At 41.7% G+C, this 144,179-nt stretch overlaps 7 protein-coding genes and 3 long non-coding RNA genes across 16 annotated transcripts in view; 5 read left to right on the top strand and 5 right to left on the bottom strand.

Moving 5' to 3' along the window:
• The window catches only part of frmd4a (FERM domain containing 4A), a 59,653-nt gene extending 51,905 nt beyond the window's left edge, over positions 1–7,748 (bottom strand). Inside the window, 1 exon segment of the mRNA XM_018663851.2 lies at positions 6,601–7,748. Coding sequence (XP_018519367.1) covers positions 6,601–6,693 — 93 coding nt within the window. The 5' untranslated portion in view covers positions 6,694–7,748.
• A 2,855-nt stretch (positions 7,749–10,603) lies between these two features.
• On the bottom strand, positions 10,604–15,173 carry LOC127142881 (uncharacterized). The gene is made up of 2 exons (XR_007813980.1): positions 14,158–15,173; positions 10,604–10,755 (listed from the first exon to the last, which is right to left on the bottom strand). It is a non-coding gene; the product is annotated as an uncharacterized LOC127142881 (long non-coding RNA).
• Positions 15,174–50,442: 35,269 nt separating this feature from the next.
• Positions 50,443–53,568, top strand: LOC108875165 (receptor-interacting serine/threonine-protein kinase 3). The gene is made up of 12 exons (XM_018663905.2): positions 50,443–50,605; positions 50,854–51,029; positions 51,162–51,504; positions 51,601–51,749; positions 51,834–51,883; positions 52,066–52,221; positions 52,374–52,456; positions 52,578–52,638; positions 52,737–52,783; positions 52,919–52,964; positions 53,066–53,311; positions 53,403–53,568. Exons 2-12 carry the CDS (start codon positions 50,881–50,883, stop codon positions 53,408–53,410), a joined length of 1,338 nt encoding a protein of 445 aa, XP_018519421.1. The 5' UTR covers positions 50,443–50,605; positions 50,854–50,880; the 3' UTR covers positions 53,411–53,568.
• A 1,343-nt stretch (positions 53,569–54,911) lies between these two features.
• impdh1a (IMP (inosine 5'-monophosphate) dehydrogenase 1a) lies at positions 54,912–61,222 on the top strand. 5 transcript variants are annotated; one of them, XM_018663898.2, is made up of 15 exons: positions 54,912–55,404; positions 56,042–56,140; positions 56,678–56,726; positions 57,390–57,491; positions 58,163–58,237; positions 58,394–58,600; positions 58,738–58,825; positions 58,926–59,125; positions 59,221–59,311; positions 59,415–59,510; positions 59,642–59,785; positions 60,084–60,225; positions 60,329–60,472; positions 60,562–60,645; positions 61,084–61,222. In XM_018663898.2, exons 1-15 carry the CDS (start codon positions 55,169–55,171, stop codon positions 61,103–61,105), a joined length of 1,779 nt encoding a protein of 592 aa, XP_018519414.1. In that variant the 5' UTR covers positions 54,912–55,168; the 3' UTR covers positions 61,106–61,222. The 5 variants fall into 5 exon arrangements, with proteins under 5 accessions (XP_018519414.1, XP_050929382.1, XP_050929383.1 ...); XM_051073425.1 differs by having other exon boundaries at positions 56,618–56,726; XM_051073426.1 differs by lacking the exon at positions 56,042–56,140.
• Positions 61,223–61,318: 96 nt separating this feature from the next.
• prrt4a (proline rich transmembrane protein 4a) lies at positions 61,319–71,777 on the bottom strand. Its single transcript, XM_018663854.2, is given in 5 exon segments — positions 61,319–65,279; positions 65,281–65,864; positions 67,453–68,401; positions 68,758–69,016; positions 71,686–71,777. Coding segments are annotated over 3 exon segments (2,940 nt in total). The 5' UTR covers positions 68,282–68,401; positions 68,758–69,016; positions 71,686–71,777; the 3' UTR covers positions 61,319–63,752.
• A 9-nt stretch (positions 71,778–71,786) lies between these two features.
• si:dkey-5i3.5 (uncharacterized protein LOC565091 homolog) lies at positions 71,787–77,022 on the top strand. Of its 2 annotated transcripts, XM_018663917.2 has the most exons (5): positions 71,787–72,023; positions 72,489–72,772; positions 74,078–74,324; positions 74,478–74,835; positions 75,433–77,022. In XM_018663917.2, the coding sequence occupies exons 2-5, from the start codon at positions 72,536–72,538 to the stop codon at positions 75,446–75,448; spliced, it is 858 nt and encodes a 285-aa protein (XP_018519433.1). In that variant the 5' UTR covers positions 71,787–72,023; positions 72,489–72,535; the 3' UTR covers positions 75,449–77,022. The 2 variants fall into 2 exon arrangements, with proteins under 2 accessions (XP_018519433.1, XP_018519436.1); XM_018663920.2 differs by having other exon boundaries at positions 71,788–72,023; positions 74,478–77,022.
• An 887-nt stretch (positions 77,023–77,909) lies between these two features.
• rbm28 (RNA binding motif protein 28) lies at positions 77,910–84,788 on the top strand. 2 transcript variants are annotated; one of them, XM_018663878.2, is made up of 20 exons: positions 77,910–78,278; positions 78,461–78,607; positions 78,702–78,808; positions 78,939–79,014; positions 79,135–79,227; positions 79,333–79,404; positions 79,538–79,640; positions 79,736–80,025; positions 80,139–80,205; positions 80,348–80,457; positions 80,545–80,618; positions 80,713–80,848; positions 80,952–81,016; positions 81,170–81,328; positions 81,568–81,717; positions 81,808–81,882; positions 81,981–82,110; positions 82,420–82,558; positions 83,167–83,281; positions 84,214–84,788. In XM_018663878.2, the coding sequence occupies exons 1-20, from the start codon at positions 78,161–78,163 to the stop codon at positions 84,349–84,351; spliced, it is 2,364 nt and encodes a 787-aa protein (XP_018519394.1). In that variant the 5' UTR covers positions 77,910–78,160; the 3' UTR covers positions 84,352–84,788. The 2 variants fall into 2 exon arrangements, with proteins under 2 accessions (XP_018519394.1, XP_018519393.1); XM_018663877.2 differs by having other exon boundaries at positions 84,211–84,788.
• Positions 84,789–85,034: 246 nt separating this feature from the next.
• Positions 85,035–87,049, bottom strand: LOC108875187 (leptin). Its single transcript, XM_018663938.2, has 3 exons — positions 86,903–87,049; positions 86,095–86,294; positions 85,035–85,962 (listed from the first exon to the last, which is right to left on the bottom strand). The coding sequence occupies exons 2-3, from the start codon at positions 86,242–86,244 to the stop codon at positions 85,627–85,629; spliced, it is 486 nt and encodes a 161-aa protein (XP_018519454.1). The 5' UTR covers positions 86,245–86,294; positions 86,903–87,049; the 3' UTR covers positions 85,035–85,626.
• A 3,216-nt stretch (positions 87,050–90,265) lies between these two features.
• LOC108875195 (uncharacterized) lies at positions 90,266–97,620 on the bottom strand. The gene is made up of 3 exons (XR_001959830.2): positions 97,424–97,620; positions 96,974–97,025; positions 90,266–94,472 (listed from the first exon to the last, which is right to left on the bottom strand). It is a non-coding gene; the product is annotated as an uncharacterized LOC108875195 (long non-coding RNA).
• Positions 97,621–124,201: 26,581 nt separating this feature from the next.
• Positions 124,202–133,114, top strand: LOC108875193 (uncharacterized). The gene is made up of 2 exons (XR_001959828.2): positions 124,202–124,745; positions 132,347–133,114. It is a non-coding gene; the product is annotated as an uncharacterized LOC108875193 (long non-coding RNA).
• Positions 133,115–144,179: the final 11,065 nt, after the last annotated feature.

Raw genomic sequence — 144,179 nt, 5'->3', positions numbered from 1 at the left:
AGGGGTGTAAATATTTGTTGTGGTAGGGAGGGGAGGTGGGAAGTTAGGTATGACAGTGCACTGTTCCCATGATTCTATGTGTTTGCAATGTCCTGCTGAATCCTGGGAAAGGTCGCCCGAGCCGTGCGATGTAAACAGACATCACTGGAGCGTCAGCTTGCCCGGCCATTACCACAGTAACAAGATGGAGAGGACAAGACGCTGTTTGGGATTTTACAATTAGCAATTGTGTTGGACAGATGGAATTGATAGCCAAACAGTGGGATAATCTGCGTGCTATTTCATTCTCTATTTCATCCACATATTAACGGTGATGAATAAACCTCAAATCTGTACCCCGGTCAGTTGTGAGTTCATTAACAGTCTTGACACAGACAAGAAAACTTTCATCCCCTCTGGTCTCTGTATTCTCTTCCACCCCTCATACTTTCTCCTGCCTCCATCTCTTCCTGTCTCACCCTCTTTCATCTCCCCCTCATATCTCTCTCTATCTCTCAATCTTCCTCCTGCTCTCTGATCTTCACTCAGGCGTGTTATACTAGAGTGCAGGCAGTGTCAGAGAGAGAGAGAGCAGTGGAGGGAAATGGGTCACAGACGCTATAAATTCACAAGAACATTCGCAACTCAGGCACTCTGGCTCCCAAATTCACTCAAACAGTTGTGTGTACAAGAGAGTACAAAGTGCAGCGGACACACACGTTTTAGCACTCACGCACTTTTTCTGTTCTTTTACTACTTTTTTTAAGCGACAATAAACCTGGCACCAGACTTTTCTTTTTTCAGGCTTAATTCACTCAAAGGCCCAATTGAAACACACACACACACCACTGTGTATCACCGTGAAAGAGATTATAAGTGACATATGTGTATAGAGCTGGTCTGAAATTCAATTCCGATCAGTCTAGTTTAATGTGATTGTATTAGAGGTGCAAGCAGGGAAATCAATAACCTAACACAATGTGGCTAGAGAGAGGGATGAAAGCAGGGAGCTCCTACATGTCTCTATGTGTGTGCGTATGTGTATGAAAAAGAACGTATGTGCATGCCATAAGCTTCGGACCACAGCCCCCCCACCCCGTACATGCATGTGCTCAGAATAATTAAAATGAAACTACTGTTTATTGTGTGTTGTGTGCAGTGAACTCCCCCCACGATGACACAAAACCTTTGAAGTATCAGGACTTGTTAGTCTCATAAGTATAAAACTTGACCTAATTCATGTGTTATATGCTGTAATATACTTTATACACACATGCACAAAGGGATGCTCGCTCAAGAGGACATGCGCACACACATACACTCACACACACACACACGTACTCTCAAGCTAATCATTCTCTCCACTTTGCCTGGCAGATAAATATTAATGAGGATTACTATGTTACTGCAGTACACCCACGGGAAAACAAGAGGCTGCACCTCTCTCTCTCTCGCTCTCTTTCTAACCCTTTCCCGCTCTGTCTCTCTTTGTCACTCATGAACACCCACTCACGCCCACACACACACACACACACACACACACACACACACACACACACACACACACACGGTCCTGCAGGCTCCGACATATTCTTCTTGAACGCACATTCTTTCTTTTTCTCTGCCAACTTTCTTTTTTATTTTCTGTCATAGCAGGATTCACACACAAACTCATACAATACACACGCACACACACACACACACACATACACACACACACAAAACCTATGAATAAACCCCTTCATATGAGTGAGTCACAGACAGTGCCTCCGTTCTCACTGAGTCGTGTTATCTCTGTCTAACAAAGGGCACAGATTGTGCTGGGATATTTCAGGAACATTTTGGGGTCTCCACATCCTGTTTTGGGGGAGATGGAATTCAGCAGACTCCTTCCCATCAACCCACACTCATCTTTTTTTCCTCTCTTCTTCTTTTTCTCTTTCCTCTGTCTCTCTCTTTCTTAAAAGGATTCCATGCAGTCATTTCTGAGAATAGAGGAGCAGAGATAATGAAGAAATCATTCTGAGTGCTGCATGGAGGTGGCAGAGGATGGGAACACACACACAAGCAGACACAGACATGCACACACATCCATCCATCCACAGGGGATGTTTTGGCAGAGGACAGAAGAGTCCACTCTCACCATAGCTACCCTGCTAGCAAACTGTCTCCATAGAGAAAACACATTATCAGCAGCTCACTGCCTTCAGCCTTCACTCACAGTCAATGGGCGATCATCTCCTTCATTGTTTGATCATGCTCTGTACAGATTTACTTTGAACTCGCACACAGCTGTGCAGTGTGTCCATAGGTCTGCGGGTTGATTTTGGACAGGGAATAAAAGATTGGGGGGAAAAAAATCAGAGCAGAGAGTGATGAAAGAGATGGGGGTTGAGAGAAGGGTGGGAGTCTCCCCTGTCTCCCCCCTCTCCCTCCTCCTTCCTTGCTCAAAAAACATTCTTCCTTCTGAGCTGCCTTGGGGAGAAAAGGGGGGTCCCCTTTCATGCCGAACAGGGTGTGGTGTGAGAGGGGGCCTTCAGGAGCCTTTAGCTGCAGTTATTCCCACCTCTTTCTTTCTTTCTTCCCCTCTTTCCCCCTGTTCTTTGTCTCGTTAATTGGACTGACCACAGCTCTCTCACCTGTGGTCCTAGGGCGGGGTGGGGGGCCAGATTGAGATCCCCTGGGAATCAATACTGTAGCGAGGCTGGGCAGAGCTGAAGGTGGAAAAAAAAATACTGCTATTTGGTAAAAAATTAACCCGAAACTTGTTCCTCTGGTTTCCACGTCAACTTCGCAGCTGCTTAAATGAATCCTGACTCTAATACCGACACAATTAGATCAGCCTGATGAGAAACAAGCAGAGTATCAACCTGAACCTAAAATGCCAGAGTCCAGCGCTGACCTTCTCTATGATTGGCGCAGACTAAACGTTTAAAGGTAACGAGGATCGATTAGTATTCCTGCCTCGCTGCTTGTCTGCCAGCTTCTAGCTTTCAGGCCTATAGTGGGTAAATTACAGTCATGCTATTGTCTGTTTGCATTCCTTCCCCGCTCATGAATGTGTGTTTTGAACATGTGTATACGTCTCTATATGTGTGTGTGTGTGTGTGTGTGTATGCCTGTGTGAACTTTTCCCTCTCCTGACAGTGATCCACCCCCTCCCACCTTTAAACCCTCGCTCCCCTGCGGTGCCCCTGACAACAACATGTTTCCTTGGAGAGCGATTCAGCCTCCTAAAATCTGAAATGTTTTTTGTCTGTAACCCCCCCCCACACACACACACACACAGAGTAACACACACATAAACACACAAACATCCAGTCTTCCCTTTGTTTGTTTGTTGTTTTTGTTCTTAATTTCAGAGAAAAGAGCTGAGCAGCTTAACGTGATAGCAGGATAACAAAAGAGGAGGATAATCCTAATTCAGCCTGCTCACAGAGGTAATCTATACAGAAAACATCCCCTAAAAGAAGCTGTTTTAAATTGTCAGCAACAACTGTGCAATTTATCATTATTGTATTATACTGTCAACATATAGTGTTTTTCTAGGGACTATTTATAAGCTCCTCCATCCCATTTTTAGTCCATTCTTGGATACACTTTTTCATTGCTGCCACTTTTACTTTCTCAAAACTGTTGAAAATTATGCAAGATGGAGAGAAAGGGAGAATGGATGGGGGGAGAGAGGCATGACAAGTCTAGATATGCAGACTGGATTTCTGAGCCACAACAACGAGGGGTCGAAGGGGGAAGATGAGGTATAGAAAATGATTCATGGAGAAATCAAGTTTGTTTCCTCTTTTATTATTCTGCGATTAACGAGGCGTGTTTTGTTCAGATGTGTCATCGCTGTTGACCATGAACAAAGATGGCTATGTTCTCCCTGTAGATGTTACTCAATTAACTGTGACAGAAACCCACATCCATCAGAAACTTCCGGCGCAGACGTGAGACAATTCATCTGCATTAGTTATGCGACAGGGCACAGATGAGAAGGTAAGTAAAAAAGGAATCCAGAGGTTTCATTTTAAAAATATCTTTCGAACAAGTTACCAAATGCTAATGGTTTTGGAGCGTTTGAAGGGTTTAGCCAGTGGGGATGCGCACCAGCCTCTGCGTGTTTGCTGGGAAATGCTGAGGGATCTGAAGAACCAGGCTTCCAAGTGTGCAAAATGCTTTTAACTGGATCTACGCTCGCAGCGATGAACATTTCCACGACAATGTTCCCCTCCTGCTCACTCAGCTGCACATGGAATACAGATTTTGTCAATATTTTTTTTTTCTGTACGTATGCATGCAGCTCATCGCAGTTGCATAAGGCGGAGACTGGATGATAACGCAATGAGTTATCTAACATGACAAGTCAGAGCAGGACAAAGCTGCAGCTGTGTATAGAAGTGAAAGTATTTCAGAGCCTCAGCGAGGACATGGGAAGGTGAAGTCATAACGCAACAGACAGTCGGCCTTTACAGAGCCTCCGGGGGAAGAAACCGGTAGATCACTGAGCTTTGTTCACCTGCCATCACCGAGGAGAGGAATCAGTCAGACAGTCTGATGATTTAAATTCTCCTTTTAAAATGCCTTTGTCGATTTATTAAACACTGTCCTCTGCCTGAGTGTTTTGATAGATACCTATTTTGAAAATCTGATGCATTCACTTTGCACACCGAGCTGATGCACCTCCATATATTCAGTCATATTTCCAGCAGAACAGTACAATAATGTGAGTTAGTGCATGTAAATCACAACAAGTCACCCCCCCCACTCAGTCTGTCTGCACACAGCTGGCTGCAAGAAGAATGGGAATGCAATCAGGAGCGAGAGAGAGAGAGAGAGACACACAGAGAGAGAGAGAGAGAGAGAGAGACCTCCATTCCTGTGTGAGAAAATCTGCTTTTCTCCATTAATTAAGGTGATTTGAGTGATTGTGTGTGTTTTTGTGTGTGTCTATGCACACAGGCACCAGCCAATCAACCAGTAGCAATTACTTCTCTCAAAAGCAAAGTGAATACTTAGTTTCCTCCAATCAAGCGCTATTATGACAGTCAGACAGATTCAGTTAGATCACAGTTAAATTAATTTACCAGCCACTGTTAAATTAAAGACACTCAACCTGAAGTCTTTGAAAAGAGAGACCCGAAAGGATCAGAACAAACTTACATTGCCTGAGACTTCAGTTCCTCTCAAGTCTCTTACTCACTCTTACAGTGCTCTTACAGTATAAAAAGCTGCCCTCAGCAAAGGAATCAGGTTGTTTTTTATGTATTTATGTGTACGGAGATGTGAAGGTTATAGCAGTTATTTTTGCGTTGAAGCAGTGTGAGAATATGTATGTCTGGGCTTATTAAAGTGAAAGCTGTTTCATCAAATATACAGTAACCACACGGTGTAATTTATGACAGCATGTGTAAAGTATGTATGGGTGTGTGTGTGTGTGTGCGTGTGCGTGTGTGCTTGTGTGTACTGCTGTTTCCTCTGTGCACACATTCAATCAAAGAGAGAACTACAAAGCGACCGGCGATTCTCAGAAGAGCTCATGGCATTTAGAAGTCACATTCACTCAAACAGCTGTGTTAATGAAACTAAAGTCACATTACATCAAGTGAGAAAGCTGAGATTTCAAAAGAGAGATGAAAATCATTTACGCCAGATCCTATATAAGCACCACATACGTTTGGGAAAGCAGTTCAGAACAGCTCAACACCTGAACACACACTCTATACTTAAGTTTGACTCTCTTAATGCCAGTGTCTTTACAACATGAAAGATGGCTGACACACGTCACAGAGCAAGGGGACTCACACAAACACACACACACGAGCAAACAAATTCCCTCACAGCTGTAAAGTTGCGTGCTGCTATCAGTTCACGCGCGTGCACGCAGTTTCCTTGTGGCATAAACAACTTTGCCAGAGAGCAGAAGGGGTGAATCACCTGGCAGGTTGCAGCCTGTCTTTACAACAACATAAAGGTTAACTTTGCAATGCACATTCCATGTCTAGGGTTAGCTGGAAACTATTATCTTCAGTCCTCAGCTCACACCGCAGCAGATTTACGTAAACATATAAACACTGGGGCTTCTTCGCTGTCTCAAAAGCCCAGGCAGGACAGGATCCAGCACTTTAAATCAAGCTGAAGGCGAGGTTATGTGCGGCTTTGCTTAATAAAAAAAAGGAAGCTTACTCATGTCTCAAGTCAGTTCAATTGCATTGACAGTGACAGGCAAACAAGCTGCACTCAAAGACAGCTCTCCCACAGTGAGACTTCCCCCTGTAACCTTGAAAACCGAGGACGGCGGTTGAATACATTAACAGTGACAGAGACAGACTGAGTGGTGGAAAGACTGACAGACTCAGACTGTCAGGAAGAGAAAACACACAGAGGCATTGTCCACTGTAGAGATTAAAAGCTTTGCTCTTGACTTGCCTTCCACCAACTCAAATCTAATACCGTTCCCTGGATTAGTCAGGAACCTTTTTAAATCCCACTTAGACACACACAACAGCACGGCAAGACACGGTCACACACAGGGAGAGAGAGAGAGAGAGAGAGAGAGAGAGACAAAGTCAGAGAAGAAGGGAGAAAGTGAGAAAGAGGAATTCAGGGAAGCTTGTGTCTTACCCTCTCTCCACTGTTCCTCCTTAGAGTCCCCACCGGCAGCTTCAGCATCAGCCGGCGGGTTCTCCCGGGTGTCACCGCACCTTGGACCACCATAGTACGCTCCAGAGTGTGTGTGTCCGTGGGTGTGTGAGCATGTGTGCGAGCGTGTGAGGTGGGTGTCCTCGCTGTCCCGTCCAGCCTGGCAGCCGTGGGTTCACGCGAGCTTGCGCGTGGGTGTGTATTGAGGAAAGAAGCCTGTGTGTTGTGAATGTGTGAGTGCGTGTATTTGTGAGGCAGCCCCCACACCGGGTCCTATGTGTCCTTTTTTGTTTCTATTTCCCTCTGTGTTAAAAAACTGCCCATGCTGCTCCGCTCAGCTACGCTCCCACTCTGCCGCTCAGGAGGTGAATGAGTGTGTGAGAGAGTGTGTGTGAGAGAGGGAGTGCGCTTTGTCTCTCCTCTCTCTTCTCCAGGCTCTCTGGCAGCTCCCCCTCCTTGCCTCTCACACTCACTCACTTCCTTCAGTTGGGGGCTTAACCAGGTCACTGGATTAATGTGATGTTACGGCTGTTATTAGCATACGCACTCGTGTCACGTGATCCAATAATAATTGTCTCTGAGCATACATACCCCCACCACACATACACACACACCCAGCCCTTACAGGGGATCACGTGGGGAACCTCAAAAGGAATATGGGATGTTTTGCCATCTGGTAGGGAGATTATCTTTGAAATCCCACATCCAGCTTTCTCTCCCTGCAATGCCTGGACTAGGACACAAAGGGAGCGTACACACACATGCACAGACACACGCATCCCTGCAGTCGAGCATGCACAACACTCGTGCATGCAAATATCGATCATCCTATCACTTGATTCATTGTCTGCGTGCAGAAAAGAGTAGAAATTGACTTGATTTTTTTTTTTCTTTTTTCCTCCCACAAAGCTGTGATAGTGGTGGACTCTTGGCTGTGAGGTCTCCCAGAGATCTTTCATCATGATGGCTGCAGCCGTAGAGCTGAGTCAGTCCTCTGTATCCACTACAGTGGTCTTTACATGTCCATTAAAGCTATTGGACTCATGAGTTACAGCTGCACCTAGTGACTTACTGTCATATTCTCATCATCACTCACTGCTGAGCTGTGTTTGCCTCTGCACATCAATACTGAACTGTCAGCTGATTAACTAAAGTGGATCAACACACATGCACACAGGCATACACAGATGTCCCATATGCACATATGCAGGCACACATGTACAGCAGGTTGACATGTAACACGGCAAACATTTCAGTGGGTTAGGTAGTTGTTGTAAGCCGGTAGCTGTGGATTATAACCAGTGAAGATTTAGCTAGGTTATCACAGTTATGAGGTGATTTGATGCTGGGGGTCACGGGGTATAAAATCAGATTAAAGCCACCAGTCAAAATGAGCAACCAAACATGCCTTTCCACTCCTCCCCATATCATTTCTTTAAGTGAGGATCCCTGACGGATTTAGTGAAATGATTACTGTATGTGTCACACATACACAGACACACATTTACACACACAAAAACACATACAGACACACACACACATTGTGCTAAAACCGAGCGGCAGGCACACAGGAGAAAATCATCTGCAGCGGTAATCCCCAGTCAGCATTATTTATTCAATACCCTGGCCCACATCAGTGTGTGATTGACTGTGGCCTACATGAGAAATATCAGAGGGCTATTTATAAACTTCATCTGCAGACATCCAGGTCTTACCGATGACACAGTGGAGGAAGTGAAAACAGGAAAACCAAAGACTCATTTCTCTCTATTTGAACTGTGGCTGGTGCCTCTGTGTGGCATTTGATGTTAATTCAGATTGTGATGACAGAGATTAACTGCCACTGCTGATTCGGGGAGCTTTCGTGGTGATTTTGTATGACACCTTGACAGGGAGATGACAATACACTCTCCTAATTGAACAGTTTAAGAATGGTTTGTGTTCGTTTGTTCTCCTCTGCAGCTCCCATTCTTTCCCCTTTAAAGATTTTTGAAATTCTGCCGCCTCAAATACTGTGAGGTGATAAGCCCTCGTCTTGACAGAGGGGAAAAAAATAAAAGAAAAACTACATGTTACTATTCTTGATGCCTCAGGCTAGATGCACAATGACCCATTTCAGTCAACAAGGATATAGAAATAAAGGCAAATGGGATTTACACTTGGTAACAAAAATATGTGAAATACAAAACTGTATAAATAATAATGAGTGAAAATACAAAAAATCTGGGAGATTCTGACATGTATTACTGTACTGGATCTGTTCACAGCAGCTGTCCTCAAATGAACTAACAGTCATTAATACATTAAAAAAACCCAGCATGTAAGAAGAGAAAGAGAGAGAAAGAAAAGAAAAGAAAAAGGGAAAATCACTACCTGGTTATGAGAGATGCTAATGAGGGAGGTGCAAACAAAGCATCTGGATTGTCTGGGTTTTGTTTCTACACACCTCTGTGTGTGCGTGTGTGTGTGTTTGGCTCGTCTTTGTTTGTAGACGTAATAATAAGAAGCAGTGGTTCTCAGTTGTAGAATCCCAGCATTGTTACGCATTAATTTACCCTGATAACCCAGCCAGTCTCTGCCCACGGCTGTCTGACTCATCCCTATGGTCCTGCTCTTCACTGTGTTTGTGTGTGTGTGTGTATGTGTATGTGTGTGTGTGGGCGGGTGTGTTTATGGAAATGCCCCCTAGCTGGACTCTCATCCCATCCCAGGCGAGGGGGGCTGAATGTTTAGGTTTCAAGACTCCTCCAAATTACAAAGGGTTGAGTTGCAGTGGCATTGTGCAGAAAACACAGATAAACAGTTACACCGCCCAAACAATACCACCATGGTAGCATAATTCAGTTCATTTCTCACCGCCTGGTTCGGTCTGTGCCTCTAAGTGTATGCTAGTGTTGTCTGCTCTCTATCTCATGAGAGTGAGATGAGCAGAAAGCAGGGGCCTCCCACCCTTCAGTGGGCCAGAACCAATCATAATGACTTCTCCACAGGGGAGCATCCACTTCAATTATCATCCCTTCAGCAGTGTCTGTGTAAGAAGGCCTGGGAAACACTTCTACATGCTCAGAAAGGTAACAGATAGCCCATGAGTTCGAGGAAATGGGGACATTTGTGTGACTCATTGTGAAAACTGGGACATATTTGTATTTCGGAGAGATTTGGTGGGAACACCGGGACAAGTCGTCCCGTGTCGCTCTGCACAACATCTGTTCAACCTGCTGTGAGGTGACTGTGCGTGCATGTGTGGGTTTGTGCACATACTTTATACCTGCTTGTGTGTCTTTCAGTATGATTAACATTTCAGCCATTGGCTCCAAAGGACTGTAGACAGACTGACAAACAAATGTGCTATATTTAAAACAAGATGCAAACATTGCCCTGAAAATAATACAGTAACTAAATCTTTGTGTGTGCAGTCCACATCCATTCATGTGCTGCTATTATATAGTCACTGATGCCTTAATAAAATTAGAATATATCATTCCAATGGGCCAATCAGTAGTCTATTATGAGAGTAGTGGCAGATTTGAATGGGGCGCTAGATGTGCAATTTGCCCTAGTGAATGGTATTCAAGGCTTCTGAATTATTCCCCCAAGTCTAGTGGAAAACCTCTGTGTGTATTGAACTGGTTGTTATCAGAATCTGGACCATGCGTATGATGGAAACTGAAGGCTGAATGATAATAAGCTATAGTTTATAGTCATACACATAAAAAAGGATCAAGTTTATGATAATTGTCTCTTCTCTATTCATTTGGTTGATTCTGCAGAGAGAAGACTAATGAGGCAGAAAACTGAGAAACACTTTTTGATTGCTAAGTCTGACTAAGTTATTCAAATTTGATTCATACTATGGAGGTAATTAATGTTTTCCCAGGCCTTTGTATATTGTGTCACTCTGTTCCATATATTTTTATATTTTTTAATATATATATATAGTCCTGACAAACACAAAAAACATGTATTAATTTGCAACTGAAACTAGTTCCCAACAAGAGCACTATTTATTTTAGGTAATTACTATTTAAAAAAAAAAAACAATATACATGAGCTTTTTACATTTCAAAAATTTCTTCAATTCAGTATGGACGACTGGGGACACATTGCTGGGGTTGGTCTGTCCATGGGATTTGTTCACTATAAGAAAAATATAGAACAACATCAGTTTGATATTTTAAAAGGGCAATGTTGCAGAGAAAAGGCTTTGAAATTTCTCCAAAGTTATGCCTTCGTGCTGAGAGGACTTGACACTATGACTTCAGCCTCATACCGATCAATACCACTATCAGATTAATGTGGACGGGATCACAACTGTGTTAGGTGGAGGGAGAGAGAGCCAGAGGGAGAGACAGAGAGGGATAGAGGGGAGAGGAGAGGAGAGGGAGGAGGTCAGCTTACTATAATTGAACAGTTTTGTCACTGGGCAGGGGACACGCCCATTATGTAAGAGAGTGGTCACACATAATACAACCAGTCAATAGCCTCAATCTGAATCAACACATCTACAGTAGCACAAACAAAAGAGAATATTGTGCTGGAGAATAGGCTATATGTACGCACACAGGCACACATACTACACAATGTCGTGATGCCGTTTTCACTGTGGAGAGAGCTCTTGGTATCAGTGCGTCACAGTGTTTGTTCTCCTGGCAGACTGAATGCTGTCAGAGACCGCAGGCCCTTTGTGGCAGACCAGCTCTCCCAAAGATATGAACTAGTGCTTTATGGCTGCTGGAAAGAGAGGAGACAGAGCTGAAAAGAGCACAGCGGAGCAGTGCAGTACAGCTGTGATGGAAACAATCCCATCCAGCTGAGGTCCTCTGTCAGAGGAAAAGAAGGTGGAGGATGGAGGAGGGAGAAAAAAAAGGGGGATCTGGGAGGAAGAAGAGCGAGAGAAGGGATGTTTAGCTCTGCCTCCAGGCCTGGATGGTGGAAGGGATGGGGATGTTGGTTGGAGAGTGACTGGCGGGGGTGGAGACGTTTTGTGGGGGGGTGCATGAGGAGGAGATTCAATTAAACTACACAGGGATTGAATGCATTTTTAATCATGCCGCTTCATTTCCTGACGTGACTGTCAGCCTTTGTGCGAGACTGTGAGGCATCCTCTGAAAGAGGAGCTGCCATCTCTCTCTCACTCTCTCTCTCTGTCCTCCTCTCACAGCTCACACAGCTCAGTGGACCAGCGACACAAAACACAGCAGCTTTGGCAGGAGCTCACAGGACGCCATGAACAGACATTTTTCAGCAGCTACAAAAAAAATTAAGTCAGAGGACACAGATCATGTCACTATTTTACTCATCTCAAAGGGCCTGTCACTGTGTATGTGGCAGTGTTGTACGTGTGAATGAGACCTCTGTGGCACTAATGTCACGGAAATCAAGCTATGCTAACACTAATGACTGGTATTTTGCCTCTGAAATGAAGCTGATTTTACCACATTTTAACACTGTTGATGGGTTTTCTTACAAGATTTCTGAATTCTAAGCTTGTAGGGCATGACTTTGGAAGCCACGCCGTGCGCAGCCATGTGCATTAACTCTATGATAACGCTCGTAAATGCAGAAGAAATAAAAGTGTTGCCCTGAAAAAGCTACAATCTACAAATGACTCCACTTCGGCTCCAGCTCCCAGCTAGCAATCAAGGCAACAACACAGTGACCTCCTTTTCTTGTAATAAAAGAGGTTGTAAAGGAAGTTCACAGCCTCGGATCCTCTCAGCTTTTCTGAATCATTCATATGCTGCTGTGCTAATGAAAATAGCTATACACTCTTGAACATAGCTTTGCATTCAGCTGCTGCTTCAAGCCGATGATCGGCACAGATAGGGCTCCGGAGGTCCTTCTCTACTAGAGGGTGAAGAAGCGCTGTCATTATTATAATGAACCTTAACATTCCTCTAATTCACACATACAGAAATGTTTAACACTGTATGTATGCTGACACCCTGTGAGATTCACTGAACACACAGTAGTATAACATGCCTGGTCCATGACACACATCTACTGCTGGTAAGCCTTCCCATAAAAGCATTTAACTCACCCTGCCTTTATTTGATGGTTCACTGAAATAGACCCTCTTCTTAGCTCATGTCTACATAACGATTGTGTGTGTGTGTGTGTGTGTGTGTGTGCGCGCGCATGTAGAAGTACACATGCACTGTCATATGCATGCTCAGCAAGCAACCAGGCTGGAAAGAGTGCAGGTGATTTGAATATTTGTCATTTAGGTATGCAAAGTGGCCAGATAACCCTCTGTTTTCCAGCTTCTTCCAGCAATTAGAGAAATAAATAAATAAGCAGTCTAATTAGGATGCTGAGAGGAAATGTAGAGGAAGGAAGCATGTTTCCTGACTCCCATTTTTCCATCCCACATGCAGTGCATGAATAATCCAAATCCTTTTCTGGCCATAAACACTAATCTTTATTGCTTCAGTTATAAATCATCTATTGGATATATGAAAATGACCAAATCTCCAAAATAGGTTGATGGATTCAGGCATGAAATCTCTGCATATATCAGTGACATTGTTGCCCTGCTGCAGTAGAATGAGTGCTGATAGTGTTCGCTGGAAGCACAGTATATCTCAGGGAAGGACAGATTACTGTTCCCTCCAACAGATGCCTGTGACTGTAAACAATGTTAAAGGGAAACAGCAGCTTAACGACCAAACTCATTACAGCAGCCGGCAGATCAAAGCGACCAGGGATTCTGATGTCGTATTTACAATGTGTGTGTGTCTGTACAGAGGTAGATTGTGTGTGTCCTGCATATGAGTATGTTTTTGTATCTAAACGTGTGTGAGTGCTCGCTTGTGTATATCTTGTGTGTGTGTGTGTGTGTGTGAGGGATGCAGTGTGGAGCAGTTTTTCATTCCCACAGCCTGAATGCTTTGTAAACCACAGGGGCCTGAGTAATCTACCTCTAACCAAGCGTCACGGGCAATAGAAACCTGACTATCGCATCCATCAGACCTTCCTCTCTCGTCTCATTCCTCTTTCATCCCTCATTTCCTCATTCTCAATCCTCACTTCCTTTACTTGGGAGATTTCATTCACTCCTAATCAAAAGATTTATGCCTATCCGCAGATAAATATGAACACTGCAGACCACAAAGAGCATAAGTAAGCCCAGCATCTAGATTTAATACTTTGGAGTTGGTTGGATGAAAGCTCCTCACATGCTGAGTTAACATTCCTAAAGTCTTTACTCAGTGGGCTAACCCCATGTTGAGTCATGTACAGGCCACGCAGTCCAGGTTAGATTCTTGGTCAGTCAGTTTATTTCCTAAATCTCTCCCTAACTACGCAGAGTTTGATGTTTAATCAGGATGTTTTTTTTCTCTGCCAATTAATGAGAGAACATCTGGAAAGAGGCACGAACATATGTTGGCCTCTGGTCTCCAACTGCAATTATGCACTAGAGAGGTCACAGCAGAGAGAAGGGAGAAGAATTGTGACGAAAGACTAAAAGGCTTCAGTTAAATGGCAGATAAGGCAAGTGCTGTGATTAAAAATAAAACAAAGAGCGGGCAAACTTACAAAAACATCCATGAGCATGTGTTCCAGGGTGACCTCTAAGTCCTCAAGTCGAGCTGCGAGAGTCATCGTTCAGCTGATCCAAAACGCAGCCAGTGAGATTTAAGTTTTTTGACAGAATTCTCAATCAAGACCCAATCTCTGGTTTTCCAGCCTGCTTCTCTTCCTCTCTCTTATTATGTGTTATTATGGGATATTGACAGATGACTTAAAGGAAGTAGTTAAGCCATGTCAGCCATATAATATACCAATTCTCCAAAGAACCATGCCATGACAGCTTAACAGTCCAGTCTAACTTGTCCACACTCTCCTTTCATTCTCCATCCAGGGTGGTTTCCCCAAACAACCAGCTGTGGTCCAAATCTGATAAATAAACACGTCTATCTTCGCCAAACTTGGCTCCAAAAACCGCCTGGATTCCAATCAGCGCTCCAAATGTTTCCAAAAAAGGGTGTGGGGTCCCCTCAGTGTGCCTCAATCGCTCCTTAGAGCAACCTGTGGTTACTGATGAGGATTTGTGACAGACCAGAGCCTTGTAGTCGCCTGTTCAAATCTGATTTATGATCCATGGAAGGGATGAAGACACTGACAACTCCCTGGCAGAGGGTGGGTCTCACTGTTCCTGCTAGGATGCACAGAAGAGTAGAAATGGAAGAGGAGGAGGAGGAAGCATAAGGCTTGATGGGAGCGACTAATATGTGATGAGGTCATACGTCTGTTTCATTTTTTTTTTTTTTGATATCTTTCTATCTCACATTCTCTAAGTTGTTTGAACAGGATATCTCCTCCCTCTTTGCCCCCCCCCTTCGTCTGTGCTCTTTCAGGTCTCTGTCCACAGTGGGCGTCTTTGTGTGGAGGGAGAGCCTGGGGCAGCTGATGCCCAATTCTGGGTGCTCTTGGCTGGGGTCATCCTCTCTCACACTGGGCCTCTCATCAATGGGCCTTTGTAGGGGCCTCATTAAAGGCTGGCCCTGGATGCTGAGGCTCCCATAGACACACAAGGGGAAATCAACAGCGATATGGCCTGAATCTGTGACTGGAAGCTTATGTAACAGCGGCGGGGGGGTGGGGGTGGTGGGAGGCGGAGGAGGATGGGCGGGGGGCTGTAGAGGACAGGGCACGTGGGGTAGAGGGCTGATTGGGGTGGGCGGGAGGATAAGGGTGCATGGCAGAGGGGCAGTGAATCAGTGAGGGAGGAAGGAAAGCAGAAGAAAAGAAGGGAAGCAGGGGGACGAAGGATGTTGGTGGGACGCACCATGGAGAGAGGTTGTTTTTGTTTTCCTGGCCAGCGGCTGGTGGAATGCCCCCCCGTCTATTCTCTCTCAGTTAACCACTTATAGAAAGAAAGAAACAGAGACTGAGTCAGACAGAGAGGGGGGTATGAGGGGAAGTGAGTTTAACTGAGCTCTACCACCAAACAGGATATGATTGTATGTGACGAGCTGTAAGGAGGGGGACGAGGTTTATGTGCGCATAAGCAACCAAGTTAGTGGGAGAAATCAGGTTATGGCAGGAAAATGGAAAATGAGTTTATACTGCAGTGATGTGGTTAATGCAAAACCAGCATTTACTGTACATGCAACTAGTCAGTGAGCAGATTTCTCAGTCATCCCTTACAATCCTTTTGAACCAAAGCTGGGTCATTTCAAGTCTGCCAGTGATAAAATGCTCTGTGATAGAAACACATTTTTTCTTAAAGAGGCATTCCACCGATTTCACACATGAAGGCCAGTCACGCAGAGTGAGACTCAACAATGTCATCAACAATGTCATCTGTGATTTTTTCATGTCTGGAAAAAAATGACCCTGATGATGTCACAGTGATGTCATTAGGGTCATCTTGAGTTATGTTTAAGACTTTTTACATTTGACAGAAAATCTGCAATCTTGTAGTTTGTGGTTAATGTAGAGAGTCTGATGAACGATGCTATTAATATGCATTATGGGAAATGAAGGAACTTGACACGGGGGACTAAAAGTCAGGATATCTCAGCATCTTCTGTTTCCTGCATGTCTCCCAGCTTTCTGGAAGTACAGTATTAACTGGCTGGATTACTCCTTTAATGCTATGGATAACAACAGTTTAGACTTTTAGAAGCAACTAATATCTTTTAGTCATTTTCAGTACACTTATTTTAATTAGATGGGGAAAAAAGGATCCTTTAGGCTAAACTGTTTTATTTTCATCCCACCACACTACTTCTGTGTACACAGTGTGTGTACACACATTTCTCTCTCTAAACCTGTAAATAAATGGACTGTACTTATATAGCGCTTTTCTAGTCTTTTCGACCACTCAAAGCGCTTTACACTACAGATCACACACATTCATACAGCACATATTCTATATATTTAATGTGCTTTCTAAGCACATTCACACACATTCACACACCGATGTGAAACACACACAGGAGGCAATTTGGGGTTCAGTATCTTGCCCAAGATACTTCGGCATGCAGACTGGAGGAGCCGGGAATCGAACCACCGACCTTCTGATTGGTGGACGACTGCTCTACCTCCTAAGCCACAGCCGCCCCGTGTCTCTCAGTGTGTCTCAGAGACATCCTTCTCAATCTTACCTCTCCCTGATGTCCTCCTCCTGCCCTCTTCCTGAGTCGCATAGACCGAGACTGCCAGTGACCTTTGACCTCTCTTGGGTATGAGGTCAACAAGAACAGACACTCATCAGTTCTCGCATCAACTCTGTGGTCAGGGGCAGTGGGGTGTGACCAACTCTATCGCACAGCCATTATTCTGTGCGCACGCGCGCACACACACACACACATGCATAGACACCATAATACACATCACTGGGTGTTAAAGACAGAGTGCACAGATCCATCAGTCTTTTGTTGCCCTCAGGAGGCTTTCCTGTCTTCCTGAAGTCGCTTCTAATGCTGTGAATGTGTTACACCCCACCATTAATAACTCAGAAATATCCCTCTAATTCTCATCTGCATGCCGCTCATGCATTATAAATACCCACCAGCATGGATGAAGATGGACAGTATATGGCCACTAAGACTTGTGAAGCAGGTGGCATGCAGAGTCTGAATGCAGTGAAGAGCGGCAGGTAGCCTATATCTAGACCAATGTCACCATTAGTGAAGAGCTTAGCCCCCAACAGAGAGGCAACACAGGACAGCATGTCCCAGTGTGACTTCTTCTTGGCACGGTTGGGGTTAAAACCCAGATTTCTGTGTGTAATCCACTGTGTGTGTGAGGGTAAGTGAAGGCAGTGGAATGAATCGTTGAATAGTGCAATGTTTACAGCAGCCATCTCAGAGAGAGCTGAATATCACCTTACCTCTTTGCATAATACACAGAAGAAAAGAACACATCATGTTCCATCACATACAAGGCACACTCACATGTACTTACAAATGTACATACACAAGCATATTACTGTAATGATGGAGTTTCAACTGCCAAGCTACTGTTTCTCTTCTTGATTTATTCAAATAGAAAGGTGGGTGTATCCCCTCTGAATTCTGGTTCACACTGCCTCATGAACATTATCATTCACACATAAATAAACAATAATGATTATATAGATTTACAGATGCACATAAAAGTATAATAAAAGTGTATAACTCAACAAATGATTTATATAAATGACTTTCATTTTAAGTACCAAACCACAGGCTTGCTATATCAACCATTCTTATACAAAAATCAGCTTCACTATATGTAGTACCTTAAGATGACAGAGGCTGAAGCAGTCTAGGTCTGAGGCATTTTTCCATCTTTCTCCACCACCACTTTTCGCATCCAAGCCGTCTGTGCCGGTAATCCAGTAAGCAGCGAAAACACCAGAGCGGTGGCCACTGCAGCAGCTCAGATTGTGCATCACAAAACTGGCCTTAACAAGCCTCTCTGATTCTGATTCATAGCAAAAAAAAAAAAGACACCCAGGACAGTTTTGCTCTTAAAATCAAATTTTGAGCGAGAGCACGGAGTGTATGCGTCTGCGTGAGCCTGATCGATCGTGATGTCCACCTGGCATGGAAAATAGGGATGTGTGCTAATCAAACTCTGGGCAATCTTCCAAATGGTTTGAGGTTTGCGCGCACACACACACACACTCGCACACTCAAAAATAGTATCTATTCCAGACATGTTAATAAAGCCTCTTAAGCACCTGTTTGCAGCTAACAGTCTAAATGGTTTACTGCAAGTCTTATACACTGGGCGAGTAGGTGTTAAAGTCTGCAAGTCTGCAGAGAAGGCAACACACTGCACCTCATCTGCTTACATGTCTGCCAAATGACCTCAGATGGTTTTATTGACTCACTGTATGTCATATTGTTATGCCTCTGCTGCATTTTTCGATGCCTACCCCTCTGCCTGAAAGCATTATTATTAACATATCCTTATATAATTGAAGTCTGTTGCTCTCTGTCATTATTTTTATCTTTTTGCTGACAGTTGTTCGTGCTTTTGCTGCCTTTTCTGCTCCATTCATGTGTCTTTTTTTTGTCAGCCTCGAGTGATGAAGGACAGCAGAGCGCAGATGAAAGGGATTCTGCTAAGTCATTCTCTGCAGCACTTTTGGTAATCAGAATTTTGCTGTGTCACTCCGCACCCCAAATCTGTCACTGCACATTACGGTGAATGGCTCTCTGTTATTTGTGTGTCTCTCTCTGGGTGCAGGCGTGTGTGTGTGTGTGTGTGTGTGTGCGTGTGTGGTTTCTTGAAAGGCTTGTGAGGAGAGAGGCAGGTGCACTCTACTATCTTATGTCATTCTTGCTGCAGTGAAAGTCACCTTGGATTTTTACAGTTAGAGCCATTCATATCCAAACTAACCAGAGAAAACATTCTTTGAAATGTCTGAGTAGGAAATGAATACAGCATCTGATATGCAGGAGGATATTGAAAGGCATTCATAAAACAACACCCCTTCCACCTTTTCTAACTTGGTCGGAGCTTTTACTTCTGTCTTCCCTGTCCTACATACAAGCCTCTCACCACGGAGTGAACGTGCATCTGAGAGGCACTGAGCAGACAGAATGCGACACAGGCATATTTTCGAGGCTGGTTTTATGAAGGCACTGGATTGAGTCACGCTCCAGCATTTTCTGCCCCAGTAAACTCAGCCCACTTTACCCAGTGCCGAGGAGGCTTCCCAGCCCACGCCTCTGCATAGAAATAGACACAGGGAGACGCACAAGTACCCAGCAACACCATTAAGTGGATAAGAAAACATTGTTTCCCTTGCACTGATTTGAACAATTAACACTCTAGTAAGCAGGCACGCCTGACTGCCTGCAAGTCTGCACAATTTTTTATGAATTACTCTAGCGTGCACACAGCTCACTCGCATCAACTTAGGATCAAGACACACACGTGAGTCCCCCACGCCAAAGTCCATGTACGATTAGGAATCTGATTTGTAGCAGCGTGAGCGTTAAATGTTTGATGATAAGGCTACATATTTAATCTTTACAGGCCAGATCATGAGGGGAAATGGGTTATACATGATCATACTCCCAGGGGAAAACACTGGGATACTGGGAAAAGAGGGAAACATGGGTTGACAAATTTTAATGTGTGTGTGTCCGTGTGTTTTAATAATATGGATAGAGAGTTTGAAATGGAGTACTGTCCTATATTCTGATGATTTACATATGAATGGAACAGGAATGCATAAATATCCTATAATATGTCATATGTGGTTGCAACCAAGAATTGTTCTCATTATTGATTCATCTGTTGTTTATTTCAAATAGTTAAAATCCCAATTACAATCTCCAAGAGGCCAAGTGGACATCTTAAATTGCTTGTGTTGTCCAACCAACAATCCTAAACTTAAAGATATTCAATTTATAGTGAGTGATGCTTGAAAAATCTGATTTGTTATTGTTGCAGTAGTCGTTCCAATCATACAATCGATTAATCATCTCTGTGCTGAAGCTAACAGCCAAAACCCCATAAACTAATGTAAGTCTTCCTGTACTGCTCACGCTCTTGCCAAACAGTTTCATTCCTCAGACATTTGCCTCAGACTCATTTGTCTGCATGCAGGATGCAGCTGTGCTTATAACCCTCGTAAACCTCTCAGCCCCTCGTAACTAAACATCTCTCCTTCTTTATAGACAATGAATCATTATGATACATCGGGCATGCAAACCGCAAACTAACAAAGTATGAGCACTAACAAATGCAAAGTACAAAGAGGATGCACCTGTGCACTCCGTGCCAAACATGCATGTACACGCATTCATACTTGCATTTCGTTGTTCTCCTAATGAGCTAACATGACCCACTCATTCTATAATCCACAACAGACTTGCATGCTCTCTCCCAGGAGTGCAGTAACCCAAGCCAGACTGTGTCAGCTCCACCTCTTGCTGCAGGCATCAGTCTGAGCTGCTTGTTACTGTACAGATGGGCCCCACACCTATGACAGGTGCACTGGCCTCCTCCACTGCCTCGCAAACCAATGGCAAACACCGGCCAAATGACTCAGGGCAGATTGTCTTTGTTAACACACAGAGGAGGAGGAAGAGGAGGAGAGCCCTCAGGGTTCAGGGAAGGAGAGATGTAATTTGAGGAGAGATCATCTCCTCCTCCTGACATCACTCCAGGCCATCCTTTTCAACACTGTGAAGGTAAAATGTAAAATTACAGCAATGTAGTTTGAGGGTTTATTGTTTTTTGTTTGAATATTTGCCACTGTCAAATTCTCTGCAAGGACAAATAGAGGGGATTGAAGAAGGATCCAGAGAGGGAGCGGGCTGATAGAGCAGAGCCAGACTGACCCCCTGGGGGCCGCAGTCTCCATTGGGGGTCCCCTGTTAGACAGACCGGCACACCTCCCACCTTCCTTTTGCCTTTGTCCTCACTACACCTCTTCTACAAAAAAAAAAAAAAAAGCAGTGACAGGCAGGGCTTGATCAGTCCCAGGTTTCACTCCAAGCCAAGGTCCTGTCCCTTGGTATTTACCACTTATTTACATTCAGCTCCTGTTATCGCCATGGGAACAGAGGAGCTGTTGAAGCCACAAGAAGGTGGGGAAGCAAAAAAAAAAAAAAAAAAAAAAAAAGCAGACAATTGAGCATGTGAAAAATGAAGGTCTGGGGCTGGAGGAGGATTTATTGGGGAGGGAGCATAGGGGGTAAATCCCACGTAATTGCCCCTGCAGTAGACAGCAGGGGTAATGGGATGGTCACTTGGTCAATGACAAAACTCAAAATTATTAATCAAGTGCAGCCTTTAACATGTGCTTCCTTCCTTCAATCTCTTTGTCCCTCCCTGCCCTCCCCTCTATCCTTCTTGTCATTTTCTCTCTCCTGATTTAACTGACTTTACCTGCTTTTTCTCTTTCACCCACTCATTGTCTCCTTCTCAGACAGCAGGAGGAGCAGAATGAGGTCATTAATTATACATATAACAGTTCCCTGGTCACAACACACACACATAAACACACACACACACTCTCCTCCTTCCCCACCTGGTCCCCTCTACAAGCCCTCATGCTTCTGGGAAAGCTGTGATGACGGATGAGAGGAACTGTTCAGTTGTTCAGTAAAGCCCTGTGTTTATTGGGTCCAAACGACGAGCACTCACACAGCAGCAGCAGAGCAGCAGACCACCGCTCATTAGAGCTGAAGGTCTCCACTTATTGGCTCCATACATCAGACAGGACACAGCGAAGAGGAGGCCCGTCGCATCCAACTGCCAAGAATCTTAAGCGATGTCAAGAGTTTTTCTCCACTGGTACTGACCAGAGCTCGCTTACAGCAGTTAAGAGATTCTTCTAACCTACGTTTCGCTTAAAGAGCTACAGGAAGAAGTACAGACACCACTTCAGCAGCAGGGCCAGGAGGGCCCTCTTCAGTGAATGAAACAGAGTTGGACACTTCAGTATACTGAGGATCACGATTTAGAGAAGCCTTGGGCAAGGCAAGGGAATCCCATCACACAGCGCACTCTGGTGGTCAGAGTGAGGAATACATCTCACTGATGATTTTAAAGAAATTAGAACACATTTAATGGACCTTAAAATGGGCCGTGACTTCCAAGGAAACGATGAACACTGACAAACAAGTACAGCAGATGAAAGCTTATAAAGCAAAGGCAAAGTTATAACATGCTGCTTACCACAGAATTGGCTTAGCGCCTCTGGGAACCAACAAACTTTTGTCTCACCCAAAATCATGATATTATGATTCACAAAGCTGGTATGCAGTACTATTATTTGAAAACTCGTTGGAAACTTCAAGACTAGTATATATAATAATCACCTACAACTGCACCCACTTCAGGACTTGTAGGACAACATTCCATGTGAGACTGATGGGGTACTGAATGAAAAGGGTTGGCTTCCTCTTTATTATCTGCTTTATATTTATGTATTGTTAGGCACTTCCTTAGTTTTGTTCAACCCTGTACAAGTATCAGCATGTAGCTTGGAGTATTTGGGAAAAACAAACTTAGGTGCGACGTAAACCAATTCAGAGGAAGAGTAGAAATTGTAAAGAAACACCTACATTGACTCCCTATGTCTCAAGAATACACATGCATATTTAAAATCAAGTATGTCAGACAACTTGCCAAAGTGCACGTACAAACAGTGCATGCAGTGAATAACAACAGCTGTTGCTGAAAACCAGACACATCCACATACAAACACCTCTAGACATGTATTAATGGTCTTAACTGCAATGGCAGATGCTCACATCTGCTCGGAGTAAACGCACACAACACACAAACATGTACATGCGCACAAACAAAGACACACAGGGGTGAGTTATAAATCTGACACATGTCACATTTAATTGTTTTAACAAGCAGTAATGAGAGCATCGAGGGTCAGCGAGACACTTAGGATGATGTAAGTATTCCTTGGAGGATGGATGAGCTTCAATCTGGCAACCTTGATTTCATATTTGGGTTTAATTCAGCGTAATAGCAGCTGTCTACACATGGGAGCAGGGTGATAATAGGCTACCTGGCAACCACTGCACAGTGTTTGAAACTAGGGAGCTGAATTGGTGATGAGAGGGGAAAAAACTGACAAGTGCAATCAAATAAATCACACAGTTCTACCTACAAATTTGTAATGATGCAAGAAAGAGGCTGAGCTTGGAGGTATAGAAAACCAAATTTTGATTCCTCACACCTGTGGAAATATACTTGGAAAATGACCCCCAATGTGTGCAGGCACATACTGGAAGCATTCCCCTGATGCAGGCCTCTTTTAGACAGAAATATTTATTAAAAGCATGTTCCTCACTGCTGCATTTTCCCCTGCGAAGCCCCAATAAGATCACGAAAGCCGGAGGAGATTGGTAAACTGCCAGTGGTGTCATGGACTACTGCTTCAGAAAATCAAGAGCTGGAAATCAAGAATGGCTCTAAAGATCACCCCCCCACCCCCGCCCACCCCCCCCCACCCCCGGTCCGTCCAAGTCCAATTTGCCACTCTGAACAGATTTATTCATCCTTCTTCCTGGCACCTTCAGCATCACCATCTCTCATTCTATCTCTCCCCTTTTCCTATCCATCCATCCATCCATCCATCCATCTATCAGTCCATTCTTCTAGCAGCCCTGGACCTGCTTGCCCGAGCCTCGCTGCTGGGAGGCTGACAAGCTAACATCAATAAGGCTGTCTGGTAGCAGCATATGGGCTCATATAAGTCTGGAGCTGAGCATGTAGATGTTACAGAGCATGCAAATTGACCAGAGCGCGAGCATGTGTTTGTGGCTATGCACATTTTGTGTGTGCAATGCATCTGTATTTATGTATGTGTGGGAAAGTGTTCAGTGTCTTTGTCTCCTTGTACAGTCATGTATGAAAAGCATGAATTAGGCATTAGAGCAGTAGAGCATAAAAAGCGTAAATGTAAAATCTGTGCATGCTACTTACACTGAAGACTTTTTATACTGAGATGAATGCACTGCAAAAAAAGAGGGGGAGGGGGAAGCTAATCTTCTGAACAAGACAAAAATGTAATATATTCAGACGATGTGTAACATTATGATCTGTTATAAACTGTTCCACTGTTATTGCTTTGTCTTTGACGATCCTGAAGAGGGTGCCTATTAGAAATGTTTGTTTTCCTTTTTTTCACAATTCTGAAATGGTCAGCTGCCTCTGCACTGTGTTTTTTGTTGTCGCTAACTCCTTCTGTTGGCCTGGACAGGGTGTAGACCTCTGATAAGCACGGAGTTGCAAGTTGCATCTTTTCAACTGCCAGCTAAGAGCTTCACCAGGAGGCATAAGCACACATGGAGGTACGACAGCTAAGCCCATCAGATTACGTAAGTTACTAAGATATGATCCTTTGTTGCCTACTACCTGCTACTTTGCCAATTACGCTCACAGGAGCACCCAGGCCAGAAGCCAGAAACACCACAGCTGGGTATTGAACCTGAGTCCCCTGCAGTGGTAGGGCAGTGATTGCAACCTTGAGCTCCAGGCAGAATTTGTAATTGTAATAGAGCCAGCGTTCCTCTGTGCCTGTGAACAGGTCAGAACTGGAACAGCACACTTGCTGCTGGAGAGCAACTGTGAGTATAAACGTCGAGCTGCTTTATGGTGTGTTTCTCTGTTGATATAGATGTACTTGGCCCCTGCGAAAGGTTCCACAATGCATGCTCTTCTTTCCCCTCTCTCTCTCTTCTAACAACAACAACACCTCTTGCTCTCACCTCAGAACAGTGCTGAGACCAGTCCAGGTCAACCAATCAAATGTGAGGAGCCCTGCTACTAGCCTCCTCTCAGCTCATGTAAAGAGGTCACAGTTCAGAGCCCACAGGGGAGGGCCTATGGGGATGGAGGAAAGATGGCTTGAAAGAAGGGAGAAATGGGCTAGAAACGGTGGGTCTCCTGCAGGGTCGAGGTGAAAACGGCAGAATAAGGAGGGGGGGAAATGCTTAAGTGCGTATGATGGAGGGAGATAAGAGAAGAATAGGTAATGGGGTGAGGGGAAGAAAGAAACTCCTATTTCCTGTGTGAGTTTATCTGTGTGTATTTGTGTATGCGTAAAATTTTCTGTGCTATGCAGATCTACTGATAGGGTGATGTATGATACCTGTGCAATTCAGGGTCACTCTTTGCAGCAGGGGTGACACTAGTAATCCTCTGCTCGTTCATCAAAGAAGTCTGTGTGTGTCTCTGTGTGTGTGTGTGTGTGTTTGTCTCTATGTGCGCGTGCACATTGCAGTATAGGAGAGTGTAATTGCCGTTCTGATTCTCTAAAGGCTAAGAGCAGTACGAGGAAAATTCTCCTGGGACTATCTATTCTATGCAATTACACAGATAGAGTCAATATACATAATAAGACTGCTGGAGGCTGTTTGAAGTGCATGGTTTTAACACTGATACACAAACACAAATGCATTAAATGAAGTATGGTATTACAGTGAAATTTTCATTATGATACTTCTGTGTCTTGCTGTGTCTTCCTCCTATCTTTTCGGACACTTGACTAATTTTTCCCTCCCATCTTTCGATTGCCTTTCTTGGAAATAATAAAATAAAAAAAAATGCCTGTAGACTGGTGGCAGCCAATGAAGTGGAAAATCTGCACCCTGTGTTTCCATGACAACACCTAACATTAAGTGCATCACTTGTTTGCTTCTCCGGTTGCTCAATTGCGCTCTGATTGATCTCATCGTTCAGGCCTCTTGAAGGGGACAAGAGCACATTTGACATGCTTGACACGGCAGGGCACGCTCACATGCGTAGATGCACGCGCACACACACACTCATACAGACAAGATCAGAGATGGCGTATAGCCGACATGCAGTGCTGCATCTTCAAACGGGGGAAAGTGGAGCTGTGGGGCAGAGGGGAAACGCTTCAAACAGGGAACTGTGGGAATCTCTCTCTCTACATGGCGTCCCACTGATGTCATCTTACACAATAAAGCAACAGTTCTGCTTTGTCTTTATCTGCTCTATTAGGAAATCAGAAGCTAATAAAGCTAATAAATATTATTAGCTTTATCTTCATAATAAAAAAAGTTTTAGCAGTTTCTATTTTTTGAAGTATCCAAACCAAATAATGAATGTATCTATATTATAGCTCGTGTGAATATACACAGTTGAAAAAAATATGCTTTCTTCCAAAATGGGACAGCTGGGTTACAGTTATATTTTAAATTAAATCACAGTAGATGTGGCTACATTTGCAACATAAAATCTATTGTTGCCATGTCTCTAATGGAGACTACCCTTGACAGTGCACTTATTAGGCTAAGATGACAGCTGGGAGATGGGGCTCTATATCCAATAAGTGTGTGTGTGTTTCTGTGTGTATGTCTGTGCCTCAGCATGTGTGTTTGTTAGCATGAGCCCCATGTGGTTCCAGTCACTAGACATCCTCACCACCCCCCCTCTGCTGCTTACTTTGGCCTTTAAATGCTGCCAGCCAACCTGCTGTGTATTGAATATGTGTGTGTGTGTGTGTGTGTCTGAGTGGGTTGCCAAAAGCAGTCCCACCTTGTGCCGCAAATCCAAACCCCACCGGCCCCTGCCCTTCTCTCCTAATTATTTTCATCCAAGCAGCGAGGCGGTCGGCTTCAGGGATGTGGGTCTGGTCACTTCCCTTTTGGCTGCTTCGTCCTCTCCTCCATGCCACCCTGACCTTAACCATCCTGACAGCCGTCTGCCCGCTAATGAACCAGGTGGATGGATAGCAGGGGGAAAAGAATGAGCAGGGGGGGCAAATGAAACATGTGGTAGGCAAGGCTAGTAGGCATTTTGTGGGAGGGGGTATGTTGAGTCAGGATGATGACAGGTTGGGGTGTGTGTGATGTTTAAACTGGCCATTCCTTAATGTAATAAATATGTGCTTGTGGGCTAGTGTTCATGTATGTCCAAGCCCTTGGCCATTTCTGTAATTGCTCCATCTGTCATGGGCAGCTGGACATACACATACACACACACACACACACACACACACACACACACTCTCCTATGCACAAACATGACCTGACGAGAAAAGAGCCTTGAGACGAGGACGGCAGTGACACTGTGCCGAAAGAGAAATTGAGCCAGCAGATAAACGACAGGCGTGAAAGGGGAAGAGCAGAGGAGTCTCTTTGATTAGACTGATAGAGCATTGACAGGGTTAATCTCTTGATAACTACTCCCTATTGATCCGCCAACACACAGGAGTTGACTGGAGAGCTGATTCACACACACACACACACACACACACACACACACACAAGCCAAAGAATATATCTGTGTGTCATACAGCAGCACACATGTGCTCGAGAGGAAGATTTCTGTGAAGCTAGAGCTCCTTGTTCTACTGACCTATATGCATATGTTACACATAACTGGGGATATCAATGGGAACTTGATTTTTCTCCTTAGTGTGTGTGTGTGTGTGTGTGTGTGTGTGTGTGTGTGTGCCTTGCTGTTCGTGTATGCCTGTCTGGATCTGTCCTTTCCCTCTCATCTTTGCTAAAGAGAGAATTTACAATAATGAGGAATACACTCAAAGTTTATGGAGACTGAAGAGAACAAATTGGCCACTTCTCTCAGATTCCCGTAGGACTACTTTGCTCACTATATTCTGCATGCACTGCGTGTTTGTGTTGACCTGCTTTTTTCCGCTGTAGCTACACGAAGGCGACGCAGACGCACAGCGCACTGATGCTTGTTTTATTTCATTTTCCTGCTTCACTGCCCATTACTGTCATCCTAAATAAAGAAATAGAGAGGAAGAGCGATACAGAGTGCAGGGAGGGAGGGAAAAAAAAACTGAAAATGTGCTGGAGTGAGGTAGAGGAAAGGGAGATTCAAGTACAACTCTGCTAAAGTCCACTAAATAGCCCACACAGCCATCCCAGCACAATTTTCCCATTTTAGCAAGCTGGGAATTAAGACTGGTGCAGCTTTTACAAGCTTTTTTTTTTGCTCTTCGATGTCTGTTATCTTGGGTTGAGGTCACCTTTTGTGTATGCCTGAAGCAGCATCGAGACATGTCAAATGTACTGAATCAGGTTTTGGTTTTGGATGAGAAAAAAAAGAATAACGGCCATAAAAGCTATTAATGGGATGCCGCCACTGCTTTTGTATCCAGGTACGGGATAAACTTTGAAATAATTTGTCTCAGATTTACAAAAGATGCTCTTTGGCCATGAATACACACCGCTCCACTCCACTGAGAAAGACTTTCTCTGCTTCTACTGTGAATACACCAATATTTTGTATATCAGGGATTTGTTTCCCTCCCTACATTTCTCATCTCTGCCGCAGTTTACAAGTGAATTGAGAGATCGGACGGGGAAAAAAAACACAAATCAAAGTTCCTTTTTTTATCTCCGGGGGTGAGAAATAGGCGCATTAAAGCGAGATGCAGTGTAAACTTTGAGAGACTCCTGCGCTGGCTCATCATGCTGTGATTCATTCACAACATAAATCTACTAAAGTGACTTTGATGCCAAAACTGAGATACACAGATCGACTGTGGGGCATGCAAAGCTCAATGTGGCTGATGAAGATAAATGCAAAAGTCATTTAGTCACTGAAAATGATTCCCACAGCTCTTGGGCAAATCTGGCCAGGGCGGCAGACAGCACTGATATAGAAGGCTTGATTCTATGCCATATCTTTGAAGCCAAGTCTATCTCCAAACAGCTCGCTAACGCTCCTCTTTGGATTAGATCATGGGCTGATCTGCAAATACCAATTACAGTGCTCATATTAACTGCCAAAGACGCAGTGAGGGGCAGACAGACAGACAGACAGACGGGCAGGTGGGCAGACAAACAGGACAGAGAGGCGAGACAGAGATACACACACTGTTGGCTTAAAAGCAAAAATTGTGTGGCACATACTTCACAAGGGAAAAGGGGAGAAAAATGGGGCCCAAATGACAATGAAATGAGGAGCAGAGGAAGAGTGAATCATAAAGGTGAGGGAGGAGAGGTGAGCAGACGGGTGTACTCATGTGTGACAGCACCATCAGGTCATCCCTGTGGATTAACCCTTTCAACATCCTTGCAAGTTGAGGCTTATGTGGTAGTCACTATATAAAGTAGTAGTTTTGAGTTAATCCTATATGGTGGAATATGATTAAACAAACATTAAAAATACATGCAACTGTTTGCATGTATAGTTGGAGGAGGATGCATGGAGAATTTATCTTTGGCTGTTCCAGTGGCAATAAAACAAGAAGAGGGTAGGGAGGAATGTATAAGATAGAGCCAGGTTGCTAAATCATCTCTGTCCTCTTGGGAAGAATGGGAAGGGACAGAAGAAATATGAAGGAACAGAGACTAAAAAATGGTAAAAGAATATTATTTCAGGGTGCTAAGCTGATGTCAAATTGGGGCTGTATTTCACAGTGGATCCAGTGTCACAGTTTTGTATGAATATGGTTGTAATTGTTAAGTAACAGTCAGAAAATCATCCTCCTCTCCTTCCAAAAATGCAATCAAGCCTTTATAAATATTAATAATGCCATTACAGCTTCCACATTACAGTACAGTTACACACACAAACTCTCACTATATTCTAAAACATAAAATCCCAGCCAGAAAAAACAGGTTTTCATCTCAAATCTCAGCTAGGAGGGAGACACCTCTCAGGGCTCATTACTGTCCACACAGTAGTGCTGGATGTCACATGCAGGCAAATGAATACAGACAAATAACCTAGCGTGTTCTGACAGTAACACACATGCACTAACACAGGCACACACACTCACACACACACACAATTTTCTTCTTTCATTAGGCTTTTCTTTATGGTAAAGGCACAGACAATCACTGTTAGGCAGATGCTACTTTGAGACACCAACCTAAAAGCTCCCATGTTAGACAGACTCTGGGTGTATAACACAGAAGAGGTCGTGTATGACAAGAACAATAGTGAATTGCCACTTTCAGACATTCACCCAATTCACTGAAGCCAGTTTCTCCCTTGCACCTCTCTCTCCGCTCCTACTCTCTCTATCCTAAATCAAAATGCCAGTGGTTTGTACTGAAGGGAGATAGGCACCACTGTGAAACACTTAGTCATCAAAGCAACCCCTTGTTAATCTGTGCACAGACACACACACAAATGCACACATTCACGCACATTGCATACAAACTCTAACTCCATTTCAGTTTTCTGCACAGCCTTAACATTTTTCTATACTCTCCGAGACCTCCTGTCTCCCACTCTCTCCCAGCACTCTACCTATCACCCCTAGCAACGCCGGCAGCTCGGAAACTTCTCAGCTCTGAGTTCTAGCATCACCACGGCGACCACGGCACGGACTGATCATTCATTTCAGCAGTCCAGCAGCTTGCAAGGCATACTGTCTCCCTGTGCCATTCTGGTGTTGGATTCCTGTGGAGGAAACAGTAGTTAGGATGCTCTGCAATCCCCATGGTAACCTACCCGCGTCCTCATTGGAGACAGCAGTCCCTCCATGGCTGATTGGGTTGGTTCCAGTGGGCTCGGGCCCCCTTAGCTGTGTCGTGTATTATCCCAGTCCGCAAATAGATCCTGTTAGAAACGCTGTCTCATCCTCAGAGCAAACATCTCCTCTATAACGCAGCTCCCTACCCACCCAGAGAGCCCGGTGAACTGACAGGCACACAGAGAGAGTCTGTGTGTGCGTGCGTGTGTGTATGTGTGTGTATGTCCGTGACACACACACATACACACACACCCAGGCACATAGGCACAAACACACACAGCAGGAGGAGTGAGGACAGTGCCAAACTTCCTGTGCTTCTCCTCCTTCCACTGACCTGTCAGTTGGTGTGGGATCGTCCTCTACAAAGCAGTGTGGTTTTAATGTGCAATGTCTCTCTCTCTCTCTCTCTCTCTCTCTCTCTCTCTCTCCCTCTCTTTCTCTCCTTGGCTTCTCGTTCTCCCTCCCTCTTTCTCTCTCTCCCTCTCTCTCTCTCACCCTGCCCCTTCTCTCTCACTCTCCCTCACTGCCTCCAGCTACATTTGTTCCCTTCAATGTGGCAAATGATTGCAGGTCTTTTTTTTTCTTGGTATGGCTCTCCTGCTAGTGCTCTCCCTCTGCTCGCACTCTCCTCTCTCTCACTCTCTCTCCTCCTCTCTTTCCCTCCGTCCCTTCTCATTCTCCCAGCTTCCCATAATGCTTCTTTTTCAGTCCTCCTGCTCACTGTCAACTCCTTGTTCCCGCCCAAGCTCCAAGCCGGGGGGGCGGGAGGGGCAGGCAAAAAGTACATTTATGGTGTGTATGTGTGTGTGTGTGTGTGTGAAAGAGACAGAGAAAGAAAGCAAAAGAGCCACAGAGAAAGAGAAGAGAGGGCACTCTCGGGGCCACTATTGTCCCTCCAGACAATAGTGGCTCTTAATCGCCTAGCAACCTGATCACCCTCTATTCTCTTAATAGACAAGGAATGAGTCACCCTGTAAAACACACAAATACACAAACACATGCACTCATGAAAACCTTGTGCCTCCTTTCCACACATAACCACACTCACACGGCTACAGCTGCACCATAACCTCCTGTATATATTTAGAACATGTGACAGGTTATCTGGCATATTACAGGCTGTTATAATAGTGGTTGGATGACATGTTCACATCAGTCACTGAAGGTTTCTGGTTTGTTCCGTGTAATAGAGCTGCCATTAAAAAGCAAACTGGGAACCGAGAGGTGATGGCTAAGTGCCACTGGATAAGCATCTTTGTGTGCGTGTATGTGTGTGTGTGTGTGTGTGTGTGTGTTTGTGTTAAGTGCGTGTTAATGTTCTTCCTTTTAAGTGGACAAAAACACAGACAAATCATCACCTCTGCTCTGAGCTGCATCTCGACATTGCCATGGCAACAATGCCTGTTAAGGTAGGAGCACAGAGAGGCAGTGAGACCATTAAAAAACAGAAATAAATAAATAAAAACGGTGCATTCCTGTGCCCATTGCCTTTCTCAGTCGCAAGAAAGGATGTGACTGTAGTGGAAAGACACCAGTACAAGAAGTCACACTGCCTGGACTGCATGACACCAAGTGAAGAGCTCTCTCCCTCGCTCTCTCCTGTCCTCTCTTTCTCTCTTATATTTTTAGCCTGGCTTCTCTGTATTGACCCAGATAAGACAAAATCATCCAATTAACCGAATTAACCACAACTGCTACTTATGAGGATCCCTCATTAGCTTTTATGCACAGTATAACATGCTATGTCACGTACTGCAGACCCTTACACACATGTTTATCTTAGACCAGTTACTAACAGTAATGACCCTTAAATGTGAATTCATAAGTAACTCAATCTACAAATCATGGCAACCAAAGATTATTTAAAACAAACAAACAACACAAAAAACAGAGAGTTTCCCAGTAAGACAGGTGGTTGGCTGACTGATCATTGGGCCATCACCTTGCAATAAAGTATCAATAAATGAAATTAATCCTCACATTACACTTAATTAGATCACATCCAGTAGTGGAAAAAACTGTTCCTCTCTTTTCCTTAATAAACATAAATGGACCTGATGATGATTTGATGTTAAAATGTGTGCATGTGTGTTAACATATACTGTATGTACCCTTGAATCCCCACAGCTGGTGGTCAGCAGCCTGCCAACTGAGTCATGCTGACAAGCTGAAAACATATGGCAACCATTACATGGTCACATAACCATCGCACCGGCAAAAAAGCAGATAGACTGGAACCTGCTGTCACATAACAGCATTGATCCCAGGCAGGCCCAGATGACACAGACATCTCAGCACAACAACGTGTGGACGAGATCAATAACATTCACCCTGCAGGTGGCACAGCTACTGTGACCTTATACAGAATATGTGTGTTTGTGCTAATGTAGCAAAGATAGTGTCGACTCTTTTAAATGCAAACATTGAGATTTAACGTCTTAATTTTAATTGGAGACACACAGGACTGCTATGATCACAGACATGAACGTATGCTATGAACAGAAACACTGCTCAGGGGCCTAGAAGGTGAAATTTGATGCAATATTCATCACTGAGCTAATTAACATCTAATTAATGAACCTCTAGGAACAGGGTTCGTAGTCGTGTATTTCATTTATAAAGCATATTTAAACGGGAGATTTCCCATGGGAGAACATTCCATGGTCCACTTCACATCAGACAATTTCCCTCTTCACACAGGACACTGCCATCAGACCATATGATTGTATCACAGCACACCAAGAACGCAAAACAGACACAGATGAATAAACACACACAGGCACAGGCACACACTAAATCAACCCCCTAATTCTCTCACACACACACTTATTGATGATGTAAAAATTAGATAAGTGCCGCAGAGGTCTCTGTAAGGAGGCAGTGGGAAGAGCTCACATCTCATTATTTAGTTGACCTCTGACCACGGAGCAGTGGTGGACCCAGTAGTAGGAGTCTCCTAAATGTGAGCCTATAAATAAACCTAGAGCACCTTTATCCCTCACAATTTATTTTCCGTATTCCATATTTTTTTGTTCCATTTTGGATTTGGTTACTCTCTCCTTTCCTGGTGTTGGCTGAATATATATTGCTACTTTAGCTTGGCCTACAGTTTGTTTATGGGAAGGATGTTTTTAAGGAACTGGATTTTTTTTGCCAGCGAAGATATTGTTACAGGGTGAAGCGATTTTGAAAATGTACTTTTTTTCCACCAGGTTGGATGTGCATGTGTCTGGCAAGCCACAGTGACGTACAGCCCCATATATCACCATCAAGCATTGATGCTGACAGTGAATGTTAACCTGTCAGCGAATCCCACACATACACACACACGCCTCGTCCCTGCCCCCAGCGCTTCCCAGTTACTATTAAACCTGCACATAGCCATACATAAAGGAGAGAATGGGTGGATGGGATATAGGGGGTGATAACCATTACAATCACAGGACAATGCTGCACAGTGCAGTGCACACTGCAATATACTGCACACTGCCCTTAAAGCCACCCCCACCCCCTCTGTCTCCCCATCCCCCCTTCTCCCGTTCCCCTCACCTCCTCCTCACTCCTGTCCCTGTCGCCCCAGCTGGACCCCAACACGAATCCCCCTGTGAGTTTTCACATCACACAGATGTGAAGTGACACACGTTGGGCAGCTTGTGTTGATTTATCGCTCTAACTCCTCCTGGTTCTTGTGTGTGTTTATCTTGTTTGCTATATTCTGCAGCATTTAATTCTTTCTACAGAGCTCTCTGGCTCATGTAGCCAGATGAAAATGTTACTGTATAAACATCATTTGCACTGAGCACGTGTACGAGAGCCACATCATGGACAAATGTGAAAATGGTGTGTAATTTTCTCTGGCTGTTTGTGTTTCTACCGAGAGCTGCAATTACGTTGCAAAAAGCAGACGTCCAATGGACTGAGGTAATTAGCCGCTGCTAAACAGACTGTAACTTCACGGGGAAACAAAGGAATTAATTGCAATGATTATCAATTAAACTACATCACAGCGAGAGAAGGAGCATTAGAGGTTCTCGTCTTTCTTTCAGAACTGCTCCAACTCCATGCTTCAACCTGATGTCTTTTTGTCTTTTAATCTGTTGTCCCATCTGCCATTGTGGCTGTTCCAATATTCTGCTATTTATTTAGCCAGACACCATTTTTTTGTGAGTTTATTTAGTTCGTTTTTGATATTTAATGGTGGAATTTCATCCAAGGAATATTTGCTTGCATGTGTGTGGTTTCAAACAAGATTGTATCAAAACTTACCTGGTCCAGCAACCCAGGCGGCCAAATTGATCAAGAGCGGGTTGTCAGCCCAGTGGGATGGAGTAACAAATAGAAGACATAGAAATAGAGGAGGAAAAAAGAAAAAGAGAAGAGTCATATTCATCGTTATTCACTGTGTGTGCCCGTGTGTCTGGCTGGGAGTAGAGGGACCCATAAGTCAGTGTGCGATCCTGTCACAGCATTACAGCTAAATCAATGCCACAAGAGAGGGAACTGCTGCTGACTCTCTCTCTCTCACACACACACACACACACCGGACTGGGACTTCGCCTCTACGCAGGCCGATAGCATCGACTCAGGAGGGAGTTGGAGAGACAAGATGTGTGCCTGTTAACAATCACTGTCAATACTGTGGGTGGTCTGATGGAAAAAACAAAGAGACTGGAACCTGCTGTTGCAGGTTTTCATGTTTGGGGCGCAAATTTCAGTTGGCAGCATCCACGTTTCTTTGTGCTGGAACGGAAAAATAACTTGTGGTTTGTTTTGTTTCACAGTGTGAAGTTTTTCAGTCAGTATCAACCCAGAGGCTTCAACTACCACTTTCTATTTCAGCATCTGGATTAAACCATCTATAAAGGCTAAGGGGCAATCCGCTAAATTAATATTGACAGATCTATGTGGTATGTATCTGTGGGATTGAAGTAGTAAGCCAAGAAGGTTAATTACTGTCCAAATCAATTAACCACATTATCATCATTAAATATTTAAAACCCTCATTCCTGGTGGAGACTTGAGATAAACTGGAGTACAGTAGATGGGTTAATCCAGGAATTACTCAGGCAGTGATATCTTAACAACTTGCACGCATACTGTACTTCTGAAGACCGAGAGAGGTTTGTCCTTGCTCCAAGAGCTTTCAACGAGATTTTAGTGCAATTGGTTACTGCTGTTTGGTGTCGGACTCATGGCCAAGGCCGAGATTTACTATGATATATTGGAGTGTGAAAATACTTTAGTCCATTCCCAGAGCCAAGGGTCCTGGCCATGTTTGAGAGAGCTGGGGCTGATTGTTGCCAGAGGGAATTTGTCTGACATCCAATCTAAAGTTCATTAAACAGCAATCCCGGGAAACATGCTGTACATGCACATTGATACGCCAGTGCACACACACTCTCACACAGACACACAGAATATGTCCTCCACCAATATGCACAGAGATATACATTTGCTATGTGTGGCTGCCCTCATTGGCCTGCAGTCCTAGAGGTAGTTAAAGAGAGAGATGGAAAGCCCCCTCTTCTCTCACACCTCACCGCAGCTCAGAGGGAGGAACATCTTATCTCACTACTGCAGAGAGACAGAGAATTAGAGGAGGGAGAAAGATGGACGGAAGAGGGTAATGTGAGCAGGGTTTTGTAGTAGAGGACATAAGGGATTGAGAGAGAGAGTGGGTGAGAGAGAATAGCGGTGACAGAAAGAGGGAAAGAGAGAAAGAGAGAGAGAGATGGGGAATATTTAATCAATCTCATTTCCATAACTTTCATCAGCCAAAGAAACAGCCTTTGTGGTTCCACTGATTAGAAATGACTTGTTTTAGCCAAATTCAACAAAAACACAACCATCAGACCGACTATGTTCACATTTCTTCCATAAGAGCACATCTCGTGGCAGCTTGGAAGCTTCTCTTAGGTATAACTACACGCACAAATCAGCACTAATATCCACTTTCCACCCACCACCTCTGCATGCATTGATGTATTGATATCAGCGCCATAAAATATTTCACTCTTATTTAAAAGCACATTTGTGTGAGAAGGAAAAACTGAATTGGTTTTATTCATCGTGAGCCATGGCAGAAGCGTGCTCAATGCTATGAAGTCACTCCAGAACGGTTTCCTAGCAACTGTTGTCAGGGGCAACCAGCATTCTCCGCAGACAGCACACCGAGCCTTGCAGAGAGCGAGAGGAGGAGAGACACACAGTGACAGCATGGTTGAGGGTTGACCGTGGCTAAATTACCGTTTGCTGCATCTTTACGTCGTTAGCGGCGACACAGTCTTTGCATTCCCAAATCCAGATTCATCATCTACACATCATATGTCATTACACTCACATAACGGTTCACAAAAAAGCCTATTCCTGTTCACATCAGAGCTCTGGCTGTACGTGTTTAGAGTACCAATTTTATTTGCAGGCACAAACACCCACGGAAATCTGACCTATTTCTATATTTCTGACACATGCTCACACACATGCCCAAAGCATGGCCAGACACTCACCACTGCATGGACTCATCCTGTTACATGTCACCCACCCACATTCACACACTGCCCTCTGCTGCTAATCCTCCAACAAAACATGCAGGTGTTTTCTTCAGCTCAAATAAAACATGATAAAGTCTTGGAGAATTTGACATTACAAATGGGAAAATATAGTGAATAACAAATCAATTAGCATTTCCTTTTTTGTTTGTTTGTTTGTTTGTTTTTTGCCAAAAATTAATCTTTCCTAAATCTCCAGTACCCGGCAGGTACAATAATAGGATAGATAATGAAAACACAGAGCTTGGTCTTCTATCTCTATATTGATAAGATCTAGATTCCCATCACTTGCTGGAATATTAATACAGAAAAACACATTTCTTATTTATCATACATTCATCTCCTTGCTGTCTTGTATCTTTGATCTGACTATAATTGAATTCTTGTCCAAGAGTCCGTACTGCCACTAACATACATCCATTAACATGCCATGAAGATACTGATAGGATTTCTTGGAGTGAAATTGCTCCTCTGTGTCAGCATGTGATAAAGACAGTGGCACAATTCAAAGCTGAAAATAGAATGGTATTGATGGTAAATGGTTTTCACTGAAACAGGAGGGTATGGCAAGGAATGTCAATTACCTTCAAAATAAATGTTCTTTTTCTACAATTGTTGAAGACAAGACTGTGATTTTTAGAGAAACATAGATGAATAGTAAATAATAGTAATAATAGTAAAAAAAAAGTAGTAAAGTGTCACCAGCAGCACTAACTTGGAGGCTAGAAAAGCAGACATTTTATTCAGGCAGTTTGCAGGTTTGGCACGGCCTGATAAAGGAATGATGAGAGCAGAAGGATAAAATGCTCTCTCAACTCCCTCATCAGCTGCTACTAAGATTACTCTGTGTCAACGTGACCCCTGATGGCCCAAGGAAAGCTGCTCAGTTGTCAGCACTCTATGATTGTGGGCTGGACATATTCTCCATGTGAATGTCTGTGAGAAATTGTACCTTAAAAGAGCATCCATATTCAATCCCTCAGAAGAAAACCCATAGAAAGGTGGAGGAAGCAAAAACAAACATGAATGCTTTGATGTATGTATGTTGATGGTAAGATTTAGCATCTACATATGTTAACACAGAACAATGTCATTTGAATTTTACGTGAATAAATATGAAGAAAGAACTGGTAAAAAAAAAAAAATGGTGCATATGCTTAAATGTAATGTAGTTATGCAGTGCTTATATGAGCTGCTGCCTGTAGTGTGTCTGCTGGGTAATATATTATGCATTACAGAGGGGATTACTGTGGCTAAGGTCTTGTAATGCTTAAAATTAGCAGCGCTGATATCAGTCATATCAGCCTGTTAGCAAGACACAGCTGCAGTAACTGGAACAAAAAAAGAGAAAACCTTAATTTAACAGTTACAATCAAGATCTGCTTTCACCCCGTGTGTCTGCAAATGTTAACAGTGTCACAGGGAGTTGCCATTTACAGCAACATGCTGAGAAGGAGCATCCACTGTTGACCTTCCTGCTCCCTGGCTTGCTCATAACTGCAGGGGTTTCACATTTAAACTACACAACTGTGCTCAGACCAGAGTAAATGCCAAGACGGACGACACAGATGCACCGCATTCCCTGCAACTTCCAAGGATCCCATAAGCCTCTGCAAAATTCCCAAAACATCATTAAAAGCTCAGATGTGAATTTACTCTTCCCTTATGGAGGGTATAAGACTTTATTTGGCTCTGATTTAACAGTCTTCATCTCCCTCTAGAGGCAGACAAGAGAAGCTACAATAAACAGCTTCCTACATGTGTCCCTCCTCTTTCTTTGCTGTGTCCTGCTCTTTCATCATCTTCCTTCTATCACTGCTTCTGTGGTGAATCATCTGTAAATGTCCCTCCTACTTCTCTAAATCCTGTCACAGTTCTGCTATCATGTTTCAAAGTGGAACCATTCCTCCTTATAGATAGCCGTCCCAGCAGCACAAATCAGTTATCATGAGACATGCACAAATAAAATGAGGCACCTTATTACTTTGTGGTTGTAAGTATCTATATATGTACTGTATATTCTGTAGCCTGTTTATTTTTGCTCTGTTGTATTTGAATGTACCTACAACCATACTTCATATTTATGTGTGTTTTAACAGAAAAAAGCAGAAACCTTTTCCCTTTGAGGGAAAAAAAAGGTTTATTACTCTATAGGTATATTGTGAGTGTGTTGGGGTAATCATATATTCATTTATTTATTAACTTTGTGCCGAGCATTAAAGGGAAAATGCTCCAAATGCTTTGCAGTAAGGTAACTGTTGCTAGGCCAACCAAGGCCACACTTTTGTCAAGTAAGAGACCCTACAGAGAAGAAGCTGAAAGTCAGCCTCTGAGCTGGACCACATTCGTTGCTGATTCTCTCTCTCCCTCTCTCTGTTAGAGGCTAATGTGGTCTTTACAATATGGCGAAGGTCTATTTGGAAAAAAAGGAACAAGTGTAAAAATTTCACTGTGAATTTCAGAGAGACAATAGCAGTATCAAGTGGTACTGGCAGTGCAGGTGTTTCTCAATGTTAAGCCACGAATTAGGTCACATTTCTCAAAAACCATGTTGCTTCCTGTTGCAAACTGGATGTTGGTGCTTGCCACAGTTTCACTATAGATGCACATACCTTATCTCCTTGAAGCAAAATGGAAAGAGTGGGTCATTCACCAACCACTGCTTGCTATTACAAGCTGGCAGGAAATCACACAAGCAGACTTACACTAACACTACTGTGTCTTCATCAGGGGCAAAGTGGACATAGCCATTAACACACAAATATCAAATATAAGGCCTAGTTTTCACTGAATATTTGAGTCAACATGTCTGTGATTATCTAGGATAGTTTTGGCTCACACTTCCTCACTCAGAAAAAAGGAATCAGTGAAATATTCTTTCAGTTTTATAATTCTGCATGTGTGCAGGTGTGCGTGTACTGGATATGTGTAATATGTGAGAAATCTTGAACAAGCAATTAGCTAATCTCAATGAACTGTGAAACCCTGGTGCAAGAAGGTAAAGTGAAAAGGGAATTAAAGCAAAGTAATTCTTGTACTTCTCTTTTCACCCTTGAAATCAGGTTGTAGCTCCAACTCTGAATCTCATTTTCAGTTCAAGAAAAATCAAAAAGCCTTGCACAATATGGTACAATGGCATGTGTGGTGAAAATGATTCACCCGTCACATTGACTCTCCCTGTTTATCCCATAAGTGCTGCTAACAAGACAGCTCTTCATTATGACAAGGACCTGTTCTCTGTTAACTCACTCCATATGGAAGACAATCAGCCCCACTGGGACCTGTGTCAACCAGGGTGTGAAACGTAAGAAGCATGCACACTGCAGTGCACACACAAAAAATATACACACACTCATATGCACGCAGTTGCATTCACAGCAAAAGATATACACACAAAGGGAAAGAAAGTGAACTTGGAAGCAAATAGAGATTGGTCTTTCTACTCAGACATCTGTTCAGTCCCAGAGACAGATGGTGAGCCAATCAGACCGCCTGGTGCCTCTGTTACTCCCCGCCTTCCATGCCACCCCCACCGCCCCTCCCCTAAACCTGCATCCTGGCACGTATGACAGGTGGAACCTTGCAAATGTGACACTGCTACTGCCCTGGAAAAATAATTTATGTATTCATTTCATTAACACTGGCAGGCAGTAGCTAGCCAAATGTATCCAACCCAGCCCCTTTATCGTTTCTTCATCACCAAATTTCACAACAAATTTGCTCAGGCCATTCACATATATCAAAGGTAAGACATGGCGACCAAAACCAACAACAAAAACCAGGAGACGGAGTACACTTATTGACCCAGCCTCTGCTGGTAAATGCAGCACATCTACCATACCCAGAGGCTTGCCTCAGATCCTGCCATGATTGATTAAACTGGAATACACTGAGCTTATTGTGTTTTGATGCTGCGGCACGGAGCAGAAAACCCTCATTTATCTACCTTGAGAGGTTTATTTCCACAGCAGCTTGACCTTCTAAAGGGGACAGCTGTCAGATAAATGTCATATGTGGGTTTTGCTGTTGGCAATATCCTGCAAGCCAACTGAAAAGAAAAAAAAGATGGGAATCTCTTAAAGCTGCTGCAGGAGTTTCATCTAAACATTTTGCATAGACTGACTGCACCATATAGTAGTAATAGTCATGTGTGAGTGTACGGGTTGTGTGTAAATGTAGGAGTGTGTGTGGGCGATAAAAAAAGAAAGATGCTGTTCTTTCTCATGCTGCTGTTCAATCAATGAAATGGCCAGTATCTTACAGTGAATGCAAATACACGTCTCAGCTCTCGTTTATGCGCAGACTCCTGCACTGCATTGACCCAAGAATTGTATAATTAGCAAGCCATGTTTTATCTGAGCAATTTCAGCACATGTCAATGCACCTGCAGAGGTGGCCAGAACAGACCTGGAGAGCCATGATAAACATCAGGATGAGGGCAGAGAGACAGAGCACAGGGAAGCACTGGCAGACTTTGATGAGCATCTGCCAGGGTGCACACGCTGGGTCACATTCTGCTCATTAAAGGATCTTTCATTAACCCCTTCCTCACATCTAAGCACAGCTGATAACCTGGTTTGCAGCCAGGTGGCCATTAGACACAAAAAGAACATTGTCACAATCCACCACAAGCCTGCCACATGCATTAACATGCAGGAGGGGATGCACAGTACACGCACACGCGCACACACACACACACTGCAAACACTTCTCATATTCACACCTGAGACCATCCCCTGGCTGTGCACAAATGACCACAGCTGAGCGAGCAGATACTCTGGTGAAGTCAATTATCTGGAATTGAGGTGCCTTCACCTCTGCAGCTCATCAATAGTCCTTAAACAGGCTGCAGTGTAAATAGCTCAAAAGATTTAATGGTATGCTGTGGTTTCTCTCACTGCTACACACAAACACACACACACGCCAACCCTTATACATTTATGCATGTGGTGAGAGGTGAGAACCATTTCTCTTGCTTGCGCTTCCTCTTTGCTATTCTCTCTCGCTCTATTGTAATGTGACTCACACTGAATACAGTTCAATTTTAGCAACCTCAGTAAAATCAAAACAACAACAACAACAACAACAACAACAAAAATATTTAACATCTGTAACAACCAGATCCAGCCTGAAGCTGAATTTCTTGATGATGCTTCTTTGATCTGGTACAGGCCAATCAATACTGTGATCATGGACATCTTTCAAAGCTGAACACCAGACTCAAAGCTCCAGTCGATATCAAACATGAGCTGTACCCATGACTTTGTAGACTTATCAAAAAGGTTTACATTCAACCTTGAAGAAACTAATTATGCAATAACAGCCAGATAATAACATAAACCTGCATTAATCAATATATTTGTGATAACATTAAATCATATGACCAATTCTGAAGCTCTGTTGAGCTTTTTTAACCTATAAACTCACGATTTTAGCTTAAACATCTTATCTTGTACTGTGGCTAATGTATTGTCCAGTCTCATTGCTTTATTCGGCAATGTTTTTCCAGAAAGCAGCTGTATTTGACAGAAAAGTTCAAATACAGCCACTGTGTTTACCTGCCCGGTAGCAAATGGCTAACAAAATTAGGTGCTAGCCAACATTAGCTAGTGAATGTCAGGCAGCTAGCAAGCTAAAGACCCCCGATGTTTTCCTCAGACGTTGGAGGAGACCATACCAGAGGTAAGAGGAGAGTGACAATTGTACTTACATTCTTCCGGTGTCCAGAAAAATGTACTTGTGGGATGATAATGCTCCGTTTCTGCTGGGTGTTTTCTGACGCGTTAGCTAGTTCGGTTCGAGTGATACATAGTAAGGCAGTAATATTTAAAGATAAGATGGGGCTCAGGTGGGATGTGTGCCCTCTGTGGCCAAATGCTAATGACAAAACTGCGTATTTTTTAAACTGCCTCTCTTTTTGTGTTTGAGACTGACAAATATGTTATTTCAACTGCCTGACCCATAGGTATACCAAGCCTAACTTTACTTTCAGGCCATTTTACTTTTCTCAAATGCAGAATACGGAAGGTCACACATCTAGTTTTGCCGTAGTCTTAGCTCTGTTTCACTTGACTTTCAAATTAAGCCCAAATGAAGCGGATTCAATTTTTGTATTAAATGAACAACTGAGGCGGATATAATGTTGCCTTTCTGGCTGGGAGCACACTGAGTGTTTTTCAGTGTTATTAGACAAATAGCCGAGTGAACACAACTAGCATGGCGAGGTGAGTAAAGGGCTTTTTTTTTCCTGTTGTAAAGTAAAAGTGTTTCTTTCTCCCTGCAGCAACTCCAGAGCTTTGGTTAGCTGACATCAGCAGAACCGGCTCCCAACATCACTCAAGCATGACTGTTCTGCAGTCAGACTGCAGTATTAAGGAAATGATGAACTGTAAAATTATTATTGTATGTTATTTTTATTTTAGGGAAACTATAACTGTATAGACAAGCAAAAAGGGGAAGTAGAGGGGGAGAAGGAGTGCAAGAGTACTAGAATAGAACAAGAACATAAAGTGGAAGACAGTAAAAAAAAAAAAGTTCTGGCAGAATTATGAAGGTTTGTGTGTTTGTGTTGTGTGTAGTTGTTTGTTTTCTATATCTTGAAGCAAATTGTTTGTTCATTTCAGAACGTTAACTCAATTTGAGTCCCTGAAAGATTATGTGTGTATCAAAAGTGCAAAATATTCTTTCTACACTTCTGTACACACACACACACGCACACAATGTTATCTGCCTCTCCCCCTCTGCCATTGTTACAGCGCATTAATCAATTATCTCAGTATGATGTCATTCTGCTAACCCTCCCCCATGCTGTTCAGCCCTCCTCCAATCGTACACTGGCTGCTGTGTTGTTGTGTACATCAGATCAAGACTGGAAAATGGAATAACAACCTTGTATTAGGAATCTCTAAACATCAGAGAATAAACCCTTGGTTCACTGTCTGGTCAACTACAAGTTTTTACAGGGATGAGCAGAGGCTGATGCACATTGCAATTAAAATCGCATGTATGTAGCCAGCATTCAGTACATCACGTCATAGAGCGGTGATTTGATTAGCGCTGAATGAGTCCTCTGGCTTGATCACACTGAGTCATCTGGTCTCCATCCTCAGTGACGGGATAATTGAATGAGGGACAGTAATGAAGAGACATGGATGCCAACATGAAGGGCAACGTGAGGTCTTTGTTATGGAGTTTCTATATAGTTGTAGGTTCGTAGTTGGATGTTTGCCCAAGTATAAATAACACCTCCATTATGAAGTTATCAACATGGCTTCACATACTGCAAAGTGCATGTTGCACATTTGCGGCTTTATGGATGTGATAATTGGTTTTGGCAGGTGTGCGATGGAAACATAGAGAAGACCTCTAACTTGCATACTGCTGTATCACTGAGGAACACAAAGTTGTGAGCTGCTGTTCTCTCTCTGAATGCAGAGCACAACCCTGCAGCAATATGAGGATAATCCACTTAGCTAGTGTGTGTGTCAAGATATCAACTTGCCCTGCTTTCCTTCAGCTGTATTTGCAGAGCCCAGTGTAACAGATAGCAAAATGCATGTTGATCAGCTGCCCCTGTGGAAAAAAGACAACCACTCTCACTTTACAAGAGATCTGTGAAATAAATTTTAAAAAAGGGGGAAAAAGACAAGCCAGAGAAGAACAGAGATAAACTGTGTTCCCATTTTTGACAGCCTCATTCCCATCTCTAATTATAATTCCATGTGGCGTTTTATCAGTATGTGTTGAATTTCTGATAAATCCTGGATTAGCTGCATCAAAAAACTAAACCTTCTGACTGGAGCCTGTGAAATGTTGTTGAATTTAGACTGTAATCACTGCTGTTATTTACCTCCTGCGCTCATTAAAAGGTAAAGATTTAAAGAGGCTCTTTATAAAACCCATATTTAATTTGGCTTTGTTGGCATTTAATTCTGTACTTTAGGGTACACCCCCCAGGGGATATCCATCTTGGAGATAGCTAAGAGCTGCTCCTCTCTGAGCTCTCAAGAGCACAGCTAATCAGCTCAGTGATGACTGTGGAGGCAAAGACTATATAACTACTCCAGTTCAGATTTAAAGCACTAAAGGAGCGCTCAGGAATCAGGAGCTCACATATTAGTTTGAAACACAAAAGGAAAGATTTATATGTAATCACATAAGTCCAGGATCAAAATAGATGCCCGCTTTGTGCGGTAGTTACTCTTTCCAGTTTAGGCAGAGGATAACGCTCTGGAGACACGTCAAATCCCTGTGATAGAAATCTCAGTAGTAAAGCAATAGCGTGGCCCATCAAGGTCAAATGATAGCATCTAGTTTGTGATGTGTTACAATATCAGATGACATCATGTCTCTGTGTGTCTTAGCTGGAGACAGACTCGTTATTGATCTCTTCATCGCCATCAGACTGGACAGACAGAAAGAGATTTTCAGCAGTATTTCTGTCCACGTAGATACAATTAGGTGTGAAATCCCTCCATGTATATTAAATGTGTCCATATTTAATTAACTTATGAAAATGATGTATGTTAATAAAAGACTATAATTCCCCTAAGACTCATTCATCAGTTTCTCCTCCCAGTCATACTATTTTATTGATCTAACCCATTCATAACAATATTAGGATACTGGCCATAACTCTCATACAATAGTCTCCCTCCCCACTTGGCCCACTCTCTATGACAGACATGAGACCATTCAATTTTATAGCATGAGCTAGTGTAAGTCTCGGCCAATCACATTAGTTCCAGACCAACAGAGCCCAGAGGAGAACTAAAACACAATTTACTGCATTTATTTATTTGTATCAGCCACAATGGGAACAAGAAAATGTCATTTTTTCTGTTTGTATGTTTGTGCTAAATCTATCTATCTATCTTGGATGTGGGTGATGCAGGTTGTTGTGCTGTCAGTGCAAATTATTTAAAGCAGCGCCTGTAATTACTGCAGGAGATAATCACTTAGCTTACACCTGAAATATTAATACACACAGAGGCAGGAAGCTTGATCAATATTAATCTTGGCTCACACACAAACACACACACACACACACACACACACTGCTGCATAAACTGCCATTAATAATTAAGATAGGTTCAAGCTCTGAACAAGTCAGCATGAATACAAATACCATGGATTTTGTGAACAAATCACTGAGCTCTGAAATTAGTTATCTGATGTCAATCTTGTTCAGTGTGTGCATAAAGGAAAATTCACAGCAGAACAGATTTAAGTCATGTTATTCCTGAGCCTTGGTTAGCGTAACAGGCGTAAATAAACCTCTGCCAAAGAAAACATCCAAATAGCCAATGATGCCCATACTGAAGAGTCTTGCTTGTTGCCAGCTGGCGGGGACTAAAGCAGCTCTGAATGGTGAGAAAATTGTAGATGTGGGGCTCTTGATCATAAATGGAACAGTGAGAGTAAAAAGTTGTGACAGTAAGCTAGTTTTCCTGTGCAAGCTGGGGTGACAGGAAAAAAATTAAAAATCTGGGGTGACAGCGAGACATTTTAAGGCTGTCAGCTGTGACAGTAAGAGCACTTGTAAAGGAACGCCCTCCATGCTAATGCTAACATATGCAGAGACAGCGTAAAATGGAGTCAAGGGACACCAACTGTCTGCGATATGAGACGATGCTCAGCAGATGAACCAATTCATGTCTCCACAGCAGACAAGGAAAAAAAATATCCCTTAAGGATAAGTATGTTTCTGTGGGAACAGTCTCTATGCTGTGGTTCTTCCTGGAGAAATAAAATGCCAGCTTCACTTTCTCCTCCTTTTCTAATTCACTCCTTACATCCTGGCCCTCATCCCTCACACCTCCTTTTTCATCCTCCCTGCCCTGTCCATCATCAATTGCACTCTTCTCCCACCCTTTTACTTTTACTGCTGCCTCTCTCCCAAGTGGGGTGCATGGCCTATCGCCATAGTAACAGACAGCCATGACAGGTGGAGATAGCAGGTAGTGCGGCGATGCATGACTCCCCCTGGGACTGCAGAATGCCAGCACTATAGAATGAGAATGAGCAGAACATGCCCTTTTATACAAAATCACCCCGTGCACTGGATGTACATTCAATTTGCAGAAGCTTATCATAAGAGGGGTCTGGGTCTTATCTGTATTCTACACATGCGGCAAAGCCACACTGCCATTGTTTCCCTGTGCAGCTGGACAAGAGGAGAAAGAGGTGTTCAGTGGCTTTAAGTGTGTCATGTGCTTCTATTTCATCACTCTCTATGGTCAGATCTGAACCAGGTTGAACCAGGGAAAGCCAGGCCAATCTGTTCCATGTCAATGAGGGACTGGATTCTACGCTAACAAGATCCTGCAAATCCTCTGCAATGGGCTGCAGCAAAACTGTTCTCTCTATAATGTGTAATTGAATTGATTCAGTCTTGAAGATGGGAAATGATCACACACACCCTCTCCCTCTCTCTCTTACACACACACAGAGCACAACCTTTTAACAACTTATTTGCATGCACTGCAGACACACGCACTTGTCATTTTGCTCACACATTCATGTGTAATAAGATACATCATTTAAATGACATCCATCTCCAATATGCAATGACACCATGATCAGCATCGCGCCCCCACGGCTGCCATAGTCTCTGAGGCATTTGTCCCCACACTTGACCACTGCAGTAGTTGAACACGTGGAGGAGTTAGACAAAAGCTGGAGTTTTCTGAGTTGGATGCGAAAGACACACATTTCTCTAGTACAGTAAGCAGCCTCTGATCCTCACTAGGAAGTTGTAGGAGGATTTCAAACTGGTAGATGGTAGTAAAGGGGAGGAGCAAACAAGCAAGATCCCTTTTTAATGACATGACAGCTCACCTCCTGCTTTAATGGTTGCATGGGCATATGCCATGAGGAGAGAGAGTAATGAGAGAAAAAAAAGGCACAGCAGAGGAGGAAAAGAAACAAAGACAGCCAGAAGACAGTGCAGGCAATACTGTACCTCTGCGAGACTCACCATGAGCAAACACACGGCTGATTCAGGGATGAGTTGGACAGCCATGATGGGATCCTCCTATAGATTCTTTGCGAAAAAGGAACGTCGTCAATTTCCTGGAGGGACTCGTTATCCTCTTCCTCCCTCTTCTTATTCTTCAGTCAGGTAGCAGGGTCACCTCAGTCCAAGTGAAGTCCTTTGACTGGGTCGTCCCACCTCCCTCTGCTTTTCAGTCAGTGCTGCAGACAGCCTCTGGTCTTTAATTGTAATGCCACAGTCTCTGGAGAGCCTGTGACTCCTCAGTCTCTCCAGACTGAGTGAAAAGCAATCCTCCCTCTTCCAGTTCTTTGATCTCAGAGCACAGCAGACTCCCCCCCACCCCCCAACACTCCTCCTTTCACTTTTAAAACACTCCCTGCAGACCCCTCACGCCCACCTCCCCCCAAAGCCCTTCGACTTGGGGCGCCCCTCGCTAAATGCTCTCCTCTCTCAGTTGCTGCCTTCACACAAAGCAACACAAAGCACATCCAGGCGTGCACGTGGGTTTTCGGTCTATCTGCTTTCTCCTGAGGCGGTCCTGTCGCTGCTCCAGACGATGCAACCTGCATCAGTGATGCTCCCCAGCCTGAAGCGCTCCCCCTCTGTGGTGGGAAAGACAGATGCTCACCTCACCACTCCACTCAGAGATCCAGCGCACAGAGCTCCCTTTTACACTACAAGCCCCTGCCTCATATATCATCAGCATGAGACAAGGGCAGGGAGGAAAGCAAATAAAGGCAAGTGTAATAAATGGCTTAAGAGGGGCACAGGATGAGGGAAGAGAAGCCAGGAGGAGAGAGAGATGTGATGTAGAGAGCAGCCACTGTCAAGTGAGGTCCACACTGTGCTGAGCGTAAATGAAGGTGGGTGGAGAAGAGGGAGGGGTGAGAGCAATAGAAATGCAGAGGGTTAGAGCAGACCGCGCCTATCGATACCGGCTGAAAAACCAAGGCAGCATGGGATATGAGTAAATACAGCTCAGCCTCGCTTAATGAAAGGGGTGTACATGCATGATGCGTGCGTGTGAGATTTAGATCCATGGTAGCTGTCACATCCGCTTCAGACTGTGATTTTTCCAGATCAGTGTTTGACATTAATAATTTAGAGAGACAACAGTCTCTGTGTGGCTTTTGTCTTGCGTGTGCCTGAGGGAGGGCAGAGAGAGAGATAAAGAGAAGTAATGAGAAATAGATGCTCGAGAGAAGGTCAGAAATCATGTAATCGCAAGACCGATGAGTACTATAGCTGGAATAAAAGCAAGGGTCACAGCAGTCAAGTAGCTGTAGCTCACCTTTAACTATTGTGAACATGTAATCTTCTCCATTGTGGGCAAATGTATATGCACATGCTTGTTTCTGCAGATGTAGACTTATTTGAATCTTAGATTAATAAATAGAATTATACAAAATAATTAAGTAGTTGTAACTAGTTTTGTGTATTTAATCATATGTGAGTGGGTTATCTGTTAAATGTCTCACTAAAATAGTTTAACAAAAGCTAAGGAAAGCTACTAGTCAGAGCATAGAACTCAGAATAATGGAGAAAGAATAACATATTTCACTCACAAGATCTTCAAAAAATATTGTCATTTCTTAGCTTGATAAGAGGTCACATGTTTTTTCTTCATCTGGATTAAAGCTCATCCAGTAATGACTAATATAAAAGGTGCTGTAAGGTGCAGCAAAATGTTTCCTAGAAAGATTTTTTTTTTAAAAACAACTGACATTGCACAGCACCACCACCCCTCATATAACAGGTTTAAAAAAGTGTGTGTGTGTGTGTGTGTGTGTGTGTGTGTGTGTGTGTGTGTGCGCGCGTGCCTGTGGGGGGTGGGGGATGGGGTGGGGTGCCCTTTGTAACTTCCGCTTGCTACCACTCCAGGAAGTAAAAAAAAAAAGAGTGCCCCAGCATATATAGCATAGCCGCTACAGAGAGAGTAACAAAAGAAGAAGCATATTTCAGTTTCAGTTCAGTTTCAGTTTGTATTTAATTCCACCGAAGAAAAGTTTAATGCTGATATATGTTTTATAGGAATTATTTTTTATTATTATTATTTATTTATTTATTTTTAACATTGTCCTTATTTTCTTTGTAGAGAATTGCAGTCAAACTTTCTTGCTGGAAGTATTTTAATTCAGCGTTTCCCCAGTTAAATGTAGTCTTCCTCATCCAAGTAATAAATGACTTTCTGTTATACCACAACAACAAGTGTGACCTCCCATACAGCCAATACTTGCAGTTTATACTCTGCTGAGGGCGGGGCTGACTGACATAGATACCTAGACTCATACATACCTGCAGGTCATATGTGAATACCTGCATTCTCTACTTAAATGTATGTATGAACTGCAAAGGGCACGCCCAGCACAAATTCTTTAGTTCAAACTCCACCCACCATCAGTGTTTCAGGCTGCTCAAAGAGCGGACACAGGAAACTAGATCTTGCACCGTGACCATCTTGCCACAGTTTTGGTATTACAAACTCTTAACTCCTTTACGTGGACAACAGAGGAAAGGAAGGGATATATGGTGAGTACAAGCCAGAGTTTTTATATTATAAAGAGAACAAAGCACAAGAGAAATGTTGATAGCAAGTGTGTGTTAGTATCTGTATTAGCAAAACTTGCTGCTGTTCTTGTTGTTGTAAAAGCCAGAAAACACTACAAGCAGTAATTACAATGAAGTGCATAAACACACACAAATATATAAGTTGCTAGCAAACCACTTTATTTATGTTTTATTTAGGTTTTCAATCTTTTTCCCTGTGATTTTACTAGATTTGAGGTTTCAGTTTCCAGCAGGAGATGGAGCCACTGAGCCATACAACTGTTGGCAGTGAAAGCTTGGAGGACTGGAGGGTAGTTGGTTCTGGGGGATTCGGCCATGTCTACAAGGCCAGGCACAAGGACTGGGGGTTTGATGTGGCTGTTAAACTACTTCATGATGGTGTTGGGTAAATTTCTAAATAAGTGCAAACTTTCTGCAGACTTATTTTAAATGATCATACATGTTAAGTAGCAGTTCAATGAGCTCTCTCTCTCTCTCTCTCTCTCTCTTGCTTTCTCTTTACTCCTCCCCTGATAAGGTGTCAGTCCAGCACCCTGATGCCAAACGACAAAGCCCTGTGTGATGAGATCAGACACATGGTTAAGGCTTCGTGTGAGTTCGTGCTGAGGGTTTATGGATTTTATGAGGGAAATACACCATTGACAAAACTCTCCATGCAGAAGGGAATAGTCATGGAGTACATGGGTAATGGATCAGTTCAGACTCTGCTGACGGGCCTGCCTGGCCCTCTACCGTGGCCCCTAGCCTTCCGCTTGGCCCATCAAGTGGCTTTAGGCATGAACTTCCTCCATTCAAGGGACATAATGCACCAAGACCTGAAACCAAGTAATGTACTGCTGAATGACGACCTCAATGCCAAGGTAGAGTGCCATTAACCTAAACTCTTGAGCTTATATTAAAAAATAAAGCATGCTAATTTGTTTGTTTGATGTCATGGGTCTCTTTTTGCTTGGTAGCTAGCAGACTTTGGTCTGTCTAGGGTTCCCACCAGTGCTTTGAACAGCAACAGAGAACTGACAGGAGAGGTCGGGGGAACATACAAGTACATGCCTCCTGAGGCTTTTGGTATATCATATGAGCCTAGCCGTGCGTTTGACAGATACAGGTAAATATTCACCTGAATCATTTTTAAAAAAAGGAATACTTAAGAACTTTATTTTTTATGAAATTCTTTGTCTCTTTTGATCAGCTATGGTATCCTTCTCTGGTCCATTCTTACTGGGAAAGAGCCCTATACAAGTATGTATAATTAATTTTATCATCTCACCATTATCTTCCACTTTGTTTGTTTGTTTGTTTGTGCTCTGATGTCTTATTCAACAAAAATACATCTTGCAGTCATCACTGTTTCCATCGCTATCTATCACTTTTTGTGTTTCCATGTTTTGATGCATATCTTCTCTATATCACATGCACTACAGCGGCTTCGTACGAGCTTGTGGCACTGAGGATTCCTCAGGGGGACAGACCTCCCTTGGCAGAAATTAAGCAGAGCAAGGCAGAAGGATTAAACGAGCTGGTTGACCTCATGAAGATGTGCTGGAATGAGAATCCCTCCACAAGGCCTCACTTTCTAGGTATGTACTTGTTATGGTAATATGTATGTTCATCGTCACCCTATTAGAACATTTGCCAAGCTATATATAGGGCTAAATTCTTGAATAAAATGGGCTTGAGGGCCATTTATTTATACACCTGCATTATTTGCAATACTTGATTTATATTTCAGATTGCCTCAAAGTCACTGAGAAGGTTTTCTCAAAACACAAGAAAGGAATCCCTGATGCAGTCCATGAAGTCTTGAAAACACTGGTACAACTCCTAAATTTCCTTTCTAAAAATTAAATGCAGCTCTGATTTAATCACAAATTATAATTTATAGGAAACACTTCTATTTGGTTCATTGGTTTTTATATTTGCCTCTCTGTTTTAGGAGTCAGCAAACAGTACCCAACATCCAAGTGTGTCGCTGAGTTTTCCTCCTCAAATGCCAGGTAGATTGATAAATACTGAAAATATGATCTGAGATATGACTTTTTACTTCCATGATAAAACATTATGTGGATGTATCTTTCTCCTTTTTTTCCCCCAGAACATGCAACGTCTTATGATACTGTGGATCATGTCAGATTTACACAGGTATGCAAATACACATTGATCAGTGCCTCACAGGAAGGAAAAAAGAAATTAAGTAACTTTATTTAATCAAGTGGTCTCATTTAGATCAAGTAGTATACAAATCAGATTTAAATAAGTTCTTACTTTTGCCAACAGGTGTCAGACAGTGTTTCTACAAAAACAATGAGTGCTGCAGATAAAGGTGAGTGTGTTTAAAAAATCTATGAGCAGGAAACCGTCAGTTATGAAAGGTAACATTTATAATGTAATCATATCTACCTGCTTTCATTCTTCTTCAAACAGCAAAGTTTGTCGATGTCAACAGGAACAAGCTGATTCAAAACGTCTCTGAAGTAATGGCAATAGTAGACCAACTTGGCCTAAGAATGGTCCACAATGAAACCTACTCAGTGATTGAAGCTAAATTGACAAGCCAGGAAAAAATGAGGCAGCTTTTTCAAAGGACACTTCGTCCAGGAGGGGTAACCGTCAAAGCCGCCTTCTACGACGCCCTCAAAGAACATCATCCCGATCTAGTGGAGACGCTCAGTACGATTTGCTCTTCTTAAAGCAGTCAAAACATGATTTAATCTCGTACAGGTTCTTCAAGTTTTTTTCATTTCACTCTCTTCTCTCTCAGGTGGATGAGTCTAAAGCAAAGGTGGCCCTCCTGCATTTTGTGCAAGTGTCAAGGACTTGCCCTGCTTCTACATTTTATTAAAACATGTAATGTAATTTCTTTAATTAAAAAAAAAAAAAAATTCTGTTTGTTCACCATCCCCTCCTTTTGTTAGGTCATAAAGTAACAGGGTGTGTTGTGTAGGTGCTATGGTTGAATTAGCAGCAACAAACATGTTCTTTATTGTTGATATTATGAAGAGGGGTGGGGTGGGTGGGGGGCTGGGGGAGACACTGCTTGTTTCTTCCAGTGGGTGGGAGACACAGGGAGAGAGAGAGAGAGAGAGAGACTGGGTAAGAGGCTTTTCTGGTTCAATCCCTCAGTAACTGTCACAAGCAGTCAGTCAGTCAGTCACCTGCAGATGATGGTGTCGAGGGCAACCCAGGCAACAAAGTTACTCTGCTGTCTCAGTTTAACGTACATCTTTGTTTTTCATTACTGTCGCACTGGATAATGAGCCAAACAATGAACCAATGAGGACAAAAAATGTCTTTTTGGTTAAAATCTAAAATTAGATATAATCAACAGTATTCTCAAAATGTTAGTGTGTATTTTAGCCTATTTTGTTACACCACCATGTGCACAGTTGCCTTTGGATTGATGCTACTCTTAAATATAAAAAATTAGTTCCAATGTGTTGTGCCTTTTTCACACACAGACACTTGTGCGTATGTCTCTGTCTGTCTCAAAGGGGCAAAAATTGCCACGTAACAGTATACTGGGATTTGACCTTTGTTTCATTCACAGCTCTGTTTTCTTGAGCTCTGCAAACACACGCACACACACACACACACACCTTCACACCATGGTAATCCTCTGAGGGGAACGTGTGTTTAAGTGTCATCTTGACCCATCCTTCTCCTCCTCAGTCCTACTGCCTCACTCCACCCTACACACCCATCTCACCCCACCCCATCCTGTATTAATGCTCCCAATCCTCTTTGTGGGAGAGTGACGTCTGCTACTGTCAGAAACAGAGTTAAGCTCAGCAGGCTCCAGGAGAACGGAGTGGAGAGAAGCTCCCAGCCTTAGGGATAACCAAGCAGTGCTGCATTCTGGGCCTCCAGAGGGACAAATCTCTGCCACGCTAAGCAAGACCTGACTCTCCTCTCCTGGTGGCTGCTCGCGTCTACAGCTGGGGAACATACGGGGAATGCAGAATTTCAATATGTCAAGATAGTCGACTTCATCGGCAGGTCAGCTAAAAACTCTGCCACCTTGCCCAAGGGCCTTGACGGCCTCCAGGGATGCGTGCTGAAAAGCTGGAATGCAAACTCTCCTGTTGGCAAACAACATTGTTTTAGGAGATTTTTGTTGCTGCTTCTTCTGTGTTTTTACTGATTGAAATTTGTTTCAAACAGGTGGTTCTCACCTGTAAGCATACTACTACAAACCTGAAATTGTGAAATTTTGCAACTTTGGCCATTTTGGTTTAACTGCTGCACCGGCAACGAAACAGATGGCAGGACAGCTTCCTCCCATGTCAGGTGTGTCTGAAAGATGATTGTTTGAACATGCACTTAAAGCACTGGGTGTTTATGAGTGCTTATAATTGAACAGCAATCTGAGTGTGTTGCTGTGTGTCTATTGGGAGCCGCTGGGGCCACTGTTTACTTGTGAGTGTGTGATTTTGTTAATGTGCATGATACAAGTCAGAAGTGCTTGAAGAGTGTGCGTGCAAGAGGTGGTGGGGCCCTGAGGAGGACGTAGCCCTGGATTTCCTAGAGATGGAGGGTCATGGTTATGACCGGTTTGGAGATGGGGAGAGGGACAATTACCAGATTGATTATCGGAGGATTGTGGGAGACATGGAACCAGCACGGCCACGCATCTCAAACAGAGACGGGGAACAACCTCACTCCTATGGGGCCTACGCCCACCCAACACCACATGGACACGGGCATGAGACTGCAGCCCAGCGATACAGCGCCACACGAATCCAAGCTGGATATGAACCAGAAAGGTCAGTCTCATACTCACCACTCTGCAAGGCCCGTAAGGTCATGGCCATAACATCACTCCAGAAGTGATTTGCGGGCCTCATAACTCGTAAACAGTGTATCTTCAGCAGCAGCTGAGATGTTTTCACTTTCTAGTAGCGTTGGCTGTGCACCCAGCCCATTTATCAGCTACCTGGGAAGCCAACCAAATCCTCTTACCTACTGTGCTGCCGTCACAGGTGTATAGAAGGAGTTTCCATTGACAAGGACAGATTTTTTTGTTAGCATTTCCTGTCTCGACTGGGTTCGTAATAGGATCTGGCTACAGCGTGTGTGTAGGAAAAACAGGTCAAGAGAGAGAGTTGAGCAAAACAACATGCATGTTTTGCACAAGTAACTAACTAAACAAAAGTTATTTTTTTAGTGTAGATTTGCCCGTGATTTTTGCACAGTGCTTGTAATCATAGGAAGTAACAGACTGAAGATGATGGTAAGACAGTCAGTAAAATCAATTCATATCATTCGCTAATAATTCCTGTAACTGGCTGTTAAGTTAGTATATAATAGAAATACAAGTGTTATCTGTTCATTGTTACATCTTTACACACTTATAAAACTTCTGTCACTGATCACATTTATGCATGTGTTTTAATATTTCAGCATGGCCGACTACTTGATCAGTGGAGGCACAGGTTATGTTCCTGAAGATGGGTTAACAGCACAACAACTCTTTTCTATCGGTGATGGACTCACGTACAAGTAAGAAACTCATTTTTGATGTAGATGCATGTGCACGAATGGAACATTTGCATGTGCATTATGCAACTGTCTGAATGTTTAGTAACATCTGTGATGACACATCTGCTCAGGGTTTATATGGAGGATTATAATGAGTAATACGACTTTCAAGGATGGCTCTGAGTGGTGTCACAGACATTAAAAGCAGTGTCTGTGTGAGCGTGTGTTTGTGCATGTAGTGTGTTAATGGCTGATGAGTGTAGTTTCCTTAATGGAGGTGCAGGGTTTAACAGTGTGCAGAGGATAAATACAGAACATTTCAGTGGCTTGAAAGGCTGACAGATTATGTCTGGTCACTATTAACTAAGTTAAAAAAAACTGCTGCTTTGTGGTGGGGACAGACATAGTTCACAGACACTATGAGAGCTGTATGATCCTTGTTTATGATGACTGACTATAATATTGATGATTCATTTGATTTATTTAATACTTTTCCAGTTCCAAAGTACGATCTTGTCATTTTCTACTCTTTGATCTGTTTTCTCTCCCCCCTCTCAGTGACTTTTTGATCCTCCCTGGTTTCATAGATTTTACTTCTGATGAGGTGGTGAGTATCATCACACTGTCCAGCATTTCACGACACACCACACGTGCTGTACAGGTTAACACTGGTATATCGTTCCTTTGGGCAATTAACACATTCTTGTCCTTCACCTCATTTAAAAAATGCCAGTGTTTGCTGACATTTCATATTCCTCACAATAACTCAAAATCACAGTCAGGTTTTGTTGTACTCCTTGTAACTAATCCCACAGTCCTCACAGTGTTTGTGAGTTAAGGGTGCTTGAGCACAGGGCTGTTTATTTGACTTGCTTTGTTTTCGTCTTTGCATGCTCTGCTGGGACATTAAATTAATTTCATGCCTCGGTCACATGGGTTATTGTTGGAAAGCAGGTGTTTCAAAACAGACACGCACCTGCGTCATCTAACACATCAGTAGGTGAATTCAGCGAGTCACTCCTTAATGTGTCCAAACTGGCTTTTAAGCTCATTGCATGGCTAAATTAAAACAAAGTTTGTTTTTCCTTGGTACTGAAGGTGCAACATGTAATCATGTTGATTCATCTCCCAGCATCAAAGCACAAACCTTTGGACTAATTTAGAATGTGTCATAGCACAACATTTAAGATAATATTTTAGACTTACTTTGCTATATGTGTTATAAGATCATAAGATGATGTTTCTGTCTCTAAATGCACCGCACTTTTAGGATCTAACCTCTGCACTGACAAGGAAGATAACCCTGAAGACACCTCTTATTTCGTCTCCCATGGATACAGTCACAGAGTCATCCATGGCCATCGCCATGGCAGTGAGTCCACAACACAACCTTACACACATCATACCCAATTGTTCACTCAATTTCATAGTGGTGGAAGAGGTTTTCAGATCATTTATTTAAGTAAAAGTTCTGATACACAATTTCTCTAATATTTGATCTTTGCTTTGGATCATTTGAACATTTATTGAAATGAAACCATGTGAGAAGTATAGCGGGAAAAATCACTCTTTGGTGAAGCTATTAATAGCTCACAGACAACTGAAATGTGACCCAGACACAACACACTGCTCTCTGTAAGATGTGGGAAGCCAAAAAGGTTGGAAACCACTGGTTCAATCTTTAACAATGTGGTGTATTTTAAAGGCTTGTTATATTATCTACTGTGTAAAATCTTCATCTGAAAAGTAACTAGTAACAAAAGCTGACAAATGAACGTAGTGGAGTAGAAAGTATTATTTCCTTATGATATATAGTGGAGAAGGAGAAGTATAAAGTAGCATATAATGGAAATACACAAGTAAAGTACAAGTACCTCAAAACTGTACTTAAGTACAGTACTTGAGTGAATGTACTTGGTTACTTTCCACCACAGTCTGTAGAAAGCTCACCAAAACCTTCCACCTTTCAATTATTTCAGTTATTTCAATTTCAACTATTTAATATGATTTTTTGCTGCCCTGTCTCTGATTGGCTGGTTTCAGCTGATGGGTGGGATTGGAATAATTCATCATAACTGTACTGCTGAGTTCCAGGCCAATGAGGTGCGCAAAGTCAAGGTAAGACTGACCAAGTCAACAAAGGCATAGACAGACAGAGGAGTATCTGTGACACTGTAGCACCAGCAACAGCCCTCTTTTGTAATGTTAAACTTTCAGAACACTACACATTGAAGTCTACTAACCACTTAACACTTGTGTTTTTGTTCTTGCCAGAAATTCGAGCAGGGCTTTATTACAGACCCGGTAGTAATGAGCCCCCGACACACGGTGGGGGATGTGTTTGAGGCCAAGATACGCCATGGTTTCTCTGGGATCCCTGTTACAGAAACGGGCAAGATGGGTAGCAAGCTGGTTGGCATTGTCACCTCCAGAGATATAGATTTTCTGTCTGAGAAGGACCATGACAGACCCCTGGAAGAGGTGGGTGTATAGCACTTTATTTGTGCATGTATAAGAGAACATGACACATTCAGTTCATGTGATGTTCCATAACTGGGAGAATATATAATAATACATTTTTCACAGTTCACAATCATTTTAACCTCTTTTGGATTCAGGCAATGACAAAGAGGGAAGATTTAGTTGTTGCACCCGCTGGAGTCACACTAAAAGAGGCTAATGATATACTGCAACGTAGCAAAAAAGGTAAATCTGTCAGAGAGGTCACACTGCTGGACAGCCAAAGCAATCTTGGACTCAGATACACTCTTGGACTTGCCCTCATTTTATACTCTGACTCTTTTAGGTAAGCTCCCCATAGTGAATGACAGTGATGAGCTGGTTGCCATAATTGCTAGGACTGACTTGAAGAAGAACAGGGATTATCCCCTGGCTTCCAAGGACTCCCGCAAGCAGCTGCTGTGTGGGGCTGCCATCGGTACCCGGGAAGATGACAAATACAGACTGGACCTCCTAATGCAGGCTGGGGTGGATGTAGTTGTACTGGTAGGTTTTAACCATGAAATGATTCAGCATAGTTTATGGTTACATTCCAGGTTGTAATAGCAAACAACTCTCGTACTTTATTATTATAACTACAGGACTCCTCCCAAGGAAACTCAGTGTATCAAATCAACATGATAAACTACATCAAACAGAAATATCCTGAACTTCAGGTGGTTGGAGGAAATGGTGAGCTCATCCTTTTTTCTGTGATCTTTCTTCTGCTATTGTGTAGTCAAAACTCCAATCTCTTCCTCATTCAGCTATTTTCAGTGTCTCTGTCTCTCTCTAGTGGTGACAGCTGCTCAGGCTAAAAACCTCATAGATGCAGGTGTGGATGCCTTGAGAGTGGGCATGGGGTGTGGCTCTATCTGTATCACCCAGGAAGGTATGGTATAGAGTGCAGTATTGTGAACACCTGCTGTTTTTTAGAAAAAAAAAAAACATGTATAGTTTATACCTTATACAATTAAACTAAGGAACAAGCAATATTGTGTATATTTTACCCCTGTTCCTCAGTTATGGCTTGTGGACGGCCCCAGGGAACTTCAGTGTACAAGGTGGCGGAGTATGCCCGACGTTTTGGAGTGCCAGTTATCGCTGATGGAGGCATTCAGACTGTTGGACATGTGGTGAAAGCTCTGGCCCTGGGAGCATCTACAGGTAGAATTCTATATTCTTCCCATTCCTCAAGTCTTTTCATTTTCATGATATACATTTATAACAGTCAATGGAGATGACTTCCATGCAATGCCATATGAGGCAGGAGTCTGGAAAATGCATAGCTGTTGATTGGCATTATGTTTCTTTTAACGAACAGGCTACTTTTCAAAATAAAAGCCGTAGTTTTTGTACTTTTTTTGCCTATTTGTTGTAGTCTTTTTTTTCCCTTGCCAGTTGTCCTTTGCAGCTAGCATCATTTAATCCCATTTTTCTTGCTCCATCATATTTCTACCTACAGTGATGATGGGGTCGTTGCTTGCGGCAACCACTGAAGCTCCGGGAGAATATTTCTTTTCAGACGGTGTGCGCCTGAAGAAGTACAGAGGGATGGGCTCCCTGGATGCCATGGAGAAAAATAACAGTCAGAAACGCTACTTCAGGTGGTGTCACAGAACCCCTTGCTGCATAAACACTTATTCTGGAAAAATCTGTAGTCGGAGGATGTCACTGTGACATGATTATCTTCTCTCTTTGTATGCACAGTGAAGGAGATAAGGTGAAGGTGGCTCAAGGTGTCTCAGGCTCAGTGCAAGATAAAGGCTCCATCCATAAGTTTGTTCCTTACCTCATTGCCGGTATCCAACACGGCTGTCAGGACATAGGAGCCAAGAGTTTGTCCATTTTACGGTAAGTGTGAAATACTATTTGTGTGTGTGTCTTTTACTCTATGTTTATCAGTGCTTTTGGCTAGTATGGTCTGTGTGTCTTTGTCCCAGGTCGATGATGTACTCTGGAGAGCTGAAGTTTGAGAAGAGAACCATGTCTGCTCAAATGGAGGGAGGAGTTCACGGCCTCCACTCGTAAGTTTGACCTCTGACACTGGTGATCATTTTCCCCCCTCTACACCTCCTCCTTACTCCTATCACTTCTATGATATTTATTTCTATTTCCTAAATATTTTACTGGTAGTGATGGTTTGGTGAAGTCTGTCGTCATCTGTTTCCTCTTGTTGTGTCAACTTCACTTGTATTCAGTCCCTTTGTCAGGAACCTTTTATTGTCAATTGCAATGTAATTTACCTGTGGTTAGCTGCATCAAATTGTCTTCTCTCCCCCTCTTTTCTTATCCATGCTATCATGTTAGATATTCTTTTGTGCCATGTAAGTACAAACCATGCGGTTATCGCACTTCCATCTTCTTCTTCCTTTCACTCATCTCCATTCATGTTTTTGTCTAGGTGAAATGATACCACAACACAAAAAATGCTAATACTTTACTTTTTGTTACTCCAAATGCAGTTACGAGAAGCGGCTTTACTGAGGCGGGAGGAAGAGGAAACGCTCGATCAGGACCTAGCGTCCCGGCTCCAGCAGCTATGAGCAGATGCACCGGGCGCGTGTGATCAAACTACAAACGCAGAGCTGTTGTTGCTGTACAACATCCACACTCTCAAACCTGACACTGCTTGTTTGTGTCCTCTTCTTCTCTTCCTCTTAGTCGCATCTCTGACCCCTTTAAGGATACACAAAACACACATTAATCTGAGTCTGAAATTCAAAGAAGAGCCAAGAGTCACACCTATTAATGGATGTGACTGCCCTTGAACTCTTTCTCTGTCTCTCTCTTGCTGTGGCCAAGCTATAGTGAGGCTGACGTAATTAAGTACTCTGCTAATCCCTTTCAACAAACAAGTGCATGCCATTAACTACTTTAGAACAAGCTTACTAATGCTGACCTAATGAGAGGCCCATCTCCTTGTTGGCCTCTGAATTTCATCTTGATACAGAACAAACCTTGCAGAGTTGCAGCACTATATTCTATTCTCATTTAATACATCACACAAGATATTTCATTTTTTGCAGGAAATCGGGCAATCATATATTTTATTTACAAAAAACCTAAACAAAACAAGCAAAATGTCTTTGACTAGAATGCTTTAATGTTTAACATTATATTTCATTAAAAGAAGAAAGAAACACAAAAAGTTAAACAGCTTTAGGATAACTCTCTGCTGATGTTAAAAGCAAACTCCAGGACAGGTAAAATTAACTCGAATTAAATGAAGCCATGGTCATATTTTCTAGCCTGCACCCTGGTGTATAAAGCTCACTAAGCCAAGAGTAAACATACAGTACACACAGTAGACAGGACAGTTACGTTTTTATCATCTTCTTACTGAACTTCCTAGTTTCTGTGTGAGCTAATTCAAAGTTATTGCACTCTGTCTGAAAATTTGGCTGTTACACAATGGATCTCCTCTGATCGCCCTGCATGTAATATGCTGCACTGTTGCAGAAAGGACCAAAGCTTAGCATCTGCCTTTATTCCTTTACACATTTGTAAAATGGATTGCGCCTTAAAGGAGCAACCACGCATAATCTTATTCTGGATATTCCTGTGTTCAAATTATTTGGATTAGAAAACACTTGATAACAAACTGTTTGAGTGACAAGACAGACGAGCATCCATGTTTTACATTTCAGTCTGGGTCTTGACATGTAGTGATCTTCCATAATTTCATTTTGTAAAAGCACATCATTAATTTTATGGCTATTGACTGTACATAACACATAATACAAATAGTATGCGTCTTTTTTCGGGCTCAGTATTTAAATGAAATGATGAGTCAATGAAATAGATCAATGAAGTCAGTAGAGAAGGACAGTAATGAATCTAACCAGTTAGCCCAGGTTAGATTATTTCTTTGTAGAATTATGGAAAAAATGTTGTTGTTTTTTTTTTCAGATTTTAAAACATGACTTCTTTTTGTGGAAGGTACTCAACATCTTTGGTATTACATATATCGCTCTATGATAAACACTGGATCTGAATTTTGCAACAACTTGCGAGCGATTAAATGAGCGCGGGGTATCGTACTGGTTGGCAAAATTACAATTTCATAATATTTTCTTATGTGAGTCATACAGAATATACATAAAATATAATTTTCCTCTTCTATCATCCACACTAACGCTTCAGAATGATATTTATTGTAAATAGTGTTGCATGAATAAAGATAATTTTGACAAGGGTATTTTGACATTGTTTTATAATTTTTGTCATATCTCCAGAAATAGAGGAAACAAAAACTGTTGCTGACCCTCTCAACTACTAAGTGGGTGATTTTTCTCATTACCACTAGAGGGCAATAAAGTAAAAGTATAGTGAATATAGTAAATAGAAAAATAAAAAATAAATATACCACTCATATTGTTGGTTAAGCCAACAATGCAAACTCTGTGTATGTATGGTTATTCTTTGAATTTCCATGTTTATTAAATCACACTGAAATAACAGATAATCCTGTGGGAAAAATACTACAAGCTAAAATGTCAGTTTACCACCTCTGTTCACAACTTAATGGCCATCAAGGTACTAATACTGTGTTGGAAAAATATTATGCTTTACTGTTACTACAACAGATTCAGATTTTAATATTTCCTCATTTTGCTTATCAGTGTAGATGAAATTGTCTCTGAGGGGATACTAAAGGGGATTGTCACATTACCTGTCTCACTCTCCATTGTTGATGGACACAGGAATGCATGAGCAGTGATAAATGAAACTTTCTTGAGTCCATAGTGTTTGCCCACTCTTTGTTGAAGAAGGCTGCCCTTTATATTCCTTTCATAGACAGGTATCTCATCCTTAACATTCATTAATGTCTAAGTGGAATGAGCACAGATTTAAATAAGAATATTGTCACAGTATTTTTAAACACATTACTGCAAAGAGAAGAGCATAAGTTTCTAGAAACAGTGTGATGAAGTCAGCCTTTAAAATCAATCAGCCTTTGTATATATCAACTGTACAATATTTATATAAAATAAGTTGGGCCTACATATTGTGTCAATAATGTCCATTTTCCTTTCCTTTTTAATGATGTACAGTTTAAATCAATCACAGTCAGAGTCTGCTATTTCTGTACAATGTTGCATTCCAATCACAGCTGGGCTTTTACAACTTCCTACAGTTCAATGGTGTCACTGCAAACACTCAGAGCATCAATTTGTCTGCACACATTGACAAACTCTGCCTGTACAGCCATGTCCCATTCCAGCTGTTTGCTTTCACTCAGGTGTTTAGTCCCCGCCAGTCGGCCAGAACCCTGGCTGTCCTGGGAGGCTAAGCTCAGGGTTCGGTAACGCCTGTGGTAAGACAGGTGGGGAATTGCTCGCGGGAGGCTGTGCTGAGCAAAGTTTTGCCCTCTGTTGGCCCAGGAGTGTGAACGAAGCTTCCCTGTCTCCTTGGGATTGCTGCACAGACCCTGGGTTGAGCCAGAGACACTCCCTTTCCAATCCCATTGCTCTGGTGTCTTGCTGTTAGATGTCAGAGAGCCATGTGGCTGGGAAGATCTGGAACTGGGCAAGGCTTTGTCTTGATCCACATCTCCACAGGAAGACGTTCGGTATAAAGCATTTTCCACTGAACTGGGCCCTTGCTTTGATGTACCTTGGCTAGGAGAGCTCAAGGAATGGCTTGAGGAAGTGTGGAACAGCCTTGGCAAACCAAAGATACTGTGAGAGAACAGGGACTCACTGAACAGAGCCTGGTCAATACTGCGGGACAAGTCTATGGGAGATGGGGGACGAAGGTCCACAGTAGAGTCACTCTCTAGACCTAAGTTATCCAGTGATGATAGCTGAGACTCAACTGCATTTTTAGGCTTGTGAGGTGGGCTTGGGGGTGTCGGTAGAGGTAGTATGGTAGTCCGTGTTTGGCTGGATTTTGGGAGACAATCTAGCCCATTTCCAGGAGGATCCACTATTGAGCATAGAGGAAGAGCTTCTGACTGTCCCTTAGTGGTGACATCACAGACCACCAGCTTTTCTTGCTTACCTTGGGACCAGGAATCGTGTGAGGAGAGGACAGGAGAATTTGCACCTCCGTGAGAGGGTAGGGTGAGCCCTCGTGAAGGGGAGCTGCAGGAGAGGCGGGACCAAGATCCTGGACGAGGGTGAGTTATGGTCTTGAGGGAAGAATTGTTGTGACAGAACAGAGGGTGTGTGCCAATAAGAGACAAACCTAGGCACACCCCAATCTCGCAGAGTCTGCAGCCTACCTGGTAGCCCCACCAGGACCAGGGCTGGAACCCATAGCCATCAACCCCACCTAAACCAAGGGCATGCAGGATCCCATAAAGCTGTAGGCCTCCACATCCCAACAAACACAATGAAGCTCCCACTCCAGCCCCTGCTGCCCTACGCCAGTCCTCCACTTTCGCAAAGGGGCAACTTGCAGGTCGCATCACTTCAGGAGATCCTCCATTCTCTCCGTTGTCATTCAGCCTGTAGATGTGCTTGGTGTCGACTCGTATTAAGCAATAGAAGATGAGGTAGGAGCATGAGAGGAAGACAGTGAGGCATACAAACAGACCCTGAGGGAATAGTAGGATCATGGTGGGGAGGCTGTGAAAGAGCTGGAGCAAGCCAACACACCCTAGAGAGACTCCAAAATGCAACAGAGATACACAGAGTAACAGGTGAGGTTTAGGGCAAGGCTGAAAATGAGGTGGAAATAGCAAGTGGGAGTGAGAGTGAGAGACGCATGCGTGAGTGCAATGAAAGAAGGACAAAGGCCAAGGAGAAGGCTGAGATCAAACAGGGAAAGGGCAACTCAGAGAGCAGCAGAGTGCCCAGTGGGGGAAGACGATCTTGGTGACTGTAAGCATCATAGAGCAAACAGAAAGCTTGGATCCCTGCAAATGCCAAGAGGAACAAGTGCAGGAGAGTGAAGTAGGGGCTTCCCGGGGGACACCGCAAGGGAAGGCCTAACAGGCAGACCACAGAGATTAGGCCAAATGCAGAGAAGACGGACCCCAGGCCATAGATGTGAGCTTCCCACGCAAACCCCCATGTGGCGAGGGCTGAGTTCCAGTCTGAATACAGAGGGACATAAAGGGCAGGGCTGAGAGCCAGAGAGGGACGCAGGGACTCGTTGGGAGCAAAATCGTCTGGGTAGGTGGGAGTCCAGGAGTGGTTTGTTGTTTTGCAGGGTGTGGCAGATGTGTCAATGTGATCATCAATCAAGAGTGTGCCACTGGTCCTTGAGACATGTAGGCCTTCATCCCCAGAGTCATCTGTAAAACATGCACAACAAAATCCCACATTACCAATGTATCTGTTCTGTCAAAAGATAACAAAAAGGTAGAAATATTAAAAATATACATAGCTCAGAGATTTTAGCTAGCAAATGAGCTAACACACTAAAATAGGATGGTGAAAATGGTAAACATTACTTGAAGAAAATCAGCATGTTAGCCTTATCATCTTCAGCATGTTGTCATGTTAGCATTTAGCTCAAAGTACTGGTGTGTCCTGCTAGAGTGGCCGTGTATGTATGATTTTGATCTAGGCATAATTATTAGCAAGTTATCAGCATAAATTTACCTTTGAAATGAGCATAACAATCTGACCAAAAGATACAGGCCAAAGAAAATTATATTCACAGTCATTACTGTCCAAAAAGAGAGCATGGTGGAATCTGCTGTGTGTGAAGTTAATCCATAATAAAACAGAGCAGGCTCATAACTGGGAATCTCTAACTGGGTCACAGAAAGAGTAGGAGCACGAGCAAGTAGTGTGTGTGTGTGTGTGTGTGTGTGTGTGTGTGTGTATGTGTGTTTGTGGGTGTGCTCGTGCAAGAGAGAGAGATGTGTGTTGATTAGCCAGTAATGACCTCATTGCTGTTCTCATTTTGTGTGGCTATTACAAAGCATGGTCAAGAGGTGATATGCTATCTTTAATGCTGCATCCTTTCAGCAGGAATCTGCCGATGATGAATTTTCATATCTGTGTGTGACTGTGTCACCAATAAATAATGTAAGAATTTTGTTCTCTAAGTGAAGAAATGTATAGGGTAAGCTGTGTGGAGCGATCAGAAAGAGGGAACCTACTGGTTATAAATGGAACGTGTCCTATTTCTGCTGTTCCATTAGTCGTGAAGTGATTGTGTTAAAGCAGAAACAACAAACAAGCGGTGAGAGACCTTTCAAACAAAGGATTTTCTCTGTGCTCACTTTAAAATAAACCATTGTTGACTTGTACATCCTATTGTGACACAAGCACCAACACATTTTGGGAATATTTGGTAGTTATTTAGCAAACTGGCTGTAAGCCTTTTCACACATTTCTGTCAAAGTCCCTCCTCCCTCAATGCTTGTGGACTCAACACATAATTTACTTTGACAAGTGAGTGCCACTGTGTGAATGTGTGTACAGTAAATACTGCATGGTCAGGTGTGCGCCACATTATCCACTAACCTTTTGGATGTGGGTAATGGAGACTAGTTCTAAGGGGAATGAAATGTTTCTACACTAACAAGAGAGAGGAGGACTGAGTGGGGGAATGTATGCTAAAAAAGACAGTGCAAGGCAGACAAGGGGGAGAAGGTTGGGGAAGAGCAAGTGAGTGAAAGCTTAGGGGAGTGAAGTGATGCAAACCATTCTGTGAATTTAAAACAACTGTGTCTGCCAGCAGAATGCATATCACAAACACTGCAGTCATGCATCGACTTGGAATCTTTTATTTTAGGTTTTTAACAAGGACAACACTATAAATCCTACCATTCACAACAGGTCACAAATGACATGTGCTAACTGTGATTGCAGACGGGTTTAGTAAATGATGGATGCTCCATTCAATTTCATTCAAGTAAGGACTCTTACCTTTTTCTGCCTCTATGCTGACAGCTCCTCTGTGTAAAATAGGATTTGTAATGTCAGTCAATCCATCTTCAGTCTCTCTCACTGGGACAGTTCCCTCCTGTGTCTTTCCCTGTGTGGTAACAGAGAGGTCCGTGGTCCATCCCAGACTGACAGTGGCTGCGGGTGGAGCAGTGTACTCAGGGCTGGGCCCAGGTCCAGCAGACAGCAGTGAAGTTGAGTCCTGGTCTGGTCTGTCTGATGGAAGTGATCCAGATAGAAGAAAAGGTAAGTGGCTATCAGTTGTGTCATTCTGCAAGGCCAGGGAAGTTGCCCAGTCCTCTTCAGTCTGTGTAGAATGCAATACAGATCCAGTGCTGGTCTCAGCTGCCTGATACTTTAATGTTTGTTCCTGGGTAGGTCGAGGTGGTACTGCTCCCGATGAAGACCTTTCTGGTTGTGTACTCTCATTAGAGGTAACATCTTCTGCAGCACTCTCTGTGAGTCTGGATATAGAAAGTCCACTCTCATTAGGATACATAGATGTCTCTGTGCTCTCCTGTAAATCAGTGTATTCACCAATCACACCTTGTCTATCTGATTCCTCAGATGATGATAAGGGCCAACTCAAAGGTAGACCCAGGAAGTCAGCATTCTCGGGATCAAACATAGGATTTACTGGTGCTAAACCAGACCTGTGAAGCCTCTGTGAGGGCCGTGTGAGATGCTGCACTGCTGTGTCTGTGTCGAGCTGTTGTGTTTCCTTGACATTTTCTCCACTTAAGGCTATGGCATGAAGCAAGAGAGGCAAGGAGAAGGGAAGGAGAAGGTAAAGATTCCACAGAGAGAACATGGTGAGGGTCCGTAAACTCCACCGCAAAGTCACATGCTGTAGGTTTTGAAGATTTTTATCCAATCACATGTTTGATAGACCTCTACGCTCAGGTCTCCAAGGGTCTCATGCTTAACACACCTGGAGATAAAAGAGAGATGAATCACATAGACACAATCAGTGTAAACGCTGATCAAATACAGTGAATTGCTAGGATATCTGCAATAAATAGATCGAGTGAATTGGTGCTATATAAATAAAATTGACTTGACTGGTCTTTGCATGTGGGTAGAATATTGAAATGCAAAAACTGTATATGGAAAGCATTCTGATGAAAACGCTAACAGCCTATACTCTTTATCCTATAAAGTCCTGTGTGACACACAGTACAAATGTTAGTGTAAGTGATGGAGCTACATTCATAACAACAGCACGAGAAGACATTAAATGCAAAACTGCTCTGTTTCTTGTAGCAAGCCTCGTTTCAGCATTCTTACCTCATCAACAGCCCATTCTGCTGCAGCCTCTTTAAACATATATGCCGCTCTGTGTTGCTGCATGTCTGCAGTCTCTCTCTGCGTAGCACTGTGTGTCCTTTCATACTCACTGTGCTGTGCCCCTCTTCTCTCCATCAGACGGTCGACACATGGGACAGACCCCACCTCCTCTTGACAACCCCCGCTGTCCCACACTCTGCCGCTGCACTGATCTGACAGTGAGTTCGACTGTTTGCACGATGATCCCATTCTCCTAAATCTGAAGCACACCCCACATGTCTGTTATGATTGCATAGGAACCTTACTGCTGTCTCTCTTCCCCACGTACACTCACACATATCCCTGTAATCTGTATGTATAATGTGTGCTCTGTGATGTTTAGTAAGAGAAGAGAAGAGAAGAGAAGAGAAGAGAAGAGAAGAGAAGAGAAGAGAAGAGAAGAGAAGAGAAGAGAAGAGAGCAAAGGAAAAAGGAAAAGGAAAAAACATAAATATGTCATGGGGCAAAGGCAGGCTCATCAACCAGAGGCAGGCACTGAACTAACCAGTGCTACAGATCAATACCTGCTGCTGAGTGTAATTTACAACTGATGCTGTGCCCTTCATCTTAAACCAGTCATCACATCAACAACTCTGTTTGAAACATGTCACAGCCCTGGATGAAGCAGAATATTCTCTTTGAATAGCCTACATACATAATACATGATAGTGTGCGAATGTACGTACAGAACAGCACCTCGGAAACTGGCGCTTGCACTTTTTTTTAGCAAAGAATTGCTCAACTGTGACCTTGTTGCCATGTCAATTATTGTGACAAGAGCCACAGTCCAGATGAATGATCTCTCTCTGATGATGCCACATTACTCACTTTCTTTATTTTCCTCTTTCTGGTGCTATCGGACTTCACGCGTGCTGTTTTTACCCAATAGAGAAAAGCTAGTAGCCTGGTGGCCTAATTGAATTCCCAAGGATGCTTCTAAAATAGACTCTGATCCACATACCTTTGGATGCATTTAGAGTCAGAGAGTTTAAAGCACAGTCACACATTGTATACTTCCTCTGTCTGGCTCATGTAAGAATGTGAAAAGTCTCCACTGACCACTGCTGAATTAGCAGGGCACAGGATTTTTCAAGCCAGGATTATTGTTGTGTGGGCATTCTTCCAAATACATATTGATTGTTCCTCTATTAAAGAAAAAAAAAGATTTAAAAGAATAACAAATCTGGAAAACATATTTAGAGCAAAGCACAAAGTCATAAAGACTGGTTCTGCATGCCAAGAATAATGTTGGCTGTGACCGCAAATACCACAGCCAATAATGAAGAGACCAGTTACCAACTGTCTCCTAAATTTCATCTTGCCTCTACACAGGCTCTGCTCGCAGGATAAAACAAAAAGCAAAAAACGTTGCTTATATCAGTGAGATTCAGAAGCACAGACTGAGAGATAGTGAAGACTATTTTAGATCGTTTAAACAGTCAGTCAGTGGTGAAGATAGCAACTTCCCCAGGGATGTGAACAACCCGCCGTCTGATGAGGACACAGGAAAGCACCAACCCAGCCGTAACTAAAGGGACTGGAGCTGGACAATGACAGGCCAAACATATGAGCTCAGTGAGGGACACGGCCAAATTATTGCCGCCTCACACTTGCTGTCCTAACTCATTGGGCAACTGGTTGCTGTTTAGACAAGCCATCCTCCAACAAGACAAAGTCAGCAGGGACTGGGGTCCAGCTGGGAATCTGGACAATCAGGACAAGACACAGAAACAAAGCTGCACAAGCAAAGAGGAGGATAAAAGCAGCAAGCCATGGCCCTGGTTAGGATAAGATAAAATTTTATACTATATATTGAGTCTTACTAAGTATAAGCATGATCTTTAACTGATGTTTAACCTGATGTTGATGATAGGGGTATGAAGGGGTATAGAAATACACTTCCAGGCTGTGGATATAATGAATACAGGGAAAATAAAACTGATGCCACACTTAGAACAAGGAATTAAACGTCCTTTTTGCATTGAGGTGACAGTGCTTATCAGCTGATAGAAAATTAGTATCAACTTTGAAACAAACAATTGATAAGACAATCACAGTACAGTACACTTTAATGCCAAACCAACAGTGTAACATAATATGGGGATATTAATTTACTCGTGCATGAATTAAAAAAATCAGGAAATTTGAATATACTCTATATTAATATATCAATATTAGATATAGACATCTATGATGTTTAGAGCCAGGACTCTTGTGAGAGTGGGACAATAGGACAAAAGAAAAAAAAAAACACATTATATGAATCCCTAAATGTTATGTCACTGTGATTTTTCTTAGTAGTAACTAGTATTTTAGAATAGATAGATAGATAGATAGATAATTTCTGAATGTTGTAATGACTTCTTTTTAGCTCTGTAAGTGATTTAGTAATCTCTTTCCTGTGAGAACTACAACTGTATCTTGCCTTATATTAAGAAATGTGTTCAAGGACAGAATGTGCCAACACAGTATATGGCTTAATATTCAGTACAGATATATATTTTTTTCTTTTTCCTCAGATCAGATCTTGTTTGTTGTGTCTGTTGAGACATATGTTTAGAGATTTCCCACATCACTGTGAGCACACCTGACCTTGCATGACCCACATGCACACATTTACAACAACAAATACAGAATGGACAACAAGGACAGAATGTGTCAACACAGTATATGGTATGTGTTAGTATATGTGTGTGTGTGTGTGTGTGTGTGTGTGAGGGTATGTAGCGTGTTTGCTGGCTATAAATACACTTTAGCACAGATGTAGCCTACCAGTCATGACAGTTTGCCACAGAAAGGAGCTTGTGGTTTTGTATATTACATAATTTAACTCCAAGGACATCCTTTGTTTATAGATTGCTTATTTCAGAAAATTCCACAATAACATACCTAAAGTCAAACCTTGCAGACCAGTCACCTGCACAGAATCAGACCAGAGATATCGCATCAGATTACATACTGGTTTAACCGGTCAGTATGACACTGAATCCGGTTCCGGAGGAGGGCAGCAGCTCGCCTGAGATAACCCTGACAGTCCGCCGAAGTCAACACACACTTATCCGATGATGAAGGCAAAGAGCAAGCAGGGATACGAGAGGGAAGACTGACAGAGATTTAACCACGGCAAGACAGTTGACAGAGGACTTTTGTTTAGCTAGCATTAGCTAACGCTACACGCTCCTTCTCAGTAGTCATTAAAGCATCGCCGGCAGAAAACTTGAAACCAGGTTAGTAACTCAGTGAGCGGACAGAATAAAGTAAGGGGCTTAACATTTAAAGCAGAAGTTACGAACGGTTATAAAGCTGAGCCAAAGTTAAGTTAGCCGAGGCTGTTTTTCTAAATTAGCCTTATCTTATGTAATGTTAGCCTAATGTAGCGTGTGTTATCTCAGAGCACGGGGTGGGTGGGTAGGGGGATCCTAGAAGTAGCACGGATAAGGATATTCAGATTATCCAACGGTGATATTTGTTTGTTTATTCATGTTTATGTACTGTATTTATATAGTAATGTGTGCGTCCTTAACACATTGCTAACGCTGTTATTAGCTTGGTAATTCCAGGTTACAAATAGAGTTAACATTTAGTTAACATTTTTACTTCTAATGTTTTCATTACTGTTATTATTATTGTTTTGTTGTTGTTATTAATATTGATATTAATTATTTTCCTGTTGTTTCCATTTTTTCCTGCAGACACTTCTAGTGACCTTTAATCCACTGTTTGTCTGACAGTTGTAACTATGTTGGCCAGGACAGCCCTGAGCAGAGGAATCACTGCTCACCGCCTCAGTAAGAATGTCACTTTCTACATGAATGAAGTAGTGTCTCCAGCCTCAGGATGTCAGACCCAAGCCTCTGAAGACCACAAACCCCTCATGCTGATGCTGCCGTGGATGGGTGCACGTCCCCATGCTGTGGCCAAGTATTGTGACATCTACTTTCGCACCGGCTTCGATGTGCTTGTAGTGGAGAGTGAGGTAAGGACAACTTCAGTCAGTGACTGAGAGATTTATAAAAGAAAAAGCACATTAAAGTTGATATGTTACATAGTCAGTGCTGGGAATCACAACCACAAAGAACTGTATGTAACTGTATGTTAAAGTTGAGATAACCTCAAGATGACTGGCTCAATTTTACTAGTCAAAGTCAGCTTTGTTGTCAATTCTGTCGTATGTACGCACATGCAGAGGATTGAAAATTTGTTGCTCTTAGACCCACAGTGCTGCAATGTGAACATAAAATTAGAAAAATATATATAAAAAAGATAATTAGAGAGAAATAATAAAAAAAAAATAGAAATTAAAAAAAGAAATAAAAACAAAACATCTACATTACAACAACAGGTCAATAAATATAAGACTAAGGCACATAACAGATTACATGGCATGATGTTGTGATTTACAATGAAGTTTTAACAGTATAGGTGTGGTTGCTCTTTCACTGAGTTAGTCATTAGTGTTACCTTGCTTATTACTTTGGTCATAGGATGTATACAATCCATACATGTGGGAATTTGTCTTAAATTCCCAGAAGTCCAGTTGTATGTAAATAAGATAACCATTAATTGTTACTCGTTAATTGTTAACCTTAAAGACTTGGTGCACCTCTTGAACTCCATAGGTTAAATTCACAGAACAGGCCTTAATATTCAGTACAGATATATATTTGATGATAGGGTATGAAGGGTATTTTAGAATAGATAGATAGATAGATAGATGATTTCTGAATGTTGTAATGACTTCTTTTTAGCTCTGTAAGTGATTTAGTAATCTCTTTCCTGTGAGAACTACACTGTATCTTGCTTATATTAAGAAATGTGTTCAAGACAGAATGTGTCAACACAGTATATGCTTAATATTCAGTACAGATATATATTTTTTTCTTTTTCCTCAGATCAGATCTTGTTTGTTGTGTCTGTTGAGACATATGTTTAGAGATTATCCATTTCCCACATCACTGTGAGCACACCTGACCTTGCATGACCCACATGCACACATTTACAACAACAATAAGACATATGCCACTGTCAGAGGTACAAAGGTTCATTTCAAGGATTATCTGTTGTGCAGGTTGTAGGGCAGTTGTCTGTGGAAAAGTTAGGACTGTAGCTGAAATAGCAGCTATTGCTGGCAGTTCTGAGAGCTGTGTGGATGCAGCGAAGGAGACAGTACAGTCTGGTGTTATGTTGTGAGCATGTATTTTATGTAAGGTCTGCAATGTGACGCTAAGGCTGAAAATCACATGAGAGGTGCCTCAACTTTTTGTTTGTTTCTCACACAAAGGTGCAAGAGTTCCTGTGGCCTCGCTGGGGTCTGGATCATGGAAAGAGGCTGCTGGAGTTGCTTCAGAGTGAACGTTTTGCGTCCCGTCCGCTGCTTGTCCATGCCTTCTCCATCGGTGGCTTCACATTTAGTCAGCTGCTGATACACGTGTCCCAGGACACACAGAAATATCAGTCGCTCACAAATAGGATCAAAGGCCAGGTCTTCGATAGCTTGGTTGTAGGCTCTCTGGAGAGGATGGCAATAGGTTAGTTCAATATTCAGATGATTTAATTAATTCATTTCATGTCATTAGCGTCCCTTATGCACAGTTACGCCTACAGATGATACATGTATAAATAGGAGTGAATGCTTAATTCAGTGCAAATGAATGAAGTGTGGTTTTCTCCTTTCTGCCCAGGTCTAGGTAAGACTGTATTTCCTCGTTTGGAGACACTGGTAAAACAAGTAAGCTTGCTATACTTTTCCATATTCAAACACCAAACGGTAGACCACTTTAACACGAGCATCGATGTCTTTTGGAACACTCCCATCCCTGTTCCTGCACTGTTCTTCTTTTGCGAGAATGATGCGCTAAGCGACGCGCAGACCATGGAGGATTTGATCAGTTTTTGGCGTAAGCGAGGGATAGATGTCACAGCAAAGAAGTGGGAGGATTCCACACATGCAGGTCACCTGAAAAGGCACCCGCAAGAGTATCTGGCTGCCTTAGACTTTTTCTTCCATTCACTCCCTATCTCTACACTGAAGGCTAAGATGTAAGTTTATGTATGTTTATCCATGTTATCCATTTAGCTTGACTTTTATCATTTGTGTGTTTTACCTAAAATGTTTGTTAGCTTGTGTGTTGCCATAATGCCAAAATGCATTAATTAATGCTACAGTCAGCTAGTAGTTCTGTTCAGTTTAATTCAAGTTTGAGAAAGTGACAGGAAAAAAATCTCAGTTGTTCCTCATTAAACATAAAAGGTGCAACTGCAGCTTCAGTTTCCTGTAATATCTCAGCAAAACAGCACTGAATCCACAAATTATCAAAATAGTTTCCCATTTATTTTGTCAATATATTAATTAAACAGATCATTGCAGCTCTATTTCAGTTTAAATAAGGCTCTTAAAATAATACATAAAAACTTAAAACAATAAATAATGATTAAATCACCATAAACTATTTTTACCTTAACTTCATTAACCCAAACTAAGTTTCATAAGTTAGTCTTTGGGAACAAAAGGAAGATTTCTACTATAGATCTATATCTAAACTACTTTGGATCGAGTTTGTCTAGTTTGCATGAAACCCTAATTTCCAAAGCAAATGCGCTGAATACTGTTGTCCATTTGCATTTTCAAATTCACAGCTATTTTCAGAGATGAATGCAACAAAGTCAGTGGAAAGATGTCAGCAGAGATAGCCACAAGCACATTTGCTCCAAGGCATCATGAACCAAGGCAAGGTAAAGCAGTCCTATATGTACAGCAACACTTGTAACAACACTTGTAAACAACAAGTGTCATTTATGTCAAAACACTAAGGCTTAGAACACACAGATGTTTAAGTTGAAAGTATTTCATTTTGAGTGAAGTTTAAATTCGTTACTTCGTGATGTTTGTACTGAACCAGATAAAACTGGGGTCCTGGTGAAGCTAGAGTTTGTGTGAGCTCAGACTTTTTTTTGTATCACAAAATATGATGCCAAATATAAATCCTGGTGCTCATATTCCCCTGCATGCAGTCAACAGTGTAGGCAACATTTATGAAGGATTAGTACATTTCCTGTTACTGTAGGTGTAGGTCTTCCCAGGGAAAATTCTGTGGACTGCAGTTTTGTGTATCTGGTAGCAGCATGTAGTTTAGCATACACAGGAGAAAAATGAGAAAAAGAGTAACTAGCATGAATATAGCTGAAAACTTATTCATTGACCTCATTAACAAATACATAAAAAAACATGTTCCAGTTGCTCCTCAGCAGCCATTCCTCATAGACAAAGATGTTCAAACTGTGCAAACTCATCTATCTCAACACTGTGGAACACTTTCTTCTTCTTCTCTTCCCTTCATTCCTTTGTCAAGGGAAACAGTACTGTTTGTTTACTAGTGTACTCTCATCTCAGGAAGTAAACTCGCTGCACTGCTACTTTGCAATAACTTGCATATGAAAATTGTACATTTACATTTCTGACATTGGCCCGGCACATTACTTGGGAATCCATCCAGTGTTTTCATTGAATGGTGAACAGTGTCAAGAAAACCTCTCCTCTTTCCACCTTCCTGTCAGTGACTCAACACCTTGGGAAGATTTTGTATATTTGCCAGAAAGGAGATTTATAGTGCAATGCTGGATTTATTTTGTGAGGAAGAAAATGAGCCATTATGCATACTCAACACATAACCTCATATTTATGCAATAAATCTCCAGGGACCACTGATTCTTTGTGGATGACTACTTGTGCCTTGAAGAATATGTCATCTTCCGTGAAATTCCACTGCAGGTGTTTGTTGACCGTGCTTAATGAAAACCATATGATAACAGAGGCCTTTTTTAGACAGTTTCTTTAGCAAAAAAAGTTGCGTTGCACTGAAAACTTGGTATCCATCAGTTATTTGGCTGTCAGATGTTTACAAAGGTTTATCTGTCTTCACTTTGTTTCTGTTGATATTAGCACTGTCTGTTACATTGTACCTGTTAACCTCCAAGATCACACAGTGAGTAAAGTCTGTTTAAACAAACACGGCTTTCACAAACTACCAACACAACAAGGAACAAGTTGAGACTTGAAAACTGCTGATACCTTAGAAATTACCTTCGTTTTAACGTTTTACCAATGAATGTCTGTTAAAGGTAGTTGTTGACATACACGTTTCTGATATATGCAATTATATAATATTGTTATGCTCATATTCTCTCTTGCCTTGTGTGTGGTATGGAAATAAATATGAAGGCATCTTTTTTGAGGTGGGATGTGTTTTTTTTTTCCCCAGACACATTTATAGAAAAGCCAGGAATGCATTTAAAATGGAGAGTTATTATCAGTTCTGTGCTAAAGTGGCATTACTGTGTGTGCGCTCCAATAATTTCATGCTTGAAAGTATTAACATAAGACACACACATACACACAAAATCATTCATGGTGACTAGTAATGTAGAAAAGACTATGTAGCCGATGGGGGGGAAATGGAATGAAGAGAAACTGGAATAGTATTTGTACGAGTCTGAATAAACTCATTAATATAGGAAGTCATTCCTGCCATCACACGGTACAACAAGCCTCCCCTGTGTTGGGATAGAGGACTCGTGGCAGTGAAGCCTTACCTCTCTTCAATATAACAAGTTAGATAGATTAGATAGATTTATTAATGGTGTACAGTGTGTGTGTGTATGTATGTAGTGTGTAGTCCGACAGCAGCCTGTCACTGAAGCTGCTCCTTTGAAAGTTAACAAATCATTAATTCCATTTATTAATCACATATATCTGCTGTAAATCCTTCCAGTCCTTTTTCTTTAGCACTTCGGACCATCAAGATAAACCTCTGTATATACATAGTCTGAGTTACTCATATATCATACATATATTCAGTGCACAGTTTATTCTGTTTACTCACAATTCACATTCACGCACAAATCTGTTTCCATGCTATTTTGCAGCATAATACTAGGTGTACAGTCAGTTTTTTTTAACTTGTTTCTCACCCACTGCATTTTCATTCATTCATGCATTCATTGTAATAATTGTGAGGAAGCTGCTGTAACACTGTAACCTAACATGCTGACACCTCCGGGCCTGCAGGTGGCGCAACGAGCCGTTTTCTCCGGATTTCTGCTGCTACACGCGAAACGTGACAATTTCCGTTTGTTTCTAAGATGTCTGCCCACATATGTAAACATGCGAGTAAATCTGGCAGCTAACGACATTCTAGTTACACAGTCCCGCGGCATTTATTCATCACACTGACTCGTGTGATATAGAATAGTTTACTATTACCTTCCGGTGCTGGGTTGTTAACGAACTAGACATCAGTTTGTGAGTTGTTACCGAGCAAGAGAGGCTAACGTTATCGTGCTAACGTTAGCAAGGCAGCAGAGAGCCATGCCAGCTCAGACCATATTCGTTGGTTCTTTACCAGACTCAGCTACAAACCAACGCCTTGAAGAAATATTCTCTGAAATTGGACCGGTGAAGCAGTGCTTCGTGGTCAGAGAGAAAGGTGATGTTGCCACTGTTATTTATTCGGTGTTAAAGTTAGAAATAAGTTTATTTGGGAATTTATCAACTTAAGTGAAGATAATTCATAAATTGACACTTGAGCTAAACTAAATACGCTAAATAGTCGTAGTGAAATTAAAACACAAATGACAACATGAGAAACTTCTCTCATTTTTAAATTAGGCGCAGAAAAATGTCGGGGGTTTGGCTATGTCACATACTCAATGGAGGAGGATGCACAGCGAGCTTTGAAAGAAATAAAAGAATACGATGGACGGAGGCTTTCACTATCAGTGGCGAAGAAGAAAATCAAAGACAGAAAGAAAACAGGTGTGTATGAAGACATGTCCCCAAAACTGGCAGCTGTCTGGAGGCGCTCTGGCACTATGTCTGCTTGATAACACTGCACATGTTGTTCATTCAGCACCTAAAGAGTCAGCTGCAGCGCCAAAGGAGAGTGAGCAGAAATCTAAGGGCTTCAGGAAGAAACAACTAAAAGCAAGACTCATCATAAGGAACCTAAGCTTTAAGGTACAGTACGCTGCAGCTGTGAACACGAAATAGCAAGCACGCTTGATCCACGCACTGAATTCAGTTATTCGCTGAGAAAATGGTGCACTCGTTGCTTGACCTGCAGGGTGATAAGTGTCTTGTGTTGCAGTGCTCAGAGGATGATCTGAAGCAGGAATTTTCCAAGTTTGGAACAGTTCTTGAGTCCAAAATTCCCCTGAAACCAGGTAAAAATTGCTTTAATTTTCACAGCCACAGACAAGCAACATTTTGAGTTGTTGTGCGACTTTTGGGTTGGGCAATCGGTCACGTCCTTTCTATATTTATTTTGTCTGTTTTTTGTGCAGATGGGAAGATGCGAGGATTCGCTTTCGTCATGCTCAGAAATGTCTCTGAGGCAGCGAGAGCACTTAACAATATGAACCTGAAGGAGATAAAAGGTTAGTGACAGAGACTCTTCTGTTGCTGTTGTGTGACAAACACTATTCATTGTTGTCATCTCACTTTGAATAATAATAAACTTTTACCCATTGCTTTATTCACAGGTCGGCAGGTAGCAGTGGACTGGGCTGTACCTAAGGACAAGTTTATTGCCACACAGCAATCCTCAAATGCAGGTAATTTTCTGCAAGAGTAATAATAACGCATTGAGAATGAAAAGATAACACTTTGTTTGTCCTCCTAGTCATCAGAAGGTATGTCAGCAAAATAAAGCTAGTAATCATCAACACTGTTGTGTTTACCTCACAGGAAATAAGAAGACAGAGGGGGCAGCTGGAAAACCGTCCGACTCAGAAAGTGGCAGTGAAGACGACGATGAAGAGAAGAAACAAGCAGCACCTGCGAAGAAAAAGTGAGAACCCCAAATACGTATACTTTTGTTCACATGACGCCACTGGGTTTTTTAAATCTGTTTACTGGTTAATTTTGTGCCAATTTTTATCACAGAGTCAGTTCAAAACCAGCTGTGCGGCAGGTGGACAAATCCCAGTCAGATGATGACGATGACAGCGAGGAAGACGACAGTGAGGAGGAAGAGGGGGATGATGATGATGTTTCCCAGGAAGGAGAAGATGACGATGAGGAGGAAGAGGAAGAGGAGGAGGATGATGATGATGATGATGATGATGATGATGATAAGAGTAGCCTTGATTCAAATGATGATCAAGATGAGAGTCTGGATGAAGATGAGGAGGAGGATGACGATGAGGAGGATGACGATGATGAAGGAGGAAAAGGTATAAATTTTCTGTGTGTGTTTTTCATATTTGTGAAAGTAATGTGAATACTTTATTTCACAATGTTAAAAATGTTGTTTTGACTCAGCCTTTCTGCTGCATTTTAACTCTAGCTCAAAAGAAAACCTCAAAGAAACTTCTCCCTTCAGATGTGAAAGAGGGCAGAACCATTTTCATCAGGTTGCCATTTCTCCTTCCTACTTAATCTTGAACCTTCTTTCATCTATTGTACTCAAATTTCACAATGTTTTAAAATAGTTTAATCTGCAAATTCTATACAAGCATTCATTCTAATTTACTATGTTATCACTATCACCATTAGGAATCTGTCCTTTGACACAGATGAAGAGGGTCTTGAGGAAGTTCTCCTACGATACGGAGAGCTTAACTACATAAAGATTGTTCTCCACCCAGACACAGAACATTCAAAAGGTCAGTCAGCAGCACTTTAGTGAAACCCTCTTCTTACTCTTGTTTTCGAAAACGGGCTGATTGGCTCTGCGGTTGTTGTTTTGCCAGGTTGTGCGTTTGCTCAGTTTAAGACTAAAGAGGCTGCAGACAGATGCTTAGCTGCATCACAGGACGAAGCAGAGGTAAATTCTGTGTAATTACCCATCATCTGTTCTAGTATTTTGTGCAATGAGTTGATGTTGCTGCCTTGTTGTAACACTGGGTTGTTTGACACAGAACGGTGGCATCCGTGTAGATGGCAGAAAGCTGCTGATTGCGGCAGCAGTGAGCAGAGAAGATGCAGCCAAGCTGAAGGTCAATAAAGTGAAAGTAGAAACAGGCACTAGGAACCTGTACCTGGCCAGAGAGGGATGTGAGTAAACCCATTTCATTCTCTTCTTTTTTTTAAAATCTCATGCAGATTTGATTACATTAATAACATTATATACTTACACTGTGTGTTATTCATTCCCCAGTGATCCGTACTGGAACCAAGGCTGCTGAGGGTGTTCCTGAAGCAGACATGATCAAGAGAACCAGAGTGAGTTCATTTTTCATCAACATTTTAGACCGTTCTATTTGTAGAGTCATTTTTTAAAAAACTTTTACTCTGACATCTTTTTAGATGTGCGAGTAGAAGTTGATCTTTGCACCAGAATTGACTCATATATCTGGTTTTGTCTACTTCCCTCAGTTTGAAGAAATAAAAAGGGCCAAGCTTCGGGACATACATGTGTTTGTGTCAAAGACGCGTCTGTGTGTCCATAACCTGCCCAAGTCAGTGGACAATAAAAAACTCAAAGCACTCTGCCTTCAAGCTGTCAAGGGCAGTAAGGGAGTCCGCATCACAGAGGTGAGAAATCACATGGTATGCCGACAGACATCTCATTATATACAGCAGTGCTGAACAGATTTATTGCAGCTTTGTAAAATATTCCTGTATATACTGTAAAACGTTTTTTGTCGGAGTAGTTTTAATGAGTGTCAGGCAGTTATAGAATTGAAGACATGTGTCTGTGTGCCCAGCAGGGGGTGTTGTTGTCATTCTTATTCATGCTGTTCGCACGTGTGACGTCCTGTTTCTCCTTTCAGTGTCGGGTGATGTATGACAAGAAGCCAGAGAAGGGTCAGCTGATGGGACAGTCATTAGGTTATGGCTTTGTCCAGTTCCAGGACCACGAGCATGCTCTCAGCACACTTCGTTACCTAAACAACAACCCTGATATTTTTGGGCCACACAAGGTATATTTTTGCATTGGAGTGCCTAAGTGCTAAAATCACTTTTCTTTTTTTAAAAATATTTGTTTTATTTGTTTTTGTGTCATCCTACAGAGACCTATTGTTGAGTTCTCCCTAGAGGATTCAAGGAAACTCAAAATAAAAGAATTGCGACAACAAAAAAATAAGGTGTGTATCTGTCAATCTGTGTGATAGTTACAGTTTAGAATCCCCATTCAATTTTTTTTCTATAAATGGAAAGTAACCCTGTATGGATATTTTTGCAGGAGTTTCTCCAAAATCATCCTGTCAAAGGAGGAGCAAAACCTCAGTCCCAGGCAGCCGGAGATGGAAAAGGACCAAAGAAAGGTGGAGAGAAACCTCAGTCCTCATCAGAGCTGACAGGAAAGGAGAAAGGTATGAAAATATTATTAGGCAGTTGGACATTAGGGGTTAATACAATTGGGCCTGGACACATCCCAATCAGTGATGTCACAGTTTTCAGTAAGTGATTGAAAAATACCTGCTGTGATAAATACATGCTGTTTCCTTTGTGATGAATAATGATGAAAAGTAATGAAAAAACACAAAGTTCTGTCACAGGGACAGATAAAATACAATCTTTGGCTGTAACACTAAATTAAACTCAAACACGGCCTTTTTATTTTTGCTGTTACAATTGACATCCTTTTTACTTTTTGGATTTTCTCTCTCTCTGTTTATTAGCTCCTCCTCAAAACCAGAAAAAAGACAGACGCTATTCCGGCTTCCAGACCACCCCTGAGGTCGAGCATGTAGATTTGGAGAATGGAAAGAAAAGAAAGAAGGTTCTGCCTTTTCCTTCACATCGAGGACCTAAGATCAGGTGCAGTTTGTATTAGCATTACTGGTCTCTGTCTACAAGCAGAATTCATAACACTGATATTTGTAGGATATGTGTAAAACAATTTTGAATCATTTTCTAAAAATTAGACAAAAAGTTGCAAAAAAGCATTAGAGAAATCTCCTCTGTTATGTCTAGATAACTTTTCATATCTTTTAGCTTGAAAAAGAGTGCCTTGGTACACTTGTTGTTAGTTTCGACATGAGAGTTGGTTTGCTCTCATGTGTTTGCCAGTCGTTTGCCAATCTACCTTACCCTTGTTCACCTATTAAAACATCAGGGCCAAGCAGTATGAATTCTAAAACCTTTTTCAGTTTCATTGCCAGAATTAACTGACTAACAATTACTCATAATCTAGTCTGTTTCACTCCACTTACCACAAATGTCACGTAGTCTTCCCAGCTTGCACAACTGATGTAACCTGCTCTGAGCTGTCAGGTACGGACAGGTTTTTTAAAGAAGTTTTAGACTGTTGTGTAAAACAACAGATAAACATTTCCTCTGAGAAGCCCATGTGAAAGTACAGCCAGTGACTCAACAGTGAGCATCAGGACAAGTTACAGACTGTGAACTGTGACTGTCTTCTGCAGAATGCGCGATAAAGGAAAGCAGCAGGGCCCACCACCCAAGAAAGCAAGACCCGGATCCAACAGGAGAGAGCATCAAAGACGACAGATGGAAAAGCCCACACAGCCCAGAAACCAGGTTTATACATATTCTGTTGTATGTGTTTATTCGTAATCTGGGGACGTATTTACAAGGCGAAGAGTAACTGCTGAGGTATTCGTTTATTAGAAACTATAAAAAAAGGTGGCTTTATAAGTTCTAATCTTAGAACTCCTAAGGCTAAGATTCACTGAAGACTTCCTGTTTCCCAGTAGTTTAGTTAATATAAAATGTTCATGTTTTGGCGCCACCAAGTGGAATTTTAGCAAGACAACCACAGTACTATAATGAAGAAGCTGCAAGCTGAAAGGCAGCAGTAATATTATTTAAGAACATTATATTAAACAAGTAGAAAGTAACATTAGTTGGTTGAAAGTAATCAGGTATCTCACCAAGATATTTATGTATCGTACATGTGATCTGTAAAATGTTACCTCCTGCTTAGATATGGATTCTTTCAGTTTTACAGATTATCAGAGGTGCACAAAACCAAATGTTTATCAGACCAGAGGGCTAACTTCATTTAAGTTTAAGAGATGGATAAGAATAATATTTAAAATTTGTCTTTATGGGATTTTGAAATGAATGAAAACAAGTGTTTACAATGGGAAACTGTTAGTGGGACATTAAGGTGCATTTCTCTCAAATCACTGAACTGTGGCTTATTCTATTAAAATGCAATGATGAATGGAAGTTGCTAATACTGACTTTAACAAAGTGGGTTGATTTGATGTCATGACATTTTGATAAATAATGCTAGTAATGCTCGAGATTATGGCCCACAACATACAGCGTAACTCCTCCCAATTTACACTGTAATTTACAGAACAGGTGTTATATAATATATATATATAATATAATATGAATATAATATGACCTGAGCAACAATCTGCCTTTTGGGAGAGAACTTGCTGTCCTGTTAACACATCATAACTGTCTTTATTTTGTTGTTGTTTTTTTTTTCCCAGAAGGTTAAAGCACAAAAGAAGACGTTCAAGAGCAGGGACGGGGACCGTTTTGACAGCCTGGTGGAGCAGTACAAGAGGAAACTGATGGGTAACAGTGACAAGAACACCGGTATCAAAAGAAACAAGTGGTTTAATAGTTAATGCTGTGTGTGTGTGTGTGTGTGTGTGTGTGAATGTACTGTGTGATTGTATTTGTGTGCGTGTGAGAGAGAAAATGCGCTGGAATCTTAAGTCTTTAAGGCTACCACAACAGAGGTCCTCTATATTTGACATCCCGATGTTTTAGCATAAACACAGTGGTTAGTTTTGTGTCAAATTGTACAGTATGTGATTCCCTCATCATAAGCTGTACTTTCACTCAACTTCACTCATCGTTTTCCTGCATTTCTGTATTCCTTGATCATAGTTTGTTTTTTACTTCTAAAACAACAACAACAAACAGTTATTTGAGGATAGTTTTTCTTTGTGCACGTTTTTTTTTTTTTTTTTGAAGAAAATATACAAAAATATTAGAATTTGTGTTTTATTGCTAATCTTTAAATTTTTGTATTAAATCCACATTTGCTTCAGGATTCAAAGATGTTTCAAATTCATCATGACAGTTGCCATTACATTCACTTCTTTTGATACTAGTTTTAACAGGAGTTAATCATAATCCAATAGCTCTGGATAAACACTTCAAACTCATGAACCCTGAATATACGAACACCCACAAATGACATTGTAGATTAACCTGGTCTACCTTTTTCACTTTTTCATTCAGATCTTTCTCAGCTCATCTTTCACTCACTACACAACACTGACAAACTTGCATGTACAAAAAATAATTTGATAAATATTTATTCATAGTTAAAAAAACAATTGTTATAAAAAATACCATCAACTGTAAAAAAAAATATACAAAACATCTACAGATATAAATAGCTAATTTGGAAGAGCTGATGATATTGCACTGAAATTAAAGTTGCCCTTTACCCTTCCTGTCCCTCTAGTTCTCATACAAACACACATGTTATTCTTGGCAAGCATCCTCCTGTTTTTTCAGGAATTTACGTGACATTACATCACCGTCCTTTTCAATGCTTCCACACACCGGTGATTCAGCCTTAGGACTGAATTAAAAGCATGCTGTAGATCAGTTTGCATACAGATATTTCTGTGAAAACTACACTTTTGCTGCAGACATGTTGACAAAAAGACAATGTTTGTTACAAAATACATATTTTCCTAAATAAAGTAGATAAATAAATACATGTGTATAAATAAGTGCACATTCAAGAATAAATTTCCTTCAAGACACATTGTTAAAGTTCAACATGGCCAGTGGAGGATGCTAGAAGTCGGAGCATCACTGATGCAGACTTGTTCAAAAATCAGGCCAACAACTTCAAAATACTGGTCCTAATGTTCGTCTTTTCAGCAAGTTTCAAGCTGGTCCAGGTTTTTCAGCAGGAGATCGAGGACCTCTCTCACTCTCACGAGCGCTTCGATGCTCACTGTGTGAATGAACTCCTTCCGGCTCTGCAGCTCCTGCAGCGGCCCTGGCATGGAGGGCTTCGGCCGCAGCTCGCTGCAGTGCCCCTGCCTCCACTGATCGATATAACCCGTCAATGAGGAGATCTCACTCTTGACCTGGGGGATCCCGCCAAAGGTGTCGGAGATCAGGCTGTTGTAACCCTCCAAGACCATCACTATGTAGGAGGGGCTATCCAGATCGTCGGTGAGTGGGCTGAGCGTCAGGTCAGAGGGGACCTGCAGGGAGAAAAGAGAAAGAGAGAGAGAAAGAGAGAAAGCACGAGTCAGTCAAAAAAAAAAAACAACAACAAAAAAAAAATACTACAACCCTTCAGATTCTTTCACCCTGAACAGAACTACAAATATTACCTGGAGCTCTTTGTCCAGCTTGATGATCAGCTGTTCGGCCATCCATTTCACTTTTGATTTCATTGTCACCACTTCCACTGGCAGAGGAGCAGCTGTGCCCACACTAAAAACTTGCAGCAGAGAAAACAGGAGGGCCAGAGTGTAGTCCATATTTGCTGTATTTCCAGAGATGTACAGAATTCAAAGTGGCACTGGTATTCCTGTAGGAGGAGAATGAAAGTGGACATGATCAGATACTACGCCTTTCAATGTTGTTTGTAGCTTTCCATCTATCACTTGCTGTCTCACCGTTGTGTCATCTCACTCACTCAAGACAACAAGCATGAGTTCATATCAGCATGTCATCAGTTTCTACTTCCTTCCAGTAATTTACCCAATATGTTTGATTATGGCAGCAAATATTTGTAATAGAGATACCTGTGAATTCCAGGCTGTGTAACTGGTACAAAGATCACTGACTTTGGCTAACGCTACTATTCTCTACCCCCGGTTTCTCCAAATCTCTGACTACAGGCTCTGAGTTATAGTCTTGACGGTCAAGCTCATAAAAAACCTCAGCTGGAGCTACAATACACACAATCAATAACCAACAAGATTTTCTCTTAAAAAAACAACACCTTTTTTAAACAAACAACCTCAGCATATAAACATCCGAGAAAAGATGTTAACTCTTAGAGAAAACTGACAAACGGAGAAAGACCCAACGCAGAAAGTGAAATAAAGATGGAAAGAGTTGAAGCCTGAGTTTAAAAGAAAGGAGATGGAGAGTGACACGGACAGCGGAGATGCAGAGGAGAGTTGACCTTACCTTGGCTGGTGTCTGAGTGTATGCCACTGTTAGGCTCCATCAGGATATCTTATAGTGGAGGGCTGTTGACTCATCTCTTACTCACCTCTCTCTCCCCGAACCCCCGTTTCCCCCCTTATCCACCCCCTCACTCACCTCTCCCCATCTCTTACCCCTGAATCCTCTGGTGGCACTGCAAGAGAGGGGAGGCAAGTTGGATCAGTGCTTCTTCTTTTTTTTTTTTTTTTTTTTTTTTTTTTTACTTCTTTTTAAATAAAACATTTTTGCATAACTATCCTTTAACATATTTGAGTCACATGCTGAAAATATACACAAACTATTTTATCAAAATGATAAGTGTTTGTGGATAGACTTTTTTTTCTCCCCGAGAAATAGTCGGAAAAGAGTTAAACTTCTCACAGTAGCCACTAAACAATCTCACTTGAGCAGCAGGGAGTTAATTTCTGAAAGAAAAGCACTAAATGTTGACACTGCAAATCCAGAATTGAACAGCACCTCCATATTCCCGTGTAAACCTGATAATACTGACAGGATTAGTGATAATATTTCCAATTTTGTGATTGCAAAGAAAACCTCTGCAGCTGACCAAACATGTCCCTAGGCCTTATATGTCGTATCCTGTACTGACACACTCTTATCGTCACTGATTTTCCTGAACATTGCCTAATGCTACCAGGGTCCAACATCAGTTATTTGTTTAGCATGTACCATAACACAGTGTGTCTAAGCACACCTGGGCCGTACAGTAGCAGAATATACAGACCTGAATTAATATAAACACTACAAATAAAACTAGTGATATGAAAGAGATATAGATTGTTCCATTATAATTGATTGTTGCTTGCCCAAATACAGAAAGCCCAGTATGACAAAGATCCTCCCTTGACTGATAGCTTGTTGATTCTTTGATTATACAAATGAGCCGCAACTTATAGGTCTTTATGTCTTCATATCTTTAACGTCATCATTTTCATTTTATTTGTTTCAATCAGTTATTTCTTGTATGTAGTTGGATATGATTGAGTACTGTGACATTTGATAATTGGTTGCATTAATAACAACATGTTTTAATCCTAGGGAATCATTGTGGGTGATCTTCCCCAGTTCAGTTTGACAGATTAGTGAGTGTGATGATCTGGAAACAGTCCAGGCAGCAGTTAGGTTTCCACCATAATGTCTTGAGAAAAGCAAAATAGTTTTATATAAACGTTATAAACGTATAAATGTTGTTTTGTAGGTGACAGACTGAAACAAACAAAATGACTGTTATGTTCTTAGAGATAAATTTGTACTGTGCATGTGCACAAATGCTAAAAAAGATCAGCTTCTCCTTGTCTGATAAGTCATCGTCACACGTATATACACACTGAAATACAGGATCTGTAATGATCTTTTCAGCTGGGTTTCATTTTAAAAGAACTGCCAGAATCAAATGTTAGTTTCATTTTGTGTGTGACAACAACTTTGTTATCACATAGTCAAGTTCTGCTGGCCTGATGATTAAGTACAGCCCATCACTGAACAATAGTATTGTTATGTCATGTACTATAATAAGACTGCTGCCAGATGTTTCTAATGCAAGCCACCTGTCTGATGGACATCCATTCAAGCATGTGTTTCTCTGGCATTTGAGTTTTGACTTTTTTTTAATGCATTCATATTTCCGTAATTCACTGCTCTTCTTGGAAAACCATTTTGAAATCTATGTATTTTTCACACAGAGCTGCTATTTTTGGAAGCAGATTTTCTGTTGCTGCTCCACAGAGAAGGAGGGGAGTGGCTCCTTCTCTGCTGTGCAGAGAACGTTTCGAGTTTCTCTGAAGCAAAATGAGGTCAGACGGGGCAAAGAATCTGTGTGTGTTACAGAGAGGACTGCAGGGAACAAAAGAGGACCATAATGATCATTTCAGTTTTCTCTAAAGGTAATTTACAGTAAGTCCTGCATACTGTTATCTACCATGCACGCACACACACATACAGAGGTCTCATTAAACGATGAATACATGGTCATTGCCACACTTGGGAGTAAACAGAGATGTGATAGGATCTGAAAAACTGTTTGGAAAAAGACTAAAGGACATATTTCTGGGAAGAAAAGTAAATGGGTGACAGTGTCCCACTTGTATTTTCAACGGGAATAGTGCATTATTCATGAAAGACAAACACGAAGGAATGAAGTGACTGATATAATTGGATGGATACTTTCCAAATTTAGTTAAAGGTTCCCTCAGAGTTGTTCTCTGGTGGCGCAGGGAGCACTCCTGCCAGCAGTGGAGCTGACATCTGGGATGAATAAAAGCTGCCTGTCGCTAAAACTATTTTTAAATCAGAATCTTGTCTGCCAGTATGTGATGTCTCTGTGTACCGGAAACATTTTGAGATAATGTAGTGGTCAGTCCTGACGAGGTTATGACTATTGTTAAATGTTACCACACAGTGGAATACACATTCATCGTATCTCCCTTACAAATCAGCAGACGAACAGCGTCATGCTGTACTTACATTTTATATGAATCAGTGGTGTTACCAGTTTGACCTCAAGGGGTAATCAAAAATGTTTATGCCTCTTCCAAGTTGGCTAAGCAAAAAACATCTAATAAAAAGCATGAGTCTAAATTACTTCCTCTTTGCCAGACAGAGTTGTTAGTTTATGAATCTGTTCATTTAGCCCACAGTTCACAGCTTGCACAAATTACTTCCAAACAGCAAAGATACACTATAAACTGCAGCTGGAAATGGTGAGATTAGAGTTTTACGTTTGGATGCCCCTTTAGATCAGGGAGAATTGATTAGGTTGGATTTCCTGCAGGACAAGAACCTCCTTGAGTGACAGAAGGACACTGCAAGGCTTCATTAATAATTCATAAGGGACTTTGTGTCACATGACTTATGGGTAGCATATGAGTCACATCCTCATAACACTGTGTGTGCCCCCACTGTAATTGAACACTACACACTTGCACACCCTGTTAAACTGCATGTGTAGTATCCATTAACGCTTTAAAGTTAGGAGAAAGGATGTGATTACTCAAGTGGTGAATGACGTGGAATAATATCCAGACCTAAAGGGCAACAAAGCGTCGCTGACCTGTTCCCCTATAGCAGCACTGGTCAAAACCTTGTTAACAGGCCTCACACAGCATTGGATTACTTGTCCAGATGCAGCATGGAAACCAGGAATTCCACTCAGCAGGACCTGCCTGGATGAGTCACAGGAATGATGGGAATTTGGATTTGCTGATCCTGGGTGTGCTGCTATGCCGTACGCTGTGGTATTTTCACCCCCCAGATGCTGGAGTGACATTGACGCCCATAAAAATCAGTCTGAAAAGACCTGAATCAGCATTTCATTGTAATTGGGGGGGGGGGGGCTCAGAATGAGTTGGAGCTCTGCAGAAGTCCAGTCAGAGCAAGCAAAAAACATGTTTTTATCATGTGAAGCAAGCACAGGTGTTTTTACGTAAAACAAAAGTGGCCTATTACGCAGGATTTGAAGGATTTACCTGAGTGCATTCGTGAGGAGTGTAACTTGTGACACGTTATGTAAGTTCCAGAAAAACTGGCTGCTGATGCTCTTTCCCACCAGCATATTATCAAGAGGCTGTTTATTACTGTGAATGCTGAATAATACATCTGAAACATGCTTACTCTAAGCCCTGTTCCAGCCAGTCAGATGTCTGCAGTGTAAAAAGAAGTTTTACTGAATTTCACTTATAATAAGTGAGTTTATGATAAGGATCTGGTTTATCTTTACACGGCCAATATAGAAAACTCTCTACACCATATGATAGTTCATATGAATCTTTTTTTTTTTAAGACACACTGTACATTTTGTATTATTTTATAGACTCTTTTTGTGCAGGGAGATGTGCACTTAATACAATATAAAACCTATAAATTCATTCCACTAATTTCCACTGTATAAAGACAACATGTTTTGATGATAAAAGTAAAGACCTGAAATCAAAACCATCACAGTACTTGTGGTAGTCAGCCTTTCTCTCTGTCTCTGTGAATGTGTATCTCAAGTGGCATGGCAGGAATTACGTAGCTGTGTAACTTGCTAGATATTTTGGGATTTGTTTATGATCTGATCTGTGTAGAGGGCAGATGACTGCATCTTACAATATGTAATAGATACTGACTCTTCCATATGTAGTCAGAGCACACCATATCATAAGATTCTTTTTACATAACACTGCCGGTTTCATAGTGTGTCGTAAAAAAAATTAATCAGGGAAGAAGCATGTTGTGATTTTAATGAGACAGATGTTAATTTCAGAGGAGATGATTAGTAAATGAAGTAGTTCATGTGAAAATAATGAACTCAAATCACCAGACCTTATTACATACATATTACATTTGTATTTAAATTCGAAGTAATAGGAATAAACGGTCTTGTATTGTGCAAATAAAGTGCATGCGTGTTTAAGGAAGTCTTGAGAACCTAAACATGCAACAAGGGAGTATTAAGGAATAAATTCACATATTTCAAGACCATCTTAAAACGATATTCACATGAAACAACAACATGAAACACACTAAAAGTGTAATTGGTCACACTGAGGTCAGTGGTGTGCTTATGTGCACGTCTTAAGATAGACCTGACAAAACTTATCAGCCACTTGTGATGCAACCTTGAGATCCCTCCCTTGGCAGCTTAACATCCATTCATACCCTTACTAATATGACCCTAATAACACACATGATGGCTGGGTGGGTCAGTGACTTCCATGTGATCTCAACGACCCTCAAGTTGTTCATGACCCTACAAAGGGTTAAATGCCTGGGATTCCCCAGCAGTCAGTTAGAGCTAAATAAGCCTTTCAGATGAGAGGTGCGACATCTTCAAGTGAGTTCAGTTGCCTTTGTGTGGCACGTAGAAGTACCATGACTGGGATGACAGGCAACAAGTGGGAACATATCCATTAATTTTTATGGGAAGATAATCAGGCATCAAAGCCTCATGTTCTGGCAAACTGTTCCCGACAGGCCTCATTCCATTGTCTAGTTGGTCCTACTGGTCCTATCTATTCTCGTTCATATATCAAAAAATAAGCTGTTACAAAGCAAATAATCACATTTTTATTCTTTTTCTTTAACACATTGAACAAACTATATTGGAAATACTGTCTGTTGGTAGGTGAATCCAGGTTTTGACCAGTTATTTGAATCTACACCTGAAATTACAGATCACATTATCTTTCAGTGGCCGGTGATGAAAAGAAACAGGCTAATTTATTGTTCTAGATCCAGTGCCAGTGTATCAAGATGTGGGTGCAACCTCGTGTGGTAGAGGAACAGTAAAAAGTGCCCAAGGATTTAATACTCTTCTCCCAAAAGAGTGTTGTGTGAGCTACAGGTGACTGCCAGTGAGACAGTCACCCCACAGCAGGTTCCCTCATTTGAACTCTTTGAATAAGATGAGTCAGGGCAGAGCAGGAGGTCAACTGGCATGAGGGAAAATAGGTCCCTTTTAAGTTAATACCTCAAAGAGACAGTTTTGAAGAGGCAGCTGTTCATCTGGAATAGTGAGAACACTTTGTGTGAATAATAAACCGTAATTCACAATAAGAGCAACCAGAAAACACATTCTCGCTAACCTCAGATGTTGAGAAAGTCAATGCATTTTTTTTTTTTTTAAGATTCCTCTCACTGTTAATGATAGCACTGTTGTCTGGGTATAATTTTGCTGATGGTCATTTCAAGGTATCTTAGGTTTTATCTTCCTTTATCTTTTCCCAGCATGTTTTAGGACATATAAAAACACTGAAATGGCAAAGTCTGTCTGATATACAAACACAAAAGTTACTACTACTACGTGAAAAATATATATATATTAAAAAAATTTAAAATTACATCTAATTCTTTATCTTCATTTTAAAAAATCTGAATCTATGAACATGATGCCTCTTACTTCATGGAAAAGTCCATTCTCAGTGTACTGTGTGTGCAATGCAGGCCTCAAGTTTCAACATCACACGTTTCGGACCATGACTAACTTCCAGAAGTATCTGACATCCCAACACACGTACGTGCCCTTTATGTCACGTTTAAGGTGACCACAGAAACATTCCTCCAGAAGAATGTGAAAACATTTGTCTGGCATTGCACTCTGCATATACTGTACATGAGTCTGCTAACTGGAAGTCAAACATCCAGTAAGCAAAAGTAACAATAAGCAAAAGAGGGGCAGAAACAGGCTGTAAAAACAAAGCCCCACCAAAGGCATTAGGATAATGAGACCCAATGTTTCCTCTGACATCTCAGGATATCGGAAAGTGATTTGTTCGGCTTCTGTTGTTTGAGAAATGCAGTGAGCGGGCCAAACAACACCACAACAAGAGTCTAAAGGTTAAAAAAAGTTATTCCACCCCAGAAAACAAAATGCTGGATTTCTTTCAACAAGCTCGATGTGGGATGATATGTCTGGAGTCAGTAGATGAAGAATCATTTAATAATGTGTTTTTGTATGTTTTACTGGAAGCAAAATTGCATCACTGCTGCGTAGAAGTGGTAACACAATTGGTTTGCACCTGTTTTTTCGTTGTGAGTTTGCCCTGCTTTGCACGATACCAAAGAAGTTCTTGGCATAGGAAACAAATGAGTAATACATAGGAAATGACAAATTTCTGCAGAAGCTGTTTATTGAGTTGGAAGCACAAAAGTCATTACTTTCACTGCTGTGTTGGCTGCTTAAGCTGAGACAACAGCTTCTCATTCACTGGACTGGACTACTTCAATGGACAAACTCCAGATTTCTGAAGCCAAAAGTAAATAAGTGTTCCAAGTGTGTTACATTACAACCATGAATAGGTACAGGTGCCATTATCAAACTCACTGTCACCATCATAATTGTGTCCATAGATTTGTCGTGTGTGTGTGTGGGGGGGGGGGGATTTAAGTAGTCACACTCAAAATGTTGCTTGAGCAATGCCGCCACCTTCTGGAAAAATGTTGTCATGTTTCACATGCATTCAGAAAATGAGAAATGGGTCTCAATGCTGCTCCTCAGAAAAGGGAAACCTGCTGGTTTTCAGTCTAACCAACTAAGTCAGGGAATGATTGACATCTTGGATCAAAGTTTAAACTAGTTACTGTGTCCAGAGGAGAAGCAGTAATACTCTGGGTAATGACAACCAGTGTGGGAACCACTGGATTAATGACAGCTGTGATATTTTTTTCTTAACTGACATGGTCTCTATTATGTATTGCACCATAATACAGCATATCTACTGCCAAAATGACCTACTTAAACCACACACACCTTTTGTGTTGGATGGGTCAAGGTCAAATACACAATTTCACAGTCATATACACTCATGAATTAACTGACAGACATGGTGAGAAAACATGACTTCACAATATATACACTAACGTCAAGCCTCAGGAGGGAACTTTATGCAAATCTTCCTTGATGTACGGGTCCCCTGCAGATGCTTTTTGGGGTAAGGGCTTCCTGGATAGTCATTTGACAGCAAGCCCAGACCGCAAAAAGACCTGAAGAGAACAAGATTACTCTGCTGAAATCACGGGCACGATCACACACAGCTGACGTGAAACACAGCATCTGAAACACACAGTTACAGATCCATGAGACTGACCATAGATTTAGCAAAATGAGTCATATTTAACAATCCTCATTTAGATTTCATATTTTCTATGCCTTCTCTTGGACCAAGAGGCCTCAGACAGGATATAAACTCTAAACATCAAGCTTTGAAGAAGAACAGAGATAAAGTTCAGAACTACTGCTTTAGTCAATTTAGTTTGTATTGTGGATAAACCTTTAAAATACACATATAGCCAGTGGTACAACAAGACAAAATACATAAATCGTCAGTGTAACCTCAGTTTCCTAAACATGACAATGTATGTGCCATTTCTTACACATTTCACTACATACTGTACGACCACAAAGAAAAAATGGGGGGGAAAGGATAATGATAGCATTAGTAGTAATATTCAGGTGTTTCTCTTACACTCTATTTGGATGTGAATACATTAATAACACTATAAATCCCTTTTTAAACTCAGAGGTTAGTGTTGTCCGGTCAGCACCAAGCTGTCCATTCTGACGTCATCTAAATATTTGTTCAATTACCATTCAATATGCTGCGTTTCTCTTCTGGACATAATTGCTTTTATCTGAAAATACAGTTTAACCCATTACAACAGAACAACTGAGAAGATTAATACTTTTAATCTAGAGTAGAGAAAATTCCCAATTTGAAAGAAATGCACACATAAATGTGCTTGTCTCTGATTTCAGTGTGATTTTGAGTCATTGACTGATTTCTGATTTCAAAGAGGAAAATATCCAGTACACCTAATCCAGCTCACAAGCACAAATGCATGATCATCGTCAACCCTATCAATAACCATAACCTAAAGCAAGGAATTATAGCTACAGATTTTTTTTAAAATGCTAGGTTTCTACACTGCTCCCTAAATTATTTTCTTGTGCTTTACGCTTGTCACACCTTACACTTAAGAAAGCCAGTGACTGACCAATGGGGTGTTAATGTAAACTGTCACGATATAAAGTTTTTTTTTTTAAAGCATTTGAAATTGACATATTTTGCTATATTGTGAGTAAGATTGACATGTCCCAAGCATGCTGAAGCCCTTCATGACTTTCAAATAGATGATCAGAAAGAATACTGTTTGTGGGGGGGTCAAAAAGATGAGAATATGAGTATATATATATATATATATATATATATATATATCATATATGTCAAACTGTGATTAAATTATAGTTAAGAATGAGGCCAGTGAGGGAAAATCTGGATTTCAGGTGATGGGATGTCACACACTTGCTGTAGAGCACAAGCTGATGTAAAGGTCATGCAGATGGTGAATGAACACAAATATGAATATTAGGTAGTATTTATCCAGCTGAATATCATATAAAGGAACATTATGGTTTCATATACTTTTTTCCCCAATAGGCTACACCTATTATCCAGACAGTGGTCAGCTGACGTCATTTCATACAGGTGCCATAGAGGAAAAACTTGATGGCAGCAGGAAAGGGTTAAAAAAAAACCAAGTAATGTGTGGAGGCAGTGACTGATTAGAGGGTAAAATAATCTGTATAACTAACAAGGAGAAATATGATCATTTAACAATGAAAGACAGACAGAGTTGTCTCGGCTGTTCTATGAAGTGCTATTGCCAAACAGATGATGCTGCACCCGGTGCGGAGGGATGAAGGTATATATGATAGACCACATACTGGAAGAGCTTCATGTGAGCTGTCCATGGTTCTGAACCAGCTTCACACCAGCCCTGCCGGTAAACGCCCTAACCCCCACCCCCCACCCAGCCCCAACCCAAACCCCCCCACGCCAACCTCCTCTCACGACACCGTGCATGTGTGCAAGTGTATGTGTGTGTGTGTGTGCGCGTCTGTCTGTCTGAACGTATCCGACAATATGTATGTATGTGTGTGTGTGTGTATTTAAGCAGGAGCACCATTTTCTAGCTGTATGCAACATGCATCTCTCTTGGGGTTTTTCTTGTAGCGAGGGGTTGCACTGTCAGTTCATCCTGCCTATAAACCCACGTCACCTGGCACTAGCCTACTTACTACCCACTGGAAAAAAAAAAAACCCTCCTCTAATCATGGATGCGCTCACAAATAAAACGACACCGTCAAAACACTTTTCAACTTTTCAACTTAAAGAGATGATCCACAGGCGAATTTAAAGTTTTGGTGGTGGTGGTGGTGGTGGTTTGGGAGTGGGGGGTGGGGGTGACAAAAAAAAAAAAAAAAAAAAAGACGAAATCTCCACGCATCACCAGCTTTTGGCTGTGTGCGTCGACAGGTCGCCGAGCTGCGAGCGACCATGACGCGCACAATCTTCGGCTACAATAACTGATATTGCTCTTTACTACCATACAAATCCTTGATCAGCAATTTAAAGACACACACACACACACACACACACACACACACGATTAAAAAAACTGGCACACGAATACAGTCATGTAAAACACAAGAATAAATGGCCAATCGCTGTATTATTTCATGAGATGTGAGATGAGGGAGAAGGTGCTCGTTACCTCTGTGCGTCTAGATGCGAGCGCTTGGAATAGGTCGGGATTGTGTAAAGCCCTTGGGAGAAAAGAGAGAGAGAGAGAGAGAGAGAGAGAGAGAGAGAGAGAGAGAAATAGAAAATGCAACAAAATAAAACAGAGTATAATCACTTGAAGCTAATGGCAGAGAGAGATAGACAGCACATAGCGTTACGCAGGGAAAACAACACAATATGTATACACATGCGCGCGCGCGCACACACACACACACAAACACACGCAAAGATCATTCGAAGATCAAACAGCCGCGGCTGTGTAACATCAAATCAAAAAATCAACACACACAGCAATGTTCTCGAAAATGTTATTCCACAAGGCTAGTCACTGGTAAGTATTATCCCACAGATGCGCTGTGGATGAGGAGGAGAGAGAGAGAGAGAGAGAGAGAGAGGAAAAAAAGCATCCATATATACACACCTCCCTTACTATCGCTGATGCTCGAAGGGTTGGGGCGACGTGATGCCACTGTGATCATTTTCACTTCTGCATTTTGATTCACCTCTGTTTTCGATGCATTTTTGGAGGAAATATACTTCCATTTTGTACTCGTTTCCATCCTTTCAGTAGGAAATACTGCAAAAGCCCCAAATGGAAGCCACTCAATTCCTCCAGTCTGCGATTGACCCGCATTGACGTCATTGCGTCATTAGGTCTCCCCTGGAAACACGGGGCTCCCAAAAATAGCAACACATTAATTCAGCCTGCGCTGGGGTTGGCTTGGCGGGGGTGACTATTTGTATCAATCCATAACCCCTCCTCTGATTCTAAGCAATACTACAGCCCTCTCTCTCTATCATTCTCTCTCTCTTTCTCTCCCCCCCTCTCAAGGACGAGCTGATCACGACTCACGGCTATTTTTGGAAAGAGAGAGAGAGAGAGAGAGAGAGAGAGAGAAGAGAGAGAGAAAGAGAGAGAGAGGTGGGTGTGATGAGAGACGCCCGCACCTCTGCTCTTCTCTGGCTGAGAAACAGAAACAGCACCACGGGGATAAAAATAGCAAAAAGAGCGGTCATCTAGCCCAGCCAGCAGTGGGGGTGTGGGAGGAGAAGCAAGACCCTAAACCTAGTTAACGGCCATCAAAAAAAAAAAAAAGAAAAAGAGAGAAAAGAAAGATAGAAAGAAAGAAAGAAAAAAGGGCCCCGGTTATCGGCCACAGCCGGTCAGCCTGTCACTTTGGGGTGGAGTTTTCATTCATTCATTCATTCATCCATCCATCCATTCATTCATCCAGTGTTATCAAGAAAGAACCTTTTGCTGGAGTGATATACAACATCAGATAGGCTGATTTCCCTGCAAGGCCGTGCTAGTCTGTACCACCAGAGTTAAAATATGCCAGCTGGCCACTGAAACTGCATCATCTTGTTTGTCCCTTGAAGCCCCAGATTATTCATTCATAGAGCAGAGGTGATGTGTGACACAAACCACTCACAACTCGCATGTGCTGTAACCTGGAGGATTTTATGTCTCTGTGTATCTTTGTGTGTGTGTGTGTGTGTATGTGTGTGTGCATATTTGGTTTTCATTGCAATCTGTTTATTAATTTGTTTTTTGTGTCATCTCTCTGCATTGAGACAAATGCTACAGACAGATACTATAATCAGGTGCTTTCTGATTATATATATATATTTATGCTCACATGCTATATTTCCATTGGTTTACATGCAGTACTGATAGGACTTTACACCTTACTTCTAATCATAAAACACTGAGTGATGATGATGACGACAATAATAATAATAATATCATCAACTTTCCTCACAGTCATTAATGACTATCATTGACTATCATTGTTTTAGTCTCAAAGTTGCAGTATCAGGCTTAAAATGAAAGAGCAGTATTTACAATGGGCATGTTTAATCTAACAGCTATTATTGTACTCTGTGATGATAGTGAGCTTTGTGCCCACAAGTGTTAATCTTAAACTGCTGATGCCATCTACTGGTTATTTAAGAGACCTACATATAACAGAAAACTCGGTTGCATCATCCTCGAAGCAGCACAGGTAGAAGCTCTTTCTCCCCAACCTGGTGGTGCAGTTTGGTACTACGCCAGGGTTTAGTATTAAGGTGTTTGGAAATGGTGTGGTGGAGACATGATCTGTCTCCTTTCTCACTCCCTTCTGCCCTATTGAAAAATGAGAATTGATTAATGGACACCATGACTTTTTTTTTCCAATTTACATGTATTATCCTCTGCTGTGACAGATGAATGCTGGATTTCTTCTGACAAGCAAAGATCTGCAGACAATGAGAGCACAATGAGAAGAACTGAACCAGTTGAAGATAAGTGACACTTGAGAAGCTGCAGTGGGTTCAGTAAACAGCAGGTGGCAGGACAGAACACTATCTGGAGGCAAACCTGTTGCAGCACATCCATAAAGTATAGTGCAGCTTATGTAAGCCTTTTTTTCTGATGAGCTGCCAAAGCATGAGTCCTTCAAGTTGTAAATAACTGTTTGTGAATATGCAGGCTCACTGTAGCACTGATGCTTTACAACTTTATACATCCTCATATCTTAGCCATGAGCAGCCAGAGGCCTAGGCCAACACAAAAAGACAGTGCATCTTATTTTAGTTATTTTATTTTATTTTAGTTATCTTCGTTTCCAGTCTGGCGGACAAAATGCTAATTGTGTGTCTAATATACCGCTCTCGTGTTGCACATTTGTATGTACAATTGAAGGACCACATTATTTAGTCCCAAAATCTGCACTGAATTTTCCAGCTCATCTCTTGCTAATGTTTGTCTCTTCTTATCTTAACTCTGGGGACTCATCATGAGATCCACAGTAGGAGAAACAGTAGACAATTTGTATATTACAGTGCTTATTGAAACCAAAATTGCCTGTCTCAGTGATCAATTTTGGAGGCTTTCAGCGTGTTTTTAATTGCACCATTTTGCACCCATATGGTTCAAATATAACACAGTAGGGTACCTTGGGAGACATCAGTGAAATCGCCTTGGGAGAAAATAACAGCAGCAATATCTATCCCCAGCCACAGAAATTAAGAGCAGACGCTGGCATCCATTACAGCTCCTGACGGTAAGCAGTTTAGCTCAGCCTGCTGTAAATCACTGCCACTGGGGACGCGCGCTCTGCACTAGCTTTATGTGTGGTTTTATCTCCACATATTCCTGATTTATCAGCTGTTCCTTTTTGGCAAGGAATAATAGTACCACAGTTTCACCTGGTGAAGCGCCTCTGCACTAAAGAATTTATTGATTTATTCACCAGAGCAAGCTATTCTTTGCATACAGTAGGAGGTTTCTGGTGTTTGTCCTGCATCGAAAGGGTGTGTGTGTGTGTATATGTGTGTGTGTGTGTGTGTCTCTTTAACAGCTTTATAAAGGCACTGCGGGGAGACATAGACTAGTTCATTTTCAATTAGCCAGAGACTCGCATTAACTGAAGATATTAAAGAGGAGAGTAATGCTGTTGTACAAGCCAATAGACTGTGAAGGCTGGAATCTGCTGAGTCGGCACTGTGTCCACGCAATACACAGACGCTAACACACACTAGTCCACATACACACTTGCCCAGTTTGAAGCTTTCCGTCAATATATGTCCTGTTAGGGACACACTTGTCAGGCAATCAGAGCTTTGCAGATGCATTCGGTGGTAGGTACATGTTTTGCTCACTGGGTTGCTCCCTATTGATTTCCAAACAGCTTGGCACAGATTCCATGGGGAAGACCTTCAAAACCCCCCACAGTATGGATAGAAAAGCACCCATCAGATTCATATGTGAGTGGATGAATTCATGAATTCAACAGACAATCCCATAGAGCACTACAATCCTACTATGTCGATTTACAAGGCGGAAGCTGGAGTGGTGGACGGAGTAACAGCAGTTACTACGTTGCAGGTACAGTAGAAGCTGCAGGGAACAACAGGAAGTTGATATTTTAAAGTGGCAACCTTGTTTAAATGTCAAAATGTAATTGGTGCCTGTTTGAAGACTGATCCCCGGATATAATGCTATAAGTCACATTTCTGGCACGGACTACTACAAGCTTAACCCCCAGCATTAAAACGTTTTAAGGCACATTTGGTTTAATGCACTGTATATAATTCATACATCTTGTTTTATTCATGCATCTTAAATTATCTATATAATTCTCGGTTTTCCCCTGTAGTATCCTGTTCCATGTATCATATTTGTGCATGTGTAACTATTCTAGCTCTTCGATGCTCGTCCAGATGGGAATGCCACTAAGCCTTATAAAGAATTGAATGTCCCTGTGGTCACATGAGATAGGGAAACTGAAGCTCCCACTGAGACGCTCAAACTAGCAATCCCTGAATGTCAAGAGAAGGATAGGACTTGTGGATTTTACATGTGAATGTGTTTGCTTTTAGCCAGCAGCATGGCTTTATGGATGGCAATCTCAGTCTGTTGGTCAGTCCATCACTTTAGTCTAGACTCAAATATCTCTCCAACTATTTGAGGGATTGGCATAAAATTTTCTGTGCTGATATCTATTTTTCCCAGAGGATGAAACTTAATGATTCTGCTAATCCCCTGACTTTTCCTGCGGTGGATTCGGAAGGTCAAAGTTTTTATTCATCCAGAGAGATATCGCAACATCTACTGGATGGATTGGCACCACATTTGGTACATACGTTCATGGTTCCAAGAGGATAAAGTCTTATGATTTTGGTGATCTCCTGACTTGAGGACCATGATGCTTTGAGTGAAATGTCTCGACAGTTATTGGATGAATGGCCATGAAATTTCGCACACACATTCATATCACAATGGAGATGAATTGTCATAACTTTGTTGATTCCCTGAATTTTTATCTGTTGCAGTCAGAGGGTCTAAATTTCCAATTGTCCAATACATTAGTTTATGACCCAATATTTGAAAAACTACAAAATTGTACTTTGCATTTGCATGTACTTGAATTTTGCGTTTATATTTAGCCAATATTAGCACACTAACATGCACTAAAATGGTGAACATGGTAAATATTTTCTAACATCAGCATGTTAGCACTGTCATTGTTAGCATGTTAGCATGCTGACGTTGGCATTTAGCTCAAAGCACCACTGTGCCGAAGCTCCACAGTGTTGCTAGCATAGCCATAAATGTAATGTTTTGTTATTTTAGAATATGTGTGTGTAGTTTAGGTTTTTCTAACTTATGTTAGAATTCGTAAAAGATCAAGTTTTTTTCTCGTCTTCAGAGTTTTGGTGCAACATACAATTACTCTTTACTTTGATGCAACAATACCATATCTGTGAAGTAGCTATGAACAGGTCAGCTCAGGAGAATCCATTATCAGCGCCAAGTTCCATTAATTACCTTGAGAGTGGAGTCTAAATGGGTTTATTGTTCAAGGAGTGAATTAGCAGAAAAGCTATTGACTGGTGCAGAATGTGGACATCTAACAGGATCATTCCAGTAATTACTAGACATCGAGCTACAGCGATGGTAAAACTGAGAGAAAGCTATAATCAGTGTTTGTCTCCAGCCTCTGAGTTCTACCTGAATTATCTGCATTGCTTACCTGCTGAGTAGGACAGGAAAACAGGACCCACCGAGGGAACGTAATTCACTCCTCAGCAGTATTACAGCAATATCATACATCATCACTTGTATAAGCATTCAGTGTCCCACTGTTCGGCAAATATTGATAAAGTTGCATCATTCAGACGAAAAAGAATGAAGCTCTTTGTCAAGTAGTGGATGGGATGATTTTATATTCTGCCTTGTAGTGTGATGGATGATGAAATGCTGGCCTAAAAACCAAAAGTGAACAAACAAAACAAAACAGCAAACTCGGCTAGAATACCCAAAGGACAGTCACTGGAGAAGGAAAAAGGAGATTGATATTCTATCAACAGTGTTTGTTTGTTTTGCTGTAAATCTATGGAGAATATGCCCACACATATTAATAGAAGGAAAACTCTATATGAGCTTTTTTTTTTTTTTTGAAGATATCTGTCAGCAGTATTGCTCCCCAGAAACAACTCCTGTGTGTTTTGTTTATGTGAAGATCTAATATTTGTACTTATTTTGTCCTGGCTTTGGTATATGTAATACTACTATCAATACAGCGAGTACACATACTGTATATACTACTTAAGACTGTGAGCTATGTGCCCATTTTAAGTTGCAGTTGGGTAAGTATTTTTTTTCTTGCTGTAAATTCATGTTTAAATGTATGAATAGTGTCAGTAACACAAGACACAAGAGTCTCCTGTATAAAAAAAGACTGTCAGTAGTGTGTTTGCCACTTTTTAGCTCCTCATCAACACATTATGTATATTTAAGAATTTTAGCTCATCATTTTCATAAGCATGGTTAAAGAATTTTTAAATGTATTTTTCCAATTATGTCTTGAATTTTCCTGTTCCAGGTAGTCATTGTTTTCTATGAATTTTCATATGCTATGAAAATAAGTTTAAAACACTCATTAAACTGGCAACTAGACCATCGCAGATGGTGACATTAATTCTGAGCGGAAGCAATTTTCAATGATTTACACAGTAATGTGCCCAATTTCTTGAAATTCAGTCAAAATTTGAGCAACATTTGGATGAAAACCCACCTAATGAGTGAAGGCAAAGAGATCTCTCAGTGGTGGCTACTTTGAGACAAGCAGGGAATGATAGAGTCTACCATTAGTTTAGCATGTTGAATGACTAAACACTACAGTTCACTACTTGCTATGAGCTTTGGCAGTCATGACCTAGAGGCGGGGTCAGCCATAGGCTCAGGGCTTGTGGTGTATTCAGAACGTCCATTCAGAAATTCCAAATTGATTCAAGCTAATAAATGTATTTAGCAAGGTTTATAAAGCTCAACGTCTACAGTCAGCTCACCACTAGGCAACAAGTCTTTAAGCTTGATGACTGGATGTCTCCATAGTGTTCCTTTGATACATAGTCATCTTCTCTCCACAAGACGTTATGTAGAAGAACTTATACCTTTGACATTTTATCAATGAGCCATACTGCTTTTTGTTCATGGTCTCTACTGATTATTCAGGAGATCTTTGTGTCCATCTAAGAGTTGAAAATGCTCATGGCCAAACACATACTTTAATATCTTATAACCCATGACCTTTTTGATGCTTCATGTAATTGTATATACCTTTTCTTCTTTTCTACCACTTTTCTTTCTTTTTATGTAGCATTTTCTTCCTCTGGCTTCTCATACTCTCTCTCTCACACACACACACACACACAGAGACACACACACACACACAGAGAGAGAGAGAGAGAGAGAGAGAGAGAGAGAGAAAACAATACAGCAGTCACCTGGCTGAGACTGCCTGGAGAGAAAATGTCAGTATGATCCTCTCATTCTCCACCTTCTCAGCAGGGAGTCTGAGGGATGTGCATGTCTTGTATGTGTGTGTGTGTGTGTGTGTGAGAGAGAGAGAGAGAGAGAGAGAGAGAGAGAGAGAGAGAGAGAGCAGTTATGGGCGCATCTCAGCTCCACGTGTTCACGTAAGCGAAGAAGCAGCTGGAGTCTCACTACTGTTATCAGCCCTCCTGAGGGACAGCGAAGGACACCGGAGAAAGGCTTGTGTAAGACTCACTCCACATGTGTTAGATGTGAAGGAGGACGTGAGTTCGACTGCAGTACTACACTTTGTCCTGCGTGAGGCGGCAGAGATACAGCCCTCCGTTCCTCCACGGTAGTGCCGTGTGTTGACTGGCACTGCCGCAGCACTGACACACGTGAAAAAGGCGTACACGCACACGCACACGTGCACACGCCGAGACGCTCACCGGGGCCAACACGCAGATTTAGACTGGCATCTCAGTAGATCGCAGGGCAGTCAAGCCTCCTCCTTCCAAACTGACACAGATTGCGATGTTTTATAAAGTATGTGGATGGGGAGGAGGGAGGAAGGAGTAGGTGGTGACGGACTGGGAATTGTTATAAATCTTTGTCTTGTACGGAACAAAGAGATTTCATCCCACACCAACAGGCGAAGGCTGTTTTGTGACACCTTTGCAAGACAGAGGCGACAGATGTGCGCGCGGTTGATTGATGGTAATATTTGCGCTTGAAACATTGAAAATAGGGTTAGGAATGTACCGAGGCAAGACGGAGTGGGCATGAAACACTCTCCATCCCGAAACCGCGCTTCAAGGATAAATACGGGTCTGTCCTTGAGGAGGAAAGGGGAAGGAATATGACAGTGTCCTCAGTGTAATGGGGGCTGAATGGAAGCCGTTCTGAGAAATCATTCACACACCAAGTTATTCCTCAAGCACTTATAACAGCGTGATCGACCGTCCAGAAGTTTTCACTTCATTTTAGCTCCATTCTCCTCTGATGAGTGGCAGGCCACACATTTGCCACCTCGAGCCCCAACAGGTGGTGCGGTAATGACGCGTTTTTGGCCGCACGTGCGTACACGCGAAAACCGAGAGCGTATAATCAAGAACACCTGCAGCCTTGACAGCTGACACCAAAATGATAAATATTAAATGGTCATTTGGATATGCTAAATATGCGGCATGCTAATCATACCAAAGCGCAAGCGGCGAGTGTTTTAACAGTGAAACTCATTGGGGTTTCTGGCTTGCTGTCCTCATAAATAGATTCATGAAGGCAGCATTAAGTGGCCCCCACTCCGCTGAAAACTCACTCAACGGCCAAGGAGGTCTGTGGAAAATAATGAGATCTGCCTTTTGGTGATCATGAAAAGGGTATACATACAGTAAATCTACTCTTTTTTTTTATTTACCTCTGCCCTCTGTGTCCCTCTCCCCAGCAGTCCCACATGCTGACTAATGCTTTATGTGTTTGTGGGATATAAGGAGGGGTTGGGGAGGTCAGAGCAGAGAGGCTGAAACAGAAGTGAACCATGTGTGTGTGTGTGTGTGTGTGTGTATGTGTACATAGATGGCTTGTGTGTGCATGTGAATATCAGTGTGTGTAAATCTCCCAGCACAGCTCAATAATGAGTGGCTGATTAATGACTACAGTGCTCAGAGGGCATTTCATTGTCCTGTGGCTTACTACAAGGGCTTGACCGATGCCAATACATGAGACGTACACCTATACTCACATGTTCTCTACCATGTTTTCTCCTTACTACTTCATTATCTCTAATTGACCCTGGTTGGTTTAACTTACAACCATTAGTGCTTTTTTCGTAACATGGACAATGGCTCCTGATCTGTTCAAGTGTCCCAGTGAGCCACGGCAGTGTAACAGAGTCAGCATGAACAATACCACTGATTTTATTATTTACTCTTGTGCTTTTCCCACAGCGACAGGTAAAAATGTCGTCAGTGAAAAAGGCATAAAGCCCAGGAAAAAGCTGACCTCAGACCATTTTAGTTTGTGTACGAAGCTGCCTTTCTTTTCTTCTGAAGCAACCTACTGCAATACTGACAGGAGTCTTGAAGTAAACATAAACAGGGTTACATTCAATTTCAATAGGCTGCTCCATCGCTACACATTTACTCCTGGAGAAACCTCTGCTAACCACTGTGACAGCCCGAGAACACAGAGAGGGGGAAAAAAAACATCCCATTGGTTTGCGTGATGCAGAGATCACACAACCATGCAATTACACTGTGGAAGTGGAGGTTTGCCAGATGGTTTGCTTTTGTTTGTTTGTGTGAGTGAGTGTCTCACGTATGTGGGTAGCACTTTTAAATTGAGATCTGTGACACCGCACTTCACAGGAGCTCAGCAATCAGCTCTTGGAAATCTAAAATGGTGAGCCATTGGCAGCCCGCCTCATGTTCTGACTTGTGGGATGTTAAGTGGCTTACCAGCTTCCCCTTAAAATCCCATGAAAACCCAGTCTCTGTCAACAGCAGTCTAACTTGTCTCGGGATTCAAGATGGCATCCCACTATTGTAGACAGCAAGAGACTTAGTTGTGAAAGATTACTAAGAAGAACACTCCAAAGGGATAGCATCTTCATCAAATATAATTAACACCATTCCTACATTTGCCAAGCTAAAGATAAGGGCTGTGATTAAAGAAGGCTATGTCAAATGTCAAAGGCGCAATGGATGCCTAAGCCCTTGAAACACATAGATTAATTCGCCATGGCATTTCAATTTCCACAGCTACAATCCCCATTTTGCACACACCTGTAGAGTTATATTAGGTGTCACGATTCATGTAGGAAGAATTAGCCTCTCACTTAAACCTCTCGTGTCTGAGTGAGATATGTGCACGATTTACACAAACAGTGTCAGTGTCATTTCCTCTTACAAGAGAGAAGCTGCCGGAGTGCTGCAATCACAGTGTGCTTCTACAAAAACCATTGACAATTTTACTTTGAGTGGTAAATAGACAGATAAGTGGAAACACAGCAGACAACATCTTACAAGTTCAATTTTTCCTCAACAAGAACGTAGTCTGGAAAACATCCACCGAGAGTCGGTTGAGCCCAGCAGCTGGAAACCGGACCAATTAGTAAACTACAGGGAGTGTTCAGATGATGATGTGACACACTATTTCTTGGCACTTCTGAAATTTGTGAATAACTGTTTAATTTAGATGTTATAAATATCAAATGAAGTGTGATTGTGTAGCTGCATGGTCTGTTTTACTCTGAAAAGTTTTTATTGTAAAAGGTAAGACATTGTGAAAATTTTAGGAGAAACTTGGTATAATGTGGAACTGGTGCAGTCAACCAGCAGTAAAGAAGGGATTAATGTCTGAGTGAAGGAGGGAACTGTCAGTCTGCTATTAAGCAGCCTACCTGAAATTATGTCCTTCTCTGTCATGGTCTCACCAGAATAAATGAATAAAGCCAACTTTTCTGAATGGCTTTGTAACTCAGTTGAACATACTACAAACGTTTAACCTGTGAAATTTGAAAAACTGCAGTCATAACATTGCAATTCTGCTGCTGCTCTCATTCTGAATGTTTGGAACTTGGAGTCTGTCATCCAGAAAACTTTCCCAATACAGCGAATGGGATTAACGTGGCTCTTCCTCTTTCGAATTAATGCATCTGTCTGCCTTTCTCAATTGTCCGTCCCAGGCAAAATGCCTGTTGAGCGTTGCCAGACCACAACGATTGTCACAAGTGGTCTGGCTTTTTGCGAGGCTAATAAAATGTATCTTATGTCATAAAAAAGACTTTTTTATGGATGGATGATTGATTTCAAGGTCACAAATGCTGCCTGCCTCTGATGTTGCCACATTGCAACTATGTGAGGAACGTTACAGCTGATATTAAGATTTTATTTTCCAGGCAGGTCACAAAAAAAAAAAAAAACATATTTACAAGGACAGTCTGGCGAGAGGTGAGAGGTGAATGCATAACTTATTTAAAGACCAACTCAAAAATCATTGCCGATTCGTAATTCTAGGATATGCCACTGAAATATTTATGAATACATTAAAATACAAATGTCTCTCTCAAGCAATGAATCCATGTGCTTTTGGCTGCTGTTGACAGATGCAAAATGAGATTTTCTGGGTGGCAGGCTGAGGTAAGTGGTGCTTGTGCTTGTACAACAAGGAGGTAGGAGGGGGTCAAAAAGAACAGGCTCCACGCTCACTTTACACCGGCGACTTTAAACATGAGCGCAATCCATCATTCACTCAGGTATGGATTAGTGAATGTGGTGTGATGTGCTTTTCCTTTTGTGGGATTGTGATGGAGATAGACAGCATGTAGCAGAGATGGTGCCATAACTGGTCCCTGACAAGGAAACCTGTGCACAGTCTATGCATGAACACACACACATGCAATGACATGCAAAATGCAAGTACATACAGTATGCACACACACACACACACAAAGATATATACACACACGCTGATCTGCAGTGTCACAGGCAAGTGATCAAAAGGAAATTGCAGTGTGCTTTGGGAACCCTGATGGGAAGGGGGATGAAATTAAAGAAGGTGCTTAATTCAATGCGACACATCCATTTACACAAAGTAAATGGCTATTACTCACATGTACATAGACTTTAAAACTCACCACAGGATGTAAGAGGAATCTGGGGGGTCGAGATAGAATAGAAGATGGACGTGTGATGTGTAGCATGTAGCACAGGTTACAGTCTATTCAATCCCACAGTTATCGAGCAGGGTAGAGGAAGAAGTCTCACTTGATTAAATCCAATCCCCCAGTGCGCCTGTGAAACATGCTTTCATAAAAAGGGCACATTTATATTCAGTTACTCTGCACATATACAACTCTCTCTGAGAATGCTTTCCCATTTCAGTATCTACTAATATGTTGTGATCCTTCGCATTTTCCGATGCAAATATGAATCAAGAGCAATAAGCTCCCGGGCAGGTGATGCTGAATTCTCTGTCTTCTCGCATAAGACTCCATGCGCAGAGTGAAATAGACTAAACACACAAATTACACAGCGAACTTGCTCTTTTGCCAGTGATAAGCCAAAACCGGAGCAATGTGCTGCAAGGGAATATCAGCAAGTGCAAAAAAATAAAAAATAAAAATCTCTGGAGTTAAAAGGGAAGTTGTTGTGAGACAGCCATTTGAGGCCTGATTTACAGTCACTCCATGTTCCACTGTCCTATAGATGGCCCCCGGCTCTCCAGCCTCCCAGATCCCTGAGGAGCCAGAACATCTGTCAGTGTGGACTGAATGATATGAAACGCGCATCATTTCTCAGGGAATAACTAGTTACTGTTTGGGAGGGACGAGGAGAGAGGAAAAATGTGTATAGTAGGTGATGACTGAGAATACAGAATTTCAAATGAAAAGAATTTGTGTGAAAAAAGGAATGAAAGCAGGGATAGAAGAAGAAAAGAACTTGAGTTTAAGTACCAATACATTATGTAAAAATACTCAATACAAATAAAAGTAAGTACCTCAGAAAATGTATGAGAAAAGGGTGCTGTTTTGTTATTAGTGAGATAGTTTTGTTGTTTTTTTTTATGTTGTTCTTTTTGCATTTTTCTTGATCCATGGGAACAGTTAGTGTGTTCATCCAGTCCTTGAGCGAGTCGCACCATGCTGCCAGGGTAGGGTAACAGTCTGTAGATAAAGAGAAATGATCTGACACTATTATACATTATGCATTTATTGCTCATTATTCCTTTCTAAAGGCCGAACTGTGACAGCATACAGCCACTGTGACTGTGACGACAGCTGCTGCTGCTCTGACTAGCTGTGGTTGAAGCTGCAGCTGTGGATCTGGTTTTTGCTACGGCAGTTGTGGTTGTTTCTATGGATAAGGCTACAGTACACTCGTGCATGTGCACAAAACAAACAAAATATAGATCCACTCACAGACAAATTGCTCCATAGCGCCCAGTGCTTTTTATCAGTTCTGACTGATGTACAACCAATATACACCACAGGAGCTCAAGAATAGCTTCACCACAAGGCTCAGCCAGAATAACGAAATAAAAGAAATCTGACGTTGCCCTTTCAGGGGCTCTGCAGGCATCAAATCACTCTAATTAAAAAAAAAGGTCAAGGATAACACTATAAAAAATCACCATGGTCCTTGATGTAAAGATAGCAAAAATTATTGAGTCCAGGTGACCAGGTGACATCATACGATCAACACTATGAATATATTATCATTAATGAATACACCTACAGTCAAACATCCATATTTACGTAAAAATTACATACACATTTTCACATGGATGATAAGCTTACACTTCTAAGTTTCCCATAAGGGAGAACGTCATTTACAGAACAGAGATGTGAATGAGCCTCCAGCACAACTGTTGCTCTTCCTTTAAATATTTTCATGACGTGCATAAAAGGTCAACGTAATCAAGGTTTTATTCCCACTCAATTAAAGCTGATTTTTTTTTTTTAAGGCTTGAAGGGAAAAATAGAAATGAAACACACACACACACACACACACACAAACTCTCTCATCATTTCTCCTTTGCTGTCTTTCTAACTCTATTTCTCTGCCCTAATCCCCTGTTCAGTGCGAGGTGTTTTATTCTGTGCCTGTCAGCAGTTTGAAACGGCAGGCTCATATCCATTCATGGCATTGTGTTGTACAATTACACTGACAAATGCTTGAGTGATTTTCTTGGCGGTGTTTCATTAAAAAAAAAAAGAAAAGAAAAAAATATCCACAGTACAAGGAGGGGAAAGAAATAACTACAGAATAAAACTGTGTTTTTCCACTACAGGGTCCTTCTCATAAATATTGTAATTGTCCAGTGATAGAAAGAGAAAAGGCAGCCAGAGATATTTCCAGTTTTCTGGTTAGTACAGGAAGCCTTAACTTGTCTGCAAGCTGAGCCTGGGAGATAATAAGAGAATATCTAAACAGTATCTTCATCATTATGCCATCCCATAAAGGGATGACAGCGCAGTGTAAAACATGCAGATTTAGCAGACAGAGCTCCATGAGGAGAATAATAATTTTGTGTTGATTTGCGCCATATTTAATCTGAAAGCTTTCTGTGACAAACATAGAATGTACTTCACAGTCAGAAATGTGTGTGAGATGTGCGTTTGTGTTGTAAGTCTCAGTTGGGTACACATTTTGCATTACACACGCACACATACACACACAGCAACAGGGGACAGCTTGTCTATCTGGAAACAAAATTAGTGTTCCTTATTTGGGTTCACTGCAGTGGCATGCAGCATGAGCTAAAATGGTTTCTGTCATTATTCCAGTTACAGTGAGGTAAGGGTTAGCTTCCAGGTAATGAATGCAAGTCATTGTGTGAGCGTGTGTGTGTGAGTGTGCGCGCGCGTGCGTGCACTCGCCTCCATGTCTGAGTGTGTCGGTACTGGCAGCAAATGTTATCTCTGAAATAAATGAAATGGTGAAGTGAGTTGCGGGGCAATCCTAAAGATAACACAGAGTGGCAGCCAGCAGAGAGGTGCTAGGCTTCTCATCACCTTTAAATCATTTTTTATGGTTGTTACCCATGCTGCAGGTGAACACGAGCGCAGTATCTGCACTAACACACACACACACACACACACAGACTGAAGCTCACAAAGGCAAGAGAGCAACTGACATCTAATAAGACAGTGAGCAGAGGCAGTTATGATTATTTTAATATTTCTGTGTCATTGTAGTGCAGAACATTGAGATGCAAGGCTACACGCCCCACCACCGCAACATGATTAATTAAGATGCCAGTCAGAGGGTTATTGTGGGTTGAGCTGATTAGCAGGGTCAGAGGCTTCAGGCAACCCTGGTCTGCTGAACTAGACAATGTTAGCAAAGCAGCAGACCAGCAAGATAGAAAGTGCTACGAACCACACACACACACACACACACACACACACACACACACACACACTGTTATAAACAGAGACAGACAAATAGAGACACAAACACAGGCAGACAAGTGTGGACAGACAGGCTGACAGACACATAAATACACAGAGAGAGTGGCAGAAACATTACTTTTCATGCTAATTAGCTGTCTGATCAAGTGGCAGAGACAAATAGTAGGTAGCAGGCTACTGGTGGCTTGTTCTCTGTGACTTAAAATATGCAGTGTGCTGTGGAGAGGATCATACTGCTTTAAACAATAAAGGATGGTTTTGTGTCCTGCAGAAATGCTGATGTTTTTTCTTCTCAGCACAGCTTCAACAACATATTTGAACAACAAAGTCAAGGTCAATCAAGGACAGAGTTTCCATTTTGCTTTATTCTTAACTGTAAAAATAACATGCTGTGTCTTCACTGGGGCTTATGTGTTGTACTATTTCTTGAGCAGGAGCAGTGACTTCTACATCTGTGATGTCACAGTGTTGTTTTTACTCTTTGGTACCTATCAAACTAAGCTAAGCGATCCATCTACTAGCAGTAGCTTCATATTCACTGTACTGTTAAAGGAGAGGTGTCAATCTTCTCTTCTAACTCTCAGCAAAGCAGTGAATAAGTGTGCTCCCCAAAATGTTGAACTTTTCCTTTAAGTTGCTTCTGTCTGTCATACAGATGCAGGAAAACCATACACTATATAAACTTGTAAGTAAAGAGTCCCTTTCCACTCTGTGAAAATCCTACAGGGCCACCTGCAATCATTGTTACTGTAACCTGCAAACGGAGTGAAAACTCAATTTATCGTCTGTATATCGTCACACACTGTCTGAGTTTCAGCTCAGTGCTCAGTGGCACATAAGTTCCCATAGGTGGTACAAAACAAATGACCTGGTGTAGTATTACTTTGATCCTCTGAGGGTATGTGGTCTAACTCACACCAACTGCATGTTCATGTCCCCATTTTTTAAAATCGCTCATTCGTTCTTTCTCCCCTTCCCTCCATCCCTGGCTCCTCAGTCATTTTTTTGGTCCTCGGGGGAGTGTGTGTGTGTGTGTGTGTGTGTTTGGGGAGGGGGGGGGTTGTTATGGTGGAATCTAGGACACATGAAATATTAAAATCCTTCTTGGGAAGTCCTCATCATCAGCATATGTTGCTCTCGTCCGGTTCACTCTCTCTTTTTCTACTTCAGCTGCTCCCTCTGTTACTATTCCTCCCACTCACAGTGTCAAAGTTCTTCCCATGTTCATTCAGGCTCCTATCATTCATTCATTTATTCACTTGTTCATTCAGCTGGAGAGCCAAAAATAGGTTATTCACCTTTTAAAAAAACCTCTTTTCACCTCTTACTCTTACACAGTGATTTGTTTACATGAGTGGCATTATTCCCCTGAGATCTATTTGGCACCATTAAGCATTTGGCCTATTCAGCAATACCACCCCCTCACTGGCATATCTGCTGCTAATTACTTTGTATTCATGCAAGAAATAGAAAGGATTAAAAAAAATCTAATGTGGTTGATAATTCAAAGTATTAAAAAAAAAACCCAAAAGCAGATATTGTAATTAGGAACCCAATAATATTAGAAGCTAAATCAAACAGACTTTAGAGTTTCTGTAATGGTTTTATGCAACTTCATTAGATCTTTTATCATCATCTCCTCTCGTCAGTGTTTCTACTCTTGTCCTCACATCTTCTGCCTTCTTATTAAGTCCTTATCCGTGCTGGCTTGTTATTTTCAGGTGGTTCTAAGAGTGAAAAATGTCTTCTGCTCTGAGGTACTGAATCACCCACTTGGGAAATGAAAAAAAGAGATGAGAGAGAGAAAGAGAAGAGAGAGAGAAAGAGAGGAGAGAGTGAGAGATGGCCCATAAAGGTAAACTGGGCAAATGGCCAGATGTTTAAAAGTCTTCCTTTATAGGGAAATAGCTTCATCAGATAAACAGGTGTGCTGATGTAGAATGCCAATAAGCAACACATCAGAGCTGAGGGATTTATAGACAGAGGGCCGTTCATTCCAAGCGTTGTTTGACCTTCAGGAGCAATCTGACACTCTGTTAAGCCTGCCCCACTTAGTTTCATTTGGCTGTAATTGGCTTAATGGCCAGTAGACATGATGAAGGGGGGGAAAGTTTCCTTCTACAATCAGGACTTACTTATGCTACTGCTCTACAGAGAGGGAATCTTCACTCAGTGGAGAGAGGATGGAAAGTGTGTGTCTGTTTGTTTGTTTGGGACAAAGAGGAAAAAAGCGATTTTCCCTCCCGGGGCTGAGCAGTTTCCTAAACACATTTGGAGTGTTTTTCTCAAGTGGCTCAGCAGCAATCTGTGTATGTGTGTGTGTGTGTGTGCCACAGCTACATTTTGTTGATGATGCTGTCACTGCTGTTGGCATCTTGGATGCGTCCCAGAGTCTCTCCAGGCAAAAGCAGGGGGGACGATATATCTTTTCTTGCGTCAGACACACACACACACAGACACACATCCTGTGGCCTCCTCCCTTCTCTCCTCTTCTCCCATGTGTGGCCTTGGTGGGCTGTCTGGGCTCTAGTAGGAACAGAGAGTGTGTAACTAAGCACATCCTGTCAGACAGTCATGCTATCTTCCCCTGGTCCAGACCTCGCCTTCCCTTCATGCTCCGTTTGCCTGTTATTCTCAGGAGGCGGCTGCTCTGAATACGAGGCCCTGCAGTGAGGCAGGAGGCTGTATTGCATTACAGTTACACACATCAACTCATCCCGGTCTGGTCTCAAGGTGAGCTGTGTTAATGGAGATGATTTGTTTTTATATTAGTCACCCACGTCATGTATGTCCTCCTTTGACTCCTTGTGAGCACTGCATCAAAACAGAAGTGCTTGGAACCTGTTACATGAGACCACTGGATGAGTGATACTTTAAATTAGCACACCAGTTTAGTTACATTACAGTTCAGTTTAGAGCTTTATAAGTGTAACCACAACCTCCTGACTAGCTCTCATATAGTGCATTTACTGTTTGTAGTGTGGTTTGTATGTCTGGTGTGAAGCCACCTGCTATGCATGGTTTCAGTGTCTTGTGACAATCTGAAGTAATATGAGGACAGCAGTGATGGGAACTGGGTGTAATAAAACTGATTTATCTCGGCTATGTTGTTTTTTTTTTGTTTGTTTGTTTTTTTGTTTTTGTTTTTTTTGGTAAGAGAAATGCACTCTACATCTTAGCAATCTGAAATATTCTTAAGAATTGATGAGATTCACTTAAAGTTGTCCTCTCATTATTCCAGCAAAGCTGTAGCAATGTTACAATTTTGCAATTGCCAACTGATTCTCATCAACTAAACTCTCTTTTCAGTCGACCTCCCCCCAGGGGGAAGTTCACATAGAGATGGTGAGCATGTGATTCCTTACATTTACAGTTTTGCTTTGACTAACAGGCACCCTAACATAAGCAAACCTTTAAAGCAAATGGGGGAGCCTCTGCCTTGCTCAAGAACTCAATCCAAACATCATAAGCAGCTGCCCCCCCCCCCCAATCCCGCTCCACCCACCCAATGCATTCCTGCGAGTGTTAATATGGTTCTAAAATGATTTTAAACCACACGCATTCCCATCATTACTCTCTGTCTGTGGTATAAATTGGCTGTTACATAAAAGTACAGACAACTTTGTTCACGAGGAAACGAGATGGGATAAGAGGAGACAAAATATGAAAATATACCTTTGAGTGAATCAAGATAAGTTACAATTACAAAGTAGCAATTTCCTCTTTTTAATGAGTTTTCATTGATATTTTTTCTTTAATTACATGTCCTACAACAAGGTTGGATATAAGCCCCAAAAATGTCTTCAAATCCCATTAATTAAAGTAATCAGGCCCAATTAGCAAAGTAGGTAATATTCAGGTTAGAACCCCCCACTTCTTGGTGCTTTGATTCCCAGTGCAGTGATTCAACAGGAATTTCTTGCTAAGTCCCTGCTGTTCTTTGAATATAGGAGGACCTATCTGAAGATGATTTAGGTGTTTGGTAGGAATATTTCATCTCCACCTTCCTCCAGAGGTGCTCTGGGTCTGACCAACTGAGAGGAGGGCATGGGACTGACCCAGGTCTATGGAGGGAATGCATCTGTCCTGTGTCTGTCAGGTGGCCTTAGAACTCTTAGTTATGTTAATTATGATCCAACTCTGACCTGGAAATGCAGCTAGATAATATATATTCCAAGCTCACGTGCTGGTTGGCTAAAAGGAAGGAGTAATGCATTGAGTTCCCAACACCTTTAACTGAAGGAGTCACCTTCACTCACCTTGTTTGTCTAAATGTATAAATACAATATTTTGTGCAACGCTAGAATAAACCCTGTAAGTAAACTCTGCATCACAGTTATAAGGCATAACTTTTAACTTTTATGACACATTTAAGCACAGGCATAGATGTTTAAATAATGTGACTGTTCAACTCTGTCCATTTGTTGTCATTGGAGTATGCTAAGCAACTTCACATTTTCTCATTTTGGTAGTTTCTTTCTACTTTTGCTCATTCAGTTGATGTCGGTGATATATCCGATATGAGTTGGAGGCATTCTGTTGAAGGAAATAGAGCTGATTTCATTAGTGAATTACATAATCACATGCATACATATTATACAAGCAATATCCAACAACAGCAGAGGTTCCTCTACCCTGCAGTTGCATAGTTTGCATTCAAGGTGTCACTTTCAGACACATTAACTTAACTGCATCTGTGTCTTTCACTCATCATTAGCAGAATTACTCATTACCCAAGGGTATAGAGGCCACAGTAGTTGATGTAACAGGGGTTTCAGTGTCACATTGAATAAATGTGACTAATGATGACAGTGTCACACTACACAAGTGGAGACATATTTGTGTTTGGCTCCCCATAAGGAAATGAGTGTCCAGGGACAATTCGCTCGCCAGCAGGGGCAGCGGTCTTGTTAACATCCTCATAATTAAGAGCATGTGCTTTAATAAATAACAGACAGACAGCGCAGCATATGCAAACACATGCAAAAGTATGCTGTGCGTGCATGTAAACACACACTTACACACATCTGCAGCTATGTGTACATACTAGAGGATGCTAAAGAGCTTGTAGTAATTAAGAGCAAGTGCTCTCCGACATTCATTTGCAGAATGCTGCAGGTAGAAACATTTTTTCTTGGAGTCCCTGGATGTGTTACAGTGGTTCCCTCTACCTGGGAACCCTATACCAGGAGACAGTTGGGAATAAAAGTGGAAGCTGAAGAAATGTAATGAGGAGGGCTCCCTTACCCACTGTCACAAACTTTGGATAGTGACCAAAAGCAGTATATTGACAATGCAAACAGCTGAGATAAGCTTCCTTCACAGTGTGTCTTGCCACAGACTGTGGAGCTTATATCAATATCTGAAAGGAGCTGGATGTTAAAATGCTACTCTTTTGCATGGAAAGGAGGTAGTTTGTGTATCTGTTCAAGATGCCTCTCATGTGTGGAGGTATTCTGGGCAAATACAGCTGGAAGGAAACCGCAGACAGATCCCAAATCTGCCAGTGGGATTATATATCCCATCTGGCATGGGAGTACCTCGGGATTCCCCAAGAGGAGTTGGAAGATGTGTCTGGGGAGAAAGGATGTCTGGCTTTCTCTGCTTAGTTTGCTGCCACTGCAACAAGGACCCAGATAAGGAGGAAAATATGGAAGAACGCTGTGGTTGTGTGGGTGATCTGTCTCTGTCTCTCTGGCATTTTTATTTATTTTCTTACTTGGTGTGGTTGGAGAAATCCGCACAAAGTGCAAGCTGAGTGGCAATTCATATTAAGGCAACTCTTCCTCCTGCCTCCACACTTTTTTTTTTTTTTTACATCCACACAAAAACTAAGTAGAGATGCAGGAATGATGTAATATTGCAGGAGACAGAAGTTAGAGCAGCAAACACAGCAAAAAAAAAAAACACATTTCTAGATAGGTGCATACGCAGGTTGATTATTGTTGGCCCCATAGTCAATATTCAAGATATAATAATTATGAAAAAACAAGCACTTCACCTATGACTGAATGCTGATAAATTTCTATAAACTGAGTCCAATACTTCCTTGTGTTTATATACAAAGGAGATCCTGGCTGTGTTGTTTTCGCCATCTTAATCTAATCATATGTGGACTATCAGTCTCCATTTCCTGACAGAGAGAGAGAAAGTAAGAGCGAAAGGATAGTGCTTAAAATTTCCTGCAATTGGATTGCAATAACCTCAGCAGTTTAAACAACATAGTGTGTTTGTATGTGTTGGCGTTTTTCTTTAACTCATCCTTTACAGTCTGGTTGTCCGTGCTGTCTACCGGCAAGCAAAGGCAAACAAGCCTCAATCATGCAGCAAAGTGAAAGTCAATACATTCGTGAACGGATCTGAGTGAGATGCCTAAGGCCTATAAAAATAATGGAGTGTGTAACATTATTCCGGGCACCCCAAATGGAAACAGCCTTAAGGGGGAAATATCTAGCATAAGACAGCTCCACTCATCTGTGCGCAGCAGGGAATGCATTGGAAAAGCGGGTGCGATGTGAACACTTACCTGCGTCGGGAGACCCACAGCCAAATTTAGAATATTACAAAGCTTTGCCTCATTACTATTCTCCTCTCCACTATAAGCCTCCCTCGTGCTGTGTGGATGTAAGCGCATTTCTGTGCATGTGTGTGTCTGTGTGTGTGTGTGTGTGTGTGTTAAAATATTGTTTTTCTTCTCCCATGGTGAACCCATGCTCACACAGCTCTCTCTATTTGCATGCATTAGGATCCTGCAAACAAAGGGGCTTCGGTGCTTATCTCCTAAGATAGAACAGAGGAACAGTGTGTACAGTGTTGGGGAAGTACCACTTTAAAACTGAATTCAAGCATCTATATTTTACATGTATGAGTTCAGTCCAGCACACTTTTGTTTTTTTCCCAAACCATGTGCTCAAGCTGGTATAGATGAATTGACAAATATGTATATATAAAAAAACTTTTCATGACAGCTAGTCTCTAAAAAATTCACAGTGGAATCAAATATACTCAGTTTTGAGACAGGCCTGACTGCTCTGCGCAGTACAGCATGCTTTGGAAAGCTAGTCTCTTGAGTTAGGTTGTCTTTTAGAGTCAGTGTCAGGAAGGCCAAGGATGACAGAGTTGTCGCAAAAAGAAACTCAGTCACACACTGTCACAAACACAAGGACACACTCTGTCTTCATCTATGTTGTTTTAACAAAAGTTTATTTTTCTTTTCCTCCTCACTTTTGTTGACATATGTGTTTCTCCTTCACCTTTCTTGAAGTTCTTGTTCAAGTCTAACTGTGAAGATATGAAAACTTGATTTATTCTTTTGTGCATACAACATGAAAACTGAGTATGCAGTCCACACATACACTTTGCCTCACCTCAAAATTTCACTTAATTCATGGTATATCTTCTATTTTTCAGATCCTATACTGAAAAATACATGAATATGAAAACGGTACCGCTTACATTGTGACAATAATACAATGCATTCTATTTACCTTCTTTCCATTTTGAAACACACATTTTAATTTTAGTCACATACTCCTAGAACCTCATAGAGGAGATGATTATGGGAACACAAAGAGTTTGTTTGACTTTTAGTATTTTATTCCCTTTTCAGATAAAAAACTGAAGGAGTGTTACAATGGAGGAAAAGTCAACCGTGACTGACCACAATAAAAAAACAGGCAATGAAAGACATGATTTTTGTGTGTTCAACAGGAAGTCAGCTATCTCAACAGGAGAACATCCATGGGTTGAAGAACTTGCCAAAACAAAATGTTTGGCCTTCTTGCTGGATCCCCTGACTTTTTCTCTAGCACAGCCTTAGGGTCAAAATCTTAAAATCAACACAGATGGACTGGCACAAACATTGTACAAACATTCATGGCCGTAAAAGGATGAATCCTACATCCCCTGACTTTTCCTCAAGCACCCACCAGCAGGGTGGTAGGTGGTTATTGAAGTGTCTAAACAACATTTGGGTTGATTGCTATGAAATTTCATACAGACATTCATCCATATCCTGATCCTCCTGACTTTTCATTTAGCACCACCATCAGGTCAAAATTTAAATGTGTTATTTATGAACAAATACCTGCTAAATGAATCACATTCCCATCAGCCTCAGCTCTATTTTGTATTTAGTGCTAATCAGTAAATGTTACCCTGCTAACACTGTAAAATAAGATGGTGAATATGGAAAACATTACACACATCACATCATCAACCATCAGCATATTAGCACTGTTGCTGGAAACAGTTTTGTGTGTGCGTCTGATAACATGTCCCAACCATGCCATGCAAACGCCCAACAGATTGAGTGACTATGCAACTTTTTTTTTCCTCTGTCATCATTCCTTTTTGTCTCTCTGTCCTCTATTCTCTCTCACTGTGTTTTTGTCTGTCACTCTTTTCTAACTAGGTCATCCCATTCTCACCTCACTCCAAAAACACTGGAGTCATTTCACCAGCTATCTTCATATCTCCGTCTCTGCCCTGATTCATAGGAAGTGCTGCTCCTTGGTATCTCATGGTTCACGTTCAGCATTTTTGTGTTATGACTTTGTGCTTCCTGCAGTTTTGGACTGTGTCATGGCTTGATGCCCTGACACTAATTCAGTCTAAGACTATCCAAGTCCTTTTCTTTCTTTTCTTTGTCATGATTATTTTCCATCTCTCCTCTCTCCCTCACCTTTCACCACCCCTTCCCCTTCTTACAGCTAAATCATGTCTATCAGTAGCATGCTCATTACCACTGGCACCGTCCCTCTCTCCTTCCTCTCTCTGTCCCTTTCTTTATTTCTGCATTCTACATATTCCACTCGTTTCTCACAACGTCTCCTGCATCGAACAACATCAGAACGCACACGTGGCAAAGCACTGAAATGCGCAGATCGAAGGAGGGAGGAAAAAAAAGAGAAGAAAGTGTGTCAACCCCCCACAGGGCACCAGTGAGTGATGGGCGCCCCCTCTGAGCGAGGTTCTGGGGTTGCCTGTCACTTGCACCCTATCTGGTGCCAACACACTCCCTCTTTGCACTCCATAAGCTGCAAAACTGTCTGTGTCCTGTGTGACAGCCTTAGTGTCACTGGCAAAATTTCCTCTTGTTTGTCTCTCTGTCCCATCCTTTGATTCCCCAGCACTAAAAGGGATAAAGGTACCTTATTTAATTTGTTGAAAATACATCATTTCGCACAATGTGTATCTACAGATTTATTTTAAACTGTCGTATGCTGTGCTATTGTCAGGTGTTTTGTTTGGACTTTGCTATTCTTATTACCTCCTCATTTTCCATCTCGTAATATGCATGGGGTGGCTCTTTTTGTGGATTCTATTGTGGTTTTGTAATTGCTGTTACTTGAATCACTTTGCCAGCCTATTGTGCTAGCTGCTTTCCCACAATGTCTCTGTGACCTGCTTCTTTAGTGTAAAATGTAGTTAATTAATTTGATTTGAATAGTACAAGAGTATAGCTGAGTGCTGCTTTCAAGTTATAATTTAACAGTGTTTAGCAATCAAATACATAGTCTTTTCCTATTTACTTGTCCTAAATGCTCTGGTGACAAGCATAAAGGGTTTAGGAACATTTCTTAAGAGGGACATCATCCCTTCCTCACGCATTTTGCCAGCTGAGCACTTCCCAAACAGTGGATGTTACCACTCCAGAAATACAGTGCAGTTCTTTACTATATTGCATTAGTCAGCTCACTGATGTCAATAGAGGAGGTTTAGTACAGTGATACTTTTTAATTAACATTGTTTACATTCATCTCGCATCCATCTTACATTGATCGTGCAAACAAGGCAGCTACTTGCCAAAAGAGAGTGGACATTTCCCTGTCCCCTAAAACTAAAAGCAACGTATCGACCTTCACATACCTTATCAGCCCACTTCACGTGCACATACTAAAGCCCTCCCCCCCGCTCCAACCCCAATATGCACACACACACACACATGCACCTCCCTCCTGACCCATCTAATCCTTAATTACCATGTCTAATTAGGCCCTGACAGCAGAGGTCAATCAACTAATTACAGAAACACAGGATGAAAGGAAGACGAAACAGAGGACCAGTCAGTCAGAGACCTCAAAGCCATGATTAAAACCTGAACATTGCTGTTGTCTCTTTAAGTTCGCATACGTACTGCCCACCTGCTTGACCTGCCCTTTGATTGAATTACAAAACGCATTTACAGGCATGTGCAAGCTTCAGGAGCAGAAATATTCCCTCAAATGTATACATACACACATGCACGCCAGGCTCTCACACTCATGATAAATACATGGACGGTAAAGACTATACTGTGTGACAGGAGATCCCCTCATAATGCAGCTTGCCTTCAGGCCTCTCACTCACAACTGTCGCTTCCAGCCTCGTCTCTCATTGATCTACAGCTGGAGACCCATGCTGGGTACACTTCAGGTCGATCTATTGGTTGTGTGTGTATATGTGTGTATATGTGTGTGCGGTGGGTGAGGTAATCTTTATATTCTTTGTTTAGTTATTTGTTTATATGAATGCACGCATTCATGCATGTGTAAGCATGTGTGTGTTTTCACATATAGTATGCGCTGGAAAGTGTACTGCATATTGTGTGTGTGTGAGTGTCTTGTGTTAGGTTAAGACCTGGATCGATGTGTGTTGAAGTATCTCGTATTTTATAGCTGCATCAATACCAGGATCAGTGTCTTAATCAGCAATGTGTATCTGGCCTGGAAACAGAGTCTCTGGGGAAATGCTGTTTGGAACACCATCACAGCTTTGACGCAGGCAGCCCCACAATCCCCCCACCTCTCATCATCAATGTTACATTTATGTACAGTGAAGCAGCCACAGGATGCAGCATTACTGAGACTAAAGACGGCTGATTATTTGCTCCTCATAAATGATGCCTACATGATGTAACTTCACAGATATTGGATCTATTTATAATGAATTAATAATTTCATCTTCAGTGCAGTGTTTTGCTCCTACAGGCTTGTTGGCAGGCTTGTCAGTTAGTTAGCTTGTCAGAGTTTCATGAGCACATTACGGACTGCCTTACACAGAGAAGTGCTGAAGATCAAAAGCTGGAAAAAGGGAGCAAAAATGAAGGCTGTGGTTTTGTACATCTATGGTAGACTGTAATTTTAATGGATTGACATGGAAAAACTCAGGAATTTTCATATCATCATTTGTCCCCTCCAATTAAAGAATAAGGCAGGCGATACTTTATATTTCTATTATCGTCAACAAATCCCACAAGAATACCAAAACCAGCAATCCATCAGTATTATACTCTCTGATCCTCCCAACACTTGGCTCTTGGCCATAAGTCCTTGCTTCTTACAACAGATGCAAACCTTTAAAATGGGTCATAAATATATTTTTTAATTTTTCAAAAAGGTTCAGCAGATTCCGAAAATAGCTGGGCACTGTAGTTTTTTTGGACAACAACAGAGGTCTTTGGCACAGAGGAAGAATCTACATCATACAGCATACTTGTCAGTAAAACAGGTTCATTTTTGGTTTTGGTTTTTTCATGAACTTTGTTGACAGTAAGAACAATATATTTACTGCCAGCCTTATCCTCTAATGAGATTATAAATGCTCGAGATAATGTCACTAATCTTTGAATAAAAAAGAAAATTTCACTATAACATCCTCAGACCTTTCTTTTAATGGCTAACTAGTTGCATTTGAAACCATTAGCCATGCACTGTAACTTAGCAAAGGTTAGCTAACAATAGAAAACATCATTGTCATTGTGCTAGCTACAGTAGGCTATGTTTATTCGTTATATTTTCGCATGGCAAGTTAGATAACTGATAAATCAATAGTTGTGACAAAAAACACTAAAGATCACACTGAAAACAGGAAAGCACTACAACGGAACACGACTTAGTTTTACATAAAGAAGACGTACAGAATACACCTTTACTTTGAACTCTTCGTTTTTATTGGTCGTGATTGCCAGCTGATTGGCACGAGGTGAGGAAAAGAACCAGAGAGGCCGGGCACACCTACAGAAGTCAGAGGTAGGATGTCATGCAAAGGCCGCGGATCGTCGCTTCAGATGGAAGACTCATAGGAAAAGAGGATAACACGCACTTTTACGCTTTAATTTTAGTAAATTGGTCCGAACGTTAGTCCTTGTGCTTTCGATCGTGGAGCACTGAAATCGACGAGTTACTCAAAATGTTTAGCGGTTAGCTACAAGCTAGCGGCAGCAACGATGAACTGTGAAGCACAGGTAGATCATGTATACAGCATCGGCTAGTAGTAGCTCCCTCGAATTATCTCGCGTGACTGGGACGTAAAGTGAACCACGGACGACACTGAGGTTGGACCAGAGACCCAGTTAAGGTCAGCCAGACCCAACGATGACGGGGAAAGCTTCGTGGGCCTTCTGATGAAGACACCTGTGGAGGCCAGTTAGCGCCATTGGTGACCGGAAAAGGCTGCGAGTGCCCCCGACCAAGGTTTCAGCCTCCACTGCCACCTGCTTCTCTGCTGACTGCCAAGCTGTTTCTCCAGGACTGACGCAGAACTGTAAGTCAATCTTTCCTCGTCTTTACACTCTGAGTGAAGAGGGTTTTTCTATGGTAGTAAATAATTGGCTGCTGAGCTATCAGCCTTATGTGCAGTGCTTGTGTAGGCCAGTTTTGTACTGAACTGCATGTGAAAGCCGGGGAATCAGAGTTGATACTGGCGTGAGAAACAGTGATGCGTTCATTTGCTGATGTACATACTGAAGTGCTTTTGAATTGTGATGCGTTCGTTTGCTGATGTACATACTGCAGTTCTTTTGAATTGTGATGCGTTCATTTGCTGATGTGCACACTGAGGTGCATTTGAACAGTCCTGCTCAAAAGTGAACGAATTACATGAATCAACAAAGTCACTTGTTATTTCCAGCCACAGACCCGAGCTACATACAGGCCTGCAGCGTTTTTGTGTTGACCCACTTACTGCAGATAAGATTGCATTGTGATATTTTGTGTACGTCAGAGTTTTAATGACAACCTACTTTATGCTAGTTTTTGTGTTTTAGTATCAGTGTCAAAATATGACAGTTGGCTTTGCCTTTGATAGAATACTGATGATCAGTTGGACTTTTAGGTATTAGAGTTGTTTGTGATTCTTAGTCATGTTGGACTCCCCAAACCACACATTTTTTTTAATCCACTCACTTATTTCTTTAAATGTTAGACTCCCTTTGAATACAACACATATATTTAGACTTACTTTGTCCCTGTGCAGACTAAACCTCAAGTTTTCATGCTCTTGTACTCTTGCTCGTTGTACCTGACACTCCATAATCTTCCATGATGATTAAAACATGCCATATGTGAGAGCAAGATAAGAGCAGACTGAAGTCATCAGCAGAAAGGTTACCTTAATGAATCAACAAAGACAATTCAGTATCTTACACAGTGCCTGCACAGTAGGTAGATAGTACTGTGAGCAGCATGGTAGTTTTCATGCAAAACAAGCATGAAAACACGCTTCATGTTGTCTTTGTGTGAGAACAGTGTGAGTAAAATGCAAGCCGTTCTGCAGCCTGTTTAGACAGCTGTACTGACTAAAACAGAAGTGCATCTCTTCTGTGAGATGTGCGTGAGATGGACATCTGAAAAACATGGATGAAAGCTTTGACATGATGTAATGAACTTATTTATATTTTAACCCTGACAGGCACAGAATTTTTAAGGCTGATGCTAATTTTGATATTTTAGGTTTCACAAAGTTTGATAACGATAGTTTGGTTGATATTCAATCCTTTTACAAAAATGCATAAACAAAGACTTTTAATAGTGTTTTCTTAAATGTAGTTATTGGAGAGATTTGACAGTTATGTAATGAGCAGGACATTATACACTTGAAAAATGAACTTGTTTTTTTGTCAACCAGTATTTATGTGGTTGTCTAAAAGCATGCCATCTTTCAGCTGTAAACTGATAAACTGACAAAAAAATGAGAGGGAGGGGGGGCGTGTCTCAATCAACTTTAACTGTCACTTATTCGTCTCATTGTGCACATGTTGCTTTCTAGTTTTTCTTCTGCTGCTTTAATATTCTTTTAATATTTCTGGCCAGCCGTTTTGAAATATGATGGTCAGACATCACCCGGGCTAACTTATATACACTTATAGGGCTGACTAACTAACAGGCTCCATTCAAATAGAATACCTGATGTTGTGGACACATATTTGTCTGGTCCTCAAACTCAAGACAATCCCTGTTTTTCCAGACTTAATTTCTAGAAAAAAAAAGAAGAAAATAATGTAGAAATAAAGAAAATAATACATATTAAGAAAGTAGTCCTATTCAGGTAGGCAGACTGAGTATAATGCATTATATTAACAGCTCATTAGCTGACTTCCACCAAACAAACCATTGCATTAGCTAGCCTCATGGCAAACTAATTAAGCAACAGATAAAATGGAAGAATATGTTTTATAGCGGCTGTCAGTGCTATACTGACGTGTGAGAAAATGATAAGGCTGTTCTTCATGTAGTTGCTAGAACTGTCTTACTGACTGTTTCACCAATATAAAATCAAGTTTGTCTACAGGCTACAGTCTGCATCAATAAGGTACTGTAGAACAGTAGGGGCTTATTGCAGCAGAACCAGGCATGGCTGACAGGACTGCTGTCAGGCGTATGATCATTCAAGTAATTTGTTCCATGTGAAAATGAGCAATTTACCATTAAGATCGAGATCAACAAATGGCGACTCTGCTCTGCTCTGCAGTGGTCAGCTGAGCAGTGATGTGTTCAGGCAGCTCACAGTGTGTTAGCTCATTAGCATGTTGCCACCAGTGGAGTTGCAGTGCTCTCAGGTGGACAGACTACCCAATAGTGACACTGGTAATAAAATAAGTAACAAATTTACTTTAATTTCCACTTTACTTGTCGGTCATCATAAACGCGATACCGATTTAACTGCAGTTAGCTTAAATCGGCCAATTAAAATTGGCCTTCAGATCCTGTCTGCATTTAATTTATCTGAGAGGCTGTGCTTGTACTTGACTGTAAAATCACATGTCTGACTTGTCTCTGATTTTCTCCTCTTCTTCCATCTTTTCCCAATGCTCTCTGCTCCTCCCTCCCTGCAGTGGAGAAGTGCATTAGGGGAGATTAATAGAAGGTAGTCATGTTACAAATCATCGGCTGTGCATTTCCCTATTCATCCTCCATCCCTCGCTTACTCCTCACCTCCCCACTTCTCTCATCTCTTTCTCATTCTCTTTCTCTCTCGCCATCTCTCTTTCTCCTTCTCACTTCCCCAACTCCCATAAACAGCAGAGTGTTCAGATTGCAGGCCAGCCTAAAAGAGCAGACCATTTATCCACCTCTGAATACTGGAAACCTGCCACAGGTGCAGTGAAGCACAATAAGTCTTTCTCTTACGAATACACAAGCTTTCACTTGCTGCAGAGGGTGCTATCCATAGTGCGTGTGTGTGTGGGTGTATGTGTGGATGTGTGTTTGAGCCCATGCCATCATTTGGATGCAGGTGAGATAAATAGTGATGCTGGGCAACCTTTAAAACTGGCTCTGTCGACAGTCCTCATCCAGCACGCCCCTTTAGGTCCAGCCAAACTGTTTCTCTTATCAGCCCTCCCCCACCCCCCCCACCCTCTTTCTCTCTCTCTCTCTCTCTTTCTTTCTCGCTCTCGCTCATCTCATCTCTTTGTGTTGTATTTCACCACTCCTTTTTTCTGCCCTTCTTGCTTTTTGTTTAACTCCCCTCTCTCCTCCCACCCTCCCATAGTCCCTTTCTTCCTTTCTTCAAACCCATCTCCGCCTCCTGTCTTTGCTTTCCTGTGCCAGCGTGCTGCTCATATTTGTTGTCTTAGCAGCCCTTCTCAGCGGGGGTTTTGTATTGGCTGTAATAAGTTGTATCTCTGCTCTGTGCCACCTGTGTCAGCTGGCACTCTTCTCCTTCTGCCTCACGTCACACACTGAGTTCTTAATGCATTTACATCCCGACTGCTGGGAGGCAAGTAGGTGTTTGCTCTGATGTGCGTTTTTACGGGTGCGTGTTGCATATCTTTGTGTCTAGTGTGTTTGTTGACGTGCTCGCGCATGCACGAACATCTCATCCCGGCGTTGTCATATTCATGACTGAATCGGTCTCCATGAATTTCAATGCGATGTTATCTGTGGCAGCTGGTGACAGTTCTTGATTCAACTCCAGTGCTCCCTAACCTCCAGATGAACAATGACTTACATATTTACCTGCTAATCCAGCTCAGTGACTCCAGCTCACTCTCTACTGGGACACAGACACACATCTTGTCATTTTGCCTATTCACACCAAAGAGGTTTTATTTACAGGCTTGTGTGTGTGTCTGTGTGTGTATGCTGGAAAGAAGAAATGTCTCATTTTACCTGCATTCATGTTCTTTCTATTTTTACTTATAAGCCATAGATTCCTAAGGTGTGAATTCTTGTTTCAGTTTTGTCATCTCATTTACTTTGAGAAGATGATGTTAACGTTGTCCTGCAGTACCTTTGATACCCGATTAGTTTCCATGTGATTGGGGGGAAAAAAAAAAGTCCCCCAACTGGTCTGTGCTTTTGGACTTTGATCCAGTTGCGTTCAGCGGGTGGCCTTCTGTGTAACTCTGGTTTCTGGGGTAAATCCCTAGCAGCAGTATATCTGAAAGGCTGTCTGGCTGATGAAAGGATGTGATGAAATGATGTGATATGTCTTCAGTTGATGAACTCAGAGCAAAATTATGACCTGACGCAACCAGCCTGCTCCTAACTGACTGAATGATTGACAGCCAGGACGTGCAGTCTCTTATCAATAGCACACACTGACAGAGAGGGACACTTGGAGGCCATTTCACAGGGGATGTGCGTCAACAGTTTTGTCTGGAAAATGACACACAGGATGCATTTATCTTTTATTTGTACAAAATGTGAATGTTCTTCACTTCAACTTGAAGGATTGTAGCGGCAGACAAAAATGAATCCTCAGGAAATTACCAGATGTGAAGATTGAATTGTTTGCAAAGGTATGAGTGTCAATTGCAAAAGTTGATCTAAAAAGCCAAATCAGTCCTCAGACACTTAATGTTCTTTAAGTCACTTGATCAGCTCGGTAGCTGTGCATTTTCATAGAACTTTTAAAAGACTTTTAAAAATCCTGTTAAAGTTCTCTCTTTCTCTCAGGAGCGATAGACCTGCTAGATCTGTCTACAGCAGATGCTACTGTGCTGCAAATGTGCAACTATGGTGCAAAGCAATATTTTGCTTACAACTCTGCAGGTGTGTAAACTGTTATGTTGCTAAAAGTCAGTTAATTGATCAGACAATAGCAGCATATTGGATTAGTTCTATAATTCCTGACATTACATTGCTGAATATTGTGGGTTTTCAGATGATCTCATGTAATAGCTATAACAGATGTTAATGTTGCACACCCACGTAGCTCACCACCACAGGACTCCACATCCTCTAAACTTGTCAGTATGGAGGTGCATGGTTTACACTTAATACCTGTATCAGTGCTGCACGAATGCTTTTTTACACTAACAGAACAGTGGGAAACAAAAGTGGCTCCGCTTTGTGCCAATAGGAGAACACACAATTAGATAGCTGCTGCTAACTTGAACAGGCAAGCTCAATGGTGTGATGCCTCAGCGTGCTGCACTGTGTAATGTGAGGTCAGCGTATAAGACTGTCAGTATGCAGGCAAGTGGAGAGGAGAAGAGTGGGGTGGACAGGGTTACAGCTGAAAGGGATTTCCCTGTAGTGGTTAGGGATACATACAGGAAAGATTTCCTGCCATTAAACAGGCCTAGGATTATGTAATAACATCATTATATAATTGACACACATAACTGTGGGTCACATCTGAGCTGTGGCAGACAGTGAAGTGTGTGTTTCCATGGGAGATGTGTGAAGATGCCATTTGTGTTTATATCTCTGTTTAACCAAAGAAAGTATTTGCCTGGACTAAAAAAAAAAGAAAAATTCAGCAAGAAGGCAACTGTCAGTAGTAGAGTTGCATTGTGGGTGATTAGGTGCAAGATTTTGACAAGGTTGAAGAATTTGTGGAACAAAAAGCACCAGATGAACAAAACAAAACAAAAAAACCCCTGCCCATTGTGAGTCTGGCAGTGTTAAAGGAGTCTAATGCTAAATCAGTGGAGTATTCTTTAAAGGGACAAAGGTAAAAATTAAAAGGAGCATCTCTTTCAAATGCACATTATAATGGTTATGGATCATTTTTGCCCTAAGATCACACCAGAACAGCACTGTATGATGACTCATTGTGCCCACAAAGGCTTAAGGGGCTTCCCTGATAAAAGCATTGTAAGGTACCTTACATCATATGCATTTATCAACAGTAATATAGAAAACATATCCAAGGAAGGCTTTATCAGGAAGAAGTTTTTAATTTTCAGCTCATGACCTAGTGTTACAGTACATAACTACTAAAGCCATGAGGGAGAAAAAATAAAAGCACAAAATTAAATGTATTAAAACCTAAATTTACGTAAATTACAGTAAATAAAAGTAATTTTGAAAGATAAATTCTTTTCCCTCTGCAAAATTGTCCTTTCATTAATTGGAAAGAATATACAATTTAAATGTTTGTATTCATTGTAAGTTTGGGCTGGAGGGTGAGTTTTTAGCCAGTAGCTTTGCTCACATCTCCCTTAAGTTGTATTTTGTGAAGACAAGTAGTCTGGGGCATTGGGGAGCTAGAACATCCCTGCTGTACTGAACAGATGCTCAGAGGACAGGGATTTTTCATCCACTACCAAGCAAACAAGCTGCTGTGTATCAGCAGAGCAGAGCAGCAGACCCGCAGGGACAAGAAAAAGCAAAAAAAATTGGCCTAACTAATGATAAATGAGTAATTAAAACAATTAGCAAGCAATTCTTTCATTCCCTCCATATTAGAGCTCTGTATATTTCTTGTTGATTACCGGCACAGTAGGCACAAATATTCACTCAAAAAACATAATTTGAGCTTTGCCAATATGGCATTTGGATTAGAGGGACAGTTCTAGTGTGTACAAGTGAAGGATGTGTATGTGTTTATGAAGGAGGAAGCAAGAGCAGAGCTCTGGAATTTAAGTAAACAAAAGAAAAAATCTTTCACCTTTGGGCATTAAAAATGCATGTAATCGTACTGTATAGCTTTTATTATACATCCGTTTACAACTCAAAATGGTTTTGATTTGGGTTTATATATGTGATTTTGCTGAATTCTCTTTTGGCTCAGCAACCCTCAGGCAGGTCATAATACAGGTTCAACTAAAGAACAGCACCTGTGGAGCTGGAAGGCCAGATGCACAGTTTGTGAGAAGCATCTGCCTACAGCCTTCACAGTGATTGCTGCTTCATACAAGCATCAAACACTCTGCTTGTGCCTGTCTGCCTGTTTGCCAATGTTAGTCACACTGCATGACTAGAAGTAGAAAAAAAAGACTCAAACTCTGTGTAACCAAGTTCATTCACTGCAATATTTAATCTCTCTCTGAAGTTTAAAGGGCAGCAGAAGGCAGACACCATTACTGCCATGGGCAGCATGAGTGCTGATTTGTTATTTAGATTGAGATTTTCATCTATGGTACGCTGTGTTCTTTGGATGTTGGCAAAGTTGAATTTTTTCCAGTGCTGTTATCCTATCATTAAAGCTATATGTCTGTGTGCTGATGGTGTGTTTGCGGAGCAGCTCTGAGTGATTACCGTGTAGAGCAATAGTACAGGCTCTCTTACCACAACGAATTAAGCCAGAGTGCCAGGCCCACAGGGAGAACTCTTCTTCAGAGGACCAAGTAGAAGATAAAAGAGTGCTACAACTCAATCACTATCTGGTCACAGAGTTTAACAGGAGACAAAACTCAGTGTGACACATGCAATGCATCTAATTACCACAAGATACATAGGTGGAGGCAGGAAACAAACGCAACACAACAACCCAAGGCCACAGCAAAAGTAATAGGAATGTGACATTCAGTGCTGTATCAGATGGAATGGCAAAAATGTATAAAACATGAGGACACAGTTTTTTCAGAACAAACAGACACATGCACATATATGACACACACAGTTGGATGCACATGCCACAAGTCATATCCTCTTTGTCTCTTGCTCTTACATTTTTATTCTCCCTCCCAGATGCCTCACGCACACAAACACCAGGAGAACACCATACTGTGATTACTGGCTGTAGTTGCAAGGTCAAGCTGGTGAATCAAACAGCCATCCCAGTAGACACCACTTCCCTATGGGACATGAAAGGCCTGGACAACAAGCACGCCGCTGAGCCCATAGTGCTCCCACAACCTCGCAACCAGGACGTCTGCTGGGAATCACGGCAGGAGACACTCCCTGTGGGCTGGAGCCCTTTGGAGATGTACACTCAGCAGCAGAGGATCAAAGCCTGGTGGAGAAAATAGATCAGATTAATGAAGCCAAGCTGTTTCTGCAGCTCAGAGACATGGATGGTGACCAGCATGGCTAAATCTGCTCCTCTACAGATTTTTTTTAATGTTAGTTATTTTTTGGTATGCTGCACACAAAATGTCTCATGGACTAAGCTCAAATGTGCAACAAAATTCAGAACCCAATTACTGTATTAATAATAAGCTGTCAGGGACCAACTCTTGGAGTTCAGCTTTGGTCCACATGTAACCCACCATCACTGCTTACTGGTTTAGTTTGTTGTTAGAGGATCATTGCCTGAAGATTGAAGGAGCAAAACACCAGAGTGCTTGCATGAGTGGACACATTGTAAAGAACAGATTCACCATATTGAGTGTTGGAGGTAAAACCAGAAGTAACTGCACAAGCAAATTTTGTCGTTATCCGTCACCACTGTAAATGACCACTTTCACATGCAAGAAGTCATGTGATCTACTGTCAATATAAAAATATTGATTATAACCACTTTGTCATATGACCCATGATTTGTTTGCCACTCTTTAACATCATCTTGATGAGAGATTTTTATTTCATTTATTAGTTTAGTGTATCTTTTGTTACTTTACTGTGTGCACTGTGAGATGTCTTGCATAAAAGTTTATTTCTCATTTCATCTCATTCATCATCATACAGTATATAAGCGTGAGTTCATTTTTTAGAACTACAAATACCATACTGCCGTATCAGTCACACAGCCTATCTTTCCGCCAGTGAAACATCGCGCCAGGTGAAACATACTGATAGCGGCTCTACACACAGCATGACAGGCAGAGGAAATGAAGCAGAACCATAGATCAGAGTGAGGAGGAGGCTCTCTGAAGGACTGGATTTGTCAAGCGTCCCTCGACCCACATGCAGATAGATTGGAGGCAGTCTCATTAAAAATAATTGTCCTTGAAACGTATGGCCATCCAGACCCTGAGGAATACCTTTGGCTCTCAGGGTTGGTAATTGAAGCTGACCACAGTAAATCAGCCCCAGCGGTTGTTGTGTCGACAGCCTAGGAGAAGATTAAGCTGGTATCTCGGCATCGGGAGAAACCTGGATTTACTGCGCAAAATAACACAGTCACAGACCACATAAGTCAGGCTAAATGGACGTGTGTGTGTGTCTCTGTGTGTTGATGTCTGTTGCTGTGTGTTATGAGAAGTAGTGCATTGATCAGTAGAAACCAACACATTAACCTTTACTGTGAAAGTCAAATGTTGGAAATTAACGCATCTCGGAATACAAAGATGGCATGACGTTTCTTCTGAGTATCAACGTCGCTCTGTTTCTGTGGCTAAGACCGACTTACAATCAAAACTTTCACTGTTGTCTTGAGGGCCTGTCAGATGTCAGCGTGAGAGGCACGCTAGAATTTCGGGGACATAACAGCACAGTGTACAATGTCTTACTGTGCCCCATGAAGGGTTGAGAGATGATAGTTTGACTCTAACTTCTGTCTCGTTCCAGACACTGATTACCCTCCGTGCAGTTAACTTGGAGCTTCAGCTAATTAGCATCAATGGTAATTAGCAGAGTCGTTAAGAGCCTTATAATCAACTTTTCTCCTTCACTCATTTGACTCCCTGGGGCTGTCAGGTCTGTCTGTGTCAGTTCCTTTTCCTCAGCAGGCAACATACATTATACATGCTGTGCTACAGAGCTTATTTTTGTGAAATGATGATGATGCTGAGTCGGTTTGAAATGAACTCAGCAACAGCTCCCGAGCACTCTGCAGTCATGGGCATTGCTTAGCATGGATAAGCGCTGTCCATGGTGCTGGCTGTGGGTACTTGGGGGACAGCTCCACTGACCCACGGCATCCACATGGGGGACACCTCAGAGACTGCAAAGTACTGTGAGGTAAGATTACCTGTTAAGTTCTCAAAATACAGATTTACTTTTACATGTTTTTTTTTTATTGCTAATAGTGGGCAGTTTGTTCATACATTACTTAAAGAAAAAAGTAAAATTTATTACAACCATTTTTGTCATAGCTCCAGCCATCAGTGCTCCACTCAGCAACAAAAATAAAAAGAAGTTCAGTAGAGAAATAAATATAAAGAGTCAGATAGATAAACAAGTTGTTATTGAACTCCCAGGTTAGCATATTTGGAGGAGAAAAAGAGGGTGAATGGTAAAATTATTATCCAAACTGTCTGTTTACACACTGACTTCTTGATTCAACTCTGGCCTACTTTACTGACTGTAGTTGCACAAACAAATGATTTTCCTCTGCAATGAGGGAGTATTTGCAACATTATGGGTGTGTTTACATGTGGTTGAACCACCATATTAAATGGTAGCGAATCAGGATAAGCTGTTGACATGTTTACAACCTGGGCGGCATGGTGGTGCAATGGTTAGTACTATCGCCTTGCAGCAAGAAGGTTCTGGGTTCGAGCCCCAGGTTTTTCTGTGTGGAGTTTTGTGCCTGCGTGGGTTCTCTCTGGGTACTCTGGCTTCCTCCCACAGTCCAAAGACATGCAGTTTAGGTTAATTGATAACTCTAAATTGCCTGTAGGTGTGAATTTGAATGTGAATGGTTGTTTTTCTATATATGTTGACCCTGTGATGGACTGGCGATCCGTACAGGGTGTAACCCCGCCTCTTGACCAGATAGGCTCCAGCCCCCTCACAACCCTTAACGTATAAGCAGTATAGATGATGGATGGATGGATGTTTACAACCTGTGTGATCCCACAAATAGTTGTTTTTGTTGCCCTGTTGGACCCCACAAGATTTACTATTACTTTGGTGATATCATAACTGATAGGACAGATGGCCAGATCTACTTAAATAAAAGTTGTGATAAAACATAATAAGTCAATTATTTTTTATTTTTGAACAGATATCATTTCAGTGGAAGACTGCCATGGTAGTGTTTTTCAAGTCCATGAATAAACTGCATTTTTAGAAGACCCTGGGTTTTACTGTTATTGCAAATGTCTATTTTCCTATAGAAAAAGAACTTCATATTCTTTTTCACCTCTGGCTGAGGGCTGTTTTTTGGACCATCAATTAAAATGACTGTTATTACAAAAAGCCCTTTCTTCATCTTCCTAGTTGTGGGCCCCTTTTCTTTCTAATTTTGTCCTTAGCTGACAGAAACCCATTGTGCAGTTCCAAAAATCACTGCTACCATTACCATTAAAATATCTTTATTGGCTGCTAAAGATGAAGTTCTTCAGCTGTCATGGACTCTGATCTGCTCATACTGAATGCAAAAACAGTGTGTATGAGAAAACTTTCCAACCAAAAAACCCCCCTAAAAAAACTCCAGGTTGTTTCTTTTTATTTACACACATTTTCATCAAAGGGCTCGGTTTTGCCTCGTGGTGTAATATGAGGCAGTGGATAGATGTTATTCAGGCAATTACTTTAGAGGCAGTGGGCGTAGGTGAGAAGTTGCTAAACCCCTCTTGGGACATTGGCAAAACTGTGTGTGTGTGTGTGTGTGTGTGTGTGTGTGTGTGTTTTGGCTGCATGAGGCCTAATGTGTTGGCATGTATTCATCCTCAACTAATCATCAAAACACAAACACCTACTCACTCTCCATGCAGAGAACCACAGAGTTCACGCAGGCTGTTGTCACACCTGTTGCTTATGGTGAATATGGAACAAACCGTGTGTGCGAGAGTGAGATTGTGTGTGTGTGTGTTTGTGTGTGTGAGCGTGTGTGTGATTGGTTTTGTATGTTTGTGTTTATGTGTGGGTGTATGGTATGGAGATATGAATTCTAGTCTGTAACAAAACAAGGCAAGAAAGCCAAGCTATTACCTAGTCTGATGAGTTGTAGTCTGATGTAACACACAGAAAGAAGGTCGACTCCACATTACAAGTGTATGTGTTCGTTGTACTGTTAAAACTAAGTTGTATGTCAGTGCAACAGTGACTTCCAACTTTGGTGATTTTTTTTTTCTTCACATGAAAGATTTCCTACTCTTCACTGAGTTGAGAAAATTCTCCATCTTTTTGGGCTTATGAAACCCTCACATATCCCATTTGATGTCAGAATGCCTTGTCATTAAGTTAAAAGCAGTACTGCCTTTCTTCAGTCTGGAGCTGGCTTTTAAAAATTTTGAACAGGAATTAGTTAACAAAATCAATACGGATAAAACCAAGAGCACAGGAATGTGACATGAATTTTATTAGGCCAGCAAATTATTTGAATCTGATGATCACAAGACTATAAGATGGGATGAAGAACTTTACTTGAATTTCTCTTCCTCTCTGTCCAGTAAAGTGAATATTACCAAACCTTGAGATGAAACGAGGAGGTTATCCCTGTTGTAATGTTATAGACAATATATATAATTGTTGTGTGTATGAACAATTGTACTAGTTCCTTTATTCTGTCTGTCTTCATATTAACCTAACTATTATTGTTTTATCAATGCAGAACTGTTGCCTAGATACAGGCAGAGACTAGCCTGTTATTTAACTGACCTTCAAAAAAAAAAAAGAAAGAAAAAGAAAAAAGAAAAGTTGACAGTGTTCTTGAGCCAATGTCAGTGTACACAGGCACTTTATACCCAGTAACTAAAAGTGTAAAGGTGTTATCGAAGCTTATCATCACCACGGTGTCTGAGGCCAAACCCTGGGCACTGTGTCTTTTATCGGGGCATGTGGTGGGTCTCACGCTGCAAGTGAAATGAAACAGTTTCTCCCCTGGATCTGCTATGCCTATCACTCCCTGACCTGATGCAACCAGATACAACCGTCACCCTTCACTGAACCTGCCAGCCGAGGCCATTTGTTTGCATAAGGGACCTGCCAGCAAAGCCATGTTAGTGTGGCCACGGCATTACTGAAACTGCAATTGCAAAATACATTCAGGGGCATGCACACACACACACACACGCTGACACTCTCATACACGTTCACACATACACATACACACAAAAGCGTGACACCAAACAGTGCCTGTCGATGGGGTCTAGCTAAGGAGCCACTTTACCATCAGCCCAGGTGATAATGATGATGCTCCATCAATGCCAGAGGGCTGGAGCTGAGGCAATAGAAAGCATATACATGCTGAGGAGCACACATGCATATACACTCACTCACTCACGCGCACACACACACACACACACACACACAATAAAAATTATCTTCTGTCTGTCTGAATATATGGCTTTTAAATGAGGGTAATTTCTTACAGTATATTAGTCTCTTTTTCTCTCTAATTAGACCTTTGCTCCCTCTCATTCTGACTATTCCTGTAGTGTTTGACACATTCTGAAACCTGAAACTTAACTATTGTAATGCTGGGGATATAAACACAGGGACCTTGAGAAGTTATTCATTGCAGGGTGCATGATGGCAGTAAATGAGAGTAAAACAACAAAGTAATTCAAAACTTGTAAAGTGAGGTTGAAAGGAGAGATGTCAGTCAGCAGGGCTGATGGCTAACACAACCAGTAGTTTGTATCACAGGTATCAGGATGTTTATACATCCAGGCTCAGTGAATTATCATCCTGACTACAAATGTCAGAAGTGTTAGATGCAATAATAAACAGGTTTTTGGCTCAGTATGAATGGTAGAAGACAGGTTCTTTATTGTAAGAATTATAAGTAAACACAACACTTCCTCCTATGTAATTTGTCCTACTGTTGTTGCAGTATAATGTCCACAAAGGTCTTTGCCTTATATCCACTGCAAGAATTTCATCACATTGTGTTTTTAGTTGCTGTATTTTGTTCATGTTTTTATGTGCATTTGTCCATGCACATGTAGTCTGACGTTTGAGTGACACCTCACTAAATTAATTTCACGTAGAGACGCAACTCTAAGCTTTCAGCCATCACTCAATTCATCAGAGAAGTGGGGGTTTCTTTCTTTAGGATATTAATGAGGTAATGAGAGGAGAAATGTGTTGATCTGTGGTGCCATTTTGTGTTGGGCTAGTTTATATCATTACAATAATCTTCCCTTTGTGTTTACCTGACAGAGATATTCAAATTTTAAAACGCCTGCATTCACAGCACCTTAAATGACATCTGGAGATCTAATGCTAATTAATAAACGGTACAATATGGCTAGTTCCGTAAATCTGCCATTGAATTTGACCTCATCCAGCATTCTCCTCAAACTGATAATATGTTATGCATATGCTTTCTCATAATACATGTATCACTGCTGCAAACCTATGTGTGCTGGCAGGAAAAAGAGGACTTTGATGTTGGGCCATTAGGCTTTTTAGACAAGAATGGTAAAAGTGAAACATTACCATCTCTTAGCGGAGAGAGTGGCTGGAGCAAGAAAATGACACTTTCTTTTCATTTCTCATTCAGTAAATGGGCTGAATTATTGCTGTCAACACATGCATTACCTCCCACCCTACATCCCATCACACACATACACAAACACAGGCACATTCCCTCGGAGGCTTGCATTGTTTGTTGGGAAATAAATCAAAATCTTGTGAAGTTTTATGGCACAATATGATGCTGATCCACAGCTGTGTACGTCCGACCGCAGCAAATTGGATATGAGACCGCATTTAAAAAGATTTCACTCTACTCCAAATACATTTAGTTTATTTTATGAGCAGTTATCAGTAAAATGTGTCCATTTATATTATCGTTAATGATATGATGCGGATAAAAGAATTAGCCCTGACTTCCTACTCCTTAGTTGTTAAAATAGTGTGAATACATCTGTAGGCAGTCACTCAAATATTTGCTGGGTACTGAAACCATGAAGAAAACTTGAAAAATCATGAGGAAACAAACAAGGGCAAAGATTTATACACACATGCTTATGCTCACACAAACACACACACACACACACACACACACACACACACACAGAGTCACCCACAGTCCCTCACATGTCTCGCCCACAGCCCTTCTGGGCTTGTCTCCATGGTAACAACAGCAGGGATGGTGTCCTTGGCAGAGATGGAGGGATGGAGAGATGGAAAGAGAGAGAGAGACAGAGAGAGAGAGTGAGAGAGTGAGAGAGAGGAGTGGAGGTACAGACACTTGTTGAACGCTTAAAAGGATGCCTTGACATTCTGAATTTTAATCTGTTGTTTATTATGTTTCTCCCTTCCTGTGTTCATTGTCCCTCTGGCTCTCATCTTGTTTCCCTCTCAGTGCATTTGAGATGTGAACCAGTGATGCAACAGATTTTTTTCTTAAGGGATACCTTGACATTTTCACTTTCATTCAATAATTTTTCTTTAACAAGTAGTTTCAACAGCAAAGACAATGTCCCTACGTTTGTAGCCACGTCAGCGAACACCGAAAATCTTTGTTTACATTCTTCAGTGAAGACTGCTCTTCACCTCTGACTGTCCACTGAGTTTGCCTGGAGTGTATATGAACACATCAGCAATGTACATTATGTGCTGGCCTGTGCCAACAACTGCTTTAATGGAAGGCTTTATTGTTACAATTTGGGTTTGACAAATAAGACTGTGGCAAAAATGTCACCATGCCCTGTAGGTAGAATATCCAAATAAAACTCAAACTGGTTCTCACACTAACTAACAGCAGAATGTCGTTAATAATCAAAAAGCTCTATTTGCCATCCCCAGAGGCAGAGTCATTCTTTTAAATCCAAGCTGTGAGACTGCTTTTAAGTGCATTTTCTGATATCAAAAAGAAATTTGCAGAAGAAATGACATTTCAACTCTGTATTAACTTAATTCTGAGAAATGCCCTTTGAGGTACGTTTCCTACTGAGCAATGTCACTCGTGCTCACAAATTCTAGACAGCACAGCTCTGTGGAAATGCTTCAATGAAGCCATGATAGCTTCATGAACAATTGACTCTAAAAGCTACTCTGGCTTTGCCTTTGTTGTCTGTGGTTCTGCAGTAACACAGTTTGTTTCTGTGTTTTTAGAAAATTGCCAAATGCAATTTTCTATAATTTTAAAGACTGTAGTTCATCTTAGACCCTCACCACAGCCTAAACTTCTTTTTAGTGGAGGATGACTGTGGCGCCCAGTATCTCAAGAACACAGTATCTGTTCCTTAATATTTAAGGGAAGGTAGAGCTTCCCTGCCATATTTGTCACCATGTGCTCTGCTGCTATGTTAGTTGCTGAAACGTCTCTGCAGAAATGTCACCAAGGAAAATCAAGTCACCCTGTGCCTGATTTACCTGAAACATGTACTCCATCTAACCTCCAGGGCGAGAATAAAATCCCCAAGCCACACAAGAAGGAAAAAATAGAGCTTACTGTACCTCGTGAGCATGTACTTAGTGTCCTGGAGTAGATTCAGACATCAGAGCAAACCCGAGCCAAAAGGCCCTCCAGGGTTAGAGAGGACAGGACAGAGAACGTTGACCTTGCTGCTCAACATCATCTGTTACAGCAGGATGAATTCTGTCAGTCAGTCAAACAGTCTGGCAGATGTCTCAATAACAAGTGCTCTGTATCCTGGCACAGTAGTATGCGGCCACATGTGTGTGTTGTGTGTAAAACAGACGAGGGAGAGACAGATTGAGAGAGACAGAAAGAAAAAAGGGAGAAAGAGAGTTCTCCCCCAGGTGTAGACACTACCTGTCTTGATAACAGATGGGGCAGATCAGATAGCGAGGTCCTTATGGTGTACAGGGCTTTCAGCAGGGGCACTGTAGGTCACACACATACACACACCACACACACACATACACATACAAGCACATTGACAATACATCCTGCACCTTTCATGCTGGTGCTGTGGGAGGTGAGGTGGGGGTAGAGAGAGGACAAAAAAAAGAGAACAGATGATGAGCAAGAGGAAAAGAGAGAGAGAATGCTGTGCTGTATATGGAAGCACAAATCTGTAGGCATTCAACTCCTATTCAGAAACTTTGGGTTCATTGCAGGTTCATATACCACAAAGCACTGTCAGGGTACAGTTTTCATTATGGTAATTATGCAAATAGTTATGTAAATAAAATAAATATGTAAATATGCAAAGCCTGGAGCCATGCTGTGGAAGTAGATGACACTAAAGCTAAAGACAAGACCTGAAAGATGAAACATCACTTCATCTCTCCTCTCTCTTCATCTCCTCTCTCCCTCTCTTATCTCTCCGCTCTCTGCATCCACCTGAGTTTCTGTTATTTGTCCTTTTTGTCTTTAAGCAGCACCATGACGGGCCTTTGTCTTGACTTCTGTGTGATTAGAGGCCTAGTGGTTTCACGTTTCTTTTGACTTCATGCAGCATTGTATTAACTATATCCTTGTCAGCATCCATCCCTCTCTCGAGTGTTGTCTTAATGCCTCACAACTGTGTGAGGGGACAGTAAATAAATAAATAAATGAATACAATCAAGAAAAACAACGCCGTCAGCTCCCACAGCTCATGGTTCTCTTTGAATCTTAGAAACCTCTCACCACTTTCATGCCTGCCTTGCTGCCTTTATCGCCAATTCTCTGCTCACTGCCTCTTCTTCTCATCTGTTAGATAGATAGATAGAGACATATGGCATTACAATAACTACTGGCTCATTCTGACAAATATTTTCCAAAACCACATTTATATTAATTTATACAAATGTCCACTGACACAGTCTATTTCTCTTTTAAATTACATGGAACAGGTTATAGGACCATCTTTTCTTAAATGGAGCTTCAAAGTACTTTTTAATGGCTCGTCGACCCCACACTCATTTATTAATGTTAGCTGTCCTCTGACTCATACAGTAACTGTGGGCCGAGTGGAGTGAGCGTACAGTAAATTCAGTCTGCTTTATTGTCATTGCTTGCCATAAACAATTAAGAAAAATCCTTAAATGTCAGCAAAAATGACAGTGTTCTTTTTTTGTCTTTTTTGGTTTCTTAAAGGAACACAGCAGATTTAGAAAAAAACAACTACTCTACATAATGGCATATTTTTTCAAAATAAAGAAAAAATCTTTAAAAACATTGAATGAAAGCCAGCACTAAGTTCCTTTCTTTTGAGGCTGTAATTAACTAACAACAAACAACGAGAAACAACTGGGAAAAAAACTTTTGGGAGGTTCCTGGACAGATCGGATGAATCCATATCTGTAATGAGGATCAAATGGGAATGCCTGGCCTCCATGCCCCTATCTGCAAGATCTTCAAGTCCCACATCGTGATACAGAGAAATCCCTCCTGTATCCCAGTGCAGGTTGGAGACACGGGATGATCTGAATGGCTGTTAGAGGCTCTGCCCAGAACATCATCCTTGTCTCTCATGGCAACAATCAGAGACCCTGCTGGTGGACAGCGGTAGAGGAAACAGTCAAGCCGGCGGCAGAGGTTGTTCAACCTGCCATATTTTTTGATACTTCGTGGCTATTGTGGTTATTGGGTTATGCTGTCTTTGCACTGTTTACCTTATTTCAGAGATTTTGGGAACTGATGACTCACACAGAACAACGTATATCAAGGCAAACTGCACAATGCTTCCACAGCGGGAAAGATGCCAGGTTAAAATAAACCTGAATTTTCCTGTAAAGGCTTGGTAAGCCCAAGGAACACCTGAATCAGCAGACAGGTATCGTCTGGCCACAAGGAGTGTAACGTCTGTGGTTCTAGAAGCAAAAATCAAAGTGTGGGAGGAGATCGGCTTTTGCCTCAAAGAACTTTTTGACAAACTGTCAGATGACTCAGGAAGGCAGCGCCTGGTTCAGGTTGTCCTCAGCATGGAAGGAGAACTGCTGACATCGACTGTGGATATAGGCAGATGGTGGGGGAAACACTTTGTATGGATGGACAAAAACTTAAAAACAAAATTCTTAAAACTAAGTGTTATAATTTGAGATCGGTAGCTAATATTGTTTTGTACACATTTTCATGCCTTAGTTGTTTTTGTAAATAGAGTACAGTAGGTGGCTTACAATTATGCTGTACTATGTAGTGCATGATACACAGTATCCTACCTCTCATAACTGGAGCAGGTCTGGACACATTCTGCAGCAACTTGCACTTGGTTCACACTTTCAACAGGGATCAGAGAGCAATGTAAGGATGTTAACACACGTCCAACAATGCTGAAGAACCAACCTAGACTTTGTAGTGTATGGCACAACAAATGTCTTAAAAGTGAGGCGAAGTGAAGTGAACACAGTCAGATTACCTGTGTCAGACACCTCAGACAAGCCTTTGAAGCTTGTGCCAGAGGCATGTTGCCAAATGGACAAATAGCCACAGCAATCTACAGTACTTTCTAAATGTGGGGCTGAGATCAAATGTGTTTTCTGTTTAGAGGTGATTGCAGTATCTTGACAGAAAAAAATCAGATGGTCTTGCTTGAGATGCACCACAGGCAGATTCTGATGAGAGGTGTGAACTGCGGCTTGTTTAAACTGGATCTAGGAACAGAAGAGATAGATGTGATGGATAGAAGATGAGGGTACATGTATAGCCACGCAAGATCGTGCTTTCAAAACAACAGCAGCCTCCTTATTTTTTAGCTCTCTCATGATTTAAGCACATTTATACTATGCACAAAAATTAATAGAAGGTCTAATTATAGAATGCAAAAGACAAATAAAACGTAATAACTTTTGAATCTAAAATATCTAGGTTTCAGCTTGGCATTCACTCAGTTCATTTGCTCAAGTT

The sequence above is a fragment of the Lates calcarifer genome, linkage group LG10 (genome assembly GCF_001640805.2).
Source record: "Lates calcarifer isolate ASB-BC8 linkage group LG10, TLL_Latcal_v3, whole genome shotgun sequence".
Taxonomy (NCBI): domain Eukaryota; kingdom Metazoa; phylum Chordata; class Actinopteri; family Centropomidae; genus Lates; species Lates calcarifer.
Note: the sequence above shows the minus strand (reverse complement) of the source record. Positions and strands in the feature narration are given on the sequence as shown.

What these genes read in the sequence shown, in the direction of transcription:
- si:dkey-5i3.5 (XM_018663917.2), top strand. Translation starts at nt 72,536, where the DNA reads ATGTTGGCCAGGACAGCCCTGAGCAGAGGAATCACTGCTCACCGCCTC. An exon ending in TGCTTGTAGTGGAGAGTGAG is followed by an intron (nt 72,773 to 74,077) that starts GTAAGGACAACT and finishes TCTCACACAAAG; the next exon opens with GTGCAAGAGTTCCTGTGGCC. An exon ending in TCTGGAGAGGATGGCAATAG is followed by an intron (nt 74,325 to 74,477) that starts GTTAGTTCAATA and finishes CTTTCTGCCCAG; the next exon opens with GTCTAGGTAAGACTGTATTT.
- LOC108875187 (XM_018663938.2), bottom strand. Translation starts at nt 86,244, where the DNA reads ATGGACTACACTCTGGCCCTCCTGTTTTCTCTGCTGCAAGTTTTTAGT. An exon ending in AGCTGGACAAAGAGCTCCAG is followed by an intron (nt 85,963 to 86,094) that starts GTAATATTTGTA and finishes TTCTCCCTGCAG; the next exon opens with GTCCCCTCTGACCTGACGCT.
- rbm28 (XM_018663877.2), top strand. Translation starts at nt 78,161, where the DNA reads ATGCCAGCTCAGACCATATTCGTTGGTTCTTTACCAGACTCAGCTACA. An exon ending in TGCGACAACAAAAAAATAAG is followed by an intron (nt 81,883 to 81,980) that starts GTGTGTATCTGT and finishes ATATTTTTGCAG; the next exon opens with GAGTTTCTCCAAAATCATCC. An exon ending in GCTGACAGGAAAGGAGAAAG is followed by an intron (nt 82,111 to 82,419) that starts GTATGAAAATAT and finishes TCTGTTTATTAG; the next exon opens with CTCCTCCTCAAAACCAGAAA.
- impdh1a (XM_051073425.1), top strand. Translation starts at nt 55,169, where the DNA reads ATGGAGGGTCATGGTTATGACCGGTTTGGAGATGGGGAGAGGGACAAT. An exon ending in CCATGGCCATCGCCATGGCA is followed by an intron (nt 57,492 to 58,162) that starts GTGAGTCCACAA and finishes GGCTGGTTTCAG; the next exon opens with CTGATGGGTGGGATTGGAAT. An exon ending in TATCTGTATCACCCAGGAAG is followed by an intron (nt 59,511 to 59,641) that starts GTATGGTATAGA and finishes CCTGTTCCTCAG; the next exon opens with TTATGGCTTGTGGACGGCCC.
- LOC108875165 (XM_018663905.2), top strand. Translation starts at nt 50,881, where the DNA reads ATGGAGCCACTGAGCCATACAACTGTTGGCAGTGAAAGCTTGGAGGAC. An exon ending in ATGACGACCTCAATGCCAAG is followed by an intron (nt 51,505 to 51,600) that starts GTAGAGTGCCAT and finishes TTTGCTTGGTAG; the next exon opens with CTAGCAGACTTTGGTCTGTC. An exon ending in CGTGCGTTTGACAGATACAG is followed by an intron (nt 51,750 to 51,833) that starts GTAAATATTCAC and finishes TCTTTTGATCAG; the next exon opens with CTATGGTATCCTTCTCTGGT.